At 43.1% G+C, this 111,221-nt stretch overlaps 3 protein-coding genes and 1 pseudogene across 11 annotated transcripts; 2 read left to right on the top strand and 2 right to left on the bottom strand.

Moving 5' to 3' along the window:
• The first annotated feature begins 16,857 nt into the window (after nt 1-16,857).
• GAREM2 (GRB2 associated regulator of MAPK1 subtype 2) lies at nt 16,858-29,838 on the top strand. The gene is made up of 6 exons (XM_057742846.1): nt 16,858-16,969; nt 19,977-20,117; nt 25,276-25,406; nt 26,131-27,171; nt 28,105-28,274; nt 28,809-29,838. The coding sequence occupies exons 1-6, from the start codon at nt 16,858-16,860 to the stop codon at nt 29,836-29,838; spliced, it is 2,625 nt and encodes an 874-aa protein (XP_057598829.1).
• A 2,701-nt stretch (nt 29,839-32,539) lies between these two features.
• HADHA (hydroxyacyl-CoA dehydrogenase trifunctional multienzyme complex subunit alpha) lies at nt 32,540-75,278 on the bottom strand. The gene is made up of 20 exons (XM_057743538.1): nt 75,012-75,278; nt 69,911-69,952; nt 69,747-69,817; nt 67,891-68,024; nt 65,864-66,002; nt 64,781-64,900; nt 63,446-63,548; nt 52,780-52,902; nt 52,194-52,312; nt 49,852-49,908; nt 48,065-48,174; nt 44,443-44,577; nt 42,254-42,425; nt 39,002-39,088; nt 36,108-36,248; nt 35,619-35,687; nt 34,649-34,844; nt 33,848-33,962; nt 33,146-33,291; nt 32,540-33,058 (listed from the first exon to the last, which is right to left on the bottom strand). The coding sequence occupies exons 1-20, from the start codon at nt 75,076-75,078 to the stop codon at nt 32,913-32,915; spliced, it is 2,292 nt and encodes a 763-aa protein (XP_057599521.1). The 5' UTR covers nt 75,079-75,278; the 3' UTR covers nt 32,540-32,912.
• Nucleotides 75,279-75,332: 54 nt separating this feature from the next.
• HADHB (hydroxyacyl-CoA dehydrogenase trifunctional multienzyme complex subunit beta) lies at nt 75,333-110,788 on the top strand. Of its 9 annotated transcripts, XM_057743540.1 has the most exons (17): nt 75,827-75,853; nt 79,605-79,749; nt 81,636-81,710; nt 81,819-81,863; nt 86,658-86,757; nt 91,963-92,007; nt 97,361-97,460; nt 100,582-100,669; nt 101,807-101,994; nt 102,331-102,511; nt 103,417-103,538; nt 105,562-105,641; nt 105,720-105,767; nt 106,471-106,558; nt 106,889-106,963; nt 107,477-107,641; nt 110,226-110,788. In XM_057743540.1, exons 1-17 carry the CDS (start codon nt 75,842-75,844, stop codon nt 110,259-110,261), a joined length of 1,593 nt encoding a protein of 530 aa, XP_057599523.1. In that variant the 5' UTR covers nt 75,827-75,841; the 3' UTR covers nt 110,262-110,788. The 9 variants fall into 9 exon arrangements, with proteins under 9 accessions (XP_057599526.1, XP_057599524.1, XP_057599527.1 ...); XM_057743541.1 differs by lacking the exons at nt 75,827-75,853; nt 110,226-110,788 and adding an exon at nt 75,356-75,484 and having other exon boundaries at nt 107,477-110,219; XM_057743544.1 differs by lacking the exons at nt 75,827-75,853; nt 110,226-110,788 and adding an exon at nt 75,360-75,484 and having other exon boundaries at nt 79,605-79,715; nt 107,477-110,219.
• LOC130856773 (uncharacterized) lies at nt 93,667-94,884 on the bottom strand (annotated as a pseudogene).
• Nucleotides 110,789-111,221: the final 433 nt, after the last annotated feature.

Below are 111,221 nucleotides of genomic sequence, written 5' to 3'. Positions count from 1 at the left end.
TTGGGATGATTCCAAGCGCATTACAATTATTGCGTACTTTATTTCTATTATTATTACGTCAGCTCCACCTCAGATCTTCAGGCATTAGATCCTGGGGATTGGGGACCCCTGATAGCTGACTCCCGTGGATCTCTGTTCCCTTATCTTTAAAAGGAGGTGGGCTAGGAAGCCCTCAGAGACTCAGTCCAATGTAAATATTCTGTGATTCTATGGTTCCCCTCTGCCTGATTAACCAAGACTCACAACACTCTCTTGTGGGTTGTCGGGGATGGCTGCGGAGAAACTAGCGATATAAATTAAATATAGAGTCACTGAGCCACCTTGTGACCATTCCTGGGAACTGCATTTCTTCATCATGACACCAGAAACCCCCAGAGCTCATCAGTCTGCGTTCCAGCATCAAGAATTTATGGTAAATACAGCCACACGAAATTAAATTCACTCTCCCAACCCCAAATAAGATGGGAGTAAACTGAATTTACAGAGTATAATCCTACAAAGACCAAAAAAGAAAAAAAAAAAAACCCAAAACAACGGTGAGACATCTGTGAGAATTAAAATTTTTACTTATGCAAATATTGACCTAGATCTTTAAAAAGTGGGAGGTGGAAGACAGAGCTAACTATTCTAGAGCAGAAATTACAACCTAAGTGTTTTCAAAGGTGCATGCCAATAAAAAGTGAGCAGATTTATCCTGAATCCCACGAGTTCCAGAGTTTGGCGGCACCAGGGACCATGGGGAAGATAAACGTGGCAATGGGTTAAAAGTGGGGATGAGTAGAAAGTCTGTATAAGAAACAGCGGGATCCTCAGGTGTCCCCTCCCACCCCTCACAGCCAGAAGTTGCTGCCACCCTTCGTAGAGGCTTATTATTTGAGGAAATGGAATGACAGAGCCTCCAGACTTGAGGACACAGGGCATGGGGAAAGGTGAAGGTGAGTCATAGGGTCAAACACCAGGAGGTCAGTGAACTTCTGCATCTTGAACGATGATCTCCTCAGATTCTTTCCTTCCTCTCCCCCTCCCTTTCCCAGAATTTTGGCAGCCAGACACACGTAGCCAGGCCAAAGATTCAGAATGTCCTCTCTGGAAAACTTGGCCCAAGAGAAAAGACTCACAAATACTGTCCACTGGAGGTTCACCAACTAAGAGGCTCATTGCAGATTATTCTATGTTGAAGGTCTCCAGCCATCAAGACAGATGAACATACATAGTTTCCAATCTACCTAGAATACATTCAAACACATAGAAACATATAGACAAATTAATAAAAATCCACATACCTGGGATTTCCCTGGTGGCGCAGTGGTTAAGAATCCAATGCAGGGGACATGGGTTCAATCCCTGGGCTGGGGAGATCCCACATGCCACGGAGCAACTAAGCCCTGTGCCACAACTACTGAGTCTGCACTCTAGAGCCCACGAACCACAACTATTGAGCCCGTGCACTGCAACTACTGAAGCCCTCACACCTGGAGCCTGTGCTACGCAACAAGAGAAACCACCACACTAGAAGCGCGTGCACCGCAATGAAGAGTAGCCCCACTCACTGCAATTAGAGAAAGCCCGTGCACAACAATGAAGACCCAATGCAGCCAATAAATTAATTAAAAAAATTTACTGACACTCAGACTTAACAGATATTTGCATTCAATCAGATATTCAGTTCTTCATGTTAACATAAATGAGAAAATAAAACAAACAAAAAACAGAAAAAGGAAACAAGGGGGGAAATGCAGAAAATCAAAGAAAAATTAATATTCTTGGATATGAGATGATATTGAATCCAAAAAGCAAGATTAGGATGTCATTAAAAAAAAAAAGAGAATTCTCTAAAATAAAAACTGTCAACTGAAATAAAAGATTCAAGAGAAGAATTAAGAGATGAAAGTCAAGGAAATTTCCCTCAAAGTAAAATACACACAAAAAAGAGTGAGAAATGGAAAACAGGAGGAAGTGATGAGAAGTTTAGAGGGCCAGTCTAACGGCCAAAATTTGATTAGTTGGAGGCCTAGAAAAAGAAAATAGAGGGGAAAACTGAAGGAAGGTCATTATCGGAGAGAATATAAGAAAACTTCCCAGAATTGAGGGATTTTAGTCTCCAGATTAAAAGGGCCTACCACAAAAAAAACAATTACCTGCACCCAGGAATGTCATCATGACATTTTGAAACTCCAAAAAGAAATGATTTTTGTTTGATTTTGTTTATTTGTTTGGTTTTTTAAAGAAAGAGAATCCAGAGAAAAAAATAGGTCACATAAAAAAGAATCAAGAAACTGAATGGATATAAATGTTCCTAAAGTAATACTGACACCTAGAAAACAATTCTGAGTGAAAAGGATATTCTATGTAGAATTCTATACTCATTCAAATTACCTGTCAAATGTGAAATGATGTGTTCAAATATGCAAAGAGGTAAATGTTTCCTTCCCTTACTCGCCTTCTCAGGAATCTATTGGAGGACATGTTCTAGCAAAATGAAAAAGTACACCAGGAAAGAGGGAGACCTGAGATCCTACAGGGCTATGCCACTGACCTAGGAAGCAACCGATCTCAAGTGGACCTGGAGGACACAGTCTCCAGAAACACAAGTGGGAGAAATAACATTGATCGGTGATTGATATTACAAAGCTGATGGACCATGTGAAAAGGGTGAGGAAAGCATTTCTACCAGCTAGGGAGCAGGTTCTCTGAGAACAAGGATAAAACCTGCCTGGCTTACCGCTGGATCTCCAGTGCCTAACTGTTCCTGGCACATAGGAGGTGCCCAGTAACTCAGGTTAAAGGAGCGAGTGGAAGAATGCATAAGCGAGAGTTGATCAGACTTCACATATGCGCTTTGAGCCAAGCAATACAGCAGACACCTAGAAATACAGGATAAATGTGATTTTAAATGCATAAGCCAAATTCTTAAAAAAGCAAGGACAACTGAGGGACAACCAGATCACTTAGAGATCATATTGCAGGGCTTTAATTTACAGATGCCCAGAGATGCCATGTGACAGGCTCATAATCACACAGCTGACTAACTGAGTGGGGGTGAGGGGGAGCTGGGGTGGCTCTCCTCCCAACCAAGGCTGTATCCACTTTATCCCAGCGCCTCTCCACTTACTTGAGAACTCGTGGAGCCAAGTACAGGGGTTGTGGAGATATTAAAACTTCCACTGCTGGGCTGTAATAAACCCTCACATTCAGTGAGATGCAGAAAGCAGTGGAGAAATAGCCCCTTGAGTTTATCTTTTGAAACCAGCTACAATAATTAAAGAGGACAAAAGCAACTGGAGAATTCTGAAAGAAAATGCTTTCCAGAGAAGTGGTTCCAAACTGTTTGGATTAGGGGAAATCTCTTTTAACGTCTCACACAAGAGTAGGGCAAACAACAACTTGAAACCTGCTGGGAGATCTCTAATACCGAAAAGAAAAAGCACCTTCCCTTGATTCCAGACTCCGCATCCCTCTCCAGCTCCCACCCTTCTCTACTCCCTTTTATAGCAGAACTCCCTAAACTAGCTGTCTCTACTCCTCTCTGCTGCTTCTCCTTGAATCAATTAAGTCAGGGCTGCATCCCCATCGCCCCATCAGAATAGCTCTTGCCGTGGTCAGAGTGGGGCTGAATCTGAGATGCTGACTCATTAATCTCACTGCTTTCCGAAATACCTTCTTCATTCGCCTCCTGGGACACCACTCTCTCCCTCTCTCACTTGTCCTCCTCAGTCTTGCTGGCATCCTCTTCATCTTCTTCTTCTTCTTCCAATTGGGGTATAGTCTTTTTTTTTTTAAATAAACTTATTTACTTATTTATTTATTGGCTGTGTTGGGTCTTTGTTGCTGCGCGCGGGCTTTCTCCAGTTGTGGTGAGGCAGTGTGGGCTTCTCATTGCGGGGGCTTCTCTTGTTGCAGAGCACGGGCTCTTGGTGTGCAGGCTTCTGTAGTTGTGGCACTTGGGCCCCATATTTGTGGCTCTGGGGCTCTAGAGCACAGGCTCAGTAGTTGTGGCGCACAGGCTTAGTTGCTCTGCCGCATGTGGGACCTTCCTGGGCCAGGGCTTGAACCCGTGTCCCCTGCATTGGCAGGCAGATTCTTAACCACTGCGCCATCCCTCAATTGGGGTATAGTTGATTTACAATGTTGTGTTAGTTTCAGGTGTACAGCAAAGTGAATCAGTTATACATATACATATATCCACTTTTTTAGATTCTTTTCCCATATAGGTTATTACAGAGTATTGAGTAGAGTTCCCCATGCTATACAGTAGGTCCTTATTAGTTATCTACTTTATATATAGCAGTGTTATGTTAATCCCAATCTCCCAATTTATCCCTCCTCGCCTTACCCCCGCCCCCTGGAACCATAAATTTCCTCTTCATCTTCTTGACCTCTCAGTGTTGGAGTGTCTCAGAACTCAGTTCTCGGACCACGTGTCCTCCCTTTATCTACACTGATGCCCCAAGGAGCTTCATCCAAGCTCATGGCTTTAGACACCCTGATGTCCTGATGCCTCCAACAGCTCCACAACTCCAGACTCATCCACTGCCTGCTGTACCACCCACTGGTGTAACTGTCCTACAGGAGACTCCAGATTCCCCTGCGCAACGTTTCCACGGCCTTCCCCATCTCAGAAAATGGCCGTGCCATCCCTCCAATTGCCCCAACCATCCTCGAATCCTCCTTCTCTCACACCTCGCACCCAACCCATGCGCAAACCTGATTGGTTGTACCTTCAAAATATACCTAGAACCCACCACGTGTCCCCATCAGCACAGCTCCACCAAGTTCAGCGTCCACCATCTCCAGCAGGAAGAACCCTGCTAGGTCTGCTTCTCCTCTGCCCACAGGCTCTTCTCAATACTGTGGACAGAATGACCTCTGAAAACATTTAGATTACATCATGCTTCTTTTGAAAATACTTCAAAGGCTTCCTATCTCAGAATAAAAACTCAAGTCCTTAAAATGTCCCCCGCTGCCCCTATTCCCATTCTGACCTCTAACAGGCCATGCTCTGCCTCAGGACCTTTGCATTTGCTGCTCCTTCTGTTTGAAATACTCATCCTCCATATATCAGAGCAGCTCACACTGTCATTCCCTTTTGGTTCCTGCTCAAATGTCCCCTTATCATCCATGCCTTCCCTGGTCACCCCAGCCCTGGATTTCCTACCCTTCTCCCCTTGCTTTCTGTTTTCCTCTGTAGTTCTTCCCACCACCTGACACATTAAAATGTACTTGTTTAGTCGTTTATGGCCTGTCTCCCCACTGGGATAGAAGCTTCATATGGGCAGGGACTCATCTTACTGCTGTGTCTGCAGCACCTTGTGACCTGGCACATAGAAGGCACTCAGTACGTATTTGAATGAATGAACCTGATCTCTGGTGCCCCCACTTCCCACTGGGAAGTTGTCAGTGAGAAAAGGGGAGAGCAAAGCAGACATTCTTGCAGCATTTTCTCAGAGTTGTGGAGGGATTCCTAGTGTCCTTGAAGATGTTTGAGCCCTCAGAGGGAAGGGGCCAGACAAAGGTCACCATAATTCCCTGCTATGCCACCCACTTTTTATAATCTGATTTCAGCTAATGCTGACTTAGGATACATCCTCCATGAGGTAGGTATTATTGTCCTCATTTGGCAAATGAATAAATACAAGCTCAGCAAATTATGTAACTTGTCAGAATCACACTAGCAGACAGAAAAACTCAGGCCCGATCCCATGTGGGTCTGACTCCCATACCTGGGTGTCTACATTCCCTGGAAATCCATGCCTTAATAGAGGGCCACTTTCACTCCTTGATATCTATTGTAAACATTGAGCAGTACAGGGACTTCCCTGGTGGGGCAGTGGTTAAGAATCCACCTGCCAATGCGGGGGACACGGGTTCAAGCCCTGGTCCGGGAAGATCCCACATGCCACAGAACAACTAAGCCCGTGCGCCACAACTACTGAGCCTGCGCTCTGGAGCCCGTGAGCCAAAACTATTGAAGCCCTCACACCTAGAGCCTGTGCCCTGCAACAAGAGAAGCCACCGCAATAAGTCCGCACACTGCAATGAATAGTAGATCCTGCCCGCCGCAACTAGAGAAAGCCCAAGTGCAGCAACCAAGACCCAACGCAGCCAAAAAAAAAGTTATCGCACAACATAAGGTCACTTAGATTTCTCCTATATTATCTTCTATGAGTTCTATAGTTTTATATTTTACATTTACATCTATGGGCTATTTTGAATTAATTTTTGTGAAAGGTGTAGTCTGGGTCTAGATTCTCTCTCTCTCCCTCTTCCTCTCTTTTTTGCATGTGGATGTCCTGTGTTTCAGCCCCATTTGTTGAAAAGACTATTCTTTCTTTTGCCATTTAATTGCCTTTGCTCATTTGTCAAAGATCAGCTGACCATATTTGCCTGTGTCTATTTCTGGGCTCTCTATTCTTTTCCATTGATCTATTTGTCTTATTGCTTGGATTGGAATTTCAGTGGAATTTTTGGACAATCTGTCTCAGCAGACAAAGGCAAAGCTATCAGAGCCTCAGCTAATTTGTTGAGGCTTGAGTCACACAAAAGAGGTTGGACAGTTTCTATAGTTTTGCTTCATTATTTGCTGTTGCTTGGGCCCAGATGATACCAAGGCCATCTGAAATGTTTATTCAGGCAAGTGTGGTTCTGAAAGACAAGTAACGGAAAAATCTCTCTTTTAGAAAACAATTTGAATGAAGTCATTTTTAAAGGATTCTGAAGCTTGTCATGTTGTGAACATAAATACCACCGTTTAAAAGCACGAGATGAGAGGTTAATGAAGCTTCAGTTTAAAAACATCTTAGTGATGGTGAAGCTTAATTAGAAGAAATTTTACAAAATGAAAAATATGGAATAATGAAAATAATGAAATGTTGATTATTTGTTACTTTTTTCTTAAGCTTAAAATACTGGTTAGAGTCAAAATGTTATATTTGTTTTGGATAAATATGCATTATTTACTTGAAAACAAAGCGTATCCACTAAAAAATTACCCAGGTTATAAGAGGCAAAGTTCGATTTACTGTGTTCTTTATTGACCAAAACTTAAAATTCTAGCTTCCTGAAATAAATATTTCATGAGTTACTTATTTTCAGGAAGGAGCATTTCAGGAACAACCTATAGATAAAGATTGGGTTTCAATTCCTCTTTATCCCTATGACATTCTCTCCTTTTATGATAAAATGTAAACATGCAAAAAAAAATCCCCTTGAATAAACTCCTTTCTACATTTTCTTGCCTAATGAACTACATTAGGTAAATTTCAAAGGCCAACCAAACTGTGGTTCTTTCCTATGTCACAGGATTCCAAGACATTTTATAATTCACACCACAGAAATAAGAAAGAAAATCTTCAATGAATTCTTCTTAATTGTAGAGAACTTATGAAAAGGAAATTAACATGTCCTTAGGAATGTCCCAGCCCTTTATAAGAGCACACGATGACATAGGAATTCCCTGGCGGTCCAGTGGTCAGGACTCCGAGCTTTCACTGTCCTGGGTTTGATCCCTGGTCAGGGAATTCAGATCCTGCAAGACATGTGGTGTGGCCAAAAAATGAAAAACAAAAATCCACCCGATGACAGTATCCATATGGTGCTCCAAACATCAACAGGAAGACTTCCAGACTGTTCTTTGGCTTATCCAGCCTGTTAGCAGAGGGAGAAGTGATGATGGCGTTCTAGCCACAGAGCTATGCAGCAAGTGGACAGAATTGTGGACATATTTCCTTCAGAGGACAACACAGACTTTTTTTTTTAATAAATGTATTTATTGTCTGCATTGGGTTTTTGTTGCTGCGCTCGGGCTTTTTGCAGCGAACAGAGGCTAGTCTTCATTGTGGAGCACGGGCTTCTCATTGTGGTGGGTTCTCTTGTTGCAGAGCACAGGCTCTAGGCACGCGGGCTTCAGTAGTTATGGCATGCAGGCTCAACAGTTGTGGCGCATGGGCTTAGTTGCTCTGCAGCATGTGGGATCTTCCTGGGCCAGGGCTCAAACCCATTTCCCTGGCATTGGCAGGCGGATTCTTAACCACTGTGCCACCAGGGAAGTCCCAACACAGACTTCTTGTTTTCAATTCTGAAAAGCCTCTATCACCTGGACTCCACAGATGGTACTGCTGGGATACAGTCCCCAAATCACTAAAAGGAAGCAATAGTCCTTGAAAAAATGACTGATTCTAGAGTCGGGCAGGCAAAGTGCAGAATGACCCTGGAACATCCTATTGTTTCCCAAAAGTAAGGAAAACGCCAAAGAATTATGGGTCCATGCCAATGGCACACAGGAACTAGCTGAAAGGTGCTCCCTTTGGTCAAATATAGGACAGTTTGACCAAACTGCCATTCATCAAAATAAAAAATTTAAAAGAATTCATGGGGACTTCCCTGGTGGCAAAGTGGTTAGGACTCTGCGCTCCCAATGCAGGGGGCCTGGGTTCGATTCCTGGTCAGGGAATTAGATCCCGCATGCATGCCGCAACTAGGAGTTCACATGCCACAATTAAGGAGCCCTTATGCTGCAACTAAGGAGCCAGCACAACTGAATAAATAAATAAATAAATAAATAAATAAATAAATTTAAAAGAAACTCATGAATTGATAATAAATAAGGGGCTGCGGGCAAGCTCCTCTTTGTAGTGGAATGCCAACTAATACACGTATAAGGAATGACAGAGTTAGACAATCACCATTTTGTAACCATCACAGTAATAACTGACTCAGGCAGGAATAAGCAATGGACACTAGCATTGGGTGCAAGTGTGTTGGGGAACAGGATGTTGTCAACAGTCACAAACATCTTACCACCAATTCTCTGTTAATCACAAAGGGGAAAAAGGTGCCCTTATAGTGGGGACACCTGGCAAACACAACCTGAACCAAGTGATCCAAGTCAGCATCACGAAAAGTGGGACAAACTGACATCACATGCCTCCTGATATGATGCACTGAATATTCCTGACAGTGATGCATCAGCCAAAACTGGTCATTCTACAGAAAAAAACGGTCTATAATCTTCAAAACATCAATTCTTAACAGAAAAAAAAAAAGGCTGAGAAAATGTTCTAGATTAGAGACAAGACAACTAAATACAGTGCATGATTCTAGATTAAACCTTGGGGAAAATGCTATAAAGGACAATACTGGGATAAAAAATTGAATGTGGACTGAGTATTACGTATCAATATTAAATTTCCTGAATTTAATCATTGAGCTGTGGCTGTGTAAGAGAATGTGCGAGTTCTTAGGAAACATACGGAAGTATTTATGGGCAAAGGAACATGATGTCTGGAACTTGCTTTCAAATGGCTCAGAAAAAAAAAAGTATTATATTGTGAATCAAGGTGAAAGACATGGGAGTTTGTTATAATATTTTTGCAACCTCTCTATAGGTCTAGCTCTTTTCAAAATAAAAAGTTTAATAGAAAAATAAGGTTGGGGCACTTCCACTTCTGGTAATGGTTAAGATCCTACCAGAGCAACAACCTCCACAGGGGGGAAATTTTAAAAAGATAAACTCTGGACTTAATACAGAAAAATCAGCTAAGTAAAGCCCCTAGAGAGTGAATTATTTATTTACCCAATAAGTGAAACAATATCTTTAAAAGCTGAAAGAAAAACAATCAATCAACCCAGAATTCTATATCCAGTGAACGCATCCTTCAGAAATAAAGGTAAAACAGACATTCTCAGATAAAAGAGGAAAAAAAAAAATTCATTGCCAGAAGATTTGCACTACAATAAATGCTGAAAGAACTCCTACACGCTGAAGGTGTATGATACCAGATGGAAAGTTGGGTCCTCAGAGAGGAATAAAGAGCATCAGTAAGTAAATATATGGGTAAATATAAAGGTCTGTTTTTTCTTTTTCATTTCAGTATAATATGTATGACTCTTTACACCTAAAAATGACAACATTGTCTTGTGGGGTTAATGAAATACATGTAAATGTAATACATACAGTGCTATGGTATATTGGAGAAGGGATAAATGGATCTATGTTACAAGTTTCCTACATTTAACATGAAGCAGTACAGTGTTAACACTATATAGATTGAAAATTTAAGAATGAATAATATATCCCTGGAACAACCACACACACACACACATACACACACACAGTGGAAAGAAGTATAGCTAAAAAGCCAACAGAAAAAATGAAATTGACTTCTATAAGAGGCAAGAAAGGAAGAACCAGAGGAACAAAAACTAGAGGAGGTACACAGAAAACAATAATAGGTAAGAAAGGAACTTCTCAATCTGACAAAGGTCATCTACAAAAAACCTACGACTGACACCATCTTCAATAGTGAAAGACCAAAGAGTTTCCTTCTAAAAGATCAGAGATAAGGCAAAGATGTCCACTTTCACTTCTCTTATTCAACATAGAACTGGAGGTCCTAGCCAATGCAGTTAGGTACAAAATAAAAGGCCTACAGATTGGACAGGATCAAGTAAAGCTGTCTTTATTTGTAGACAATATGATCTTGTACACAGAAAATCCCAAGGAATCTACAAAACAGCTATAAAAACTAATAGATGAATTTAAGAACAGAATAGAATATGCAGTTGATTTTTATATATTGACCTTCAACCTTCTTAAATTCATCTGTTTCATTGCAAAATGGGTTTACACAGGAACTGGCAAGAATTACAGTCTGGGACATGCAACTTACATAGAACCAGAAGCAAGTCTGGAAAACAAAGGAGAGAAAACTCTTTTATAGAGAAGGGGGAGTTGGGAGGAGCTTTTATAAACAAAGAGTCCATTGGAGGAAACTGGGAATTCAAAGTATGGTGGCTTTTCATTGGCTGAGCTGTGACAGTCTCTCGTTGGCCAGGCTATTGCCTGGCAGGGAGAAATTCTTCCTTCCTTCTGCGGAGTGGTAAGGTAGTAACCTTCTTCCCGTTAGAGATATAAAGGTACAGTCTCTTCCTGTTGGGTCTGCAGTTGACATTGGAGTGGTAGGGCGGGAGAGCTTACCCCTCAGGGCCCCGGACTCTATTTTAAATGAGGTTTCTGTTTATTAACGTTCACAGCACAATTTCTAATGAGTGTGCAGTACTCCATGGTACATTTGCCTTAGAAATACCTACTGAAAGTATAGCTCTCCTCAGCTCCCTAGTCCAGAGATGAGATGAGATACAACTAATAAAACTTATGACTACCATTTATTAAAATGTATCTGAAACTGTGCCAAGTGCTCTGTGTGCATCCTACATGAAGTGGGTACTATTTTTATCCCCATTTAACAAGGAGAAACAATGGTATACTGGTAAATGTTTTATAACCACTATCGAGGAAAAAAAAAAACCCTATTCATAGTACTTGCCAATTTCCATGGTATAAATATTCCCACTATGGCCAATTTCAAGCTATGAACATGACATCACTGAACACAGAGTTGGAAAGAGATGAACAGTAGCACACCATTGTATAGTTTTGCCACCAGACAGAAACAATAGACAAAAACAACCTTAAGAGCATAGAAAATAGTAAAATGTAATAAAATAATGAAGTAATGAGTTTTAAGTATTTATTATGGTTGTTTAATATAGGTTGTTTATTTGTAACTTTTTATAATTTAATTTTTGATAATAGCTGTGTTTAATAACCCACTTGTGATATTCCGGAAATTTTGACAATTGGCTCTTGCCGCCACTGGAAAAAGATTAAGTCACTTGCACAGCCATTGGGCTTCAAATGTCATCCTCTCAGCTCTAGGACCATTTTGCCTTATCTCTTGATGCCTGCTGTAAGCCAGATACATGTTAGTCCCTGTGGAGAATCACATGTGACTAGATCAAATGGGGGAGGTGTATTTAATAATACAACATAATACAATCTATGGCAGTGGTATGGTGTGCACACTGAGAAAAGATGTCAGTCCTATCTTGGGAAATTAGGTGTTTTAAAGGGAAGGTGACACAGGCAATGATCAACAGTGGCTGCTGACATCACAAAATAGAGACACCCTGACATTATGTGCCTCCTGACAGAAGGACCACAACCTCCTATAACATAGTTATACCCAAAAAGCAAAACTCAAACAATATGAATTTGATTTACTACCTGCAGTCTACTACCAATTGACAAAATCAGAAGACAAAGTAACATATGAAACTACCCGAAGAATCAACAAAATCTAGACTGTGAGAAATACTACAGGACAAATAGTCCAGTTTCTTCTACAAATAAATTGCAAGGGAAAAAAGTGTGGATCTTATCGGGAACTTGATTTAAATCAATTATAAGTGAATTCTCTAAGAAGACAGTTGGGAAAATATGAACACTAAGTATTTTATGATATTAAGAAAATATTGTTAGTTTGTTAGTTGTGTAATAATGTTGCAATTAAATTTTGTAAACGAGAAAGTTCTTATCTTTAGAGATACATATTGAAATATTTATAGATACAATGATGAGATATCTAAGATCTTTTCAAAGTTCTATGAGGACATTTAAGTTCAATTTATCTTCGACAAGGGTGCCAAGACAATTAAATGGGAGAAAGAATAGACTTTTCAACAAAGGGGACAACTGGATATCCACATGCAAAAGTATGAAGTTGGACTCCTAACTCACACTGTACCCAGGAATTAATGCAAAGTAGATCATAGTCCTAAATGTAAGAGCTAAAACTATCAAATTCTTAGAAGAAAACAGAGGAGTAAATCTCTGTAGTCTTGAGTTAGACAATGTTTTCTTACATATGATGCCAAAAGCACAGGCAACAAAAGAAAAAAAATGGATACATTGGACTTCATCAAAAGCAAAAACTTTTGTGCTGCACACAATATCATCAAGTGAAAAGATGACCCACCAAATGGGAGAAAATATATGCAAATCATATCTCTGATAAAGGCCTTGTATCCAGAATATATAAAGAATGTTTGCAACTCAGCAAAAAAAGACAAGGGGCTTTCCTGGTGGTCCAGTGGTTAAGATTCTATGCTACCAATGCAGGGGGTGGGGGGTTTGATCCCTGGTTGGGGAACTAGGATCTCACATGCTGTGCGAGGCACAACCAAAAACAAACAAACAGGGACTTCCCTGGTGGCTCAGTGGATAGGACTCCGTGCTCCCAGTGCAGGGGGCCTGGGTTTAATCCTTGGTGGGGGAACTAGATCCCACATGCATACTGCAACGAAGAGTTCGCATGCCACAACTAAGGAGCCAGTGATCTGCAACTAAGGAGCCTGCCTGCTGCAACTAAGACCCAGTGCAACCAAAATAAATAAATAAATATTTAAAAAAACAGTAAATATTCATAAAACAAACTGAATTTAAACATAGGCAAAGGGTTTGAATAGTCTTTTCTCCAAAAAAAACATACAAATATCCAATAAGGACATGAAAAGATACCCAGCACCATTAGCCATTAAGCAAAATATAAGTCAAAACCACAATGAGTTTCCCTGGCAGTCCAGTGGTTGAGACTCCCTGCTTCCGCTGCAGGGGGCAGTGCAGGTTTGATCCCTGGTTGGAGAACTAAGATCCAACATGCTGTGCGGCACGGGCCAGACAACAACAACAAAAAACCCACAATGAAATACCACTAGATATTCACTAGGATGGCTATAATTAAAAAGGCAGACGATACACTTTGGCAAGGATGTGCAGAAATTGGAACTCTCATACTTTGCTGGTGGGAATGCTAAATGGTACTGTCATTTTGGAAAACAGTTTGGCAGTTCCTCAAAATATTAAACATTTAGTTACCATATGACTCAGCAATTCCCCCACAAAGTAGAAAAATGAAAACATATGTTCACACAAAAGCTTGTACACAGATGTTCAAAGCAGCAATATTCAAGATGCCAAAAAGTGGAAACAACCCAAATGTCCATCAACTTATTAATGGATAAATAAAATGTGGTTATTCATATGCTGGAATATTATTCAGCCATAAAAATGACGAAGTACTGATACACGCTGCAACGTGGGTGAACCTTGAAACTTATGTTAAGTGAAAAAAGCCAGTCATAGAAGACCACACATTTTATTATTCCATTTGTATGAAAATGTATGGAATCAACAAATTTATAGAGACAGGAAGTAGATTGGTAGTTGTTTACAGATGGGGGAGGGCTGGGGAAAGGGACTGACTGCTAATGGTTTGGGGATTTCTTTTAGGGAAGGATGAACATGTTTGAAAATTTGATCATGGTGATGGTTGCACAGTACAGTGAAATGCTAAAAACACTAAAATTGTACTCTTTAAATGGATGAATTGTATAGTATGTTTCATATCTTAATAAAACTTTTTTTTTTTTTTCTATGAGAAGGGGAAAACAGAAAGAAATAAGATCAGCCATGGGCTGGTAAGTGTTGAAGCTGGGAGATGAGTACAGGGAGATTCATAATACTGTTATCTCTAGTTTACATTTAGAATTTTCTGAAAGAAAAATTGGATACAGTATTTCCTAGAATTCTCAGAGGTGCTTACCCAAATGTTCTCTGGCCTCCCCCAGCTCATAGGCTGAGAGAAGGCCATCTGTCCTCTAGATGGGGTGGAGTGGGGTTGTTTTACATATAACCCAAGCCACTGCTGGCCACTTTCACCATCTTTCTACTCCACTGACCACTCTGCCCACTCATGGGCACCTTGGCCAACCTCTGCCACAGTTCGGTCTCTGGGCCAACAGTGGGCCTCTGCCAGGGCCATGCCCCCTTCCCTGCCTCCTCCTCCAGACCACTGACCTCTTGTATGTCCTCTCTTCTACTTGTCACCACCAGCCCTGTCAGAGGGGGAACCCCCAGCAGAGCAGCTGCGATCCCAGTGACCCAGCCCTTGCCTCCGCCCCTCAGCCCTCTCTGTCCCCCACACAGACTCTCCCAGAGGTGAAGCTCGGGCACAGCCTCACACATCATCTAGACCCCCGGCTCTCTCACTTCGACACCCAGCTGCTTGCTCTGGCCCCTCTGTTGAGCATTCTCCTCCCTCAGGGTACTGCCTGTGCTCTCCGTGCTGCCAGCTGTCTTTCAGCAATCTCAGCCCAAGGAGAGATCTAAGCGGCTCTGACCTGAAGTGAAGCTGAGTTCCTTCCTACATGACTCTTGAGCCCTAAACAAATCAAGGGATATATGTGTCTGAGCACATAGAGGTCCCTGGAGATTTGCCAGTGGTTAAAAAGCCCTAGAAAGGCTCTGGAACATTCTACAACAATTAGGGGTGGGTCCAACCAATTAGGTAGCTCTGCTTTGATGTCGCGTATCTGTGTGGTCCCTGACTCAGCCAAAATCCAGAGTTATGGGGGTTTTGGTATGAAACACAAAGCGTGACCTGGAGGCAAGAAGATCAGAGGAGGAACTGAAGTCAGGCTGGGACAGCAGGGTTGGAGAGAAGGAAGGGCCACATGACAAATGGCAGAAGCACAACTGCCAGGGCTTTGTGACCAGTTGGATGTAAGGGTTAAGAAGAGTTCCAGGTGGGGGGACCAGGTGAAAGGTGATGTCCTTAGCTGGGATAGGAAATGAAAGAGGACCAAGTTCAAGTGTGATTGTTGAAATGGAATGCCTGTGAATGCCTTAGCTGGAGTAGAGGGGCTTTCAGCTGGAAACTGAGGTCTAGAGCTGAGGTGAACCAGCAGTGCTAAGGACTAGAAACCACTGCAGATGTGGCATCTACATCAGGGCTCAGAGGGCTCTCTCAGAGCTAGGGTGACCGAATGGCCCAGCCTGGGTTTACACCCGCTGTCCTCGTTTATGCCTATTGTCCCTGTTAGCACCTCCTTCACTCTCTAAAGTGTCCCAGTTTGGATGACAAACTGCCTTCCAGTCACAGCTGTGCTTCTTTCCTGCTGTGTGACCTTGGAGCAAAGCATTTCTGCTCTTGGAGTCTCTGTTTCTTTCCTCTGCAAAAGATGGAGATTGAACGGTGATCTGAAATGTCTCTTGCTCTGAGAAGTTGTGTTCATCTTATCTGGTGCCATTTCTCTTGGGGTTCGGGCCACCTGATATGGGATGTCAGTCACCTCCAAAGAGAGGGTTTGTGTGTATGTGTTGAGGGGGGATCTCCCCGGGGTACCGAGGCTGAGGACCAGAGTCCATGCAGCCCTTTCAGCGCCAGCCTGTGTCTATGCTGGAGCTCTCTGGCTCGCAGGGCTGATGACAATCGGTAAGAAGGCGCTGGGAACTTGGAAAGTGGGGGCGGAGGGGGGCGATATTAGGCTTCGGCAACAACCTGGGAAGGCAGTGGGATTTGCAGTCAAACCTCGTTTCAAGTCAAGCTGCTACTTGACCTCCCTGAGTCTGCTTGCTCGTCAGGAAAATGGGGTTAATAAGGCGGCCTCGCCAGGATGTGTGAAGCTGGAGGTGATTAGAGGCAGCAACCGCTGCTGGGATCGCGGCGGCTGAGCTCCGGGCAGAAGCTTTGGGAAGGGAAGCAAGACTCGGAGCGGGACCGGCGGCGATTCCCGGAGTCCGGGGCACCAGCGGGCGATGAGAGGCGCGGCTCTGGGCAGGGAAAGGGGAATCCGAACACGCTCGGCAAGGAAGGGGAGGCCGACCCCCACCGCCGACCCCCGGGATGCCGCTTCTCGTCCTCGTTTTCTCTCCCGGCGCCCGCCCGGGGTCCCCGGTCCCCGGCTGTCACCTGGACGCTCGGGGAGGGGGCGGGCGAGCCGGGCGGGCGGCTGGGCGGGACTTGGCGGCGGCTGCGGGCCGGGGGGTGGGGCGAGGGGCGGGGGGCGGGGGCCGGCGCCCCGCGGGGAGGCCGGCCACGTGACGCCCGTAGCCCCGGCCGGGCCGCCAGGCGGGGAGCGCCGCGGCGGCCCCAGGAGGAGGCGGCGGGCGCGGGAGCCCGGGCGGCGCGGGACTGGCCGTCGGGGCCCCGGGACGGCGGCCCTGGGGGCGCCCATGCCATGGAGAAGCTGGCGGCCGGGCTGGCCGGCCTGCGCTGGAGCATGGGCGCCTTCCCGCTCGACCTCATCGTCAGCCGCTGCCGCTTGCCCACGCTCGCCTGCCTCGGGCCAGGTACCGGGGGTGCAGGGAAGGGCGACTGGGGGGTCGCGGGGCCACTGGGGACTCCCCGGCAGGTGCTCGCGGGGCCGTGAGGATGCGGCCCCCGCCCTCTCGCTCCCCCGCGCGGGCCCCGTGCTGCTCCCGGCGCGCATCCCCGGAGACCCGGGGCCCACGAACCGAGGGGCCGCCTCCTCCTGGGCTCCGCGGACGGGCTCTGGGGCAGAAACCTGGGACAGGGACTGGGGCCGGGCCCGGGACAGAGTTCTCCGGCCCAGCTGGAGCCCGGAGAGCGACGGAGCCACCCAGCCCGCCCCGTCGGTGCACCCCCTTCTCTCGCTGCCCTCAGACCCCCGCCCGCGCCGCGCCCCCCTGCGTCCCTTTGTCTCCGGCCTCTCACCTCGATCCTCCCGCATCCCTTGGGCCTCGCACTCTGTGTTCGCACCGCCGCCTCCCCCCAGCCCCGCATAGTCCCTCTTGGGACCCTTCTCGCACCCTCCTTTCGCGGCCCGGAGAGCAGCCTCCGGTCCCCGGGGACCGGCAGACTCCCTCTGGACCTGAATGAGAGCATCTTCCGGCTGGGTGTGCCCCCAAGCCCCCGGCCCTCCCCACATCTTGCCCCACTTCTCCTTGGGGCCCGGGGGCCCGGGCTGCTCTGCTGATGCTTGGGGGCCCGAGAGGGACGCCTGGAGGCTGCGCCGAGCAAGGGGACCGTTTGGGGGGGAGGGGGGCTGCTTGGCTGGGGGAGGGGCAGGAGCCGGGGCTGGCAGCCAGGCCGGGGGTTTTGTGTGTGAGAAGAATAGGGGTTTGGCCCGCGTTGGCACACTCGCTTCCCTGAATGCTAATGGGGCCCGCGGCCACAGGCTCCTCTCTTCTCCGCGGGGCCGGCAGCCCTTCCTCCGACCCGCGACCCGCGGCAGCGAGGAGTGGGCACAGTCAGCGTCAGCGTGTCCCAGGGGCAGACTCGGTGAGAGCATCTATGCCTGGGCCGTCGGGCAGGAGTGCCCGCCAGTCCAACGTCTTGTTCTCCCGGATCGTCAGCGTGTGATGCCGAGACTGCCCGTGTCAACAGCAAGGCTGTGTGTGTCTGCGTGTGAATGGAATATGCTGGCCTTAGGTTGTGCGGGGCCATTTCCCACACATCCTTTTTGGCATCTACCCCTCCTGGGGGGTCCTTTCTGAGGTCCTGAATCTGGCAGGCCTCCTTCAGGCTCCCTTGACACTTCTGGCACCCATGTCTTGTCTCCTATTGTACACCCGTTATAATGGTCAATTTATTGTCCTCCTACTGGCCTGCAGACTCCTTGAGGTAGGGCATCCTGTCTAACAAAGATTATGGAAGGATTGATTGAATGAATGAGGGGATGAGCAACTGGTGTAATGGCCCAGCTGTCTGTCTGTGACAGTGGCTGTGGCTGTGGCCACCTTATGTGATCAAACTTGTCAGTGTGAATATGTGATCAAAAGTATATTTTGAAGTCTTGAACGTCCCTGTGTGCCTGTGCATTTGGGAGGGGCCCCTTAGTGGGACCATGGGACTGAGTTGTGTCATTGGGGTGACAAGCCCCTATCACTGTAGGCCAGGTGGCTGTGCTGGCTCAACTATTGGTGACCATGACCCATGGTTGTTGATGTGTGTCCTGTGTGGCTGTGGCCTGCGTCTCTTGGAAGGGTGGGCTGGGGTTTAGGAGAGCTCTAAAAGGAGGTTACAGAGTAGGAAAGCTTCCTCTGCCCCAGGTGAGGAATTGAGGAGAAAGGCTCACCCCTCCTCCTCATATACACATACACAGGGTGGGAGCCCGGCCCTCCCTGCAGGTCCTGAACACACATCCCCTCCCCCCTCCCCCCACCAAATGCACACACTTCAGGGAGTCCCCAGCCATCAGAGTAAACCATTTCCCATTTGGTTGGGTGGCAGAAATTTATTAAGTTGTGTCTGAGGGGGTTGAGAAGGAGGCCTTCTCCACCCCCACCCTACCCACCAGCTGCATCCAAGAGACAGCTCTGAAGGCCTCCTGGAAGCCGGGCCAGCCCTCCTGCTCTCCTGGAAACCGTTGCTGGGGTTGGAGCCTCTGGGGCCCAGGCCCCTCCCAACACCTTTGCCCCAGTGCAGCTTCCCCCAAGACTAGGCCCTCCCCTTCTAAATCCACCCCCAACCCCCATTATCACTCTGTTCCAAAGCCTGGGAGGATGAAGGGCCAAGGGAGAGCCAAGAAGCAGCTTCTCTGAGGTGGAGTCAGGGGGCATCTGAGACTTTGTCTCCTCTCCTTTGAGGTCCTTTGGGTGCAGGAGACTGTGTGTGACAGGGGGTAAGAAGGAAAGGGCTGCCCAAAGAGAGCCAGGAATCAGCTCCTCTAAGCTGTGACTGAGTGACCACGGCTCTGGAATCCACAAAGGGCGGCCGCTTCTCGGCCCTCTCTGTGCTCCCAGCAAGACCTTCCTTTGCTGGCCTAGGAGCTGACGCGGGGGCTGAGAAGTCTGCTGGTGTGAGTTCAGGGGGCTCTGAGGCCCAGCTCAGGTGTCTGCTGCTCAGCACTGTCTCCCACCCACCCTCCTGCCCCACCCGCCCCTCAGCTAGTTTGCTGCCCTTCTGTGAGAGCTCAGACAGCCTCCACTCAGCACCTCAAACTTGGCCTGTATTCTCTGTTCACATCTCTTCCCACCTCCCCCTGGGCCTAAGGGCTCCTGGAGGGCAGGGGCTGGGCTCACCCGGAAGCCCTCAGCTCCAGCACAGGCCCTGGGACAGCAGGCAGTCCAGTCGAGAGCAGGACAGAGGCTGGGCCGGTTGCTGGGGCCCCATCGGGAGCCTGAGCCCTGAGAGACAGGGCCTGATTCAGCCCCGAGGTCACAGCTGGCAGCCCGCCTGTCCCTTGAGCATATCTGGCCTGGACAGGGATCAGGGGGAGCTGTCCCCAGGCGGGGTCTCGGCGAAGAGGTGAGGAGGTCACCCTGTGTATTCTTTCTGCCCCTCCTAATGCTCTCTTTTCTGTCCTTCCTCCCCTGTCCTCCTTTCCCCTCCCAGGGGAGTATGCCGAGGGTGTCAGTGAGCGAGACATCCTGCTCATTCACTCCTGCCGCCAGTGGACAACCGTGACAGCCCACACCCTGGAGGAGGGCCACTATGTCATCGGTCCCAAGATTGACATCCCCCTGCAGTACCCAGGTGTGCCCAGCCAGGAACAGATGGCACAGAGCCGGTGGGGGGTGGAGGCAGGGGGATAGGGGTGGGGAGGTCTTGGGGGAAACTGTTGGTGACTGGCTTTTTCTTAGAGCCACAGGGATGAGCGAGGTCACGGCTGGCAGGGCAGTGATTAGGGTTAGGGTTAGAGTTAGGCCCAGTGGTTTTCATACTGTTCTGTGGAGCCCTGAGTTTCTGGTTGCAAACCTTTGATTCCCATTTTATTTTAAAATAGATTAGAAACTAATGATTTAAAAAAAAATATCCACACCCTCAAACTGCTACATATCAAACCTTAACCCTGATTAGAGACCTTTGGTGTGTACTGTGATCTGCCTTATTAACGCTTCTTTGTATGGATCCTCAAAGAGAATATCTCCTGCTAGGATCCTCTCAGTACTGTGCAACCAAAAGGCTTCAGAAACAAAGGGATGCTCGGGCTGACTACAGGGCTGCATCTGCCAGCTCTAATCCTATTTTTCCCAATTTTTGTGTTAAACTTATTGTTTTCATTGATTGACTTTTAAGTGAATGCTAAAATTGTACACTTTTCAGGAAGATTATGCTAATGAATTTCTACTTTTACCTGTTTTATATATGATGCTGATGTCCTAAAGATTTTGTTTGAAGAAAGGATTCTGCTGCTAAAAAAAAAGTGCAGCCCTTTCATTTTACACACGATGAAACAGAGGGCCTAAGAAGGAAAGTGACTTGCCCAGGGTCACACAGCTAGACAGTAGCAGGGGAAGGGCTAGCACCCAGGTACCTTGATTCCTGGGCTGGTGCTTGCTGCCACATCAGGAATGCAGGCTTGTTGTTCCCTCTGTGGGTAGGGATGTGTGTCTGGTGGCCTCATCCCAGAGATGCCCCCATGTGAGCCTAGGATCCCACGGCTCCTGTGTATTACACATGTGCTGCGTTCCAGAGCGCTGTTGGCATGGCATCCTCACAGTAACCCTGAGAGGAAGTCTTACCGAGCTCCAGGAGTTAGTTGTTAGCCCAGTTCTGTGTTTAACTGCTACCCACCCCCCCAACAAAGGTTGGAAGCCTTTGAGCTGAGAAGGCTTACCGTCCCTTCCTCACAGGTATGCTGTTCCCCCTCTGGCCCTGCCTGGGTTTCCCCTGAGTCAGTGGGACAGGACTAAACCCTTTACAGGGCTTCTGCTCTTTACAACACCCTGTGAACTTGGTATTCCTGTAGTCCCCACGGCCCATTTTAAAGATGATGAAACTGTCTCAACTATCTTTCTGACTTGGGATTCTATTCTGGGCCTAGAGCCCTTGGGGAGGCCTGCCCAAGCTAGAAACTTCCCAGCCTGGGTATTTGGCCTTGGTCCAGGGAGTGGTCCCAGGTCTTCTTCTCGGGATTAAAGAAGCAAAGATTGGCGGACTTCCCTGGCAGTCCAATGGATAAGACCATGCTTCCAGTGCAGGGGGCGTGGGGCCCTGGTCGGGGAACTAAGATTCCACGTGCCCCTGGGCATGGCCAAAAAAAAAAAAAAAGAAAAAGCAAAGATTGGAAAAAACCATCACTGACAGAAATGTGACTTCAGAAACCATGCCATTTGGGTTGTGTCATTAAAAATCAGGGAAACGAAGGTACAGAACTTCCTAGGGAACTATGTGCCCTGGGGGATCCTGGCCCTTCCCCCCTCCCCCCATCTCTTTCGGTGCCCATGTGTACGGCGGTGGTCGTGGGATGACAGCTGGCCTGCCGAGGTGTCGCATCCCCAGCCCCGTCATTCGGGTGGGCGGCTCGGGCCCCGCCTGGATGTGGGCTGGGAGGACGAGGCCCCCTAGGAGCCGGAGAGGCCGGGCCGCCGGCGGTTAACGAGGAAGCTCTGAGTGCACAGCCCGACGCTGACTCCTCCTAATGAATTAATAATATAGCGGACGGGCGGGCGGGGCGGCGGCTGCGGACCGTGGAGGGAGCCTCCGCGGGGCGGGGCAGGGGAGCAAGAGGGGAGGCGGGCTCAGGGCGGTGCCCACCACTGAATGGGGTGGGGGACGCTGGTGGAGACCGGGGTCTCCAGGCCAAGGACCCCGCCCAGGGAGGCGGGGAGACCGGGCTTCTCGGGGACAGCCCCGCCCCCGGGGACACCTCCCCCCAAATCCCCGCCCTGCCCTCCGCGAGGTGCGGCTCCCCAGACCCTGCGGAGCACCCGGCAGACGCTCCCGGGAGCCAAGTAGTATGCTCGCATTTTACAGGTGGGAAAACCCAAAGCCCGTAGAGATTAAATAATTTGCTCAAAGCCACACCGGTGGTAGGTGGCAAAGCTGAGATTCAACCAGGTCTGTCCGACTCCCAAGTCTGTGCATTTAGCCACCATTCTTTATGGTCTGCTATGGGTCAGGTGCTGGCAGGGAGGGGTAACAAACAAGACCCTGCTTCAGGCTGGAAGGGCCAGTCGGGGCCGCGTAAACGTGCTGTGGGAGTCACGGGCAGGGAGGTGGGGCAGGCCAGGGCGGGGCAGGTCCCTAGAGCCGCGGGTGACCTCGGGTCTCATGTAGGGGGAGGCTGGAGAGGAAGCTGCCCCCAGTGGGGCTGCAGAGGGAGGAAAAGGCTTCCAGGGGCCAAAGCATCACTCCCGGGAGGTCTTCCTTCCTTCCTCCCGGCAGTGATGACCGGTGCTGGGCTCCGGCTGCGGCGGAGGGGGTGGTGCTGGCTACCATGGTTACATCGATTTCTCTGCCACATCCTCCCCCGCTCTAGCCCTGACTTGGCTCCAGCTCTCCCCACAGCAGGCAGTGGGCATTTCTCCCTGCCTGGCTATTTGGGGGTGGGGGCTTTGTGTGTGGATATGAGGGAGGCGGCTGGGTGAGGGAGGGGGCTACTCTTGCTGGATGTTAGCCGACCTGTGACTCCTGCCTCCTGACCTGCAGACCACTGTTCCTTGCTAGGTCCCCTCCTCAGTTTATCCCTCCTGTCCTCTAGGGTTGTGGCTCATCCAAGGCCTCTTCCCACCAGGGTCTCAGAGTGGGCGGGCAGGATGGGTGGGGGTGGGGGTGGGGTGTGTTCCCTGCAGCTTTCCCCTCTCCTTGGTTCTCACTTTTCCTGCTGGTAGATGTTGGTGCTGCAGGCTCTGCGCCTGGTCCTCTGCTCTTCATACCCTGCATTAGGGGGTGGGTGTCTAATCCGAGTTTCTGGTTGGGCTTTGGGTGCTCCAAGAACCCTCATACTGTATACAAAATACCACGTTTGTTCCTGCTAGGAGTACACTGTGGGATTTCTCTGGGAAGAGGGTCCCCAGTGGGTCGAGATCCTCCGTTCTTCCTCTTCCCTGAGCTATCTTGCCTGTCCCACAGCAGATGCTGCCTCCTGTGGGCTGGTAAACTTCCGTCTGTTACTTCTGACTAGGCGTACTCAAGCCCTGCACCCACACGCTCACCTGCCCTAGGAGCACCCCCTGCAGGGCCTCACTTGGCCTCCCCAGTCCAGCCTGTGTCCCAGTTTTGGTTAACAGCTCTGCCATCTCCATTTCTAACCAGGCTGGTGGCCCGAGTCCCTTCCTCCCCCATCTACTCATCAGTCATCGCAGTACAATGAGGCTCCCTCCCGAGTACCTCTTGGTCTGCTCGCTTTTGCTATTCCCTCAGTTGCTGCCCTGGCTCTTTTCCAGAACTCATTACTGAGTTATTTACCTGATTGGTGTCCCTGTTATCTTTATAGAGTTCAACTTTGATCTTGGTCTTTCCTTGCTCAGAACACTCTAGTGGGTTTCATTCTTACGGAATAAAGTCTTACCATATAGCAGCCAGAGCCTTTCATAAGCCAGTGGCTGTCTGCTTCGCCCCTGTCATCACTCCCCTCAAGTCCTGCCCTGCAGGCACTCACACTTTGGGCAGTTGCTCTGCTTCCGGGACCCCGTGTCTTTGCTCATGCTGTTTCTTCCATGTGGAATGTCCATTCTGTAAAACTCTTTTCTTTGTATGGTCCCTCAGACTGCCAGGCAGATTTCCCCCAACTCAGTGGTCCTCCCCCTCTTTTGTCATGTATCTGTTGTAGTATTTGTCACATCCTGCCATCACGCATTATATCTGGATTTCCTTAAGGGCAGACTGCACCCCCTGTCAGGCCTAGGCTAGTGTCTGGCACATAGTGGGTGCTCCGCAAATGTCTGTGGAATGAATAAATGAGTGGACTAGGACTGCAGCAACCGCCAGAAGCTAAAGAGTCACCTTATCTTCTCTCAGTCTATATGAGACTCTCTTCCTTCTGTGTAAGGCCTAAGAAGAGGCCATCTGTCCAGATGCCAGGGTGGTTCACAGCCTGTTTTTGTGCTGACGTATATGGGCGCATAAAAGGTGTGAGGCCAGTGAGGTCAGATAGTTTACACAGAGGGGTGTCAGCTTTAGGGTTATCATCATTCTTAAAGTCCGTGTCTGCTGGGGGTATCTGCTGAACCAGCCAAAACACAGCCCTGGACTGAAGGTTGGGAAGGCCTCCTCTGAGGGAGGTGGCTTTGCTGGGCTCAGATCAGAGGCCTCTGGGTCAGTGGGGCTGGATGTTGGACCAGAGCAGGGTTTGGGAACAGATCAGGAGTCAGAGTGGCTCTCCCTGGATCTCTAAAGCCAGGGGCTGGGTCCCTAGTCTGCCCATTGCATCAGTATGGGTTAGTGGTCCAAGACAGATACACAGGATACCAGATCCAGGCAGGGCCCAAGAGCATCTGCTCCAGCTTCCTCAGCTGAGGACTCAATGCCCTGGAGAGGGGGAGGGATTTATCTAGGGTCATAGCAAATCAGAGTGGGGCTAGGACCAAGTTACAAATCAGCATCCCCAGTTCCACACTAACACTTGGTCAGAGGACAGCCCTGTGTCCAAGTGTTTGGGTGCCAGTTTGCACTTGAGTTTCTCTGGGCAGGCAGCTGCTAGCCTTATCACACACCCACAAGCTATCCACTGGGTGAGGGCTGGGCTCTAGTTGCTAGCAATCTGTGCTCACCTTCCTACTGAGGCTTGAACCAGCTGAATTGCTTCTTCCACTAGTGTAAACCTGCCCTTCTGCCGGCCCCTTCTGAGTTCCAGAGGGGCTGGCTGAGATGTGGGGAGCAAGAAGTAGGGACCATGAGCCTCTTGGGATGTAGGCCAGGCTCCCAGGAAGCAGGTCCACCCTAGCAGCCTGCATTCCCTCCTGTGCAGGGAAGTTCAAGCTCCTGGAGCAGGCCCGGGATGTTCGGGAGCCAGTAAGGTACTTCAGCAGCGTGGAGGAGGTGGCCAGCGTCTTCCCTGATCGCATCTTTGTGATGGAAGCCATCACCTTCAGTGTCAAGGTCAGTCCTTTCTGCACCAGGCATGGTGCCCCCAGGTTTCCATTATCCTCAGGGGCAAGCCTGACCCTGGTTGGAGGGTTGCCTTTAGGTTCTGAGAGGTAAAAGTGTCAGAGTGTGGCTTCTGGTGGCCCCTTGAAAGCCTTTGGCTAGGTGTATGAACTTTCTGGAACTGAGCCCAAGAACTTCCTGCAAAAGGTAGAGCAGCAGGAAGTGTGTGTGGAGGGTCACGCCCTGACTTGGAGACCTTTCGGGGCAGCCATCCTAGCATCCACTGGTGGGGGTGGTGGTTGTGGGGGACACATAGTGCACACAGCCCCCCACTTATGTACAGATAGCTCTTTACTGTTTCCAGACCCTTTTCTTACCCATGAATTCATTTCTCTTCAGAGTAGTCTTGTTGACTAGGGGATTATTATCACCCTAATTGTAAAAAACAACAAAGTTGCCATATACTGAATATTTTCAAACTTTTCCACTGTACATATAGTCTGTTTAATCCTTACAGCAATTCTTCCAAGGAAGAGTAACTAAGGCCCCAGAGGTAGCTCACTGACGGCTCCACAGCCACCACGTGGCCTCTGCAGGATGGAATGTCCTCAGGCCAGTGCTCTTGATCTGGCCTTAGCCCTGGGAAAGCCCCAAGAGGAGGGCTGTTCTTCTGGGTCCCGGGATTGGCTTTCCCTGGGCCCTGGCTAAGGCCTCCCTCCGTTTCTGGGATTCCCAGGTGGTGTCAGGCGAGTTCAGCGAGGACAGCGAGGTGTACAACTTCACGCTGCACGCGGGCGACGAGCTCACTCTCATGGGCCAGGCGGAGATCCTGTGCGCCAAGACCACCAAGGAGCGCTCGCGCTTCACCACCCTGCTGCGCAAGCTGGGCCGGGCCGGGGCGCTGGCCGGGGTGGGCGGCGGCGGCCCCGGGGGCGCGGCGGCCGCGGGTGGCAGCGGGGGCGCCAGGCCCATCAAAGGCAAGATGCCCTGCCTCATCTGCATGAACCACCGCACCAACGAGAGCCTGAGCCTGCCCTTTCAGTGCCAGGGCCGCTTCAGCACGCGCAGCCCGCTGGAGCTGCAGATGCAGGAGGGCGAGCACACGGTGCGCGCCATCATCGAGCGCGTGCGGCTCCCCGTGAACGTGCTGGTGCCCAGCCGGCCGCCCCGCAACCCCTACGACTTGCACCCGGTGCGGGAGGGCCACTGCTACAAGCTGGTCAGCATCATCTCCAAGACGGTGGTGCTGGGGCTGGCGCTGCGCCGCGAGGGCCCGGCGCCGCTGCACTTCCTGCTGCTCACCGACACGCCGCGCTTCGCGCTGCCGCAGGGCCTGCTGGCCGGGGACCCGCGCGTCGAGCGCCTGGTGCGCGACAGCGCCTCCTACTGCCGCGAGCGCTTCGACCCGGATGAGTACTCGACGGCCGTGCGGGAAGCGCCCGCCGAGCTGGCCGACGACTGCGCCAGCCCGCGCCGCGCGCGCCTCTGCCTGCCCGCGCCCCCGCGCGCCCTCGGGCCCGCCCGCGCCCCCGCCTCCGGCCCGCCCGGCGACGGCGACCAGGAGTACGTGAGCCCGGACTGGGCGGGCGCGCCCGAGCCCGCCGCGCCGCCCGCCGAGATCCCCTACGAGGAGCTGTGGGCGCACCAGGCGGCCGAGGGCCTCGCCGAGGGCAGGGCCCGGCCGCTCCCGGGGCCCGACCTCATCTCCTTCGGGGCCTCCGGGCCGCCGCGTCTGGAGCCCGAGGCGCCGCCTCCCGTGCCTCCCAAATCCGAGGCGGTGAGCGGATGGATGCGTTGGAGGCGAGGAGGGTGGGAGGCTGGGCGCTGAGCTCTGGGGGCCCCGTCCTCCAGGGAGATGGCCAGTCAGGGGGCAAGCTTTGGGCTTGAAAAGCTAGTTCTCCCGGGCCCCAGCCTTGGCACCTCAGCCTCCGGTCCCCGGAGTGCGTGAGAGGGTGGCCACGATGGGGAAAGGGGAGAAGAAAAGGAGGAAAGAGACACGAGAGCGTTTGTAGGAAGGGATACCAGGGACGGTGGCATTGGGAGTTGTAGGGACAAAGATGCCAGCAGGTCCCCAGTCTCAGAATTTGGGATAGCCTAGAACAGCGTTACCCAGAAGGTTCCACAGAACAAGGAGTCCTTTAAGTGGTCCAGTGAAAAAAAAGGTTCTAAAGTGAAGTAAGTTTAGAAAATATAGTCTGTGATTTCCAGCTCTCCCCCTCCTCACTTTGGAGCCACAGAGTATTGATATAATAAAGGCTCTGAGAAGTCCTGCACGAAGGAAACCCGTTTATCTGTGCTTAACACAGAATTTTCCATCCAAGCTTGTTCACAGTCCACTTTGAGTAGCTGACCTATAAAGATCCAGATGGCAGATAGTTTCCCTTCCCTTTCTTCTCCTCATTACAGCTTTTTCTTCTTTCCTTCTCCTTGGGGAGGGGATATGTCTACTTAACTGATTGTTTTATATCTACTTTTATATTTTTTCTTACATTCATGAAGGATTTCTAAGGCCACAGGAGGCAATATGTGTTGTTGGCTCTTGATGAGTGAAACAGGCTGGAGAGAGGAGAAGGGGTGGGGTGGGTGGGTGAGTAGCTGGGGTGTAAGGCAAGGTAGGCTCTTGGCAAAGTGGGGGCGGTGTCAGTCCCAGACCCCCCCCCCACCCAGCTGCCTGGGGACAGGGGGTGGCATCATGGCCCTGTGCTTGCAGGTGAAGGAGGAGTGCCGCCTGCTCAATGCCCCTCCTGTGCCCCCCCGGGGTGGCAGTGCCAATGGCTGGCTCTCGGGCAGCCCCCCGGTGCCGCCACGCTTCCCCAAGCTGCAGCCTGTCCACTCCCCCAGCTCCAGCCTCTCTTACTACTCCTCTGGCCTCCAGGATGGGTAAGCCCCTTCCTTCTCTTGGTTCTGGGCCTCCCCAGGTGGATTGAAGCAGGGGAGGGCGGGGAGGGGAGCCAGTGCTGAGGAAGAGGAAGACTTCATGCCTGGGGTTCAGAGGGTGAACAGTACCCGAGGGAGAGGGTCCTGGGGTCTGGGGTTCAGGGCTTCCTGCTTCGGTTCGCTCCTTTCCTAAGTGATGGCTATCAGATTGGGTGGGAGTGTTGCTCTGTTTTCCTCCAGACTGGGATCTGCCACAGGATGGTGTGCTCCTTGCTATTGAAAATTTTCTATGTAATTCAGCTTAGTTTAATTTTTCCTGGGGTGGGGGTGCTGGAAGAATTCTTTCAGCAACCTCAGAGGCAATCTCAGAGGATCTCAGGCCTCAGGGGCTGGGGTAGCAGCCAGCGTTGCCAAGATCAGAGTGGCAGCCTCTGTGACCTGGCAGAGTGGTGGTTTGCTGTGTTGTGTGTCTGACCCTGTCGAGTTTCCCTCTTGCTCTGCTTACCCTTCCACCTGTGTCTGTCTCTCTGTCCGCAGGGCGGGGTCCCGAAGTGGCAGCGGCTCTCCGTCGCCGGATGCCTACTCCCTCTATTGCTACCCATGCACCTGGGGAGACTGCAAGGTGGGCGAGTCCTCCAGCCGCCCACCCCCAGGACCCCTGCCCTCCACCACGCAGCCCAGCCAGGCCTCCAGGGCCCTCGTAGAGCCCCTGAGCAGTCGAGCTGCCTCCCTCGTGGGGGCCGACACCCCTGTCAAGACCTACCACAGTTGCCCGCCTCCGTTCAAGCCCTCCCACCCCCAGAAACGCTTCGCTCCGTTTGGAGCTCTTAACCCCTTTTCCGGGCCTGCCTACCCCACAGGCCCTCCAGTGGCCTCCTCTTCTGGGCCCACAGCCACCTCAGGTCCTCTGGCTACCTCCAGCCCCGCTTATTCCCCAGGCCCGGGCTCTGCAGGCCAGGCCTATTCAGCTGCTCCCACTTCCTCCTGTCCCACCTCCTCCTCCTCGTCCCCTGAGTGGCAGGAACCTGCCCTGGAGCCCTTTGATCCCTTTGAGCTGGGCCGGGGCAGTTCTCCAGAGCCTGAGCTGCTGCGCTGTCAGGAGCCCAGAGCTGTGGGGCCACCTGGGCCTGGACCTGGCCTTTTGCCACTTGGACCCCCCAAGGCCTTTGAGCCTGAAGGTTTGGTGCTGCGGCAGGGCCCCGCCCCGCTGTCACCAGCGGCCCTGCAGGGGCCCGAAGCGGGTGGTGCACGACTCCTTCTCACCCAGGGGCGCCTAGAAGGGCCTCCTGCCAGTCCCCGGGATGGGGCCACAGGCTGGGGAGGCCGGGATGCCTCCTCCTGGCAGCCCCCCGCTGACCTGTCTGCACTCTCCCTGGAGGAGGTCTCGCGAAGCCTGCGTTTCATCGGGCTCTCAGAGGACGTGGTGAGCTTCTTTGCCCGAGAGCGCATTGATGGCAGCATCTTCGTGCAGCTTGGTGAGGACATCTTGGCAGATGACTTCCACCTCACCAAGCTGCAGGTCAAGAAGATCATGCAGTTCATCAAAGGCTGGCGGCCCAAGATCTGACGTTCCTGCTTGTGGCTGCACAACTGGAATTTTGGCCCAGAGGCCCTGGGGGCCAGCCCTGGGTCTGCAGGGGGACAGCACTCCCCGAGGTGGGGCCGCCTGCAGGGAGAATCTATGCCAAGACCGAGGCTGCTCAGCAGCCATGCAGACTGAATCCAGGGGAGACACGCTTGGAAGCGGGGTCCTCTGGGCCAGACCCCTGCGTGTGTCTTGCCTTTGAGTGCACAGAGTATGCAGGGAAGGGGCTGGAGGCACCAGTGCACACCTGGGCCTGGTGACACACTGCTGCAGTTCCCATGGGGGGTCACATCTGGCCTTTGTGGTGACCTAACAGCTCCCTCCGTCCTGCTGCAGAGCTCTGCTGACAGCTCGCACTTCATAGCTTGTAGGTGCAGGTTGGAGACAAGGGAAGAAGATGGTCCATAATTTAAGCACAAATTCCCCAAGTGCCCTCTCTCCTCTGTGCTCTGTGGGCTTTTGACCTAAGCTGCCCCAGAGTCGGGGTGCCGATTTCTGTATCTCTGGGATGCCCTCCTTCCCCCTCTGCTCTACCATCTGTTGGGTCCTGAGCGCAGGTGTATCAAGTACAAACCTGTGCCCCCGCGCATCAGAGGCTCCACCTGTGGGTTCTGGTTCTTGGGTGATGGCTTTGGAAGAGCACAGCTCTGCTCTTGACCTACTTATCTACTTAGGGAGGCAGACGCTCCATGTCTCTAGCGCTTTGGCTTCTGCCCCGCGCTCACTGCAGCTAGCCCTCCATCCTGCCTGTTGGGTCCAGTTCATGAAGACTGACTCCATGGAAAAGCAGGTGGATTGAGGGCAGCTCCTCCCTGATTCTTGAGGCAGGTGGCCTTCAATCACTCCCGTTGGTCTCCTGCCCCATCATTTGATTCTGGCAAACACATGGTGTCCTCACCTGGTTTTCTGTCCCTGGCACAGGGGGGATGGGGGAGAAACGAGAAAGCACGGTGGCTTGGGAAAACCTGCTTTTATCTTCCTGGAGCTCAGGCCTCCTGCACTTGTTCGCCTGCATGGAAGCAGGTCTTGGTGCCCTGGTGCATAGCGATCTGCCAGCACCAGGAGCAGGTTGGCTGTCACGTCCAACCACGCTTCCCCCGTGCTTTTCCCTGTCTCATCTGCCAGAGCCACACTAATTCTCTTAGTGTCAGGCCCGGGATATCAGCCTTCTCGTCTGCCTTACCTAGATATTTATTTCCTGTGTTTTTCTATCTTAAGAGTAGCGAAGCCGTGCTGGTGCTCATGCCCCAAAGAGGCTGCCTCAGCGCTGAGGGGAGGGGACAGGAAGGAGAGCACAGAAACTGGGATGCTGAGACGTTGGGTTTCCTCGCCGATCACTTAGTGAATCCTCCAGGGCTAGAGAAATAAATGCTAGACCACTGAAGAGTAGTACAAGTGGAATTCTGGGTGTCAGCTGTGTTCTTTGAGGGCTGTGGGGACTGGCACAGTGGATATGCCCGTGGGCAGGAGAGGACTTTGGAAATCGTGTGTGCACACGACCCACTCGGTCCTCAGAGGCAGCTGGTAGAGCGGCCCTCATTCCCTTCTGAAAACTGCTCACTAGCCCCTAAACTACAAGAACCGTCAATTTCCACTCACACACCTACCTAGTGCTGCTGACCCGAAAGGTCATACTTCAAAGCTCCATGCCACCAACCAGGTTTAACTTCCTGCCCTGTCCACATGCCTGCCTTGAGGCTCCTCAGGCCCCCCCCCCCCCCCCCCACCAGGAGCCCGTTAATTGCCTTGGTGTAGAGGGTCAGTTCTCTACCTTCTACGGGTCACCTGGAAATTCCAACTCTGAGATGCCTTGGTTTTAGAGTTTAGCTTCCTAGCAACTAACTGTGAGCACTGAGTGGAGCTGGACTGAGCTCCCCGCCTGCCAGTGCCCACAGCAGAGCTGGGACCAGGGGGATATTGAAGTACGCTGAGTTGGAGCCGAGGCAGGAGGAACGGGTGACATCTCAAAGTTGAGACGGTGCAGTGTGAGGGACTCACATTATGATTCCACGCACGCACAGTGTGGCTGCTTCTGCCAGATCCAGTGAGGAGCCTCAAAGCTGTTTACTCAGACCAGGCATTGCTTCTGCCAGAACACAAGTGTAGGAACTTTCCACGCCAGAGGGCAGGGGGAGGGGAAGAGTGGAGGCTCTAGCAGAGCGGGGGCAGCGGTGGGTCACACGGGCTGCCTGTGATCACTGTGCAGGCGTCGTCCATCTTCCGTGCTCTGGGGTAGCCAAGACACGCAGGATCCACTGACCAGGAAAATGCTGCCTCCTCTGCGGAACGCCGGCGCTCCACATACTGAGGCATGCACGTGAATGAGTCACACCAAGAGGACAGCTGGGCAAGGCTGTGCGATGAGGACACGCAGCCTGGGGAGGGCAGCCTCTTCTATACACTGGTCCTCTATATCTCCCCCACTGCTCTGCTGAGCCAGGGCCTCTTCCCCACTGTAAGCAGAAGCCCAGCCAAAGCATTTAAATACAGTCAGTTTAGAAAAGGCTTCAGGCTCATAAAATCCCACTTTCCATCACCGCAGTTTCTCTTAAGGTGCTGCCCCAGACTCTCCCAACACATTCCTACCCCAAAGCACAGGGCTTTATTCCAGCTCACTCCTTGAAGGAAAGGGGGTTAAACCAGAAAGGCAAAGACAGCAGAGAAAGCAACAGGCAGGCAGAGAGGCTGATAAAGCATTTGATTTTTATTTTTAAGTATCTGGCCGGGTGCAGAGTTGCTGTCACCACCACTGGCCTCCTGGGAGGAACAGGCAGCAAGGATGGCTCCAGAGACGCTGCCACTCTGGGCCTCGGGGTGTGAACTTCGAGAGCACAGAGGGTTCCACTTTCCAAAATGAAGTACAGATGGCTTCACAGCCAGACTTCCCCTGGGAGGGAGACATAGTCATAGCCGAAGGCACTTTAATCAAGGCGCACACCCAATGCCAGAGTTTGTTTTCCTTCTGGTTACTCTGATAGATCTAGATGCTCCTCTGTCAAGGACCAGTGCTGCTGTAGTTGGCGTTAGTGGGTGGGTCAGCGGGGTGGAGGGCCTGCTCACTGGTAGAACTTCTTGTTAGGGCTGCTGGCGTGGTCCAGGAGCAGCTGGCACGGGGTGAACTGTTTTCCATAGGCAGCCTCGTACTTCCGGAGCCGGTCCACTACCTTCTGAGCGCCGCACAGGTCCACAAAGCGGAAGGGCCCTAAATGGAGAAATAGGACTTTGTGGAAGGAGAAGCAAAACGAGCTCTGGGATAAAGTGAGCTGCCTTCCCGACTTGCAAGACTGACCTCCAAGACAGGGAGGGAAGCCGAGCCCAAACACCGCGCCGATGTCTCCCTCTGTAGGTGTGGCCAAGATTCCTTCCTGTAGGCACAGGACGGCCTCATTCACAAATCTGCTCACCAGGCGGTACTGGATGTCTTCATCCGAGGAGCTGCCAACAGGGAGAGACATTCAGGGAGAGGAGGAGTAAAAGGGGAGGATGCAGGAGCCCTGTGGCAGAACGGGAGTGAGGGCTGGTGTTGCTGGGGCTCCAGGCCGGCCTTGGTGAACCTCCAACTCTAGAGAAGGTGCCGCCCTTGGAAAAAGTCAGCAGAGGCTACTTGCTGTAATTAACCGGAAAGTGAGCAGTGAGAACAGGGTCCGGCAGGGCAGACAGTATCCCTTGACGTTAATAGCTGCTGATTACAAATGATAATAAACAGTGTGGAGGGTGAGCAGGCCTAGGAGAACTGTCTCTCTAGTTTCTCTCTGGGACCCTTGAGAGGGAAGGCTTCCCAAGGGGTCCTCCCAAGGCTCAGCTGCCGTCCTTACCCTGATGCCTGGTAGAGGATGAGGCGGAACGTGGAAGGGTAAAATGCATTAAGCATCAGGAAGGTCCTCTCAAGTCATGTACGGTGGTCACAATGAAAACAATGGCAGAGGCTCTAAGAAGCTTCTGGCTGGTAAGAAACACACTTCCGCACCAACAGCTCCTCAAATGAACTTACACATCAGGCCGAGGAGGCACCTTCAGACTTGCCAAAACACCGTCCATGTCAGAATTCAAATTCTTATTCTTCACACCCTCCTGGTAGATGTAAAAGCCCTTCCCGGACTTGCGACCTAAAAGAAGCAAGAAAAGGGACTTACACATTCCCAGAGCCTGGGCTTGAAAATTCTCTTTTCTGCTAGTCTGCTAGAAAGCCCTAGCTTCTTTTCTGTATTCCTGAATTGGTAGATCTAGCCTACCCTAGAAATCAGTGCTTGTCAGAAGAGTTGGCAGAGGAGAAAAAAAGCTTGTGTTTCCTGGGGCTTGGAAAGCTGTCCATCTGGGTGGGAAAGGCCACATGGGTGAGCTTTCATGTCCAGATATGCAACACCAGGCCCTAGTGTTGATTTCGCTGCTACTTCGCCAAGAGAGAAAGCCACCTCTCTGGTGGGCCTCAATTACATCCTCTACTTAGGGGTTTACTTCCTCCACACAGGTGGTCAGACAACATAACATGGAAGCCTGCAGTGCTCCTGCAGTATCGCGGATGTAGTAGAGGCCTTGGGCATGATGAAACTCCTGTCAGTCTTGCACAGCTCAGGCAGGGCAGAGCCTCAAGAGGCCAGAGATCTGCCTTTTGTCCACAATCTACAGGTCCAGCCTAAGAAGAGGTTGTCATGAAATCATTTTTAAATTCCCTATGACAGTGGGCTCTATGTTTAGAAAAAACACTCTTTCACACTGAGTTGCCTTCTGCAACTCTCTGGTCTCGGCAACTCTGGCACGAATGGTGCTATGACGTTTCTTTGCGGCTACTCACCCAGGAAGCCCTTGGATATCATCTGCGTCAGCACTTCTAGGCTTCCACCTGCAAACCGCTCTCCAAACACTTTGCCTAGATTTTCCGCTACGTGTTTTGCTACATCCACGCCAACTTCATCCACCAGAGTAGCAGCGCCCACAGGAAAGCCAAAGCTTGTGGTTAGGGAATCCAGCTTCTTAGGGCCAACTCCTTCCTGATGGGAAGTAAAGCCGGGACCTCAGGGGAAGGCAGTCCCAGATTCCCCTGAGGGCTCCTTGTGCTGCCCTCAGAGACAGCCTTGTGCAGCACCCACTGCTCTTCTGGGTGCCACCTGGCCAGGGCCAGCACTGGGGCTGTTTCACTCAGGGAAGCACACAGAGGTTTGGGAGCCACAGAGGAAAGTCTGGGAATTTCCTAACCTACAGCATTTTAAGGGAGTCTAGAGATGAACAAATTACTCATTTTCTTGTTTGCAATCCTGAATCTCAAGAATAACGAGATTCCATGCCAGACGGGGCTAAGTTTCCTGATGCTGAGAGAAGAGACAGTGCTGAGGAGCAGTGCTGCAGAGTCCTGTGATCCCCAAGTCTGATAAGAGCCCAACAAGGAGAGGCCATGCCCTTGCCATCAGTGACCGACCTGTCTGGCCACCAGAGGGGCCTGTGTGCGGCAGAAGCAGATGCAGCACCAATCAGAGCATATGCGCCCTGTTCTGGTTGGGGATGCATAAACAGCACGTAGAGCATGTCTGGAGGACTTTGGCTTACTGGAGCAGGGAGGCCGCTGAGGGAATGGAGCTAAAATTCTGTCCATTTTAGTGTGGCATTAGCCCGTGACTTCCCAACACTGTGGTGGAAAGGGAGGGCACCAAAGGGCCTTCTTGGAGAAGTGTATCAGAAGGAAGCCTGCTCCTCACCTTGACATTACCAGTTTGGAAAACTAGTTTCAGAGTGGAAGATGCCTCAAACATTCTGAGATGGATACCAACCTGGAGAATTCTGATGACTTCAGACATCATGGGTGCGAGGCACCTGGTGGTATAGAAGCCAGGTCCATCCTGCCAAGGGAGAGAACAGGAGGTCACGGGCCCCTCAGCTGTGGACACTGCCCAAGTCTGAAAATGGTCTCTCTGTCCCAGGAGCCATTTCCAAATTCAAGGTGATTTATAATTTCGGTCAGAATCATTCATATTAAACTGCAGGGGCCGCCACAGCCAGGGACAGCCTGGCTTAAATCCAAGAGCACAGCAGATAGTGTCACGGTCACCTGAAAGTTCTGCAGTGGCTAGGAGAACCTGCCATGTCCCAGACCCTGACTCAGCAGTACAGTCACACCACTGTCCACACGGTAGATGACCAAGGGGAAATCACATCAAAAGCTGGTATATTTGACCTGAAGAGTTATAAACAAGCCTGGAAATATAAGGAGTCTTCATAGAACTTTTCTGAATCTGCTGCTCTGACACACAGCTCCTTACCTTAACCACAATGATGACCTTCCCCTGCTTGAGACCAACTTCTACAGCGGAAGCAGTTGTGTCCTTAGAAGTTTTTTCAGTTGTGATAATCTCCAGCAGCTGCATCTTGTCCACAGGAGAAAAATAGTGCATGCCAATCACCTGGCAAGGGGGACAAAACACCGACAGATTGAAGAACTCTGAGAGGGGATACTAACAGCATTCTTTTTTTTTGCTAGGAAAGCACTGCAGAGAAAGGCGGTTGTAATACAGGAATACTGCTTGATAGAATCAACTGGTTTGGTTCCATGGTTCTTTGATTAAAAGTCCAGTGTGTTCAGTGGAGAGCTAACTGGAATTCTCTTCCATCTGCTTCTAGGGCTTTTCACTAAGGACAATGGATCCTACCAACAATTAACGCCAAAATCGCAGCTGAAGTCCAAATTAGATTTACTGGGGAAGAATGAACAAGGGTTCCATTTATATTAATGATGGTGATGGTTTGGGTGACAGGGTCCACTTTTTATGGGGGTGGGGGGAGACAGGCAGAAATTACTTAATATGCTGGACTGTCAGAGATGTATTTGGATTTTACACAGATGGGTCTCACCATGAGGATACTGTTGGCCCTTTGTATCCATGAATTTCGCATACACAGGGTCAACCAACCGTCGATCCAACTGGTTGAATCAGATTCAACCAATTGGTTTGAATTACTAGGTGTGAAACCTGAGGATACAGAGGGCTGACTGTATTCACTGTACTATACTGTTTTATTTAAGGGACTTGAGCTTCTGTGGGTTTTGGTATCTGCTGGGGGTCCTGGAACTAATCCCCCACGGATACCGAGGGACGGCTGTGCTGGGTTTAAATAACATTTCTCAAATTCCCTTAAATTAGTAATTCCCAAAGTCAAACCCAGACCAGCAGCACTAGCATCACCTGGGAATGTTAGAACTGCAGATTCTCAGGGCCTCCTCAGACCTACTGAATGAGGCACTCCAGGGCAAGACCCAGATCTGTGTTTAAGAAGCCCTCCAGGTAATTCCGATACATGCGGAAGTGCGCCAACAGTCTCATTAAGCTAACAATGAGCTAGTCTTCACACCTAAACTGTGAAAGAAGTCCATTCATTACTTTATCGCTTTTCCCTCCTGCCCCCACTGTAGCTACAAGGTACAACTAGTATCTACCACCGACTGACTGCTTACTACTCACCGTTCATTAGTACATTTATCATTTATCCTTTACATTTAATCCATTACGACTCTGTGAACGAGTCAGTGTAACTATCTAGATGAGGAAGAAAGACGTCAGGAAGTTAAAGTTAGTGGCTCAGGGTCATTGGTAAACGGCAGCGTGGGATCCCACCGAGGCTGACCTGTCTCCGCAGCCTGCCCACTTCCTGCTGTGTAACACGTGGCTCGCTTAAATGTCACATCAACTTACCAATCCAAAAGTTGCTTCTAACATCTAAATTATTCTTCTACTTATGTCTAAAACACTTAAAAAGATAGGATCTGATTCAGACTGTACTCCTGAGCAAAAGGAACGAGCCTTTACCATGTATAATTTATATACAATAAAATGCACAGATCTTAAAGTGTTCAGTTTGATGAGTTCTGACAACTGTGTATCTACCCACATAATCACTACCCCAAGCCAAACCTATTTCTATCTCTCAAAACAGTTGTGCCAAAAGGTGACCAACTTTGTCCTGGACTGCTGGGACGTTCCCAGTTGAAGTACCGCAGGGCCCGTGTCCTGGGAAAGCTGTCAGTTTTGGGCAAACCAAGAGTGTTGGTTGCCCTACTTGTGCCCCTTTGGCCTTACTCGCACATGAAAGACATAGGCAAGCAGGTGATAACAGCTAAGGTTCCTGGGGGCGAGGACTGCAAAGGGTGATGCTTGTCCCGCTCCACGGGGCAGAATGAGAGCTTGGCGTCTAAGGCACAACAACAAGGGCCCCTCTGCTGTCCTAGGTGCTGCGGAGCTGCTGTGAGTGATTATGACGTGGCCAGGTGGTCCATCGGCCTTTCCTCCGTGTCTGTATCCCCCTCAGGGCCACACTATCAGCTGCCACTTCTCCCCGTGACCTCCTCCTGCCGTCACTGAGCCCGACTCTATCAGGCCCGCGTCACCTCGAATCTGCTACGTGCTAAGCAAGAAGATGGCCCCGTGTTAGCCAGCTATTAGGACAGAAACAGACCTTTGTGTTTTTAGTACACGGACTGTGTATTAACAGTTTCAGCTGCTTAAAGGCCTTTTATATTTCCTGCCTACTTTGGGCTGGTTCTGGTTAGCTGAGGCTAACTGGTACCTTCCAGAGAGGCGAACAGCTTTATTTCTCCTTGAATGATTTCACTTGATTTCTCTGGTAGAGCGCAGAAGCCCAAAGATAATTTCCAGGCATCATTCCATATATTCACTGTAAGTGCTTCTACACCCACCCCGCTCATGTCCTGGGTAGAAGCTCTAAGCAAACCCATGGTGGACACACGCCACCACACGCCCTGACCTTCCATCCCTGGACCTGGAGTTGGAACCACACCCATCCCAGACAGTCACCAAAGTCTACTCTGTAGCTCAAGTGTTATCTTGGAGCATCTCTTCTTATTTTAGGGCGTACCTTTCAAAACCCAACTGTTATAAAAGTAGGTTTTATAGTCTGAACCTGAATAATAATACCCATTAGGGATGCAAATCACCTATAAAGGTATATTTTAGTTGAACTTCACTTGTTCCTGCATCGCACACTGGTCACAGTACTAGCTCTTCTGTGCCCAGTTTCTGGGACTACATCATCACCCTCATCCACTTCATAATCCATACCAGTCCCTTCTCACGTTCTAAGCCTTCATCAAGGAGCCTGAAGCAGCAGAACATTTCAGGGTTTTCCTCTGTTCAGAATTTACCTTCTCAGGTCTTTTACTGACAGCAGCAATTTCATTGATTGGGAGAGCAGATGTGTTGCTGGCAAAGACACAGTGATCGGGAATCACCTGCAGGAGAAAAGCATTTAAAAATGTGTCATGTACACCTGGGAGATGACTCGAATCCAAAGCAAAGCCAACGAGTGACACCTGGGCCCTGCTCACCCTTCACCTTTGTAAGACCAAACCATAATGTGCATGCCTATTCCATGTTACACACATGCGCGTTTCATGTTACGTGTGTATTTCATGTTACAATGCATGTATTTCATGTTACACGTGTGTATTTCATATTACACGTGTTACTAAGAAATGGTACACCACTATAATTATGTCTACAGTGTATGAATACTACTATTAGCTTTATCAACCTAGAGAATAGTGTCAAATGTAGACTGTCTTAGCATCCTGCCCACAATCTCAACTTTTTCATATTTTTATTCAGATACTTGGATGAAAAACATGGAAGGCACACCTGTTAAATCTGTGCAAATCTGGGCAGGCAGAGTCCTAACATCAGAGATGAGAATCAAGGTTCAAGATACATTCAACACACTGAAAAACTGAGTGTAAAACAAGATCAATTATAATGAGGATAAAGGTAAAGTACTGCTTTAAGATTTTGTGAAAAAAAAGGAGAAAAAAAAGAACTGAATGGGCACCCAATGGGCAAGAACTGGCTTGGCAGTAAACTTGTGTTAAAGAGCCCATGATCTTATTTAATCAAAAGTAGACTGTGAGTCAAAAATAGAGCCTGGCAGAAAGTGAACATAGTCTCAAGCTGCATTTTTAGTGGTATGGTTTCTAATGGTGATAAAATTCTCTATGAAGAGTAAACCAATGTCTCCAAAAATGGTTGGCAACAATCCTTCCCCAGCTCATACATGTGGGTCTCTCCTCCCACCCAGAGCAGTCTCTCTCCCCTCCCCTTAAATCTGGGCTGGCTTGTGACCTGCTTTTCCCAATGGAAAGCAGCAGAAAGTGACTGCCAGTTCCAGGCCTCGCCTTATGAAGCCCACTGGCTTCTGCTCTGCTTTCAGGCTTTCTGCAGAGAAGTTCTGGCTTGACCACTAAGGGAGCACAGGCCACGGGGAGAGGGAGGTGCTCTGACCAAACTTTCAGCTGAATGCAGTCCCATGAGTGCCCCACCGGGAAGCCACATGGGGTTGAGGGCCAGCTGCCTCTCAGAGCCCTGCCCTAACTGCAGAACTGTAAAAAGGTTGTTGTTTTTGCAGTGGTTTGTCACACGCCAAGAGAAAGGAGACAACCAAGACCGTGTGGGGTCTGGAGACAAGGATTATGAAGATATCAAAGGAGTGGTTTCTTTAGTTCTGTGGAGAGGAAGATAAGTTTTAAATCCCCAAGGACACTATGTGGATTCAGCTTTCCCATTTTCCTATAAAGAAAGCAGAGGCCAGGTGACAGGATGGACTTGACGCCCTCCTTAAAGGTCTTTCACCTGAAATTCTTTGAGTTCCTAAATACAGATCTGTTCTAGACCTTGCTCTTTTCTATACCTTCTGAAAAACTTCTTTGAGTATCTCCTACCTTAGATGATTTCACTAGCTTCACTAAAAAGGTAAAGGCTTCTGACATGTTACATAAATAACTACAACATATGTAACATTTTGGATTTTACCTTTAGCAATAATCTTCCTACTCTTTTCTTACTCTCTGCTAAAAATACATGGTTCCCCGAATATCCTTTCTCATCTCTGTCTGCTCCCTTTCCCCTGGGTTCCTTCCCTCTGTGGACGGCACGGACATATAAAACCCCTTCAGTTTTCTTTTTCTCTTCTTCTCTTCTCTCTTCACCTTTATGTTTCAGTGGGAACTACTATATTGATTTGTTCAGTCTGCACTTCTCTTGATCTAATCCCTCTTCTCTTTCTTTTCCCTGTATCACTGGCTTCCCAGTTGCTAAAACTAACAAATTTTTCTACACTTGGATACTCCCAAACCCTGATTTTCCAAAAGCAAATACCATCATCCACTCAGGTGGCAAATGCTGTTTTAGTGGTAAATGGTTGTGTCTGCTTTTGCTGCCCCTCAGTCTACCTTCCACTGGCTCAGAAGTGCCCCCAAAGCCCCGGGAACGCTGTGTACATGTCTCCACTGCAATGCCACCTCACAGAGGGAACACACACCTACCTCTCTCTTCTGCATCTTCTTCCTCAGCTGAATCTACATCACACTCTGTCTAAAAAAAAGATCTTTGGAATGTATGTTTCACAAGTGGAATCTGTCCCAAACAGAACTGCTTGTCTTTAGTTTCTAAACCCTCCTTAGGTTCAGTTTTTTTTTTTTTTCTGGCTACATTGGGTCTTTGTTGCTGCACACAGGACTTATCATTGCAGTGGCTTCTTTTATTGTGGAGCACAGGCTCTATGTGCTCGGGCTCAGTAGTTGTGGCACATGGACCTAGTTGCTCTGTGGCATGTGGGATCTTCCCAGACCAGGGATGGAACCCGTGTTTCCTGCACCAGCAGGCAGATTCTTAACAACTGCGCCACCAGGGAAGTCCCCAGGTTCAGTTTTCAGTAGAGCAAGAGATTGTCCTCACATGGAAGGGAGTCTAGGAGTACAGCCCACTACTCAAGACACCTAGAATGCTGCCAAGTCAGTGCCATTTTATTTACACCATTTACTAATCTACACTGTGTTTATTTAACTGTAAGCTAGTTAAGGTCCTGCTGGGGTTACTGCCATATCGTCTTTCCTTCTTTCCTCTTCCTTCATACTTGTTTTGTTCACGTCATCCCATCTGAAGAGTTAACTATGTACAGCATTTGGGCTCAAGACCAAAGCAGCATTTCCATAAAACGAGCATCTGAATCCTGCCTACAGAAACTGTTTCTCCCCTATTTCCTCGGCTGCCTGTACCTGAATTAGTTTAGTTATAGCTTGTAGCCAACCAAAAATGTCAAGACGTCTGGCTACAGTCCATGAAGTTATTTGTATGTCTGGGTGACTGAACTCCCACATAAGGCTAATGAACCCCTGCTTAGGTTAATAAGCTACTTGTCTGTCTTCCCTTAGGACTTGAATTTGACCTTTATACACAGTGTGCATGGGTTCACATAAAAACTTATGTTTGGGAATGAATGGCCCTATAAAAAGGGCCTATAGTTTCCTATAGTTCCTTTAGGAGTTTCCTATAGTTCCTTTAAAAACCCCATCTCTGTGTTCTCCACGCACTATGCTAGGATTCAGTACAGCAGGCCCCTTACTTACCGCTTCTACTTCCTTGAGCACTTTGTGCTTAAGACTGAGGTCCTCAAAAACAGCTTCAATTACCATGTCAGCCTTTTCAAAACCCTGGTAATTGACCTGCCCAGTCAAGTTGCTGAAAAAGGAGTCCCTTTCAAATGATGTTAGCGCTTTCTTCTTTACTTTATCATTCAGTCTAGAAAAAAACACATTCCTAGTCAGAGGGGGAGAACAGGAAACTAACTTTTATTGAGTGTCCATGGGCCAGACAGTGTGCTATGTGTTTTTCACCAACTCGGTGAGGTGCTATGTCACCCCCATTTTGAGGGAGCTGAGTTGCTCAAAGAGGCTCAGAAGGATTTGTGGTGCAAGAGCTAGTGAAGGGAAGGTACCAGGATTCAAACAGGTTGACCCTCCATATCCACATTCTTCCTACCTTGAGATGCCTCTAAATGCCCAGCCTGCATAATGATATCATTCATACAACAGCTAAATCTGCCTAGAGGGGTAAACATGAACATCAGAATTGCAAACGAAAGAGCAGCTCTAGTAATTCTCTACCTACAATAGAGGAAACAGACCACATGAGTTTATATTTACTTATATATCGTTATTCTGTAATTGTGATCTACTAGAGGACAGAGACCAAGCATTATTTCTTACGTTCTTGAATCACTTCCTGGTCAGCACCTTGTAGCACATTAGACTGATTACATAAAATATTAACTCAAGGTCTCTTCTTTCCCATAGAAAGCGAAAAAGGATTCCTGCTACTCACTTAACTGATTGCTTTTTATTTCCAAGGAAAATAGGCTCTCTTACATTTTAATCTGACCTCACTTTCAGAATAAATGACCTAGAGGTTTTCCTCTGAATGAAGAATGAAGCTACACCCCATTCACTAGTTTCCTTAACCAAAAGAAAAATTAAAGCCACGAGGTAACTTCAAAGAAGCAGTCAAAGTCTTAAGAGTATGGATTCAAATATCCTGGTTTCTGACAATCATGTCAGCAGTCAGCAACCGAGACGCTTGTGAGAGTTCGAAACATTATTAGCTGCGCTCATTCTAATGCCTTAGGAAACTATTCCCAAGAGAGGACAGGAAACGTGGTATGTCCCAAGTCAGCAGCAGGGTGAGGGGCACTCACCGCAGCCTGATGTCTCTAAGGTAAAAGGGACACCCAGGACAGCTGGATCCAAGAGATGGAGGGGGAAGCAGCTGTAGAGCAGCAATTTCTCACTTTGGTGACTATACGAAATGCTGTCTGGGAACACTTGCATGCTAGCCTCAGGGCAATGGTGTTATCGAGCACATGCCATTTTGGGGGGTCAGAATCTGGCAACATGGTTAACCCTGCCAGGTCCGGCTCAGTAATATGGGAGCAATATATGAGCCTCTGCAGAAAAGGGGGCAAAAACACACTCAAGCTACATAATCCATTTAAGAAATAAAAAGCTCACTCAGCTAAAAGTCACATCCAAGACTATCAAAGTGCAGCCAGCCTCAGACCGCCGATTACACTGAAGCAGAGAAATGAACTGAAACCAATTCCCAGTTTAGCCAAGGTGCTGCTCCATTCTCCCTCTCTGCAAAACAGGCAGTATGTGTGTATTGGCGGGGTGGGGTGGGGGGGGCGGGACACAGGCAGGAGGGAGAATAATATTCTCCGTTTCTTAATTCAGAAGTAAGATGGACACACACTCCACAAGATCCAGACATTGCGGAGCTGAATCAGTTAACTGCTTCTCTACAGTGACGCCAGTCAAGAAAGATGAGGGTCACGAGTTCTGATCCCAGCTCCACCTTCAAGGTGCGGTTACACGTTTCCTCATATCCTGATCTCAGTTCTCTCCACAGACACAGTCATGCTGTTTCAGTATTCCATAACAATATAGCAATTAAAATTCACAAACATGAGACTTTCTAGTCCGATATCAAAGAGTAAACTATGTGGCATTTAAACACACCTAATAGGTAAGGTTTTCTCTTCTGCACTCAAAGACTACAGACTCCAATGATATTAATGATTTATAATAACATTGTCTGCAACAATGAAAAAAAAAAAGAGACAAGAAATTAGCATTTCTAAAGATCAAAGGAAATGACACTAACTGTGGAGTATCCAGTACAGACCATGTTCAGGAAAAAGGAAACTGACAGCAAAAACCAACATACATTCTACTCTCCCAGCAAAGGCAGAGAGCAGGCTCACCCTTTGAACACTTGTTGCTGTCCTCGCCCCAGCGCGGCTAGCGTTGCATCCTTAAGTATTGTCTGTAGGCCCTTATCCACTGAGACTTGGGCAATGCCGGCCCCCATCAGCCCTGCGCCAAGAATGGCGAGCTGCCTGAAAGGAAAAGATGAAATGACTTTTGGTAAAAACTCTTAATTAATTCAGTAAAAGTGGGAGATTGCTCAGGTTATCATCCAATAAACCCACTGATATTTAAAATAATTTTTATCTATAAAAAGATACCTTTCATAAATGATTGGTTTTCAAAGTTAAATGCAAAAATCCATTAGGTCTAAAAGAATTGGTCTACCCAAGAAGACAGAATTATACTGATCTTCAACCATGCCTGAGATCACTGAAAACAGAACCACCTCGATTACGCTTACGTTAACATTAGTATTTTTCTTCAAACAAAAGCCAACTTGCAGTGACATGCCCAAAGACTAATCTCTCTTCTTCCAACTACTTACTTACTAGTGATTTTGCCATTTTCCAGACATCTTTCATTTCTCCTGGAATCTGTGTCTTTTTCACCCCTTACCTGAATTGGGTTCAAAAGCCTCTCGGATAGTTTCTTTGCTTCCAGACCTTACCCCTCCCTCAAACACCTCCATAGATGCACACTGCTGCCTTTTCCACTCCTGAATTCCTCTTGAACTTGTCAAGACCATTTGGCTTACCCCATAGTATTTTGGAATGGCTTCATGTACATTATTTTTGTCTCCTCAACTAAATTTGAGGGACAGAGATCACGTCTGATGACTTTTTAGTATTCCATAATTCTGGAATAATAGGCCATTTTCCCATAAATAATTAAAAAACTATTTTCAGAACAATTTCCTTCAAAAATAGAAGCCCAAGTTTACAACGCTGTAGACCTAAATCAGAGCTGTTTCGTTCCTAACAATTCTGGTTATGAGGCTCAAAAATCATACTCAAGGCCTGAAAAGGAAACTTCATTTCAACTCCTGGGAGCATCTTCCAGATGCAGCTTTGTGACAATACACACATTTATACGGTGAGTGTTAAGTGTTAACTGGAGAACATGAGAAAACAGAGTAGAAAAATATACAGGATAGGAGCTGAAAAAATTCTTCATATATTTACTGCATCAAAATTAAAAATTTGTTTGACAAATGACCCACAAAAATTAAGACAACCACAGAAGAGGAAGAAATCTGTAACACGTAGAGAAGACAAAGGATTACTGCCAGGGAAATACAAAGAACACACATATCAATGAAAAAAGACAACCCAGTAAAATGGGCAAGGGTTTATATAAAGCAATTCACGAAAGAAGAAAAATTGCCAATAAAATGCCCAATCTCCCTAATAATCTGGGAAATGCAAATTAAAATGAGGTATTCTCTCCCCATCAGATTGGCAAAAATTATGAAAGTATCAGTGAGGATGTAAAAAAATTGGTTCTTTCATGCATGGCTGATGGAAGTATACTTTGCCTTATATAGGAGGTCAAATGTATGAAAACCAAAAATTACATCCTCTATGACAGTAATTTTACTATCTAGAGAAATGCACTTATGCACAAGATGACATGCTGTGATGAAGAGTCATACAATGTTTACAATAATGAAAAATTGGAAACAGCCATCAATCCGTCAGTAGATGAAAAGGAATGAGTTAACTGGTATGTGCCCACATACAGTCTCCAAGTTGTACCACTGACTAAAAAGTGCAAGTTACAGGATTCATACTAAAGCATCCCTTTTATCAATGTATTAAATACATTCAAACCATAAACACAAGACCGATTCATCTAGTATTTAAACTTATTTATAATAGATTTTTTTAAAAGGAGAATAAAAAGGCATTCTTTGTATAAAAAATTAACTTATAAAGAGAAAACAGATAAGGAATTCAAATTATTATCCGAAGCAAGGGGGGAAGAGGCCTAGAGAGACAGAAGTGAAACTATTACTGACAACTGGGAAAGAAGGAAGGGGGACAGCCTTTCTTCAATGTTCTTTATTAAATTTTTGGTGCAACCTATTCTGCTTTGTGTACCTTGTATTTTAACCTTCATTTCTGAGATGATACTACCTTTGTCTTCAATTTATTTCCTAAGTTAGGTCAACTCTTACATCATCCTGTTTTTCTGTCCACTTAGTTTTGAGTTTCTGAATTTTTGATTCAAAGTGATTTTTTTTTTCTTCTGAAAATATTTATTTAAGGATATATAATTCAAGTCTGGAAGCATTCTGCTATAGTTTTCTTTTGCATTGTGGTTGTTTTGGGGGCAGAATTTTCATAAGCTTAAGTATTTTGATTCTCATTTTCTTATTTCTCCTTATGTGAGTTTCATATACATGCTGCCTGTCTTTTCTGTGCATTGGTGCACCATAACAGCTTCTCCAGGTGGCATTATATACTACCTGCATATAACAGTAAGAGTTACATGCAGACTGCAGTGGGACTCTGGAGTGGCTAATTAGGTTTCTTAAGAGAAAACACTTTAAAAATTTAGGAGTGATTTCTGTAGGATGTGAAAAGAGATGCAAATTTAAGTAGCCATCATTATTCCACTGCAACATGGAAGTAATTTATCTCACTCACTGAATGCGAGATACTGTCAGCGTTAGGTGGAACACAGGCAACTGACTGATACCGATCGCCACGTGTGCCGGAGAAGCAGTCACGGTTGTATTCCATATTCTAATCTGGAAATCAGCCCTCTTGGCTAGAATCTTGTGTCTCACTTGGACTTCTTATCAATTTCTTCTTCTGCTTTGGAATGTAATCTCATTAAAGCTGAAGGGTTGGAAAAGGTAGTAACGTTAGCTATTTTCACAAATCCCTCTCTGCAATTCAGCTAGAACAGTGTTTCTTGACCTCAGCACTACTGACATTTTGCACTGGATGCTTCTTTGTTGCGGTGTTATGCTGTGCACCGTAGGATGTTTAGCAGCATTCCTAGCCTCCAGACACCAGACGCCAGTACCAGCCCTCCCTCCCCAGTTATGACACCCAAAAATGTTTCCAGACATTGTCAAATGTCCCCTGGTGGCAACACTGCCCAGGTTAAGAACCACTGAGCAAGGGGGCGAGTTTAGGGGCATTACTAAACTTAAGATGCTGAAGAGCTATTTAGGCAGCATAACATTGAAAGCCTTGCTTAAGAGAATAGGTATGAAAGGTAAGCAGACTCTCAAATGTTTAGGCTGTAAGCTAAACGAAGGACAAGCCTTTAAAGACTAGAATGAGGCTTTATGTTTTTTAATGAGGGAGAAGTGTGAGTTCCCAGAGATGGTATCTCAAGTCACAGGGAGAAACAAGGTCACTAAACAGGATGGAGTGTGTGTGTTTGGTTTAGGAAGGGGAACCTAAAGCAGATTTCTAGGGGACATCAACAGTGAGACAATAATGCCTCTACAGGAGCTATTAGAGAGGCCTGGAGAAAACAGAACAGGCAGAACTATGAAAGCCAAAAAGTCCTTGGTAGGAATGGGGATCTAATGTGCTTAGGTCAGAAGAGGTTTAGGGCAAGACTGAAGGTACAAATCTAGCTCTATGGATCTTCAGGGGCAAGCTTATTAGCACGTGCTGAAATCCACAGGGGATTCCTAGGTAGAGTTGAACTTACTTAACCTCCTTCTGCGGAGCTCCGAATTTATTCTTCTTGCACTGGGTCTGACCACGGTAAAGTCCCATCAAGGCTTTTGATTCTTTGGTCATTGAAAGCTCTCCAAATTTCTGGAAAGTAAAGGGGAAGAAGGAAAGGTAGAACTTCCCAGTCTTGGAGACGTGGATTCTTTTGGGTCCGTTTCTCTGCAAAGCAGAGGTAACACGTACAAAGCCTCAGGTCCTGAGCTGCAGAAGTCGGTTTCCTGCTGAGGGTCTTTCCTTCACTCTCCTCATCTGTCCCACTTCCGACTACCGCTTTGAAGAGTTTTGGATATAACTGAGCTCTCAGATTCTCTACACCAGAGGTTGTGGTAACTTTTTTCATGGAATTAGTGTCAGAGGCAAAATGGACCAATCATTTCAACCACCGCTCTCATTTTAAAGCCTGGGAAGAGGAGGCTCAGAGAAATTAAGTGACCTTGCTCAAAGCCACACTGCCTCAAAGGGAAGGAAACAGAACCTGAACCCAAGCAGTATGACCCCCAACTCCAGCTCTCTTTCCAAGGTAGCAGGCTGCCCCAGGCGATATCTACCACTCTGAAAGCACCTTAACACTGACAGAGAACAAGTCTCAACTTAGTGGGTACGAGCACAAGATTTAGAGTCTGTATTTGAAAGAACTGGGTTTAAAGCCTGGCCCTGTCATTTCCCAGTTGGGAAGCTTTCCTCATCCTTAAAATGGGAAAAACACTACCTATTTTACAGTGTTGTTGAGGAAAGTAAATGAAAACACTAGTAAAATGACTGGGTCTCAATGTTAGCTATTGCCATCATCAATATCACTCGAATATACTGGTACGATTACATGGTTACAGAAAGCATTTCAAAGAAGGAATCCTTCTAATAATATTGCCTTCTTGTTTGAGTAGAAAATGAAACAATGCTCTACTAATCTTGGCAAAGTAGGTTCTATTCAATAAACCAGTGATGTTCAAACCATGGGTAGAAACCCATCAGTGGTCATGATTTAGTGAGTGGGTAGTGATAAGTAGAATAGATAGAAAATACTGAGTGTATGGTGTACAGGCTAATTATTTTGTGAAATATGCTTCAATCTTTCTGTATATATGTATACGTGTACCTGGTTATAACGTAAAAGAATTAATCAGAGTGCACTGCAGTAAGCAACCCAGTATAAGAAATGCTTTCTCTGGAACTTGTCCTGAACTCTTCAGATACCTTTTGTTCTATTATCGAAGAGCAATTATCCTTCAGTGATTGCTTAAAACTCCAAAACAACCCAAACCACTAAAATCTACAAAACCACCAACTTGTTAGGAAGTTAGGAAGGGGTGAGGTTGGTTCACGTGTTGCTTTGTTTTCTTGTTTTAGTGGCTGCAAAACATTTCCTAATTCACCTAAGGGAGGCTGAGCTTCACAGTTTTATCTCCGGGCCCTAACAAGTAAGAACCATATTTTTCTATCAGTGTACTCATTTTATCACAACAAAACCAGCCCAACTACAGAACAAGAAGTCCAAATGATTCCTTTGGAAAGGATTATAACTCTCCCCCTGCTTTTCCTCGTTATACCCTCATTACTAAGAGCAAGTTCAAATAGCTGGGGACCACTTCGCTTTTCTTAGCACCTATTTGCTCACTGAGATTGATCGTAAGAAATGACAATCACTGGAAGAAAACATTTCTTACTAGGCTTTGAATACTTTTTCTTTTTTCAATTTTGCACACAGCATTGTAGATCTTGGTTTTCCTGTCTTTAATAAACGTGGAAAGGAAATAACTTTACCTGAGATTCAGAGAGATAGCCAGCATCACTCCCTTGCTCGATCCCAGTCTTCACTACCTGAAAAACATACAAAGCACGTATTCCTTGTTGGAATGGATTGCCGAGATGTACAATAATGCTGAAAAAAATTGCTAGTGTTGTTCGTCTTTAAAGAGCAAGTCAAAAGTCCAGAGTGGAGTGAGAAAGAGAAGAGGACTGAGTGCCTTACTGCTTAAGACTGACTTAATTCTCCATCTCTGAGGCTACTGCTGAAGCTAGCACAAAATGGAAAGAAATAAAACAGAAGGAAAGAGAATTAAAAAGTCAGAAAAAGAAAAAAACACAGAGGTTCCACAGCTCAATCTCCACCTCCTTATCCTTTGAATACTGTTATTTTGTCAGAGAAAGAGTTGCCATCACCCCTGAGTCCAGTAACAGGCTTCCCTTTTCCTCTTAGCTCCTTTCCCTCCTGCTTGAATTATTCTTCCAGCTCCTCTCTTGTTCTCCAAATGTGGGCAGGTCCCCAAATTCCACTTTCAGCCCTTTCCCCGCCTCTATTCATTCTTCCTCAGGAACATCATGTAGTTTATCACATGAATCATGAGCTCCACGAAATTCAGTTTAACATTTGGGGTAAGTACTATCCGAAGTACAATGTAAGTATAAAAGAAATAACCCTGTACTCAATCACCATAATTTACTGGTGATTAAAAAAAAACCAAATAAATCTATATCCTTAATTGATTTCTCTGCCTAAACTCCTGTTGCTTGAATTTCCTGAAATATCTAATCTCAACACTTTTAAAACTTAACTCCCAGCACTCTTTGTCAAGTCTCTTGCTACCTTCATATTTTTGCTTTTACTATTCTATCTCAGGGTCTTATTCAAACTTCAAGTCTGAATTACCAGAAGAGTTTCCTAGTTCATTGCTCTACTTTGTCTCTCTTTCTAATCAATTTTCACCCACAACCATGAACATGGTTCTCTATGATGTATATAGGACAAAGATCAAATTTAAACTAATTACTGTCTACCTTCTAAACTCTAGCTTTGGTCTGCCTTTCTGGACATTTCATTATCCTCCTACAAAAACTGATCTCATTCAATGTTCCGTGAAGAGGCTCATGCTTTCTAGGCCTCTCAAACTTTGCTCAAAATGCCCATCCTACCTGGCACTGCTTTCTCTTCATCTATTCTTTCTTTCTTTATTTATTTATTTATTTATTTATTTATTTATTTATTTAATTTTATTTTTTTTGGGGGGGGTACATCAGGTTCAATCATCTGTTTTTATACACATATCCCCGTATTCCCTCCCTTCCTTGACTCCCTCTTCATCTATTCTTTTTTATTTTTTTATTTTTTGGGGGGTACACCAAGTTCAATCAGCTGTTTTTATACACATATCCCCGTATTCCCTCCCTTCCTTGACTCCCCCCACCTCGAGTCCCCCCCACCCTCCCCACCCCAGTCCTCCAAGGCATCTTCCATCCTCTTCATCTATTCTCTACCCGTGTTTCAGGGCTCAGGTCAAAAATGAGGCTCTTCCTAATTCCTCCGGCTCACAGGGATTCTTCCCTCCTCAGTGAATTTAGCAATCTTCCTCTGTCCCGTTTACCTGGCGTTGACGCCCCGCAGCTGCAGACCGCCCCTCATCCTGCCATCTGCCCTTCCACATATATGTGTCTCATCTCCCAACCCAGAATGTGAGGTGATGGAGGTGGGGGACCATGTTTCACATTTTATGTACTTTGGTGTCTTCGGCTCAAAATACACTTGTTAATTAACTCATTCTTCAATTCTGAAGTCTTTTACATGTTCTTTTAATCTTGGATGTTCCAGACTGAAGATTTTATAAGTTTTAAAGTCTACCTTTAGACAGAAGTTTCTTCAAGTCTGTGATCATTTTAATTATCCTCCTTGATCTTTTCCAGCTTCTCTACATCATGACACCTTTTGTAAAATTATGGCAATGGAAAGTCAATGAGACATTTTAGGTAATGACAGTGGTTTTGACTAAGGATAGAATACAGCCATTAATTTTGTTTCAACTACCTCTTAACTAATGCCCAATATTTTACTCGTCTTGTCATACTGATACAACACAGGTTCCTTTTCTGGTTTGTAACTGGTAGTTTTAAGCTCATCCACTAATAAGTATGCTTGGCACTAATTTCCCCCAAATATCCATTTATATAAATCCTCATAGCTTGCTATGCTCTTGGGTTATTTCTGGTAAGCACTTTGATAGCAGCATGAAGAACTTTAGTACTGGCATATATGGTGTTGAATGGCAATAGAGTATTGCTCTAGACAAAGGGAAGAAACATGAGAGATGTGGGAGTATGGGGTAAAGACTCACGTCAATTATTTTCAGAGGTGCAGGATAAAGGCCTTTGGTCTGCTTTCGTACTTTTTCTTCCACCTTTTTGTAAATCTGTTGTCTGACAAATGGAATACTCATGGCGTACGATGTCAATTCTGTAAGGTAAAATGCTTTTAGATCCTTACTGGAAAGAGCCCAACCTCCCTTGTTAGTTTGTTCTATAAACTCCATAAAAATGCAGTGATTCTAGCTATCTGAAAGACGGCTCTTTACTCTGATATACACAATCTAAATTTCAGCGTAAGCACTTCTTTAAACATTAGTTGATAAATATTAAAGCTGGGTGTTGGGCACATGGGTGTTTATTACACTGTGATATTATTCTATTTTGGTATTATTTAAAATTTTCCAAAATAAAAAGTTTTTAAAAAAATGTCTTTAACTAACCAGTGTAAAATCCAGGACTTGAGCCTAGAGCAGAGTTATTGCACCCTTTAAAGTTGACTTAACATTTAAGAGTAAATGATGCACTTACCTCTTCCTCATTTCAAATTTATGGCAAATAAAATTAAACTCCCTGGAAAGAAGCTTTTTGCCTTTGTTCTTTAATAATGACACTCACTTTCTACCAATCCCTTGTCTCTCTTTGGAGAGATCTTTTTATCAGCTAGTCCTTTGGCAAAAGTAATTGCAACTTCTTCTAGGTATTCAATTGTTCGTTCCTCTGGAGATTTTATTCCTGGTCCTGTAAAGATGAACACAACAGACTAAAATGTAAATCAGGCTTGGATTAGTCCCAGGTGGGCAAAAACCCAGCTCCAGCACCCACTTTCAGCACAGCTTTTTAAGTCAAACTAGGGACTAGTAGGTGGCACTGTCATGAAACACGGACTTTGGTGAGGATTAGGGCAGGAGTGGAGAAGACATATTATACACGGATGAACAAAGATAAAAATGACAACAGATTTTTCCTCAGAAATTATGCAAGTGACAACACAATGTAGACATCTATAAAGTGCCAAAAGGAAAACACTGGAAATCTGGAATTCTATACTGATCAAAAATACCTTTTAAAAATAAAAGCGAGGCCTTCCCTGGTGGCACAGTGGTTAAGAATCCGCCTGCCAATGCAGGGACATGTGTTCCAGCCCTGGTCCGGGAAGATCCCACATGCCATGGAGCAACTAAACCCATGCGCCACAACTACTGAGCCTGCGCTCTAGAGCCTGCGAGCCACAACTATTGAGCCCACATGCCATAATTATTGAAGCCCAAATGCCTAGAGCCCATGCTCCACAAGAGAAGCTACAGCAATAAGAAGTCCACACACTGCAACGAAGAGTAGCCCCCACGCGCCACAACTAGAGAAAGCCCGCGTGCAGCAACAAAGACCCAATGCAGCCAATAAATAAATAAATAAATAAACAAATAAATGTTTTTTAAAAAGTTGAAAATAAAGACTTTTTCAAACAGATCAAAAAGTGAGAGAATTAACTGCCAGCAGACCTACACTACAGAGAGTGTTAAAGGAAGATCTTCAGGCTGGAGGAAAATCAAACCAGATGGAAACCTGGATCTATACAAAGGATGAAGAGCGCCAAAAATGATGAATACATGTATGGGTAAGAGAAAAGACTCTTTTCTCATTTTCAAAACCTCTTTAAAAGATAATTGTTTAGGGCTTCCCTGGTGGTGCAGTGGTTAAGAATCCGCCTGCCAATGCAGGGGACACGGGTTTAAGCCCTGGTTCGGGAAGATCCTACATGCCACGGAGCAACTAAGCCCGTGCGCCACAATTACTGAGCCTGCGCTCTAGAGTCCATGAGCCACAACTAATGAGCCAACGTTCTGCAACTACTGAAGCCCACACGCCTAGAGCCCGTGCTCCACAGCAAGAGAAGCCCCCACTCTCCAAAACTACAGAAAGCCGAAGTGCAGCAACAAAGACCCAATACAAGCAACAAAAGAATAAATAAATAAATAAAAATAAATTTTAAAAAAGATAATTGTTTAAAACAAGAATGGTAATATGCTAAGGAATGTATAGTACGAGGATGAGTCAAAAATCATCTGCACTCCAGTCATGTTAAAACTTCTATAAATTCTACATCCAGAGTGTGGATAATTTTTGATTCACCCTCACACATGCAGAAGTATAACAACAATAGCAAAAGCATGGTGGAAATGAAAGTACACCCTTTTAAGGTTCTCACCCTATATATGAAATGATATGTCATTTCAAGAGAGACTACACGATGAAGATGTATACTGTAAATCCTAAAGCAACCATTAAAAGGGTGAAACAAAGTAAAAGCCCAATAGTGAAGATAAAAATGATTAATCCTGGGGGAATTCCAGTAGTTAGGACTCCATGCTTCCACTGTAGGGGGCACAGTTTCAATCTCTGGTCGGGGAACTAGGATCCCGCATGCCACGTGGCGCAACCAAAAAAAAAAAAAATTAATCTGAAGGAAAGCAGAAACAAGAAAAAAGGAACAAAGAACAGATGGGACATATAGAAAACAAACAGCATCAAATGAAGTCGAAATGCCAGAACCATGTTGGTGTAGAGGAAGCACTGAAAGGCTTAAGGAAATTGGAATGTTAGCATGGATGTACCACGTTGGACCTGCTCAGCTTCCCCGGAAGGGTTAGAGGACACACCTTTCACCGCAACCATGAGAAATCAATTTAGGAGGGGACTGCCAGCATCCTTGAAGAGCTCTGTGGTTGCTCCTCTCTGTACAGTCAGAAATTACAGTGGGAACTGTTACTGTCAACCAGCATCCCTAAATGCTGTGGGGATAATGGGATTCTGAGGTGGCAGGAGCCAAGGAGCTACACTCAATTGCCAAAAGCAAACTGTGCATGGCTACCAAAATGGATAGCGGAGCCAAAGTAGAAATCAGAATAGTTTGACTTGTGGAGACCTATGGCGCTGGCCAGTTGATCACGGCATTCCTAGGAAAGAAATAGATGGGTGGCCTGCTGCATTCAGAACTCTAGGTCTAGTAAATATAACCTGAATTACCAAAGAGAGTCATTGCCCTTATCAATTCTCAGAAGTGAGCCAGTTTAAAGACCCAGAACCTCTTGAATAAAGGAAAGGCTGTACCTCCTGGAGGGGATTATACTGTTAATCTTCCCCAAAGGGACTCTACGGTCATTTACCTTGAAGAAAGGGAAATAAGCAGGCTTTTGGGGGATTACCGGACACTGGCTCTGAACTGACAGTAATTCCAAAAGACTCAAAATGTTATTGTCGTCCACTAGTCAGAGCAGGGGTTTATAAGGTTATGTGATTAAAAGATTGTTAGCTCAGTTCTATCTCAGTGGGTCTAGTGGGTTCTTGAACTCATCCTGTGGTTACTTCCAGAATGCACAATTGAAATAGACATCCTTAGCAACTAGCAGTATCCCCCTATTAGTTCTTTGACCTGTGGAGTAAGGACTATTATAGTGGGAAAGCCACTAAAGCTGCCTCTACCGAGAAAAACAGTAAACCAAAAGTAATACTGCCTTCCTGGAAGGACTGCAGAGACTGGTGCCCCCATCAAGGACTTGAAAGATGCAGGGGTGGTGATTCCCACTGCATCCTCATTTAATTTATGTGTTTCTGTATTTCTGGCCTGTGTAGAAAACAGATGGCTCTTGCAGAATGACAATGGACTGTGGTAAACTTAATCAGGTGGTAACGGCAACTGCAGCTGGTATTCCAGATGCAGTTTCATTGCTTGAGCAAGTTAACACATCTTTTACCTGTTGTGCACTTCCTGATGTGGAAAGTGCCTTCTTCCTTGACAGCTGATAGTAAAGACTACCAGAAGCAGTTTGCTTTCAGGCAGAAAGGCCTGCAATATACCTTTACTGTCTTTCCTCAGGGATGATCAATTCTGCAGCCATAAGTCATAATTTAGCCCAGAGGGACCCTGATTAGCCTTTTCCTTCCGCAAGACACCAGGCCGGTTCATTACATTGCTGATATTATGCTGAATGGACCTGGTGAGCTGGAAGTACCAACTGTGCTAGACATATCCATCTTAGTGAAATGTCTAGGGGTCCAGTGGTATGGGGCATGCTGAGACATTCCTTCCAAGGTGAAGGATAAGTTGTTGTATCTGGCCCCTTCTACCACAAAAAATTGGCACCACACCTAGTGGGCCTCTTTGGATGTTGGAGGCAACATCTTTTTTGGGTGTGCTACTTTAGCCCCTTTACTGAGTAACTCAAAGGCTGCTAGTTTTGAGTTGGGCTCAGGACAAGAATAGCTGTTCTGCTCTTCAGACCATACAATTCAGACCTGAAGGTGCCTGAAACATCAGTGGTAGGTAGAGATGCTGTCTGGAGTCTTTGGCAGGCCCTATAGGCGAATCGGAGTACAGATTCTTAGGAATTTGGGGCAAAACCCTATCATCCTCTGTGAATAATTACTCTCCTACTGAGAAACAGCTCTTGGCGTGCTAGTGGGCCTTAGTAGAGATTTAAAGCTTAACCATGAGCCACCAGGTCACCAGGTGACCTGGGCTGCCCCTCATGAAGCGGACGCTGTCTGACCCATCAAGTCATAAAGCTGGTGTGCACAACAGCACTCCATTATCAAATGGAAGTGGTATACACGAGACAGGGCTTGAGCAGACCCTAAAGGCACAAACTGCATGAGGAAGTGGCCAAAATACCCTGCTCCTCCTTCTCTCTCTCTCAGCCTGAACCTATGGCCTTATGGGAGCTCCCTGTGACCAGCTGACCGGGAAAGAGAAAACTCATCCCTGGTTTATATATAGCTCTGTGTTGATAGGTAGACCCCACATGAAAGTGGACGACTGCAGCACTACAGTAGTAGCAGTGGACATTCCTGAGGGACAGTGGTAAAGGAATATCCTCCTAGTGGACAAAACTTTGGGCAGTGTACCTGATGGTTCATTTTACTGGGAAGGAAAAAAGGCCAGTGATAAGAGTCTATACTGATTCACAGGCTGCGGCCAAGTTTAGCCAAATGGTCAGGAATTAAGAAGGAACATGGACAGAAAATTGGTGATAAGGTTTTATGGGCTGAATTGTGCACCACCCTCCCAACCCCTGGTACCTCAGAATGTGACTGTATTTGGAGATATGGCTTTTAAAGATGTGATTAAGTGCAGATGATGCTGTCAGCGTGGACTCTATCCAATATGACCAGTGTCCTTATAAGAGGAAATCTGGACACACAAAAAAGAGGGATGTGTGCATCCAGAGGAAAGACTAAGTGAGAACAGGGAGAAAAGGCGGCCATCTGAAAACCAAGAAGGCCTCAGAAGAAACCAAACCTGCTAACACCTTGATCTTGGACTTTTAGCCTCCAGAACTATAAGAAAATAAAATTCTATTGTTTTAGCCACCCAGTCTGTGCTATTTTGTTATGGCAGCCCTAACTGACTAATACGCAGGGGCAGCTGGGCAATGTGTATGTGGATAGACCTCTATGAGGTCAAATAGCCAAAAACCTATGTCATATTTCAAGCCCAAGCACAGGCAATGACAAGGGCTTTTACCTCACAGGCCTCATGGAAAAAGCTGTCCTTCTCACACCAGACTTGGTGTACAGCCAAATGCATTGCAGTCTCTCATGGGAGCTGCAGTCAATGACTCAGGTCTCCCTGACTGGCTATGCTCTTACACACATTTTCATTTTGAGCCCGTGTACCTTCATTCCTAAGTCTCTTTATAAGGGATCTTTGACCTAGGTCATCTTCAGGTGCCTCTGCTAAGGCCTCCTTATTGGGGGAGAAAAGAGAAACCTTAAAGACACGTTCCCTGGCTCTGACTCAATTCTTTTCCACTCCTAGCTCTCACTATTTTAAACAGCAAAATCACAAACAAAAAGCATAAAAATGAGAAAAACATGGCAGTAAATAGACCATGGAAAGGACACTGTTGGTTTTATAAAAGCTGAAACGAGAAGGCAGACACTGCCTTGTCTGACTTTAGCTGGGAACATATGCATTGGGAGACTTGAATCTTTTACCACTCTGTACATGTCTATGAATGACTGCAGAAGAACCACAGTAGTATTTCTGGCATTACATCAAATTTTAGTGAGTAGGCAAATTTGCAGATAGGGAACCTGCAAATAATAAGGACCAACTGTACACTGATCACAATAGGATTAAAGTAGAAATCAACAACAGAAAGATATCTGAAACCTCCCCCCAAATTTGGAAATTAATAGACTTCTAAATTATACATGTGTCAAAGAAGAAATCAAGAGAAATCTAAAAATATTTTGACCTTCATGGAATTGAAAATATAACATTAAAATACGCAGATAAATAAATGCCTAGAAGGAAATGTATAGCTTTTTTTGGGGGGGGGGGCCACACCACGAGTCTTGTGGGATCTCAGTTCCCCGACCAGGGATTGGCCCCAACAGTGAAAGCACCGAGTCCTAACCACTGGACCGCCAGGGAACTCCCAATGTATAGCTTTAAATGCTTCTGTTAGAAAAGAAGGCCTAAAAATCAATGTTCTAAGCTTCCACCTTAAGAAACTAGAAAAACAAGGGCAAATTAAACCCAAAAGCAAGCAGAAAGAAAGAAATAATAAGGTAGCTGAAATCAATAAACTGCAAACAAAACCAATGGAATTAAAAGTTAATTCTTAGAACAGATCAATAAAACTGATAAATTTCTAGCCAGACTCATGAGGGAAAAAAGAGGAGACACAAATTATCAATATCAGGAATAAAAGAGGAGATGTCATTATAGAGTATAAATGTATTAAAAGAATAATAATGAAATATTATGAACGACTTTATTGAAATAAATTTGGCAACTTAAATGAAAATCTCTGCAAAACAAATTACTACAGCTCATGCAAGAAATGGTGAACCTGTACTACTATGTATAGAATGGACAGCTTATAAGGACCTGCTATGTAGTACAGGGAAGTCTACTCAATGTTCTGTGGTGACCTGTATGGGAAAAGAATCTAAAAAAGAATGGATATATGTATACGTATGGCTGATGATTCACTTTGCTATGCACCTGAAACTAACACAACATTGTAAATCAACTATACTCCAATAAAAATTAGAAAAAGAAAAAAAAAAAAGAAATGGTGAACCGGGGAATTCCCTGGCAGTCCAGTGGTTAGGACTTGGCACTTTCACTACCAGGGGTCCAGGTTCAATCCCTAGTTGGGGAACTAAGATCCTGCAAGCCATGCAGCACAGCTGGAAAAAAAGAAAAGAAAAGAAAACATAAAGAGAAAAAGAAAAAGAAATGGTGAACCTGAATAGCCTTATATCTACTAAGAAATTGAATTCATAGGTAAAAATCTTCCCAAGGAGCAAAACTCCAAGTCCATTTAACTTCACTGGTGAATTTTACTAAGTATTTAAGGAAGAAATAATACCAATTCTACACAAAATATTCCAGAAAACTGAAGAAGAAATGTCTTCCAACTCATTTTATGAAGTCAGAATTACCCAGATATCAACACCAGGCAAAAACATCACACAAAAAGAATATTATTCCTGAGACCATTATCTCTCATGACCAGACACAAAAATCCTTTACAAAATTTTAGCTGATTCAGCCAGCAATTTATAAACAGGATAATATATCACAACCAAGTGAAGTTTATTCCAGGAATGCAAGGCTGGTTCAATAGTCAAAAATCAGTGTAGGGCTTCCCTGGTAACACAGTGGTTAAGAATCCACTTACCAATGCAGGGGACATGGGTTTGATCCCTGGTCCGAGAAGATCCCACATGCCACAGAGCAACTAAGTCCATGCTCCACAACTACTGAGCCTGCGCTCTAGAGCCCTTGAGCCACAACTGGAAGCCCACGGGCCTAAAGCCTGTGCTCCACAACAACAGAAGCCACCACAATGAGAAGCCTGTGCACCGCAACAAAGAGTAGCCCCTGTTCTCCACAACTACAGAAAACCTGCGTGCAGCAATGAAGGCTCAATGCAGCCAGTAAATGAATAAATAAATTTATTAAAAAAATCAGTGTAAATGATATTACTAATAAACTGGAAAGATAAACCCAAACAATCATCTCATTAGATATAGAAAAAGCATTTGATGATATAGTTCTCAGCAAATCTACATAATATCATACACCCTATAGCATCAGGCTGAATGTTTCTCTCTTAAGATTGGAACAAGTTACCAATAATATCCGCTTTCACTTCAATTCAATATTGTACTAAAGATCTTAGCCACCGCAGTAAGTCAAGAAAAAGAAATAAATGTCAACCAGATGGGAAAGGAAGAAGCCAAAGTGTCTTTATTTGTAGACAACATGATTATTTATTACAAAATCTTCAGGAACCTACAGAAAAAGCTACTAGAGCTAATAAATAAATGTAGCAAAATCACAGAATGTGAGGTCCACATACAAAAATCAATTGTATTTATACATACTCATAATTAATGAGAAACTAAAGTTAAAAAAAAGTATAATGGCATAAAAGTATAAAGTACTTAGATATAAATTTAACAAAATGAACGTAAGATAGGTTCAATGAAAAGTATAAAACTCTGCTGAAAGAAATTAAAGATGACCTAAGTAAGGGAATTTCCCTGGTCGTCCAGTAGTTAAGACTCCACACTCCCAATGCAGGGGGCCTGGGTTTGATCCCTAGTCAGGGAACTAGATCCCACATACCACAACTAAGAGCCCAAATGCTGCAAGTAAAAAATCCTGCATGCTGCAACTAAAGATCCTGCATGTTGCAACAAGAGATCCTGCATGCCACAACTCAAAAATCCTGCATGCGGCAATGAAGATCCCCCATGCCACAACTAAGACCCAGAGCAGCCAAAGAAAGAAAGAAAGAGAGAAAGAGTAGGGAAGTAGAATGGGGTATAAATTAAAAAGAAAAAAAAAAAAGACGACCTAAGTAAACATAAAGTTATATTCATATTGAAAAGACTCAGTATTTTTTAAATGTCAATTCTTCCCAAATTGATACATTGATTCAATGCAATTCCAATCAAAATCCGAGCAATGTTTTTGTACATATGGATGAGATGATTTAAAATTTACATGTAAGTGCAAAGAAACTAGAATAGGCAAAATAATATTGAAAGAAGAGAAGCAAGGTGGAGGAGATCACACTATCTGATATCAAGATTTACTACAAAACACAATAATCAAGACAGTGTGAAACTGTCTTAAGTAAAGACATATAAATAACTGGAAATAGGAAATCTAGATATAGACCCAAACACAGAGGGTCAACTGATTTTCCACCAAGGTGTCAAGGTAGTTCAATGGGGAAAGAAGAGTTTTCTCAACAAATTGTGCCAGGACATTTTGGATATTCATAATCACACAACAAAAACAACAACAACTCAATCTTTACCCCATACCATACATAAATATTAACTTGAAGTAGCACAGACCAAAATGTAATAGCTAAACTACAGAACTTTCAGAAGAAAACATAGGCGAAAATCTTTCTGATCTTGTTAGTAAGGCTGTGCACTGCAACCATGGAGTCCATGCGCTCTAGAGTCTGTGTGCCGTAACTAGAGAAGCCTGTGTGTCGCAACTAGAGAAGCCCATGCACCGCAACAAAGGGCCCACGTGCTGCAATGAAGACCCAGCGCAGCCAAGATAAATTAAAAAAAAAGATTAAATGAGTTAATTAAAAAAAAAAAGAATTTCTACTAAGTCTTAGAGAATGAAAAGACAAGCCACAAACAGGGAGAAAATATTTGCAAATCATAGATCTCATAAAGGGACTTCCCGGTGGTGCAGTGGTTAAGAATGCACCTGCCAATGCAGGGGACACAGGTTTGAGCCCTGGGCCGGGAAGATACCACATGCCATGGAGCAACTAAGCCCCTGTGCCACAACTGCTGAGCCTGCGCTCTGAAGCCCACAAGCCACAACTACTGAGCCCATGTGTCACAACTACTGAAGCCCATGTGCCTAGAGCCCGTGCTCCACAACAAGAGAAGCCACCGCAATGAGAGGCCCACGCACCACAACGAAAAGTAGCTAGTGCCCACTTGTTGCAACTAGAGAAACCCCATGCCAGCAACTGAGACCCAACACAGCCAATAAATAAAATAAATTCAAATAAATTTTAAAAAAATCTCATAAAGGACCTGTATTCTGATACATAAAGAACTCTGAAAACTTGACAGTAAGAAAAATAACTTAATCAAACAAAATGGGCAAAACATTTCAACATACACTTTATCAGAAGATTTAAAGAAGGCAAATAAACACATGAAACAAGTTCAATATCTTTGGTCTTAGGGAAATGCAAATTAAACCCAATGAGGTATTACTACACTCCTACTGGAATGTTTAAAATTAAAAAGACTGAGCATGCAAAGTGGTTGTAATTATAACTCTTATACACTGCTGGTAAGAATGTAAAATGGTATATAACCACTTTGGCAAAACAGTCTGACAGGTTCTTAAAAGCTAAACACACCTATCATATGGTCTAGCCAATCCACTCTTCAGTATTTGTCCAAAAGAAATGAAATATTTGTCCACATACAGTCTTGTGGATGAATGTTCATAGCAGCTTTACTCAGAATAGCCCCAAATTGGAAAAAACTCAAATATCTATCATTTGATGAATGGATAAACAAATTACGGTATATCTATACAATGGAATGACATTCAGCAATAAGAAGGAACACACTGTTGATATAGAACGATATGGATGAATCTCAAAAGCAGTATGCTAGATGAAAGACACAAATATTCTAGAAATGTTCTATTTTATGATTGTGGTGGTATTTACACAGCTATATACATTTGTCAAAATGCAAACTGTACGTTAAAAACTGGTAACATCTCAATAATGCTGATCTTTAAGAAACGTAAGAGGGTGATGAACACACAATCTGGAACAGTGGTTTCCTTGGATGAGAAGAGGTAAAGAAACTGTATGGGAGGAAGTAGCACATCAGTAGATGTCAACCGTTAATATCCTCAGGTAGACTGTTTCATACATATTTATTATATTATTAAAACAGACAAAAAACTGAAGAATAGTTATCATGGATGATGATACAGGTAATTTAGAACCAAAAATAATGACTTGATTCAATTCTGTACCCCTGATGTCCCAACGAGAAATAATGTAAAACAGAAACTGGGGTGCTCTTGAAAATGATTTAGTACTAGCTATTTTTAGAAGACTTCACTCTTCAGAATGATGACTCATTTCTTAAGTGTTTAAGTTTCACTCTAACCAATATTCAAGATACTGACTCTTTAAGAAAATAATTAACTTCATAAGGCTCAATTCTGAGGCATGTTAACACTTACCCAGGGGTTCCACCAGTTGGTCAACCAGTCCCATTTTCTTTGCTCTGTCTGCACGAATGCCTCTACCAGTCAGCATCATGTCAAAAGCAGCAGGCACACCCACCTAACAGGCAAGCAAAGATTAGAGCAGAGGTGGAAAAATATCCAAGTGACAGTTACAATTTACAAATCATCCAAAAGAGCAAAATATATATTAGAACGAGAAAAGTCAAACCAGATTTTTATGCTATATATCAATCAGTGAAATTTTATACACATACACACTTAGGTAACTTTTAGTTTTAGAAACCTCCACCCGAAGTAAAAGTGTCTTTATATCTCTTCTTTTAATTCAATATGCAGGATTTCTGTCTTATGGATTGATAAGGTGGAGAAAAAATTTCATGTTTCCCAAAATTGTACATTTATGTCATTCTGAGTTTCTCCTCCATCATTTGTATAACATTTAAAATTCCTATACTGGAATTAGTAGAGACTTTGAGAAACCTCATAGTTTTGACAGTGTCTTTAGAAAGGATCGTAGACGTAACAAAAAGAGAACTCAGCTAGGGCTTCATATGCTAGTGCTAGAACAGCTTCTAGCAACTTTCAAGAACCGATTACATGTATAACAAAAGAAACTCAGCAATACACACATATAGGCTTATTCATTCTTCCAATAAATTCTTTTAACAATTCCTACACACTATTATCAGAAAATGAATACCATAAACTTTCCCATTTTTCTGTGTCCAGCTCATACCAACTTCTCTCCAAAGAGTATTTCCGCTGAGTGTTGTTTTCCCTGAAGAATCTATAGTGCCAGAGGCTATGAGGTACAGGGAGCCCTCAAGTTTGATGTTAAGCTTGCTCTACAGCCTCCAGGTCCTGTCCTTCCCTTCTCCTTAAGAATTCAAAAGCCTGACGGGCCCCTTTTGTTCTATAGAAAACAATGAGATCATCCAAATCAGGGGAAAGGTCTGCCTCTTACAGTTATCATGAAATAAGACTTAGGGACTTGAAAAACTGATAAGATTGTACTGTGCAGAGAAGGAACAAATTAAAAGATAAGTTCTAGAAAGCAAGACGTATCTTATTTATCGCTTCCCTTCTTTATGGACTAACAAAGGATCTTGATCAATCATTTTGATCAAGGAATTGAAAAAAATAAATAAAAAGTAGAATTGAAAAAATAAACAAACAGGAATAAAATATTGATCCCATACATCCATATTTTATTTGGTTTCTAAATTTTACAATGAATACCCCTATCACGCCTTCTGTACAGGAGGAAACAGATCTAAAGGAGCGTATAGGATCAAGGTTCTCAAGTTCACATGGGGATCTTAAACTCACCATTTTGGGCAGCCTTTGTGTGCCTCCTGCTCCTGGTAAGATTCCCAGCAAGACTTCAGGCGAACCTAATACTGTTTTCTTATCTTTAGTTGCTATTCTGTATTGGCATGAAATGGCAAGCTTCAAACAAATGAAAGAAAATTATAATGTTAGAAAATGAAACTTTATAACATCTTAGGATATGTGAGGGTGTAAAGATTACTTAAAAAGGAGGAATGTGCCCACAGAATAAACTGAAATTCCTCTGGCTGGCATTTGATGCTTTCAACAGTTTACCTTTCTGGCCTTACTTCCCCTAAGTTATTAACCTCTTTTTGGTTTGCGGATCTCCTTGAAAATCTCCTAAAAGATATGGAAGCTCTCACATAATTACATATGCATCCCAGGTTAAGAAGCCCTGTACCCTATAAAGACTCTTCAATCAAGCAGGCCTATTTATTATGTCCTAATTAAGCTCTGTTTATCCTTGTCTTTGCTCACACCATGCCACATGTGGAATGTTTTTCCACTATTTTCTGGTTAATCAAATTCTGCCTATCGTTTAGGACCAGACACAGGTTTCCTTAATTAATATACATGAAAGTGCCTAGTATAGAACACAGCATGTGATAAATGCTCAATAAATGTTACTTTCTTTTTCCCTCCTCCTTTCCTACATGCTCCAGTCTGGTAAGCATCTCTTTTCTCAAACCTTGTTTATTTACCACCTTTACTACTCACAAAACACATGACGTACATTATGTGTTATATGTCTCAACTAGGCTTAAGCAGCTCAAGAGCATGAATCACATTTCTGAATCTTTGCCTTGCACACCAGAACAAGGTTTTCGAGAACTGAAAGGGACTTTAGAGATCTAGTTCAAATCTTCTCAATTTATAAATGAAAAAATGACGCTTTGGTTCACTTGCTCTGTGCCATGAGACTAAGGATAAAAATCTACCCAGAAGTTTGATAACTAAAAAAAAAGCTGATTCTCCCTCAATCACTTTCCTTAAGGCAAAGTAGTAGCCTAAAGGTTTAGAGCTGGTAAATCCCAACCATGAGCTGTACCGTGTCTCAATGACTTTGGAATAAATCTGTACCTCAAGTCCTCCTCCTAAGCAGGATCCACTGATGGCAGCCACAATAGGCTTTGTGGACTTCTCAACTTTCTCAAACGTTCTCTGTGCTTCCTGGGATATTTGTGTTATCTCTTGAGAGGTCGTGCAAGCGGATAACATGCTGTAGTAAACATGAAAGCAGAGAACAGAAAAAAAAAAGATAAAACTATAATCTACTTTGTTCAATACTTCATCCACCATATCCTTATCCTATCATACGTCAATACTTGGTAGTGAATCTGCAAATATGCAGAAGTTTAAGAATGATTTTGCCTCAGCACTAATATTAGTGACATCATCTCACTATAAAGAGTGTTAAATTTCTGGATTTAGAGAACATGAAACAAACATGTTGAATAGTTTATTTTTGTTTTGATAACAAATCATTAGGTTATAAACCTCTGTACATGAGAAAATCACCTTCTGGTAAATCTTTTCAAGATCAGGTTAAACATTTTCACTATCAGGTAGCTTTCAGATTAAACATCAATCAAAATGACAGAAAAAAGCTTCTATTACAATAATGTTGCCCTCAATGCCCCTAAATTTCAGTTTGTTTCGTTCGCTACTTATTGTTTCTGAACACATTTAAGCTGCGGGTTTTTTTACTTTTGACAAAAGATAACTAATGTTCTGTCATTTTATATGCTAGGAGTTGCTCAGCTAGCCTCATAGAAGCTGCAAGTAGTTTCCTATGGATTTAGGTAGCTACTGCCAGGTACATCAGTCTTGCGAGGCTTAAATAACCAAGCTAGAAGAAAAAGAAAAGCACTTGATGGAGCTAACTTTGCTTTTTCTAAAAAACAAACATAAACAAACAGAAAACTTATGAATTTCTAATCACTATACATAAATGAAGAAGGGTACACAATATTGAACAAAGTTTAAAAATATACAAACACCTTAAATACAAATTACTAAGCCAATACTGCTATCATTGACTAAAGTGCAAAGAATAATATAGCCAATACCCATATTTTGACAGAATTAACAACTGTTAACATTTTAACCCATTAATCTAACACTAAGATATCACTTCTCCTTATTTTTGCTTTGAAGAATTGTAAATAACTTATACCACTGAAAAAAAGATAGAAAATATTAGCTGTATCTGTGAAGTACCCTTTGACCTCCTCTACCAGCCACTTCATTTACCCTGAAACAACCATTTTCATATGTATGTAGTGTATTCTTCAGACCAACTACATATTTGTATCCATAAAGAATACACAGAAATATTTCATGCATGGTTTTAAAATGTTTATATAAACTATATACTATACCAAACATTCTGCAACTTTTTTTTCAACTTAACATTATGTTTTTGAGTTGCAACATCATGCTGTAGATCTAGTTAGTTCCTCTGAATTCTTTTTGTAGTATTTTATCTTGTGAATATTCCACATTTACTTATGTATTTCCCTAATGACTGACATTTAGCTTGTTTCAAATTCTTCACTGTTTCAAACAGGACTGAACATCCTTATACATGCATGGGTCCTTAAAAACAAAGGGTGGGATTTCTCTAGCATATATACCTAGAAGAGGTAATGATTTTATGATATCAATACATGCATTTTCAGTTTACTAAATTTTATCAAATTGATCTCCAAAGTGGCTATACCAATTTGCATTCCCACTAGTAATATTTAACTTTCTCATTTTCCCAAGTCCTTGCTAACATGATATTTTCAAAGTTTTAAATGTTCACTGGTCTGACAGATGAAAAAAAAGAGCATCTCATTAGTTTTATAATATTTTTTATTCTACTCAAATACTGCTCCATGAACTACTTTCAACTTCTTTTAAGAAAGGTTGTATTCAGTCTTCTAAGGTTTAGGCAACAAGCCCCTCTTTTTTTATCAAGTTTATTATACTCATGAAAATAACTTCAAAAAAACTTTCAGAGAAAATTTACTTCTATCTTCTTTTAAAATGAGGAATGATTAGGCCTAAAAAACAAACCACTAGTCAAGATAAAAGGTGACTTCAAATTTCCTAAAACTTACTTGAGATCGGCACCTGCAATGAAGCAGCCTGGCTTTGATGAGATAAGGACGGCACTTCTGATTTGATTGCTAGACCAGACTTCATTCATTACTTCTAAGAACTCTGAATGCAGTTCTTGACCCAGGGTATTCACCTGCCAAAGGGAAATACATATAAATCTAAGGGTTTAAACTTGAAGCAACAGATGCGCAAATCACCATCAAATGCTATTTTGATTGTAGGAAATATGTTCATCCAGGAGAAATATACTGCTAAAAGGAAGAGCCAGGGAAACAAACAAACAACCCAGTAGCTGTCTATTCAGGTGCTTTGGCCAACTGTAAGCACCCCTCCCTTTAAAAATAGTTCTACTCAAAGGAGGAACTCATACTCCTAAGGAGGGTCATATTCCTAAGAGTTTGAATCATATGCAGGCTATAAATAAGTCTGCAAACATTCAGCAGCATGGAAAACATTTGTATAATGTTAAGGAAAAAAAGAAATCAAAATTAGACGTATAGTATGATCTTAATTTTTAGAATATTATTTGCTGAAATTGGATTAAATGTTAAAAGTGGTTATTTTGGGGTTTGGCATATGAATGATTATTTTCCTCTTTATTGCTTTAAAATGTCCTGCCACAGGCACGTGTTATTTTTGCGTTCAGGAAAAATGGTCAACTTAGAAAATTCTGAAAAAATACCTTAAGTTTGAACTATTGCTCAGTAAATGCCAAGATTTACTCTAGTGAGGGGGACTGGCTCTTACTTTCCTTAATTTGTGACAGTTGTTAATTGCTTCCATCTAAGTCCTCCTACTTCATTTAGGTCTCTGGTAACAGGATTTCTGAAATATGGAATTTTTACACCAACTTTAGGGGGGAGAAAAGCAAGAGCTCCTGCAATAAAGCTCTTCTTGACAAAAGACTGGATTAATGCTGTGTCCTTTGTTGAAGCAGCCAAAAACAAATGACGCTCCACTTTGAAGAGAACTTGATTTCTTTTTTTTTAACCTATTCTTATATATTTATTTATTTTTAAAGAACTTTTATTGAGATATAATTGACATACAATAAACTGCATATATTTAAAGCATACAATTTGATATTTTTTTTCCTATTAGTTACGTATGTATGGCAATCCCAATCTCCCAATTCATCTCACCCCAACCCCCTGCTTTTCCCACTTGGTGTCCATATGTTTGTTTTCTACATCTGTGTCTCTATTTCTGCCTTGCAAATGGGTTGATCTGTACCATTTTTCTATATTCCAGGTATATACATTAATATACGATATTTGTTTCTTTCTGACTTACTTCACTCTGTATGACAGTCTCTAGGTCCATCCATGTCTCTACAAATGTCCCAATTTTGTTCCTTTTTACGGCTGAGGAATATTCCACTGTATCAGAACTTGATTTCTAACATATAAGCTGTACCAAGTCATTCACGTCCCTCAGGAAATTCAACGACATTTAACCCAGCAAATTTACTATGAATAATGACTTATGTCAGGCAGGTTAAGAAAGCCGATTTAATAGCCTATAGTTAAGACCAGTAGGTCAGTTTTAATTCTGATAAACAAAGCTTGTACTTTGCTTCTTATCTAATAAAGCGCCTTGTCATTCTACAGTGTAACAGAAGGCTAGTTTTATTAATCCTTGATGTTAATCCGACATCTAAGGTCAACTAGAAGGAATTCTTAAACAAGGACCTCGGCTGCAGAAAACTGCATTCCTTGGGCAATTTCTCAAATTCGCTCAAAACTGTAAGTTCATGTGATTACTGCCTAATTGGTGGATTTATTTCTTTGCCCTTCAGGACTGGACTGATGAATGTAGTGAGTAGAAACAAACTGTAGCAAGTTAAATTAGGTACCTTTGAATTGGGTGAGTTAATTCGAATAACTGCCACATCCCCTTTGACTCCGTAGTTAATATGGGTTCTGGCTAAAAAGAGAAGGAAAATTTATTTGTAAACATGTTTATTGCTAAATAAGTATAAAAAGCAATGTAAACATGTCAACGAGAAATTAAACTTACTCAGCAAAGCAGAGGACCTCATAAAGTTACGGTAAATATAACCTGTAAGAAAAAGGTATTCCAAATTAATCACTTTACAAAACAGAATTTCTATAGTACCTGCTACATATAACAAAGCTGCAGTTTACAACAACAACAACAAGAAAAAACAAAATTAGAACAAAGTGTTCTAGGCCATTATTGTGACCACTACTGTTCCTTTTTTGTTTCAATTATCAGGATATATGATTATTTGGATACTGAATGTGGTAGGTGGAAGAATGGCCTCTCAAGAATGTCCACGTCCTCAGAAACTGAGTATGTTGGGTTATATGGAAAAGGGAAGTAAAGGTTGCAAATGGAATGAAGGTGGCTAACTAGCTGAACTTAATACAGGGCGATTAGCTTGGATTATTCAGGTACACCCAATGTAATTACAAAGGAGGAGAAAAAGCCAAAAGAACCAGAGATGACAGCATGAGAACCCATTTTGCTGGCTTTGAAGAAGTCAAGGAATGTGGGTAGCCTCTGGAAACTAGAAAAGGCAAGGAAATGGATTCTCCCTTAGAGCATCCAGAATGAACACAGCCCTGCCAACACCTTTGATCTTAGCCCAGTGAGACTCATTTCTGATATCCATAACTGTAAGATAATATATTTGTATTGTTTTGGACACTAAGTTTGTGGAAATTTAGGGCCACAATAGGAAAAGAATACACTAAGAAATAAGTAATCTACAAAACAATCCATAATGTTGTTCCAAATGTATCCCAAATGTATCTCAAGCATGTTCTCCAGCCAGGTCCTCCTGCATTTTTATGGAGAAATGGACTTTCCGGTGTTGTGAAAAGTAAAATCAAGGGGCATTAGAGGCTCCATGTTCCTCTCTATCCCGCAGTTCTTTAAAGGAGGGGAAGAGAACGCACAGAAGAAAGCAGCTTTACACTGCTTTCAAAGGCAAAACAACATACTATTAAAAAAAGAAAACAGTAGATGGCACCAGAACCAGAGTGCGGCGATCTGTGGTTCTGTCTGCATTTTTTTCTTTAAGCAATCCAAGTCAGTCCTCATTGTGCAAAGACAAAGGACCTGAGAGTCCAAAGACTTGGGTTCAACCATTAATTTTATCATTTACTATCTGTATGACCATGTACAAGTCTCTTACAGCATTTCAGTCTTCTTCTAAATATAGAAGTAAAAGTGATGTAATGATTATAAAAGTACTTGTAAGTCTAAGTGCTACAGCAAAATAAATTAAGATAGAAGCCAGCCATCTCCTCAATCTTCAGTGCCTCTACTTCACTAATGATATATTTCCCTTTGCTTTTCCACCATTTAAAATCTGTATCATCTGTATTTATCATTCTTCCTTTTTTATATCTGTATCAGGGCTCCACAAAGCCTTATCTTGAGATTCTGTCCACAATGATCTTTCCCTTCCTTGCCCAAATTTTTATCTTTATTACTGTTTTGTTCTCTAATCACTGCATCTACAGCAGGTGTCTCCCCCAACTAAACTGTAATCTCCTCCAACATCATCTGATAGTCATTCATTCCACAGCAAAAATCTAGTTGCAGCCTACCACATACTGCTCCAGGCACCTAGAGGGAACAGAAAGACAAAAATCCCTGTCTTGGGGACCTCCCTGATGGCACAGTGGTTAAGAATCTGCCTGCCAATGCAGGGGACATGGGTTCAATCTCTGGTCCAGAGAGATCCCACATGCCAAGGAAAAAACTAAGCCCGTGAGCCGCAACTACTGAGCCTATGTGCTGCAACTACTGAAGCCCATGCACGTGGAGCTCCTGCTCCGCAAAAAGAGAAACCACCACAATGAGAAACACTGCAACGAACAGTAGCCCCTGCTCGCCACAACTAGAGAAAGCCCGTGCAGAGCAATGAAGACCCAACACAGCCAGTAAATCAATCAATCAATCAATCAATCAATCAATCAATCAATCCTTGTCTTTGTGGAGGAGGTGAAAACAGGCCCGGCATAACAAGGAGTTTGCTTATAAAGTAGAAATTCTGTGGGAGGGGCGCCAGGTAATAGGCAATTCTAGCTAGAACAGGGTAAAGTGAATTAGTGAGAATAAACTGATCAGGAATTCAGGTGGGAAAGAAGCAGTGGAAAGAGATAAAAAACAAGACAGATAAGTATGGAAATAAATGTTAGAAGATAAGCACCTAAGAAAAAAAGAAAACAGAGCAGGTGAAGGGGCATGGGTTGTATTTCTGAAGACCAAATATGTGAGACAAAAGGTTTGTGCTCATTAGCTTATAAACCATAAACTCTCACCCACTAACCTAACTCTGTCCCTCTGCCCCATACAGACATACACCAAACCTCCTCTAAATCAAGAGATGAAAAACAGCAAATGTACAAAAACATTATCTGGAAAACAATTCCAATCCACAGTCAGCTAAATAAAGTTGAAGTACAAGGTAGCTTTGCTTTTGCAATTCAGCCTTACTCACTACCTAATTAGGAACACGTACTTTAGAGCAGCTGGGTGAACTTTAGCCTATATCTCCTGTGCCAGCAAAAGAGAGAGAAACCTTTGTCCTGATTTGTAATCATTTAAATAATTTAGCTCAAGAAGATACCTATAAGATCTAAGACTACAGCAGTGGAGAGAGCTGGATTATGCTGACAGAAATTTCAAATATGAAAATGTTACTTTGGTTGTAACAATCCATAATTTTTCTCAATATTCAGTCTCGGGGGGAAGGGACAGGATTAAGGAAGTGAGAGCCAAATTTAAATATACACTGTCTACTAAGGTACTTGTCTCCAATTCACTTCCTGTGAAGTTATTCTACCACTTACACAATTAGGAATTTGGATTTAGAGTAGGAGTGGGAATTAAACAAGATATTTTGGTCAAGGTGTGATTTTCATTTGATGGTCATTCAGAGTTTAGCATTCATGCAGGAATGGGTTAAAACTTCAAGAAATACAAATCGGTGTCAAGAGATTTTAATCATCCATCGTTAAATGTCATAATCTCATCAAATGCTTGGCAACACCTTGGCACACGTTTTCAGTTAGGGTTAGGGTTAGGGTTAGTCTGTTGAGTCTAAATGGCAATCCAGGAATGTAGGTAATTTTAAATTCACTTTCTAGACTTTGTTTTTTCAAAATTTATACATTGCTACTAAAGGGGGCAATAACTATAATAAGCCATATTTTCTTTTTAAAAATTTTTTAAAATTAATTTTTATTGAAGTATAGTTGATTTACAATGTTGTGTTAGTTTCTGCTGTACAGCAAAGTGAATCAGTTATACATATACATAGATCTATTCTTTTTTAGATTCTATTCACATATAGGTCATTACAGAGTGCTGAGTAGAGTTCCCTGTGCTATACAGTAGGTTTTTATTAGTTGTCTATTTTATATATAGTAGTGTGTACATGTCAATCCCAGTCTCCCAATTCATTTCTCCTCGCCCAAGCCATATCTTCTTATAGGTTAAAACACAATGCAAAATATATACACACATGTGTATACATATATTTCTATACAAAAAAATAGAAAAACTAAGCTTGTAATATTTTATCACATATGTAAAATGTAAAAATTACTTTAAAAAAGTCTCTGACATATAGAATCACAGTTCTTCAGGGCAGGAAAAAGCTAATAACAGCTAACATTTATTAACGTTGCTAATATCACCTACTCCATGAAACACTGCTTTACACCTAAAATAACTTCTTTAAAGCTCACAAGGTGGTATCATTCCCCATTTCACAAATGACAAAACAGACACAGCAATTACTTGCCCAAGGTCACCAGAGGGTAAGAGCACCGCAGGGTGAAAGGCAGAGACAGAAGTCAGACTCCAAATTTAATACTTTTAATTGCATTGCCTTAAAATCAATAGAAGGGAAGTTAAAAAAAATACACTTGACGTTTTTAAAGGGTTAAATCAAAAATGTGGAAAATAGACAATCAAACTGTCAGGTAACATGACCAAATGCTAACAGTAGCTTCGTGAGTAGTAAGTGAATGGGTGATTCTTTTTTTCTTAATCCCTTTCCCCTGTCTTTACATTTCCATTTTCTGTAATATTATGATTGGGCCGGGTGCGCGCGCTCACGCCCCGCCCCCCACACCCACAGAGCAGTCCTGTGGAGGCTAAAAACACTGGTTGAAATAAGAAAGCAGAAAAGAGTCAATCATTCAAAATTAGTCCCTTACAGTAACGGGCACTCCTCTAAAAACAGCATACAGTATTACCTCAGTGGTTCAGAAGGAGGAAAGCATATTATAAATTAAATTTCTAATTAAGTAACTGATATTAAGTACAACATGCAATAAAAAGTCAGATTTCACCTTAAAGATTTGAGATGGAAGGAGTGCCTGATTTTCCACAATCACCTACTTTAACTCTTTCACCGCCAGTTTGAAGAGAAAAAGACAATATAGCTAATGCAAGCTAACTGGATATCTCCAGAAACAGCGGTAGAAATAGTTGTTAAAATTATCTAATATCTTGTTCCTTAAGAAACAAGATATCTGCGTATTTAAAAAAAATCCTTCCAGCAAGTTGCAGAACCTGCCCCTTGAAAAGCTACATATCATACGTTCATACTGGGCTAATTGGAACTGCAAGAGTTGAGCTTCCTATTGAAGCGTGGTAACAGGTGCAGAAAAGATTTTGTGGGAAAGGGACGGGAAATGGCAGTAAATTGCAAGTCTGGTTAATTTCATACAGGAAGGTTTTAAGATGCCTCTTGTTACATGCGAGGTGCTGTGCAGCCACAAAGATGTGACAGAATGGGCTGTCCTAGTCCTCCCAGTCCTCCCAATCTAGTAGGAACAGGCTCAAGGTTATCATTAACGGAAATAAGCGGAGACCTGGTGGACAGGGCTCAGAAAGCTTAGGGGTTACGGAGCCTGAAATTGCTGCAGGACTCATGAGAGAGGAAATGTCAGTCCCTGAGCCAAGGAACAACAGATCGGTTCGCAGAGTAGCATGCCTCCTTCTCATCCAGGGCTGGGTCCCTGGGCTGGGGCAGGGAGATGGCAGCGATCGGGAGACGCGGCTCCGGGGCTGCCCGGGTCTCCGTAGGAGTTCTGTCCGGGGCTGCGGGGCGCCCTCAACCAGGCCTCACCTGGACAGCGGAGCATCCTGGAGGCAGTGAAGCGGCTGAGGCTGCCCATTGCCCGGGAGGCCACCATCTTGAACAAGAGAGGACGAAAGTGGAAAGCGCTTCAAGTTGGGGCAGCCGAGCAGAGGACTTTTCTTCCCGCAGCCTGACTCTAGCCAGGCGCCCGATGTCCCGCCTGACTGAAAACCCCGACGGCAACTTGCCGCCGGCTTCTTAACCTTGCCCTTCACTTCCGGCTAACGGGGCGGAAAGGACCCCCTCTCCGCGGGAAGAAAGCTCAGCGAGGAAGGGGAGGGATTTCCGGATTTTCCAGTCAGGCAGCCGGCGGGCAGCCTGGGAGGCCCGCGGGGCCCGCGGCGCGGGTGGGCGGGGCGAAGGGTCCTTTCTAGGCAGGGCCCGCCTCTTGGTCCCCGCGGGTCCTGTCACTAGCGTCCAGACCTTGCCCGCAGCAGGAGTCTCAGGTGACGCGGACTGAGGTGAGAAGGGCCGCGCGCTCGGCCTTCCGGCTGGCCTTTCCCTGGCGGGGTCCGCGCTTCCGTTCCCATACGCTGCGCCAGTGCCCGCGGTCGCGTTCCCTCCCTGGGGGAGTGGATTTCCAGCGAGCGGAAGGAAGCTTCTCGGTCGGGGTCTCCGGGTGCAGTGTTTGTAGCGCAGAGCTACGGTGTCGTCTGTGCCTTTTAATTTATCGCCGCAGGTTAACGGACTGTTGGCTTGTGTGTGTCATCGCTTTCAAGTGCCGGCCTGTGTTCCAGTGTTGTTGTTTCACCTGCTTTGCCTGTAGCCAGGTCGGCGGCTGTGGAGATTCGGAACGGGGCCCGGGGGTTACCCCTTTTATGCTACCGAGGGTGGGTCTCGGTCGTGTGGCTTTTGGGGGCTCGAGTGTGGGAGGAGCTGAAACATTCCTGCGTCCTGCTCCGAGAGCCAGGGCTCAAGATTATTTTCTGATCCGGAAGGGACCCGAAGATCATCTGGTCGTTCAGCCCCTTCGCTCTGTTGGTGAAGCCCGTGAATCAGAGTGAGTTTACCCATGGCCACAGGCGGTAGAAATAGGACTAGAGCCTGTGTCTGCTAACTCCTGGTCAAGAGCTCTGCGTTACTGGAAAGATAGGTTTGAGTCCTGGAAAGATGGGCTTGAGTCTTGGAATCAGGTGATTGCTTCCAAAAAGTAATGTTTAGGGCCCTCTAGGCCCTTTCACCGCTATCTCATTTAATACTCACGATCCGAAAATTGTTATTTGCATTTCGTAGCGGAAGTTTGGAGGCTTGGAGATTATGTAAATTTTCTGGTAGGTGGCAGAGTCAGGATTCGGACATAAATCTAAGCCTGCTGTTCACCAGAATGGTTGTTCCTCAGGAGAGGGAGAAGGAAGAGGCAGGGGGAAATGGCAGGGAAGTTGAGACTGAATTGCGCCGTATGGAAAGAAACAGGAGAGGTTTCTGTTTAAAGCTCAAGTCAAGTAGTGAGTCCTCCACCACTGTGAGCACATTAAACAGAAACTGGATGACCAATGATCTGTTAATTCGCAAAAAGGATTCTCGGTGACTTCCAAAGGCCCTCGAAATCATAAGGTTTTTACATTTCACAGCTTGCCTTCTGCCCACACAATGCTCTTTCTGCATCTAATTCGGTGTAGCACTTATTGTTTAGATCAGGAGTGGCAAACTTTTTCTGTAAAGGGCCAGATAGTAAATAGTTTAGGCTTTACAACCCACATTGATCTGTGTCATATACTCTTTGTTTTGTTTTGCTCTACAACTCTTTAAAAATGTAAAAACTATTATTAGCTAGAGGCCCATGGGTTGTCATTTGCCAGTCCCTGACTTAGGTCACCCTTTTGGCTCTTGTCTTTTTCGTTTCCTGTACTCTGAGCAAAATCGTAAGCTCCATCGAGGGCAGAAATGTTATGCTTCTCACTGTGGCTTACATAAAGGGAAATGAAATCCATTTCTACCATCACCCACTAATATTAATAGCAAACACATGTATAACCCTTACTACATATCAGGCACTGTTCTAAGTGCTTTATATGTATATTAATTTAGTTATTCTTCACAACAACCCTATGAGGTAGGTACTTTATCTACAGTTTACAGGTTCACGTTACAGATGGATTATCTACACCTTACTCCTAAAACAGACAAAGCAAATGGCCTTTAGAGGCCATCAGGAATCCTTTCTGCAAATTAAGTAGTTTGCTTAAGTTCATACAACTAGGATGGAGCCAGGATTTGGGTTAGTCGGTCTGTCTTTAATGTCTGTGCTTTTAAGGGTATTGTAGATTGTGTCTTAATGATACTGTAATGAGCTGAGTCATTTCTTCTTGTTTTCATTACTTGTTTAGCCCCTTCTTCATTTTACTTGCTTCCAGGTTCCTGCAACTTCATGTATCTTTCCATAGCTTCACACCCTACTCAAGCCCACCCAGGCTCCCCAAATCCTTAAATCAAAATGTATTTCCTAAAGCTTAAAGCAAATGACAGTAACTAGGTCAACCCTCCCCTAGAGTATTTTGTTTAGTCCTTCTTTCTTTTGAAACCTGTCTCTACTTTTTATAAATTTTTGAAGGAATATATATTCTAGTTTTTTTTTCTCAGAAACTACAGAGAAGTCTAAAGAAAATAAATACCAGTAACTCCACCACCCAAAGATAACTACAATTAACATTTGCTGTGTATTTTTCTGGACGTTTTTTATGCATTTGTATGTTTTTACCTATCTATAAAGATATTAGTATATGCAGATGTTCTATAAAACTAGAATTATACCATACATTAAAAATAAAATGCTCACTGTAAAAAAATTTCAAGAAAACAGAAGACTATAAAATGAAAGCTCTTCTTTATCTCTTTTATATATAGACTCAGCTTTATGGATTTTTGTCTCTCTCTCTTTCTGTCAAAGGGAGTCTTACTATATATATCATTCTGCAGCTTGCTTTTCCATTTAATATATGTTGTGGTCAGTATATACATGTATGTCATTATGTTTCATTTTTCTTTACAAACTGCTGAACAATATTCTGTGGTATGTTTGTACTGTAATTAATGTAACCATTTCCTACTATATGCCTCTACATCTTGAGTATTTCCATTGGCTCGAGGTCTATGATCGCTATACATACAACTTGAATATTTCTGTTGCTTAAAGACCAATAAGAAGAATTACTAGACTCAGAAATTCAAAATTCAAAGACTAAAAATTACCTTCCAAAAAGGCCTTAGCAATTGCACTTCTATCAAATGTATATGGAAGTGCTTAAATAGATCCATTCTTACTAGAATTGTGTATTAACCTTATTTTTAATTTTTGCCACTCTAATAACCACAAAATGACCTTGTTTTAATTAAAAAGTGTTTTTTATTGTTAGTGAGGTTGAACATTTAAATTTTTGTTTATTTGACATTTTTATTTCTTCTGTGAATTGCTCATTTGCTCATTTTTCCTTTTGGTTGTGTTTCAGGAAGGAGTCTTTCAGCTGCAAATAACAGAAAGTTCAGCTTAAATTGGCTTAATAAAGGGGATTTATTGACTTACAGAATGGAAAAGCACATTGGGAGGGTGGGTTTCAGATATGATTCGATCAGGGCTCTAGTTTCTTTTTCTGAATTCTCTGCTCTGTCCTCCTTTGAGATCAGCTCTACCCTTAGGCTAGCTTTTATCATGTTTGCAAGCTGCTGTAGCCATGCCAAATCTCAAAAGGAAAGGTTTGTGTTCCAGAATTTCAGGCAGAAGACTTGAATGTCAGACTTACTAGACCATCTCTAAATCCATACCATGCATGATTATTTTAGGCCTTGGTTGCCTGAACCAAAGAGAATGAGATTGTTCTGATTGGTTTAAACCCTGGAGTTGAGCTGTATTCAATCCCATGTAAACTACATATGGCAACTGAATAATGGGGTGAAATGGATATTGGCATGAAAACCACAGACACTGTTATAGGTTGCTTCTGTTTTTCCTATCATTTGTAGAAGTTCTTTATGGAGTATGGGTATTAACCCTTTGTTTTCGGTGTTACAAATATTTTCTCTGAATCTGTTGCTTGCCTTTTAACTTTATTTTAGTATCTTATGCTGTGTAGATATTTTAAATGCTTCTTTAATCATATCTTTTAGTTATTCTTTTCCATTATGGCCTCTGGGTTTTATACCATGTGTTGGAAGGCTTTTCACATTTAAAATTATAAAAATACTCTCTGATATTATCTTATGAGTTAAAATATATATATATTTAGGTTAATCCATATGTAATTTTTACTTACAGTGTGAGCTATGGATCTAATTTTTTTCAAATGGTTAGCCATTTCCCCAAATCTATTGAATAATTCATCTTTCTACCACTTACTTGAAATGTTACCTTTATTGGGCACTAAATTCTCCTACAGGTGAGTAAGCTTCTGAACTTGCTACATCCTGTTCTGTTGGTTAGTTTCATCTATTCCTATGCCAGAATTGCACTGTTTAATTACTGGTGCTTTATAGTAATTTTGGTATCTATTGGAACAAGGTCCCGCTTTTTTTCAATCAACATTTTCTTGACTATTTTCATGAATTTTATTTTAAGATGAACTTTACTTATGGGGATTTGTATTCCAGACTCAAGTGACATCCAATGTAGCTTCTGGAAAAGTGATGTCCATCTCAATGGCCAATTTGTGTCTCCCTGGCCAGAGTCCCTTGAATATACTTAGGCTGGTGAGCCTACAGGTTGGACTCCTTTTCTTTCCAATCCATGTATTTGGTAAATGTGATTTTTTTTTCTTTTGGGAGCCACAGGGCATCATTTTTAGACTATGAAGACCTAAGACAAGTTAAACAAGGCGTTTATAATAGCTATTGCTGTGTAACGAACTACTCCAAAATTTAGCAGCTTAAAACAATAAAAAATTTATTGTCTCATATGGTTCTCAGGGTCAGGAATCTGGAGGCTACTTAGCGAGGTTGTTCCGGCTTAGAGTTTCTCATGAGGTTACGGTAAGAATCTTAGCCAGGGCTGTAGTCACCTGAAAGCTTGTCTGTGCTAAAGGATCCACTTCCCAGGCTCACTCACATGGCTTTTGGCAGGAGGTATCAGTTCATCACGAGAGCCTCTTCATAGGGCTGCTTCTGATGTGCCAGCTGGCGTCCACCAGACCGAGTGAACTGACAGACCAAGGCGGGAGCTGCAGGATCTCTTATAGCCTAATCTCAAAAGTGACATCTCATCACTTTTAACCTATTCTTTTGTTTACACAGAACAACTATGTTAATGAAAATTCAGGGAAGTGGAATTGCTGATCAAAAGTTAGGTGCAGTCGTAGCTTTTTGATAGTTAATTGCCAGATTGCCCTCAGTAGGGATGCAGCTGTGGAGGTGCATCAGTTTACACTCTCAACAGCCCTATATGAGGGAGCCTGTTTGTGCAGACTCTACCACACAATGAATATCAGACCTTTAAGGCAAATATTATATCTCTGTGTGGTTTTAATTTGCACTTCTCTATGAATGAGAGTGAACATCTCTGCATGTATCTAACAGTCATTTGTATTTCCAGTTCTGTGAACACTTTATTCATATCCTTTGCCCATATTTTTCTTACGGATTTGTAGGAACTCATTTTTGGGAATTTAGGGGAGTGTTTAATATATTTTAAATATTTTTAAATATATAGAGGTTTTATATTTTTATTATTTTGAAATAATATCAAGCTTATATAAAAGGAGTGAGTGTAGCATATGAACTTTTTTTTTATTATAGCAGTTGAGATGTGATACTGTACTATCTCTGAATACTTTAGTGTATGTTGCCTTCAAATACAAACATTTCACAAGGCATTCTACATAATCACAATACAGCCATCAAAATCAGGAAGTTCTGGGCTTCCCTGGTGGTGCAGTGGTTAAGAATCTGCCTGCCAATGCAGGGAACACGGGTTCGATCCCTGATCTGGAAAGATCCCACATGCCTCAGAGCAGCTAAGCCTGTGCACCACAACTACTAAGCCTGTGGCTCTAGAACTTGCGAGTCAAACTACTGAACCCACATGCCACAGTTATTGAAGCCCACGTGCCTAGAGCCCATGCTCTGCAACAAGAGAAGCCACCTCATTGAGAAGGCCAAACACCACAACGAAGAGTAGTTCCTGCTCCTCACCACTACAGAAAGCCCATGCGCAGCAACGAAGACCCAACACAGCCAAAATAAAATAAATAATAAATCTTTAAAAAAAAAGAGTCAGTAAGTTCATATTGGTGGCTTCATGATCATGTCCAGCAGTCTCTACTTCTTTGGCCCTAGAGAAAAGCATAAACTCTGGAGCTAGACTATCTGAGTTCAAACCACAGCTCTGCCTCTTACTAGTCACTCAATCCCTGTATGCCTCAGTTTTTCATCTCTTACCAAGGGTGTAATAATCATGCCTGCTTCACAGGTCCTTGTGAGGATTAGGTGGGTTAATGCTTAGATTAGTAGTTTGCATACTGTGAAAGTTATGTCAATGTAGCTATATTATTAGGAACGGTAGTTGGTAATAGGGTAAATTTTTAAGTATTTTGTAGTAGCCATAGGTGAGATATCAGAGATAATAGACTATAGTGTAAGCTACAAATCGTTCAGATAATCCAGAAAATCTTTTTGTTCTCTCTTTAGGTTTCAGAATGACTTCCCTCTTGACTTACACTATTAAAAATCTTCCCAGTGCATCCAAATGGGCCCTCAGATTTTGTAAGTTTCATTTGTTCTTTCTTTTTGAGATTAGATTTGGATGTGTAAGCATCTTGCATAGACATAGAATTATACTGCTTTTTGTAAACACTTTATTTTGTCTTTCAGCTGTAAGATCTCTGAGCTGTTCCTCCCAGCTACGAGCTGCCGCAGGTACAGTAGTTTGTAAAAAAAATAATATTTCTGATTTAAATGTTAGATTCCAGCATCTAGATTTGTGAATTTTGAATGAAAACCAAAACTAATTTGCTAACTCTTCCCTTTTTATGAGCAACATGAACATCACTGGTTGAGGACCATCTGTTTCTCTATATCTGTATATCTGTATCTGCAGACATATATATCTATGTAGCAGTGGTATAATATATGACACATCTTCTGTCTGCTTTGATTTCAGTTGTATATGTGAAATACAGAATGTGTGTCAGTCAGCCATAGAATCCTAGGTTTGGAGTTGGGAGGAGCCTTTGAGATCATCTAGCTCCCATATTTGCGAATAAAAATTTTTGGCAGAGCAGGGACTAGAACCCAAATATTTTAACCCCCAATTCAGATTCTTATAATTCATTGCTACTGAGTGTGCATAGCGCTGTGGAATGTATAAAAAAGAGCCTTTGAGAAAATTCTGATGTGATTAGGAGCCAGTATGCACAGAATGAGAGTCCTTTGGGTGACTGTTCAATATGTAATGAATATTATCTTTAAATGTGGCTTGTAGTATTACTTTATAATATGCTAAATTGTTTGGCCAGTTTTTGCCCCATAGTTTGCCATAGAAGTTAAGAGGCAGGAACTATAGGTAACTGTAGTTATCAGGGGAGGCTTTACTAGGAGGTGGAATGTGAACGAGGCCTTGAGGTTAAGTAAGAATTAGGTGGACAGAAAGGGGCCACTCAGTTGGGTGGTGGTGCAGTGAGCAAGGCTGTGAGGGACTGGGGCCTTGCTCATCTAGCTACATGTTGAGAAGTAGTAGAAAACACTTTTGGATCGTTCAGTTGGAACCAAGTAAAGCAAGGAATTCGTTAGAAGAGTTAGAAGTTTGAATTTTATCTGAAAGTGTGTAAAAGGATCATGTGGTCAGTTCTTAAAAAGTGGAATAATGTGATGGTATGTCATCTGACTTTTCCTCTTATGATTTTATTCTCTCCAAGGTTGGTCATAAGTAATCTGCAAATCTTCAAACTTACTAGCCTTTTTTTCAGTCCTCATTCTCTTTTGAGTGTTGAAATATTTGACCATCCTCTGCTCCTTGATACTCTCCTGCCTTTGCTCTCATGCACTGTTCTCTCCTTATTCTCCTATTGCCTCTCATGTTTACCTTCTGTCCCACATTTTCTCTCTGCCCTCTAAATGTGGGGAGATCACAAAGCCAAGTATCTTTTATTGTAAGTAAGGGACCCACTCAAGTTAAGGATAAGAGGGCTCGAGTGCTACAGCTGGGGAGTCATTAGGAACCAAGCAGCTCTAGGGGCAGCTACTGTGTCTCAGTCATGGCCCCATGGTGTGTCACTTTCCTGGCCTTTCTGCTTCTCTCTCTTTTTTTTTAAAATTAATTAATTAATTAATTTATTTATTTATTGGCTGTGTTGGGTCTTCATTGCTGCACACGGGCTTTCTCTAGTTGCTGAGAGCGGGGGCGACTCTTTATTGTGGTGCGTGGGCTTCTTATTATAGCGGCTTCTCTTGTTGTGGAGCATGGGCCCTAGGCGCGTGAGTTTCAATAGTTGCGGCACATGGGCTCAGTAGTTGTGGCTCGCAGGCTCTAGAGCACAGGCTCAATAGTTGTGGCGCACGGGCCCAGTTGCTCCGCGGCATGTGGAATCCTCCCAGAGCAGGGCTCGAACCTGTGTCCCCTGCATTGGCAGGCGGATTCTTTACCATTGTGCCACCTAGGAAGTCCTCTGCTTCTCTTTTTTATATTCATCTTCACTCTTCTTGCTGGCTTCCTTAGTCACTCAGGGTTTTTGCTGCCCCATAACTCTGACTTAAAAATAACTTTAGTTTACCATCACCCTGGTTCTTCTTCATGGCATCTTTTCAGCTTCAACTTATTGGTAATTTTCTCCATGCTTTGCTTAGATTCCTAAGAGAAAGAATCAGACGAACCTTATCACTTGTAGGTAGATGATATGGGTTACTAGTTGGGTGCTCTATGGATTGATTTTTGGTAGTGTGATACCCACCCTGAGTCTAGTCAGCTTTGGCTGTGGTCTTAGGGACATGACGTCTATGGTTTCCCCTTTGCAGGGACTCTTAGCAAGGCAGCTTCATTTAGAGGGGGCTATGGGTGAGCAGGCACTGCAAAATATGCCTCTGCTTTTCTGCTGTATACCTTCTTTTTTTTTTTTTTGAGGGTAGAAAGCAAGACTTATTGAGTACACTGCAAGGGAGCAGTGGGCGAGACTGAGAGGGGTTCTGCCCCAGGGCAGAAAAACTGGGCTTCATTTTGGTCCCTTCTAGTCACCCTTGGGTTAAAGTTCCACCCATATGGTGGTTAGGGCTGGGTGTGTTGTAGCTCAATAGCTCAGTCTTCCAGGATTACCAGCTGTTTGTGACTGCTGGTAATTTCTGTTGGGGGAGGGTGTGATTGTTTTATCTTGAAAGGACCTCCCCAGCCTAAGATGGCCATTCTGTTGTTAAGCTCCACATTCCCCCCTCATTCCCCCAACCCCAGATCAGTGAAGTCAAATTGTTGACATCTGGGTGACAGCATCATCTCGGGCTACTTCCTGCTGAGAAGAGGTGCCATGGGGATATGGGATTGTGTGTGAATAGAAATTTGGGGAGGCCTGTTCAAGAGTAGTCAACTGTATTGATTCCGGAGGTTGGAATCCTTGTCTTGTCACCATTTGTAGCTTGATGGAATGAAGTCGCTTTTGTAGTGACTCATTTGACGTACCTATAGATATTGGCGGATCAGAATGGACAGTCCTCAAGGGAGGATGGAAAGAGAAAGAGGATCTCACAGCGTGCCTGGATTTGCCCTGGACGAGCTGCCACTGCCAACTGCATCAGGCATTGGAAGTGAGGAGTCCCGCAGCTAGGGCCAAAGGACCCTGCCATCCAGTCAGGCAGGGATGGTTGGTCAGTATGGGACTGGGTTTTAGGTCCACTGAAGAGTCGCCTTGGCTAGGACTCGTAATCCACAGTCTCCAGGGACCTCAGACTATTGGCAATATTAAAGAGGAGAAAAGACTGTTTCAGGAACATATGCCTTAGGGTAACAGGGAGTCGGAGTCCAGTCCCAGAAGCCTTCGGGTGCCACCAAGGAGTAGGCCTGGCCAATTGCCCCAAGTCAGTAGGCTAATCGCTATGTGTTGGAAGATGGATCAGAAAAGGCAGAGAGAGGAGAGAGCAGTCCCGGTACAGACCACCAAAATACCACAGAGTGTGGCAATGGGGCTTCTGAATTTACCAAGCCAGAAGTGAAGGTAGAAAGTGAGATTTGTTGAGTACAATGCAAGGGAGCAGCGGGTGAGACCAAGGGGGTCTGCTTCTTCAGTGTTCTAAAATGCGTATATCTCATGGCTCTCCCAGCTGCACCTCACTTCTCTTTGGACCTTTAGTTTTGCATTTCTAGCTCTCTGTCAAATGGACATATCCACCTGGGTGTCTCTCCATCACCTCACAGTTAGCATGTTTAAAATTGAGGTCATCTTTCTTCTAAAACCAGCTCTTAACTCTGTATAGAGTAGCTAGATTTTCTTAGTCACCAAGCTTCCTTCCTGTTTTCCTTTCTTCATATCTGGCTGGTCTCCAAGATACATAGTCTTCCTTTATAAGAATCTCTTGTATCGGTCCCTTCATTTCCATTCACAGTGATACTGCCTTTATCTTGGCCTTTAGCACCACATGCTTGGTTTTGCTACAGTCTTCTCAATAATCTCCATGAGTGTTTATCTCCTTCACCAATGTATTAGAGCTGCCAGGAGAATCTTTGTGCCCCATTTTATCATGACTCTTAGCTTTCACTACTATTTCCTTAAAGTTGGTTGTAGGTATTTGTCATAAATAGCTCTCAGTGATATAAGTGGATGTGGTAAGGTGATTGTTAAAATTTTATTCCCAGTACTTTAGGATTTTTCTCTATCTCTAGTAATGAAGGAGTGATGATAGGAGATGAATTTCAACATTAACAACTATAAGAAAAGAATGAGATACATATAGAAATACAAACACAGAGATCTTCAAGCTATGTCATCAGAAGAGTAAACATAATACACAAGTGTGTGCATATACAAGTGTGTGCATTGAAAGAAAAAAGTGGCAAAGGATGTATACCAAATTAGCAGTATCTACCTCTGGGAAGGAAATTAGATGGCAGCAGAGGGCATAAAGAGGGAACTTTAGTTTTACTCTCCATACTTTAGTTATGTTTCTTTTTCTTTTTTTTCTTTTTTAACCACCAGGCTGTATCTATGTTTTATTTTTTAATTAAAACATTAGAGAAAGGTTGCCCTTTTGATGTTAGAAAACAACTAGACAGATTAAGCCAGACAGAATCAGGAAGCATTCTAGGTTTTTGTAGAATGGCAGTAGTCACCAACCACATGCCTTTTTTCTACATAGAAAAGCATGAATATTAAGCTGTGTGAAGAGTGAACAATATCAGTTATTGTAACTTCTAATATTAAGGGCAGACCTAATTGGTTTGCTTTCAATGGGATAGATTATCAAGCATCTGGAAAAAAGAAACAATTTGTTAATAGTGTAAACAACCTTACCATTAGGTATAATCTCTGTATTTCCCTTAAGTATTATTTGGAAATTTGGAAATCCTAGTTAATTTCTTAATTTTTTTTTTTTAGTTGAAATGGTTTGGTAAATGACAAATGCAACTTGGCATTAAATAATATAATTCTTCTTAGAATGTCTATCTTTAAAAATGTAAAGAGTCCTCTGACTTCATATGTTTTAATTAATTGTTCTTTGAACTTCATCTGAAAGCTGCCCAGACTAAATCGAAGAAAACCTTAGCCAAACCCAATATAAGGAATATCGTGGTGGTGGACGGTGTGCGCACTCCATTTTTGCTATCAGGCACTTCGTAAGTATGAAATGAATTGTTACGTGTTCTTTCTTTCTTTTTTTCTTTTTTTCTCTGGCCATATTGAGGTGTGGTTAACAAATAAATACTGTGTATGTTTAGGTTGTACATCATGAATTTTTTTAAGGTATTCAGTGTGGTGATTTAATATATATTTGCATTGTGAAATGATTACCATAATGGAGTTAATTAACATAGCCATCACCTCATGTAGTTTATTTATTCTTTCTTTAAGGCGCTTTCAAAAGGGATCTTTGTAAATGTAACCCAGTAGGTAATACTATTGCTAGTGGACTAATATATGAATAACACTTTCATGAAATTAATAGAGAATAAATCAAGCCAGTGGTGAAATAATATGGCAAAATTAGTTTTTCACCCTTTCTCATGAATAAGCCTAGTGTAGTGTTAGATTGAACCAGCCCTATTTTGAAAACCTAGTGTGGGACCAGATAGCTTGCTTCCAACAGAGATGTGCTTTCCTAATCGGTAGATAAGTACATTGTTTCTGTGCCTCTTCAGAAGTTTAACTATGGAGAAGGTTGGCCCATGGGCATTCTGAAGGGCCTTTAATCCACAGCTTTGGTTTCTTGGAAATTATCAGAATTGGAGTTGATGGACTGGTCCAAACCCTGATACAACACAGACAAGAATGATCCTAGACCAGCCCCCAAGTTCCCTAGAACCAAACTGCTGTTCTCCTTAGACTTTTCTCCTCCTTTTTAGTCCCCAGGTGAGGCCCACTCTGTTCAGAAGTTCATGATGGACTTTGGGAACGAGGTGCAAACTAAATGAAACATTAGTTCTGTTCTGTTTAGATTGTTTTGATGTTCATATTTTCAACTAGCAGTCACTAACGTAAAAGCATGCTAGGGGATGCCAGGCATCTGCTAAAAGTAATGAGACCTTTCTGTACTAATATGGGAAGATCTTGAAGATACGTTAGGTGTGAAAAGCAAGGTTCGAAGCAGTATATAATGCCACCATTTGTGGGAGATACAGACCTGTGTGTGTGTGTGTGTGTGTGTGTGTGCGTGCACACATATGTACACAATAAACATTCATTTTTAAACAATGGTTTGGGACCTAGAGAGTATCTTCTTATGTAAGTAAATCGTGGTGAAGTTTCTTCCTTCACCCTCTTTTCTCAATATAGTAACTTTCCTGTACTTGCACAACAGGAGTAAGAGTAAGAATCTGAAGCTTTAGCAGCAGGAAAGTGATGAAAGGGGATCCTCCTTGATTCAACAGCAGCAGAGTAGGAAAAGAAAGTTCCATTAAGAGAAGAAAGTTCTTGGCTAGGATTCCAACTGTTTTACTAGCTATTAAAAAAATATGAATATGCTCAACTATATCATTTACTTATATTATTTAAACATTTGCTTTGGTAATTGGTATCTGCGTGAAGTTTGATTTGAGATAGTGTTCAGCATGTTAGTGTAGGGTTTATTCCTTTTTTTTTTTAGTGTGTTTTAGTTTAATTTAGGATCATAGTTGAAAAAGTTCATAAGTAATTTAGTGACACAGAGAAGAATGTTGAGTAATAAAGGAAAATATAGGACTTCCTTGCAGTGCAGTGGTTAAGAATCTGCCTGCTGGGACTTCCTAGGTGGCGCAGTGGTTAAGAATCTGCCTGCCAATGCAGGGGACATGGGTTCGAGCCCTGCCCCAGGAAGATACCACATGCCACAGAGCAGCTAAGCCCGTGTGCTGCAACTATTGAGCCTGTGCTCTAGAGCCTGTGAGCCACAACTATTGAGCCCATGTGCCTCAACTACTGAAGCCCATGGGCCTAGAGCCCACATTCTGCCACAAGAGAAGCCACCGCAGTGGGGAGCCCATGCACCACAATGAAGAGTAGCCCCCGCTCACAGCAACTAGAGAAAGCCCATGTGCAGCAGCAAAGACCCAACATAGCCAGTAAAAAAATAAATCCAATAAATAAATAAATTTATTTAAAAAATTAAAAAAAAAAGAATCTGCCTGCCAATGCAAGGGACACAGGTTTGAGCCCTGGTCCCAGAAGATCCCACGTGCTGCAGAGCAACTAAGCCCATGAGCCACAACTGCTGAGCCCTTGTGCCACAGCTACTGAAGCCCACATGCCTAGAACCTGTGCTCTGCAACGAGAAGCCACTGCAATGAGAAGCCTGTGCACCACAACCAAGAGTAGCCTCTGCTTGCCGCAACTAGAGAAAGCCTGCTTGCAGCAATGAAGACCCAATGCATCTAATAAAAATAAATACATAAATAAGTAAATTAATTTAAAAAAGAAAATATAGTTAATAGAGAAGAAACAATAAAAATTTTAAGGCAGTATTCATGTACAAAACAAAAATGAAAAAGGGATGAGGTGGAGCTGTATGTAATGAGGTGGATAGACCTAGAGTCTGTCATACAGAGTGAAGTAAGTCAGAAAGAGAAAGACAAATATTGTATGCTAACTCACATATACAGAATCTAAAAATGGTACTGATGAACTCAGTGACAAGAACAAGGATGCAGATGCAGAGAATGGACTGGAGAACTCGAGGTTTGGGGGGGGCGGGAGGTGAAGGGGAAGCTGAGACAAAGCGAGAGAGTAGCACAGACAGATATATAGTACCAACTGTAAAATAGATAGCCAGTGGGAAGTTGTTGTATAACAAAGGGAGTCCAACTCGAGGATGGAAGATGCCTTAGAGGACTGGGATGGGGAGGGTGGGGGGGACTCGAGGGAGGGTGGGGGGGGAGTTGAGGGAGGGATGGAATATGGGGAAATGTGTATAAAAACAGATGATTGAACTTGGTGTACCTCCCAAAAAATAAAAAAATAAAAATAAAAAAAAAACAAAAATGACTAAAAATAATATAGAGGGAAGTATTTATAAAGGCGAACAGTTATCATATTATTAATCTTGTGATTGAGGTGACAAATGAGTCTTCTATAATAGAAGATCATTTTCTAGGTGGGAAAAGATCTTTTTCTGTTTAATTTTAAGAAGCTTTGCTTTCAACATGAGTGATATTTGAAAAACCAGGTTCTTCCTAGAGGTAGAAGGCATTTTGGAAGCACTCCTAAGAATACACTCCAGCAGTGGCATTTGAGAGTCTATCAGGTGCCCAGGTAGAGAGGGGTATAGGAGCATGAGAATAAAGATTGTAAAATGATTAATAACTATGGTTTAGACATTTTAAAATTGACACAGAACTTTTTCCCAAGTTATTCTGCTCTAAATTTGAGAGAACTGGTTTTACCTATGAATGATTTTTAAAACTACTGATGATTCTTCTGTGATTCAGAGTTAAAATGAAAACATTTTTGGATTGTTCAGTTTTAATTTTCAGGAATTTAAAGAACGTTATTTAACCTAATGGTTAAATCTTTGACTTAAAAATACAGGGAATCTATTTTTTACATGTAAACAAACAGAGTTTGCCTGTGCACCACAACTACTGAGCCTGTGCTCTAGAGCCCGCCAGCCACAACTATTGAGCCCACGTGCTGCAACTACTGAAGCCCGTGCACCTAGAGCCTGTGCTCTACAACTAGAGAAGCCACTGCAATGAGAAGCTTGCATGCTGTAATGAAGAGTAGCTCCTGCTCTCCGCGACTAGAGAAAGCCTGTGCGCAGCAATGAAGACCCAACACAGCCATAAACAGACAAACAAACAAATAAATAAATTAAAAACAAAACCCAAAAAACAGAGTTCGCACAAAATATCCATTCTTCAGTAGAAGGAACCAAGCTTTCTAGAAGAATGACTAGGGCTGGGTGAAAAGAAATACAAGATGTGCCTGGAGCATTTTGTAGTGACAGAAATAAAGAAGTGCTTAAAAAAAAATCAGGCATGTCAAAAGGACACAGGACCAACCTAAGATAACTTCCAATGACAAAAACTGGAACAATTTGATTAATAAGATAAATTATGGTAGTATTATACCGAAACCCACAGAACACATTAGATATCTATGAGTCCAATCTGATATAATAAACGATTAAGTAAAGAAATAAAAGAGAAAGGACAAATCTTTCTTAAAGAAGAATTTCAGTTAATAAATACAGAAGGAATGAGGAAAATAAATAAATCACCACGAAAATGCCACAGGAATGATCCTGCAACCAGGATCTACGAATGAATGCTAAAATTAGTGAGTCAGAAATGTTAAGAAGAAACAGGACACTTGCATAGCCTCAAACTCTCTCCCCACAAATATTTATTAACTACTGTGATGATTTTAACATGTGTTCTTAAATTCTTTGTTACTTTTTCCACTAGGAAGTGGAGCTTAATTCTTCGCCCCTTGAGTAAGGGCCAGAGTAGTGACTCACTTCTAGAAAATTGAGTTCAGAAAGGGAAAAGTAGTGAAGAAAACTGGCAGACACTACTTCAACCAAGTGATCAAATTAACATCACCAGTAACAAGTCGTGTTGCTGTTATGTACACTCTGATAAGAAGCAGTGGGAAGGGCACTTTACCTCTGTGATACTCTTCACTCAAATCCATAACCCCAGTCTTTCAAGTGTCAAGGTCAAGAAAGACAAGGAAGGACTGAGAAACTGTCACAGGTTGGAGGAGAGTAAGGAAGCTTGACAACTAAATACGTGGATTGGATCCTGAAAGAGACCAGTAAAAGGACATTAGTGGAAAAACTGATGAGGTCCAGATAAAGTTAGTAGCTTAGTGAATAGTATAGTGCCAGTATTAATTTCTTGGTTTTGACAAGTGCATCATGGTTATATAAGATGAGCGTTAGAGGAAGCGGGGTAAAGGGAACACAGGAACTCTGTTCTATCTTTCCAGTTCTTTGTAAACATCAAATTACTTCAGAACAAAATTTTCTTAAAAAGTCCTAATATATCCCTCATGTCCCTTTAGACACCACAAAATATTCAATAAGAAATGAATTTTTTAAAAATAAAGGAAAAGTTAAAAGGTGGGGTTTAGTTTCAAGGAGTATTTAACATATGTCATGCTGAACAGTGAGATAGTGGGCAAGATTCTTGTTCAGTTCTTAATTTAGCTCGAAAGGAGTCAAGGCTTGCCAGATTTTAAGGATGACAAATAGCAAAGTCACACTATTTCTTCATTTGGAATGATGTTAAGTGCATGTATAGCAGCATGTTGTTAGATGATTTCTTTAGGTATTTCAAATAGAATTAAAAACATTTTTTATTGAAGCTCTAGGCTTTTGGTTTAAATTATTTCTTTTCTTTCCCCAGATATAAAGACCTGATGCCACATGATTTGGCTAGAACAGCACTTTCGTAAGTAAATGCAGTTTCATTTTAGTTCTTATTTCATTAAAAGCACTTTTCTCCAGTTTTTACACTTGAAATAACACGTGTAATAGAATTTACATTTCTAAGATATGTTAACTTTTGTGTGGTGAGAAAGAACACTTATTAGATTTTATAAGATTCATTTATTCTTCATTGTAGCCATATGGGCTACACAAATTCAAGTAGCTGGTGAATGTCAGGGATCTTTTTTTTTTTTTTTTAAGATTTTATTTTTTGATGTGGACCATTTTTAAAGTCTTTATTGAATTTGTTACAATATTGCTTCTGTTTTATGTTTTGGTTTTTTGGCCATGAGGCATGTGGGATCTTAGCTCCCCAACCAGGGGTTAAACCTGCACCCCCCTGCATTGGAAGCTGAAGTGTCAGCTACTGGACCACCAGGGTAGTCCCCTGTCAGTGATCTTTATTTTGCAGGCTTGATGATCTCTTGGCATGACAGTATTCTTTAATGAGTATTGTAGCTAGCTAAAGGTTATAAACAGTGTAGGACTAGGTTGATCAGGCTAAATATAATAAATATATTTGATGATTATCTCAGAAACTTCATTACTGTATGAAGATAGCTGAACAAATAATGCAAATACAGATGTAGAACCTGTGTATACAGAGGACCAACTGTACTCTGCCATTTTATTAATATTTAAGGGACATGAGCATCCTCGGATTTTGGGATCTCTGGTGGGGTGGAGGTGTGGGTGTAGTGTATTTATCTAGAAAGAAGCCTAGAATGAGACCAGAAGATTGCTGTGCAAACCAAATAAAAATGTAAAATTAGATGTGGTTACATGAGATTGAGAATAATTTGATGGGAGTTGACATGTAAGGCATTACCATTCGTTGATGCTTTGCCTTTGTGTCTTCAACCAGCTGCAGGTCTTTTGTAATTTGAAAAAACCCTTCTTTGCATCTTTCTTCCCATATTTGTTCTGTTTGTTCTCTTCCTGCCAGACTTTAAGAATGAATGAGAGCAGCAATTGCTTCTCTTTCTTACTATCCATTTATTCTTCTTTTTGGTTTATTTGTTTGTTTGTTTTTTTGCATTGTACTTTTTAATTACACAGGTAGTTTTAAATAAATGGAGAAAGCACTTTCCAAAAGTTACACTAGCAGGGAAAGATTCCATCAAGCATTTACATAGTAAATTTCTATTTTACAAAAGATCCTTAATCTTTACTTGAACTGTACATGAGGGAAAAGGAACTCCCTCAGGTAGGGGTTCTCTCTGCTTGCAGAAGCAAACTAAAGGACCTAAAATCGGAGGCAAGCCTGGGATGCCGAGAAGGGCAAAGAGAAATGATAAAGGGCCATTCATTAATTCTGTGTCTAAGACTCTTTTCCAGTGACCCTTACCTAAGTACTTTAGGGCAAACCACTGCCCTCAAGCTAAAGGTACAACCTCAGAATCTGTAATTCTGGATTACAGTAATATATCTCCGTACCCTGGACTGCTAAATGTCAAAAGACAATACTTGGGGTGACCTGTGAGGTTTGAACAGATACTTCAGAGGAATTCTCTAGGACCATACACCCTCTACTTCGGCTTTTTGAATGAAGCACAGGCTTCTGTGCTGTCCTCCAGGCAGTGTAATAGTCAAGAAAAGGGCATCAGTATTGGATCACTCCTTAGACATTAATCAGCTGGGGAAAGAGTTCATGGCAAAAGTGTCCTCCCAAGAATGGTCTACAACAAGCAGAGAGGACATGTCACTCAAGGGAGAAGGGAAATCCTCATAGCTACAGTCACTGTAAGCATCCAGTAGGCAGAAAGATGACTTCAGGCAGCGGCTGGTTGAAAGCAGATCTGAGATACCCAGCTCTGGAATGAAGTCATCTTCTATGAGTTCTTTCTTCACTGAGACAGTGAATTCAGGGTGACCTTTCTCTGAGGGACTGGAAGGTGCTTCCTCAATTTTCTCTATCACATTAGCTTGGCTCTCTGTCTCAGAGGGTATCTCTAAGACTCTGGTCTTTGTATATACGTGGTCAAAACGAATCAGTTTATTAATGGCTTCCAGGTTGGCTGATGACGTTCCCAGGGATGGAGAAGGGGAGGCTGGTAAGGAACTGTGTCCTTCTGGGTCAACTTCTGGGAATTGCTCCAGTCTGGTAGACTCAGGGGAAGGACATTTGAGGAACACGACTGGGTCCCAGTTGACCAGAATGCCCAACAGGATATCAGACTCAGAGTCTGAAGAGTCAACACCATCAGAATCTATGGGGAGATGTTCTGGAGGGGTGACAACTGGGCCTGCACCTGCTGCAGACTCAGCACACCCGGCACTGGCCCTGCTCCATTTCCCCTGGTCTCCGCCTCCTCTTCAGTCACTAGGGCATCCATCCCTAAGCGCTGGCTTAACTCCTGGTTCTCAACTACAGGGCCATGAGTTTTCTCTCGTAAAAGCTGATTTTCTAAGAAAAGTTTTTGGTTCTCTTCTTCCAAATCTACCACTTGTTGCTCCAGCTCACCCATTCGAGCTTTCTTTTGGTCTCTGGCAGTCTGAGCTGCTGCTCTGTTTTTCAGTTTCCTCTGCAGCGCCTTCTCCTCGGGACTCAGGTACATGAGGTGTTGGCTGTTGCTTGCGCACCTGGGGAGGCCCCCCCTCTTGCCACCTCCAGGCTGGTCCCTTGCTGGCCCGGCACCATGACTGGCAGAGCCCGGCCAGCTGGGGCTCCGGCGGCAGCAGGCTGGCTGGACAGGAGCAGTACTTTGGGGTCCCCGGCGGCCGGGCTCTGAGCCAGGGCCACCACCACTGTGGCCGAAGCGTGTGTACATGAGTGTGCACCACTGCCGGCCAGCGTGTTCTTCTTAATTCCATAATAATTGCTTCTAATTATTCCCATTGCTCTATAATAACTATGCTCTGGAAGCTTCTGTTAATAATGACTTCGTGATCACTAAAGTACTAGTCTTTTCTCAGATCTCAGTGACTTTGTGTTCATTTGACACTGTCAGCTGTTCTTCAAACTGTCTTCCTTTGACTTCTTAATGTTATTTATGCCTTTTTCGTTTGCCTTCCATATTCTGACTGATTCTTCTCTGCTTCTGAAAAAAACTGGATCCCTTCCTCTATCTCTTTTTCAAAAGTATTTTATCAGTCTCAGTCCTTAGAGCTTTGCATTTCTGTGTATGCGTGCTTTTCCCTAAAAATCTCAGCTACTTAGTCTTTGTTTTTTTATATAGAGGTCTCCCAAATCTCTAAATTTGACCTTTTTTCTTAGGCACCTCAAGCTCAGCATGTAAAAGATAAAAATTATATTTTCCCTGAAGCCTGCATACTTTTTTTATTTCTAATAATGGTGTTATTTCTGATTATGGTCCCAGGCTGGAGATTGACAAGTTTTTTCTCAACTTTTTGTTTTAAAAAATGTCAACTCTACAATAAAATTGAAAGTGAACACCTAAATACCCCTCACTTAGCTTCAATAATTGTTATTATTTTGCCATATTTTCTATATCTATATGGTTTAAAGCACTTGACAGTAAGTTTCAGTCATCTTGATACTTCAGTCCTAAATACTTCAGCTAATACCGAAATATTCCTAAGAATGAGGACTTGCTCTGTTATCCACAATACCATTACCATAGCTAAGATAACAGTGATTCTGTGATAATTTCTAATATCTAGTTCATAGTCAACCCCCGCCTCACTTGTTCCAAGAATGTCTTTTCTTTTAATTGTTTGTTTTGTTTTGTGTTTTTTCCCAAACCAGGACCTGGTCAAAATTCATGTTACAAAAGTGTGTCTCTTTAGTCTCTTTTAATTTAGGACATCGCCCCTACGCACCCCTCATGACAGTGACTTTTTGAAAAGTCCAGGCCAGCTGTCCTGTAGAATGTCCCACATTCTGGATATTTCTTCATAGTAATATTTAACTTTCCTCTGTGAGTTTGCTGTAAACTGGAAGTTAGATCACTAAGCTTGATTAGATTCAGGTTAAACATTTTTTGGTAAGAAGGCTTCATAGGTAAAGTGCATGGGTATTGCATCATGTCAAGAGGCACATGATGTGTAATGTTAAATCTAACCATTTGGTCATGGTGGTCAGACTACTAGATCTTTTGATTATAAAGGTGCGTTTTTTTCCTTTGCAATTAGTAAGTCATCTTTAAAGTGATATCTTAACATCATGCAAACCTCTTGTTCAGCAACAACCTTTGACCAAATGGTTTTAGCATTCAGTGATTTTTGCCTGAATTAGTTTTTACGTTAGAGATTACAGAATTATGAGTTGGCTTATTCTTTTTTTCCTTCTATATTTATTAGCTGGTATTTTTCTATAAAGAGCAGCTTTCCTTTTTTTTTTTTTTAATGATGTAGACTTATGAATTTTTATTTATTAATTGTGTTAAAGTCAAGCTTGGTCACTATTCTTTTTGAAGCTCAGATTATCCCATAGTTTATCTGTGGGAGTTCCTTCAAGTTGGCTCCTATGGCCCTTTTGTTTTTTAGTATAATATTGTTTTTTGAGCATAATTTTCATACAATAAAATGCACAGATTTGTAAGTATATAGTTTGATGAGTTTTGACAAATGTATACACCCTTGTTCCTGTTTTTTGTTACAGTCCCATTAATCTTTGATTACTTTCTTACTTTCAGCACAAAAAAGATCAGAAAGGGTCACTTTGTACTTTTCCTGCCTTTAGACCTGGCCTCAGTCATTTTTTAAAAAGTAAATTCCTTTACTAATAAATGGCATTTAGAAACCAAGTCTGAGTTCAAGATGTGCTCATTCCTACTGGAGTGTTATTGCGTATAGTCTCTATCAGTGAGCAGAACTAGAAAAATGTATGTTATTTAAATTATGTGTGCATATTGATATTTCAAGTTTCAATTTAACGTAACTGGGTTTTTACTTCATCTCTTTAATTTTCTATTTGTTTCTCTTTTCTTTTTGACTGAAAACTTTGGTTTATGTATCTTTTTTATCCTATTTCAAATTATTTTTTTCTTTTTTTTATCAGGGTATAGTTGATTTACAATCTTATATTAGTTTCAGGGGTACAACACAGTGACTCAGAATTTTTATAGTCTGTATTTCACATTCTTTTTGATTCTTTCCATTTAACTTCTCATTGCCAATTGAGCATCAAAGGTTGACTTTTTTATATCAGGCTTTAATTTCTTTGATAAGGTGCCACATGCTTGTCAAATTAGGGAAAAGATACAGTCTCTACTCTTAAATTCAAAGGTAACTTTTTTTTTTTTTTCAAAGTTAACCTTTTAACTAAAGTTAACTGTAGTGTTTTATGTGATAATCTATGGCACTGTCTTGAATGTATGAAATGTTTCTTTACCTTGGACATCTGCTGGCAGGGGTTTGTTGCATCGGACCAGCGTCCCAAAGGATGTTGTTGATTATGTCATCTTTGGGACCGTTATGCAGGAAGTGAAAACAAGCAATGTGGCTAGAGAGGTGAGTAAAACAAACTTTATATTGTTTAAAGAAATTGATAGAATCAATTTGAATTTTAATTAATAGAATTTACTCTTTAAAAGTTATTAAAAATCATTAAAGTTATATTTGACTTAAAATGTGATTTTATTTATTTGAATTATTTCATATTTTAAAAGAATTATAGTATAAATCAAATGATATACATTTATACTTGTATATACTTATACTGTACAATACATCAGTTCAGTTATTTGAGCTGGTTTGGGACATTAGTTTGTTTTTCTCTTAGGAAGATAGAGATTATGGCAAAGGATGGCTGATGTGACTTTTCGTAATGCTAAATATTGTGGCCTCTAATTAACTTAAAATTTCAGCATTTTGCAAAGAACTTATTCATAACATGGTTTTTGTTAGAGGTAGCCTTGCTTATTCATTTGTTCCCTTTGACAGATGACACATAGGGCAGGTTTTTTTTTAAACTATTTCACAGGAGTTTACTTTTGCCCTAGTTGGCAAAACTCCAGTGTAGTGTTTATTGGGCAACCGAGTTAATGACTGGCCTTGGAACTTCTGTGACATGTCCTACAGGCATTTCATAATGAATAGTCCAAAGACATTTTCTGGGCTTTGTTTCAATATGAAAGTGGCTATTTGGATAAAGTTGGCTCCAGAGCACCTTTCAGTGTGGTAAGCATTTTCTTTATTTCTAGTTTGTGCTTGCCCTTTATTGTGTTCAGTATAGTTGGAAGGGCAGTAACTTTCACCACTGTCGGCCAAGAGAAGGGTAGGTGAGCAGGACTGAAAGTATAGTTTTGTCCCACCTTTTTACTTGTCAGTAAATGTTAAAGCTGCTGAAGGCCTGGTGTTGTAGAAATCCACAATAATCAGCTACTGTGTATTGTAAGGGAAGCAAGAAAGAATTAAGAACAGGAAGAGGTTTTTTTCCCCTCCTGATTTTTTTTGTTTTTCCCTGGACCTTCACACTTCTAAATGTATCAGATATGATAATTTCATGAGTATACATGAAGCTATTCATAATACATTTTCAACTTTTATATTCTGAAAAAAACAAAGGGACTCTTATAAGAGCACTTAAAAAGTAAATATTAAATCTGTTTCAGTTTCCTGTATATTTCTATTCTATCCCAACACTAAAGCCATAATTTTTTTTCCTAATTTTTTTTTTTGAAATTTTATATCCATAAGCAAATGTCAGCTATTGATTGACATGTGGTAGATTCCCTCTTCCTGGCCTATATTAATACTAAAGGCTAAATTCAGGGGATGTGTGTTAAAAGAATGTCTCTCTAAAGTTGTTTTGTAACCTAAAGGCTACTGTGACTTCCAGCTAGAAAACTTTAAGAACCTGTTTTCTGTAGTAATAATGTAGTAATGAAATCCTGAAAGGCTTCTAATGCTCAGTTCCCGTGAACCTGACTTTACTGAAAGGCCTAAGCGTATTTCCCTGCTCTCCAACTTAACTAAGAGGTGGCTTCCTCCCTTCCCCTCATTGTACTATCTAGAGTCTAAGCTTGCCTTGAGAGCTAGTCAAACTTTAAAAAGAAGCAAGTAGACAAGGTTCCTATTTAAAATTCCTTCAGTTTTGAGAGTCAGCTGCGGCCAAGGCTGTGACACATGCTAGAAAGGACTGCGTGAGGATCAGGCCGTTACAACCTGAGTGCCCTTTACATTTGCCCCACTGGGAAGCTCTCCTCCCTTTCCCCTTGGAGACTTGCCTCTCTTTTCCTTTTTGGATTGATTTACATTGAGAGGCTGATGTGCAGTTGCCAGTGGGTAGTTTTCAGCAAAGTGTTGGGCAGTTAGTATCAGGCCTCGCTGGAAAAACCAGAGTAAGGTCATGCTGTATGCACACTACTGTACCACGTTTCTGTCTCTATAGATTATGGTGAATAGTGGTAAATATGGTAAATAGTATAGGTAGTGTAAGGATAAAGTTAAAAATCAGTTAAGAAACAGAACCCTTTCATCTCAGCTTTGGAAACATGTTAACCTTACCTAATTGTAGGAAATCTTGTATTTCTTATAACTTCATAGTAAATGGTGGTGGGGGGGGAGATGAGGTGTTGAGAGCTTTGTTTTTAAAGTGAAACTCTAATATTATAAAAATAAGTATTTTATTTTTGCACCTATGCATTAGTTCATTGCTTTTTTGGCAGCATAATTTATTCAATAGATATAGTATAATGAAATAATAGATACAGTATAATGAAATAATAGATACAGTATAATGAAATAATAGATACAGTACAATGAAATGATAGATACAGTATAATGAAATAATAGATGTCCACATTTCCATTTTTGCAAGGTTAATGGAGGGCCTCAGTTTTTCTCAAGGCCTCTCAAATTATTCTGTTTTGAAGCACCTCTCATGTCATCATCCTGACCAGTTTTCTCGTTTTCAGTTGTTAACTGGTCTAACCCTTATTTGTCAGAGGCTCACTTGTGGCTCAGGTAGTTTTCCAAAATTTCTTTCATCAGCTGGAATTCTTGCATATTTGGTATGTTTTCCAATTTGACTTTGCATTGGATCTGTGGTGTGCCATCTGAAGTATCAGGCAGTCAGAGAAAGTAGAGACGAGTGTAGAGCACCCTGGGCCCTGCGTGGGAATCTGTTCGTGAGCGGTCAGTTCTTCAGAAATTATTTTCATGTTTGATGACTTTGCTTTACTACTAGGCCTTATAACTGCAGGAGCACAGGTCATGAGAACGCAACCCCATGATATATTTCATCATTCCATCAACTGTATGTAGCAGATTTACTTTAGTTTTATTTGAAATTTTAAACAAGTTAAAATCAAATTATATATTAATGTCCTTAAAAACTCTGAGAAAAGCATCGCTAAGAAATTAGGTGAGCAGCAAGAGTGCTGTAGGCTGGTATACCACACTGGAAAACAGCCTCAAGGAATCTGGCAGAGTTCTTGTCAATTAATGGCTAGGTGAAAAATTAGAAAACCACTTCTGTGATGGGCTTAGTTTTATTTTAAATATTATTTGGGATTATTAAACTCAAATCCTTTCCCAATTTACCATATAATGAAGTATTGCTTAAAGCACCATTTACATGTAGCACTGCCTTTATAAGTGATCATTTCATTCACTGTATTTCCTGAAGGCTGCCCTCGGAGCTGGCTTCTCTGACAAGACTCCTGCTCACACTGTCACCATGGCTTGCATCTCTTCCAACCAAGCCATGACCACAGGTATGTTTTATTGACAGCAGAAGGTACATGTTGGTTCTCCTTTGTCTTTTATATGATTATTAAAAACTACTCTTAACAGAGATGAATGATCTCTGAATTTGTATGTTTCAAGAAATAAGGTAACATTTAAATTTTTTGACTGCTGACAGTAGTTCTCAACCTTTTTCTTGCCCTCCCTACCTTAGATCCACAGCCGTGCGTGTACTTTCTCCATCAGTGGTGTGGCTGGCTGTCTCAGGGATTATGAGCTGGAGGGATACTTCTGGATTTGAGGCATGAGGAGTTTAGCACCTGCTAGGTTTTAAAGTTAGGTGATTCTAATATGATATTCCCCTATGAAGATTGTGGCCTTTCTTCCCTCCACCATCATCAGAGTGATAAATCACTGCTTTAAATGATACAACTCTTTCCTCTACTTTTTTCCCCCACGTCTTGGCATTTTTGTAATTAGTTACAAATTCTCCTTAAAAACTTAGCAAATCTGTGGAATATTTGTAGTATCAAGCCTTATTGTAAAAAGACGGGAAACCTGGAAGATAAAGTAATCATGTGCTCTCCTAGCGACATCAAGGCCAGGTCGGCCAGCCCACCTCAGGGGTGGCAGGGAATGAGGCCAGAGGCCAGGATGGGGGCATTCTCCACTCCATGCAGCATTTGACCACTTCCAGGTAGAGCAACACAATACTTGCCAGTGGCCATAAAGAGGGAAGGGGGCTGTCTTACATCTAAAAGCCAGAATTTCTCTAGCTTGTAGTAGAAATTGAAGTTCTCTTTATAGGAAAAAAGTCATGGAAACCAAAGCTGTGAGCATATAAAATATACCAAAAGTTCCGGTTTAGAATATGATTTGTTTGAGAGTTGGTCCCGTGGATGCTTCTAGAAGTTGATGTCTTTATAGCCTGAATGAGACTTGTTTTTCTCTAGTGCTTTGAGTGTATTTTTAGTCATTTAAAAAACTTATGCTAATCCCTCTGAGAAGATCAAAACCTTAATTACACATGTAGGATGCTAATAACTATTGTACAATTTTTAAATCAAGAAGCCTAAACTTAAAAAAAATGGACAAAAGCTTAAATTACCAACGGGCTGTCAATTTATGCAACAGTTGCTCATGTACATACGCCTTGTGTCCTGTAGCTGTCGGCTTAATTGCTTCTGGCCAGTGTGATGTGGTCGTGGCAGGTGGTGTAGAGTTAATGTCCGACATCCCTATTCGCCATTCAAGGAAAATGAGGAAGATGATGCTGGATCTCAACAAGGCCAAGACTCTGGGTCAGCGACTATCCTTAATCTCTAAATTCAGATTGAATTTCCTGTCACCTGAGGTAAGACTTGTGAATGCTTACATAAAGACTTGTGTTGCCAAAGCATCCCACTGCAGAGATTTAGAATTAGGTTAAGACAGCATGGATTCAGTTATAATCTAATAGTTTCAGATTCTGTTAATTACAGGGAAAGGTTAATTATTTGGTCAAAATGGAAAAAAAAAATAGTGGTTAGAAGATTTGAATTTGTAAGCCCTTTTTAGAGATGCCCTGCTCACAAAGAACTTCCCTTATCTTGGTCTTGATTGATAGTAGACTTTAACTTTCCCAGCTAACCCTAGGTGTGGTATAGCACCTGTTAAAAGCATACCTGGTCCTGAATATCTCCTTTCCCAGGTTCCTGCAGTGGCCGAGTTCTCCACCAATGAGACCATGGGCCACTCTGCAGACCGACTGGCTGCTGCCTTTGCTGTTTCTCGGCTGGAACAGGATGAGTACTCTCTGCGCTCACACAGCCTGGCCAGAAAGGCACAGGATGAAGGACTCCTTTCTGATATTATGCCCTTCAAAGTACCAGGTAAAATAGTTTGCTCAACTTAGTAAAGGAGAGTGCTTCTTTTTTTTTTAATTTAATTTAATTTATTTGTTTGTTTGGCTGTGTTTGGTCTTCGTTGCTGTGTGCGGACTTTATTTGCAGAGAGTGGGGGTTACTCTTCATTGAGGTGTGCGGGCTTCTCATTGTGGTGGCTTCTCTTGTTGCAGGAGCACGGGCTCTAGGTGTGCAGGCTTCAGTAATTGCAGCATGTGGGCTCATAGTTGTGGCTCACGGGTTTAGTTGCTCCATGGCATGTGGTATCTTCCCGGACCAAAGATTGAACCTGTGTCCCCTGCATTGGCAGGCAGATTCTTAACCATTGCGCCACCAGGGAAGTCCCAGGAGAGTGCTTCTTGATATTTGTTAGGGAGTTCTGAATTTCTTCTAAAACTCCAAAAACCCCAAGTGATGTTCCAGTAAATATGTTGGTTCTCTTTCTAAAATACTCAGCCTTTATTCTTAAACATGGGCTCAAGTTTCAATTTTTGTTGTAACATTTTAAAAAGATATGGAAACATTTTAAAAAGAGAAGTTTTTATAAGTCTTCTTTAGACCTTGCAGGTGTATTTTAGTTCTTATGTGCACGGCACGCCTGTTTTTAAAATTCTTCATTCGTATGTCTTCTGCATAGAAGAGCCAAATGTGAATGAATATCTTAAGAAAATAGGGTATCCTTTTTAATGTTAAGTTGTTTGGATTATTTCCCAAATGTCTTAAGAATTTACTTTCAAATTTGGTAATATCTTGGTAACTATAAAAGGCTTTCTTTTTAATGAATAAATATGGTTTACATTTTATTTGTTCTTATAATTTTTAAAGCATATTTCTCTGGAGAAGATATATAATGCTTGTTCATCGTTAGAGTTAAAAACTTCATATTTTTATAGGAAGAGATATAGTTACTCAAGATAATGGCATTCGTCCTTCCTCTCTGGAGCAGATGGCCAAACTGAAGCCCGCATTCATCAAGCCCTATGGCACAGTGACAGCTGCAAATTCTTCTTTCCTGGTGACTATGTGCACTAGATGTGTTTACTAGGGATCTTTTATATGTGTGTACTCTTAATAGAAAAGCCTAAAATAGGTGTATTTGTGTGTGTTATGAATAGAGACTTAAAAATATACTTACCCATTACAAAGATAATGTTAAAATAGAATCATAGTTTTTAAAGCCATAGAAGTCACCTGACCGAGTCACCATTCTGATACAAAAAAGCTGTTCTCTTCAGGCACTTCAGCAGTCAAAAAACTTTGACCACCTGTGCCAGGCACTGGAGATAAAAAGAACAGTTCATTGTATTGTAGTGAGAAAGTGCTGTGATGACTATAAGCGTGGGCTCTTGGAGAAGATACATAGATGGGTGAGTCAGAGAGGCTTCTTAGAGGGGGTAACCCTTGATCAGTGAATCTTGAAGGAAGAATACAAGCCAATTCAAGAAGTGTGTAAAAGGCATTCTAGGCAAAGGGAACAGTAAATACCAAATTGGGAGTTATGAGAGCAAGGGCCTCTTTGGAGAAAAGCTTGGTTGGAACTAAGTTATGAATTTAGGGGGTTGTATAAGATTTGGAAAGTAGGCAGAGAGAGTGACAAGATACTTCTAACTCTGATTGTTAGAAAATTATGTTTTATGCTGACCCCCAGATTACTTTCCTATAAGCATCATGGAATAAATCTACCCTCATTTTTTGTTATGTTACTTTATATGCGGGTGGCTTCATGCCCTTCTTGGGTTTTTTTTCTCCTTCGCAATTAAATGTCCCTGTTGATTCTGCTTTTGCCTGTGAGATGTGGTTTCCCTTCTACCGTCTTGGGTGTAGTCTTCTGGATATAGTTCATCTGGTCAATGTTTCTTTTACAGTATAACTCCCCTACCTAGACATACAGTCTAGAAACATAGGCACATTTGACCTTGGTAAGTGATGATTTAATGCTTGCTTTTGAGCTCAGGGAAGAATGCCTGAAGTGGTCCCAGTAAGATGTTGTATCACGCTGTAAAGCCTGAGTGGTGAAGGACTGATTAGGTGATTATTTCCAAAACCAAATTGGATGATAGGGCCATAAGGCATGGGTTACACTCTTGGTGGATCTGAACCCCATTGATTACTTGTAGGGTGTGTAAGAGATTCATGTTTATTCATCAGATATCAGAAATATAAATCATCAGAGGTACATGGATTTTCAGAGATGTTGTTAATGCACCACATTCATTGCAATTTTGCACAGTTGCACACTGAATATATTATTAATGGGATGTTATTATCTGTTTCCAGACTTATTGGTAATGGCTACATAGCCTCTTCAGAGTTACTGAGTTATAAAAATATGGTCTAATGTGGTAGAAATTGTTTTCATTTTGCACACTCTAGAGAGTAGTTTCCTTTCCTTTGGAATTTTGGATATTTTTTCTCTTTTGAGCTCTTTCTTTTGAAGCAATGATAAAGAGCTTCTGTGAGTAGTACTTTTTTGTCCCCCAACTTCTCAGTTGTCAGTTGGAAAAAAGCCGTGGGGTGTGTCCAGGGAGGGAAGACCATCGTTCTTATGCTCTCAGCTGTCTACCTATTTCTTCTTCTCCCATTGGTTTGCTTGTTATGGAGTCTATAGAGGAAAATCACCTAGAAGCCACAGGCAGGAAATAGCTGAGAAACAGTCCAGAAAATGTAAAAATAAATAAGTAATAAGAGGGTTTTTTTTTTCGAGATTGTTTTAATTCATAAAATTCCTCATATTCTGCACCCAAAGCAGAAAACTTTTAGTTTAGTATGAATATGTACTTCTAGAGTTACCTGTTCTCATCCATTTTGATAATTACGGTACTTTTTGAATAGAATTTTCTACCTTCATCCTCCAAAAATGGGTCAGTGTGTTTGAATTGTGACTTAATGATGGATAAAATGAAGAAGTTTTGTTATATAGAATCACTGTATAAGTATCATTAGTTGGTAGATTTAGGAACAGGGCATAGAAGATGGCTGAAGAAAGACCTCCAGACAGGGTGCAGAATTTAACATTTTTGTTCCGGTTAACATTTCAGACTGATGGTGCATCTGCAGTGCTGATTATGGCAGAGGAAAAAGCTCTGGCCATGGGTTATAAGCCGAAGGCATATTTGAGGTAAAGTAGATGTTCAAATAAATTGCCCCTGGTTTCTTTATTTTAGTACTAAAGCTAACCCCTCTATTTTTTACCTAGGGATTTCACATACGTGTCTCAGGATCCAAAAGATCAGCTTTTACTTGGGTAGGTAGCAATGTATATCCTTGGATTATAATAAAAAATGTTTGGTTACCCATGTTTATTACATAGATTTTAAAGTATATTAAGCCCTGAGTTCATAGTTGGTTTGTGATTTGTTTTTTTGTTTTTAATAATAGTAATCCTTTATGTTGCTTTATCATTTTATATTTTTGGATTCTTTTCCACTTTTTCATATACTTTTCTACTTATATGTACAACTTTGTATTCTTTTTTGCATTAAGATGTCATAAGCATTTTTTTCATATTGCTACACAATCTTCAGAATAGCTTTTTATAAAAGCCTCCTAATGTTTAGACTCTTCTCCCTCCCTCACAAGGCTCTACCCTCACTAGCCTCCGTTATGTCCTAGCCATGTCCCTTGTTATGCTCTGCCCTTTGAACTCTCTGTTCTTCTAGCTCTTCACATTGTTAATTTGTCCTTCACATTATTAATTTGTCCTTCTCTTTTATTGTTTCTTGCTTATTATCTGTTTCTCTGAGTCTAGAATATCAAGTGCAAAGGGGAGAGGCCATGTCTGTTCACTTCAGTGTTGTATCACCAACACTTAATATTTGTACAGTAGAATCAGTGAATGAGTGGAGGACATTCTAATAATTATGTAAAACTCAGTTTGGGGAATATGAAAGAGCTCTCAGGTTAAAAATTAAAGTTTTAATGTCATATCACTTTTTTTTTCTTTTCAGACCAACATACGCTACTCCAAAAGTTCTAGAAAAGGCAGGATTGACACTGAATGATATTGATGCTTTTGAATTCCATGAAGCTTTCTCAGTAAGTCACTTTAAAGACACATATCAAAAGGCAATAATCATTTAATATGAATAAAATAAGAGTGGAACTTTATATTTGAGGTACTGACTTACACTACTAGGAAGGGCAAGGGGGCAGAATCCAGGGCTGCACACACAGTGCCGGAAAACATGCCTTTGGAAGCTACCTCTGTGAGGCCCTGCAGAAGTACCAGATTGTTTCTTTAGGAAATACTCACTGAGAACTGATTTAAAGATTTGCTTAGCTTTAAAGTTAGACAAACTCATGTGTCAAAGAAAGCCTCGAGGAACATTACTAGCAAAGTCCTTATTGAGTTATTTTCCTTTCTAGGGTCAGATTTTGGCTAATTTCAAAGCCATGGATTCTGATTGGTTTGCACAAAACTACATGGGTAGAAAAGCCAAGGTAAGTTTCTGGTTAAAAAGCTTGAGGGACTTCCCTGGTGGTCCAGTGGTTAAAGATTCCGCAATCCCACTGCAGGGGGTGTGGGTTCCATCCCTGGTTGGGGAACTGAGATTAAAAAACAAAAGCTTGAATTTCCCAAGCACTTTAGTATTTGGAGCTTTAATACCTGCTAATAAAAGTATGAAGAGAAAAATTGCTGCTTCTTATGAAGAATTTTGTGTTTCATTACATATATTTATTTCTTAGTTGAAAAATAGCTCCTGGAAATTCTTTAGAAAAAATAAAAGCAAAATTTTCGGTTATCTTTTGTTCATCCACTCTGATGTTAGATGAAAAATAAACGGGCCCTTGGCTTTCAGAATTGATTTAGAATTTCTTTCTTTTGCAGTAAAATAATTTGTGATGTGTCTTAAATTATTTCCCTCTATTGCTATTACTTCCTGTTACTAAGAGCCTGGCCTGATTCTTAAGTAAACTCATCTTTATGTTTGTGTCTGTTTTTGTGGGAGCCAGATTGGATCGCCTCCTTTGGAGAAATTTAACGTCTGGGGTGGATCACTGTCCCTGGGGCACCCGTTTGGAGCCACTGGCTGTCGGTTGGTCATGGCAGCTGCCAACAGATTACGGAAGGAAGGAGGCCAGTATGGTTTAGTTGCCGCCTGTGCAGCTGGAGGGCAGGTATGTCACAGAGGCTTCATAGGAGCTTCTGGAAAGTCGTTTCCTTGGAAACAAAACAAACTCACCCAAGAATGTTTGATGTAGCTTAATTTGAAACAGTCTTAGAACAGTTTTTCTGATGACAGACAACCAGAAAAAAAGCAACCCATTTTTGGGTGGAGAGGGTATAACTTTAATTCTGATATTACTTTGAAAGGAAGAAGCTATTTAAATCCAAGTTATTTTTTTCCCTAAAATAATGTTTACATTTTTTGTTTATAAAAGTTATGTATGCCCATTATGGAAACTATGGAAAATACAAAAAATGTGTAGGAAATAAAATTAGAATCACTTGTAATCCCCTCATCAGACACTTATTATTCACACTTTGATACGTTTTCTTCTTTAATAATATTTTATTCATTTGTCTAGCCACCATGAGACCTTATCTAAAAAATCTCTCCAAGAGGAAAACTGTCTTTCTTGAGAACTGAACTGTACCTTAATGAAGAATTAATTTGCCTCTGGGTAACTTATTGCTATTTAGCTGAGGGAAATTATGTTTTTATACAGATTGTTTTCTGTCTGCTTTACTTGTGTTGTTGATGAAACTTCCTACCTGCTATAGCATTTCACTGTGGGGATACAATCGAAAAGGAAAGGCTGGCTGTAATCTTTTTTTTTTTTTTTTTAACTCTGATGGAAACAGATTTGATTTTTCTCCAGGTAACAGAAACTGTCTATTGCTGACCAAGATGAGTAAGATATGTAAAAGTATAAACATCTTACATTTAAAAGCCTTTATTTATGGCTTTTCCTCAGAGACTTTGAAGAAGCAAGGGTCAGTTATTTTTAGGTTGGAATATTTTAGACTTCACAATCAGCAGTATTTTCTGATCTGTGTAACTTCTTTTACAGAAAACCATGGTCCGTCAGGACTGGAGCCTTCCCTCTTATCTTTCTATGCCAAATTTAAATGAGGGGAAAACTAGTGCACAGCACTGTACATATTGCGTAGTCCTCATAGGTGAATGTCCTTTGGTTTTGAGTGTTTGCTCTCTCATTTTTTAATCTAGCACATAGAGGATTAATAACACAATTCCAGATGCTTTTGTGGATGAACAAAGAATAATATCCAGTATTATTGCTTTCCTCTAAAAGTTTACAGTGAGGAAGGAGGAAGTGAGGAAGGAGATGCTGTATCTTAGAAACTAGATTAAATTTGGCATTGTTTTATCAAGAGCCAAATGATGCTACAAACGTAATTAGATCAGAGGAGGAATCCATCTTTGTGGCTCTAGAGCAGGATCTCTCAGCTTCAGCACTAGTAACATTTTGGGCCAGATGCTTCTTTGTTGGGGGGTGGGGGGATTGTGCTGTGTGTTGTAGGGTATTTAACGTGGTCTCTACCGCTAGACACCAGTAGCAAACCACCCCCCTCACTACACCCCGCCATACACACATAATTGGGACAACCAAAAATATCTCCAGACATTGCTAAATGTCCTCTGCGAGGGTGGGGAGCAAAATCAATGCAGCTGAGAACCACTGACCTAGAGCAGTGTAAAAGATTTGGAACATGAAAACAACACAGTTTAAATAAAACAGAAGAAGGAATATTCTACCTTATTATGGGCCCTTCTAGGACAACCCCAAGTCAGTCAACGCTTCCCACCCATGTTCTTTTGTGTGCTTGTGCCTGTTTAAGGCATTTAAGAGTTTGTTTTGAACTACAGTGCATACTAGATTGAAGATAGAGACCATGTAGCAAAACTGTACCCACACAGCGTTCAGCTTGGTGCCTTCTAAATAATAGTTGCTTAATAAATATTTGTGGGGATTGAATTGAATCTAGAAGCAGGGAGCATAGTTAGACTGTTAACTAGTTTGATGGCAGTCCAAAAGATAGAATGGCTATGATTATCAGATAAGATTTAGACTAATAAAAACATAAATTTCTATACTAGGTTTAAAGTAAGGAGGTAACTAGAATGCGGCACTGTGCCTAGTGCTAGGGAAGTAATTTTCTACCTTTTTACCTTTGTGAGGCCTCAGATCAGCATCTGCACCTGCATAGAGTAGTACAGAAGAGACCAAGTTTAGGAATCATCTGGTTTCAAGTCCTGGCCCTGTTACTTAGTAGCTTTGTAAATTTGCACGAGTAACTTAACCTTTCAAAGCCTCAGTTTTCTCATCTGGAAGAGAGAAAACTGTTGTTGTATTCACTGTATCATGTTTATTTTTATACAGCTAAAAAAGCCCCCATGGCTTATTTTAATAGCAACCACTTACAGAGCATCTTACGAGGAATCAGACTGTGCTAGATAGACAGATACTCATGTGTATACGTGTATATATGTGTGTATATGTATACACACACGTACGCTAATTGAATGCTCATAAAAACACTTTGAAGTGGGCACCATGAGCCCCATTTTATAGAGGAAGTCGAGGTTCAGAATGGCTAATAACTTTCCCAAGATCACACAATGTTTGAATGGCAGAGATAGGATTAAATTCCAAAGCCTGTTGTTCTCTGCTGCCTCCATACTGGCTGGATTCATTGCCTTTCATTGTTCTAATTGAACTTTTTTTTCTTTTACAGGGCCATGCTATGATAGTGGAAGCTTATCCAAAATAATAGATCAAGAGGAGGTGACCTGGAGTTTCTGTGCAACACTTCACCTAGGCAATGCCATTTCAATGCACTACTCAATGACATCTATGTTCCTAGCTCCTCTTAGGAAAACAAAATTTGTGGCCTTCTGTTAAATACTTTGCAATTAAGCCTTTTCAGTGTTCCGAGCTTTCCAATAATCACGGCTTACTACTCTTTCAGGGATTTCTTAGTTACCAGAATCTCTCACAGTGATAAGTTTAAGCAATTGTGTTTGGTCTCTGTTTTCATTAAAGACTGAATGAGTGGTTGCAGTTTTGGAAAGAAGTTAACTGGGATTTGGAATCGTCTTTGTAACATTTGCAAATTATGACTCATTTCTATTTGTGACCTAAAGATAAATGTTTTCTATAAAATACAAACCAGTGTGCCTAAGTTAACTTTATTATGGAAAGATAATTCAGAATCTAAATGTCACTGAAAATTTACAGTAAATATTTAGATATATAAATACCATGTTGGTTAACCTTAATAAAGTAGAGAAATATTAGGGCACTGTTTGCCTTGTTTTATTAGAGGTAAAAGGTGCTTCTCTTGCCTTAGGAACAGATTTCGCCTTGGATTACTCATTTGTAACTTTTTTTTTTAATAGAAAACACATTTTATTTTTATTTTTTAAAAAATATTTATTTGGTTGTGCCAGGTCTTAGTTGTGACAGGTGGGCTTGTTGGTTGCAGCTCACGGGCTCTTTAGTTGTGGCATGTAAACTCTTAGTTGTGATATGCTTGTAGAATCTAGTTTCCTGACCAGGGAATCAAACCTGGGTCCCCTGCATTGGGAGCTTGGCCTCTTAACCACTGGGCCACCAGGGAAGTCCCTCATTTGTAACTTCTAACCATTTTAGTCAACCATGAGGCCACTAGGAACATAAAGAAGGTCCTGCTTTAGGATAACACCATTTTTTCCCCATTGCCCAATTGAAA

Source organism: Hippopotamus amphibius, chromosome 7 (genome assembly GCF_030028045.1).
Source record: "Hippopotamus amphibius kiboko isolate mHipAmp2 chromosome 7, mHipAmp2.hap2, whole genome shotgun sequence".
NCBI classification, from domain to species: domain Eukaryota; kingdom Metazoa; phylum Chordata; class Mammalia; order Artiodactyla; family Hippopotamidae; genus Hippopotamus; species Hippopotamus amphibius.
Note: the sequence above shows the minus strand (reverse complement) of the source record. Positions and strands in the feature narration are given on the sequence as shown.

Bases quoted from the DNA above. Each gene is read 5' to 3' on its own strand.
- HADHA (XM_057743538.1), bottom strand. From the start codon at position 75,078: ATGGTGGCCTCCCGGGCAATGGGCAGCCTCAGCCGCTTCACTGCCTCC. The intron at 34,845-35,618 runs GTTGGTATCCAT...ACTTCCCATCAG, and splicing joins AAGTCATCAGAATTCTCCAG to GAAGGAGTTGGCCCTAAGAA. The intron at 33,059-33,145 runs GTCAGTCTTGCA...TTCTCCATTTAG, and splicing joins CTTCCCTCCCTGTCTTGGAG to GGCCCTTCCGCTTTGTGGAC.
- HADHB (XM_057743539.1), top strand. The intron at 86,758-91,962 runs GTAAGTATGAAA...TTCTTTCCCCAG, and splicing joins TTTTTGCTATCAGGCACTTC to ATATAAAGACCTGATGCCAC. The intron at 101,995-102,330 runs GTAAGACTTGTG...CTCCTTTCCCAG, and splicing joins TGAATTTCCTGTCACCTGAG to GTTCCTGCAGTGGCCGAGTT.
- GAREM2 (XM_057742846.1), top strand. From the start codon at position 16,858: ATGGAGAAGCTGGCGGCCGGGCTGGCCGGCCTGCGCTGGAGCATGGGC. The intron at 16,970-19,976 runs GTACCGGGGGTG...TTCCCCTCCCAG, and splicing joins GCTCGCCTGCCTCGGGCCAG to GGGAGTATGCCGAGGGTGTC. The intron at 28,275-28,808 runs GTAAGCCCCTTC...CTCTGTCCGCAG, and splicing joins TCCTCTGGCCTCCAGGATGG to GGCGGGGTCCCGAAGTGGCA.